The sequence below is a fragment of the Artemia franciscana genome, unplaced genomic scaffold (genome assembly GCF_032884065.1).
Source record: "Artemia franciscana unplaced genomic scaffold, ASM3288406v1 Scaffold_933, whole genome shotgun sequence".
NCBI lineage: Eukaryota > Metazoa > Arthropoda > Branchiopoda > Anostraca > Artemiidae > Artemia > Artemia franciscana.
The window spans coordinates 93,743-217,030 of NW_027069059.1; the positions used below are offsets into that span (position 1 = coordinate 93,743).

The following is a 123,288-nucleotide window of genomic DNA, read 5'->3' on the forward strand; positions in this document are numbered from 1 at the left end:
TATTAACTTAGAGGATTCGACTTATGCTAATGATCTCTGATCTCTAAAATTGTGTCTTTTCTTTTGTGAAAATGCATCGTTTTCATGCATTGAATTTTTAAATCAAATAACAGTGTATTCAGTACTTTTGCGTTGACGATAGCTTCTGGTCTATGGATGAGCATCCTAACCCCAAAAAACCTTTGGGCGTTTTCATGAGTATCTAGGCTTGTATGAGAAGCCTAGAGGAAACTTTTAAGAACCTAATAAAATTATTGAAGAAGAATTTTTATCGTCCTTCAAAAGAACTATGCTGTAAGGTCGTGGAAATATGGTATATATTTTATGACATTTTACAAAATGTTGAAGATTAGCAAAAAAATATATAAAACGCCTTTTTAACCGTCGATTGTTGAAAAGACGTTATACTTTTGACTGTGGGGGAGACCTGTACTTAACGCTTTCAGTCTCTAAAACTCATGAAAATTTGGTTATAATAGATTTTGAGTTGATTGTAAATCGAAAGTAACTCTAGAACAAAAGAGGTTATAGCATTAAGCGTTAATTATTTATAGCATAAGTGCAACAGCATTTTTTATAAGCTTGCTCTTTGGGAAACAAGTTCTTTCTGCTGTTGTAATTGAAAATACCCTCTATAACAATTTTTTTGCCGATTCGAGATATGAGGCTCAACCCCTTTTCACAGATTGTTGGCAACAGTAGTATTTTTTTAGTAATGACTTCAATGCAATCAGGCTGTCTAAACATAGGAATTGACTATCCCTTGTGAGGTGTTTCTTTACTTACCGTAACAGTGATACTAGTATATAGCTAGTAAGAATGGTGGGTACTCAGAAGAATATCCATTGACACCCTGTTATATCTCTAGAAGCCGTATTATTAATCCTTTGGAGGAGTATAAACAGCTTTCTATGAGCTCTGCAGAACACGGGCATTCATTTTTGGGAACAAGTTTTGTGTAAAATTTGCAGAGAAGTATAATTGAGATGGATGGCATTGTGTCCATAGAAGGTATAATTTCACCATGCTTTCTTGCCCAGAAGGAACAAACCCATTCGAGAATATCTACCGCGTGAATGGATTGTGAAAATATATTTTTGAGGAGATGGGATTAATCAATATTCTTTATAGCTTTACCTCCAAAGATGAAACCAGGGTGTTGCACGATCTTTGACTAACTAACTGATTTTCTTGCGTGTTCTCTCTGTCTTTGATTTTTGGAAACTGACCCTCTTGGCAATAGTTAACTTTTCTGTCTCCACAAGATATACCTGTGGGTACCGGGAAACCTAGGTTGTGTCTCCATTTCTAAGGACATTTGTCAGTATCAGTAAAAAAGTATAGAGAATTCTTTACCTCAAAACAGCGTCGATCTGAAAACACTGTCAATTAGTCCAATCTGTTTTAATGTATTGCACCTTGCATACGGTAAAGTCCTGCTTGTCCATAAATGTGATCATGATAAAGGTTGAAAATATCAAAAAGAAAGTGTTCTCCACTAATATTTAATATTTGCACCATAATGCATTTTAAATTACATAAGCCGATTTTTTTTCTGTTGACAAGATTATTACATGCCCTTTAAATAAAAATTGTTAATGGCCTCTTTTGAATTATATTATTGAAAACAGGATGTTTTGCATAAAAAGCAAAAACTTCAAACCAAACGAGAACCAAAAAGTAAAATCCAAAAGATTTTGCATAAACTCTTAGTTTGAGCAAAATAATTTTGATAAATCAAGCAGAAATCCATAAGAGAAGGAAACTTAAAATGAAGAAAAATTAAAAGAGTGAATGAAAGCAAGCTTAGAATGAACGTAAGTTGCCGTAAGTAAGGGTGGTGATGTCTAGTGCGGGCTAATCAACAAAAAACTTCAAAAATCCTCAGAAAAACTGGTAATTTAAGGCATTACTTAAAGTTTATTTTAGCTCTTTCGATGCAAGTTTCGAGTAGGGACTATAAGAATGATTGATAAAACCCACCAAAATAAATACGATTTTACGTTTTATTCTGACACAATCTTCCTATATTAGCTGTCTTACAAAACAAAATTGAGTCTTCGTCAGTATGGATATATACACTGTCTGTGTCAACTAGAATTTCCCTGTGGACATTGAGATTGGCAAAGCCATTTAGCCTACTTTCAGACGTCACGTTTCTTAGGTATGTCTTGATTCTCCGAGGTGTAAAAGGAGCGCTCTGTTGTGCTGGTGGATACAGGTATAGTGATTAAAATATTAAGTAAGATATGGATGTTTGGAGAGATTGCTTTGCCACAAATATTTAGCAAATCAGTTGCATTGACATGGTGTGCCTTGTTCCGTTAGAGAAATTTTTGCCAAATTTTTCTTTCCGCCATCAAACGTTTAAGGTGTTGTTTTCCAAATCTTCTTCATAAATTTCGATCAACTTCAAAAATGGCTCTTTCATCTCTTTACTTTCTTCACTATTCTGTGGATAAGTGTGAAGCAAACAGTGAAACCCTTTTAAAATATTATTGTGCTTTAAGAGACGTTCTTCTATAAAGTTTTATACTTTCAATCCAGAAGATGAATAAGTTAATTCTTTAAAATTTTTCTGTGCTTTCGGCTGAGACATTTCTTCTATGTATCTGCCTGTCTACAATCCTTGTAACACTAATTGTAGTTCCATTCAATTTGGCCATTTTTGGCCAAATTTCCATTCAATTTGGCCAAAGAAAATAAAATCAGTGAAAAATAGAATGTTAAACTTTATTTTGCCGTGGGGGGAGGGAAGGTGTCAGCACGCCATAAGTTGAACACCTTACTAATCGTGCATGTTGTTTCAATATCTCTGGCGGGGTGTCCATATTGCTGATGGACGGGTTCTCTTTAGTAACAAACGTAGTGAGAGCCAATTCAAGTTTTGTTCCACTTTCTTTTTGTAGCTCTTTAATGTTAACAATGCTTGATATAGCAACAGGGCCCCTGACTGATACCTAGTGCTTTGCTCAATCTTTGACAAAAATTTTTAAGGCCTACTACCGCTCTATCTTGTAGCTCTTGCTTGCTTTTTTTTTTTTTTTTTTTTTTTTTTTTTTTTTTTTTTTTTTACTGAACTTAGTATTTACAGAATACATTACAATATAATGCTCTTCTGATCTTGTCAAGTGCCTGACAAAAGGCTCTTTAGAAGGGCAGTCCAGTAGACGTGAAACAAATATACCCTCATTCAAAATTTGATTCAATCCAAATTTCAATTTTCAACCCATCAACTAACAGTGGTCCCCCAATTACCTAAAAAAAATTGACATAATACCAATCTATTAGCTTTATACAAGTTCATAATTTTTCCTTTTTCCATTTCAAACACCATAATTAGTTAAGGCCTTTTCATTGTAGTTGCCCTGAAAAATTAAAAAAGTACACCAGCTTTGCCTGAAAAACTTTATTGAAGACACGGCTGAATGTGAAAATTGCCTTTACTTTTGAAATTTATTCTGCTTTTCAACTGGCTGCAAACTACCACGTTTTCTTATATTTTCTCATGCTGTCGATAAATGAGTTTCTTAAATTGAAATTGCTGGAACTCAAATAAGGAGAATTAATATGTAAAAATACCGTACAGATATGTAAGTTTCTGAACCGTCTCTATTTGACAATACGGGAGAATAAGGACACTGAAAAAAAAAAAACGAAGCTATCCACAGCAAAAAAGAAAATAATAATTTTGCAAAAAAAAAATCTTATTTGAGCCATGATTTCAATGAGGCTTTTTTCAGGAAAAGACTTCGCGCTTCTGATTTTTTTTTTTTTTTTCTTAGCAACTAAGTGGATTTGAAAATTGTTTCCACTCAACCAATTTTGCCTAAGAAAGCTATAATAAAGAAAGGTCAGTACTTGGAATTCTATTTTTTTTTTCTTTTGTTGTCGTGTTTCCTTGCATTGTCTTGCTTTGCCTGCTTGGTCTCGGAACTTATTTAAGAAAACGCTCTAGTATGTTACTTTAAAAATCTAACCCAAAATACTACTTAAACCTTATTAGAAACTATATAGGATTAATCAAAATATAGCTCATGCTTTGTATACAAAATATTTTGCTGCTAAACTCCAATTCAGCTCAGGTTCGTTTTGATGGAAATTGGTATTAGGGCATTGTCAATAGTCCTTATCGAATTTACTTGTTATGGCACTTGATATTAACCAAGTGACGTATAGCAATCGCCAATTCTGTCGGTCTGTTTGTCTGTTGGTCTGTCGGTCTGTCTTTCGGTCCCGGTACTTTAGGCACTTCCAGGTAAGCTAGGACGATGAAATTTGGCAAGCGTATCAGGGACCGGACCAGATTAAATTAGAAATAGTCGTTTTCCCGATTTGACCATCTGGGGGGGAGTGGGGGGCCGGTTAAATTGCAAAAAATAGAAAAAAATAAGTATTTTTAACTTATGAGCGGGTGATTGGATTTTAATGAAATTTGATGTTTGGAATGATATTGTGTCTCAGAGCTCTTATTTTAAATCCCGACCAGATCTGATGACATTGGGGGGGAGTTGGAGGGGGGGGGAAACCTAACATCTTGGAAAACACTTAGAGTGGAGGGATCTGGATGAAACTTGATGGGAAAAATAAGCGCAAGTCCCAAATACATGATTGACATAATCGGAACTGATTTGCTCTGTTTGGGGTAGTTGGGGGGGAGTAATTCTTAAAAATTAGAAAAAATGAGGTATTTTCAACTTACGAACGGGTGATCGGATCTCAATGAAATTTGATATTTAGAAGGATATCGTGTCTTAGAGCTGTTATTTTAAATCCCGACCGGATCTGGTGACGGGGGCGGGGAGTTGGGAGGGGGAAACCTAAAACTTAGAAAACACTTAGAGTGGAGGGATCGGGATGAAACATGGTTATCCCGACATAATCAATCATGGTTATGATTGACATAAACGGAACGGATCCGCTCTCTTTGGGGTAGTTGGGGGGGGGGTGTTTTTGAAAAATTAAAAAAATTAGGTATTTTTAACTTACGAACGGGTGATCGGATCTCAATGAAATTTGATATTTAGAAGGATATCGTGGCTCAGAGATCTTATTTTAAACCCAACCGGATCTGGTGACATTGGGGGGGGGGGGGAGTTGGGAGGGGGAAACCTAAAACTTGGAAAACACTTAGAGGGGAGGGATCGGGATGAAACTTGGTAGGAAAAAAATACGAGTCCTAAATACATGATTGACATAACCAGAACGGATCCGCTCTCTTTCGAGTAGTTGGGAGGGGGGTTAATTCTGAAAAATTAGAAAAAATGAGTTATTTTTAACTTACGAATGGGTGATTGGATCTCCATGAAATTTGATATTTAGAAGGATATCGTGTCTTAAAGCTCTTATTTTAAATCCTGACCGGATCTGGTGACATTGGGGGAAGTTTGGGGTGGGGAAACCTAAAATGATGGAAAACGCTTAGATTGGAGGGATTGGGATGAAACTTGGTTGGAAAAATAAGCAGAAGTCTTGCATACATGATTTACATAATTGGAACGGATCCGCTCAGTTGGGGGGGGGGGGGGTAATTCTGAAAAATAAGAAAAAATGACGTATTTTTAACTTACGAAGGAGTGATCGGATCTTCATGAAACTTCATATTTAGAAGGACCTCGTAACTCAGATATCTTATTTTAAATCTCAACCGGATCAAGCGTAATTGGGAGGGGGGCAGTTGGGGGGACCGGAAATCTTAGAAAATACTTAAAGCGATGAGATCAGGATGAAACTGGATGGGGAGGATAGAAACCTGTCTAAGATATGTGACTGACATAACTGGACCGGATCTGCTCTCTTTGGTGGAATTGGGGTGGGGGGTAATTTTGAAAATTGAGGTATTTGTAACTTACGAAAGGGTGACCAGATCTTAATGAAATTTGATATTTAGAAGGATCTTGTGCTTTAAAGTTCTAATTTCAAATTCTGACCAGATCCTGTGACATTCGCGGGAGTTGGAGGGGGAAACCGGAATTCTTGGAAAACATGAAAATTGGGGTATTTTTATCTAACTAATAGATGATCAGATCGTAATGAAATTTGATTTTTAGAAGGAATTCATGTCTCAGAGCTCTTATTTCAAATCCCAACCAGATCTTTTGACATTGGGGGGAGTTGGAGGGGGAAATCTCGGAATAACACTTGGAGAGGAGGAATCGGGATGAAGCTTGGTGGATAGAATAAACAAATGTCCTTGTTACGTGATTGACAGAATCGTACTGGATTCGCTCTCTTTGGGGGAGTTGGGGGGAGGGGTTCAGTGATTTGGCGAGTTCAGTGTTTCTGGACGTGCTAGGGCGATGAAAATTGGTAGGCGTGTCAGGGAGCTGCACAATTTGACTTGATAAAGTCGTTTTCCCAGATTCGACCATCTGCGGGGCAAAAGGGAGAGGAAAAATTAAAAAAAATTAGGTATTTATAACTTACGAGTGGGTGATCGGATCTTAATGAATTTTGATATTTAGAAGGACTTTGTGACTCAGAGCTCTTATTTTAAATCTTGACCAGCATTAAGCCTCTTATTTTCCTTTTTAAATCAATCTATTGATTCATAGAATTTTGTTAGATTTCATACCATATGATCTTTTGGCTCTTAGCTCTTCTCGCCTCGTCACAAGTGCCATATGAGCTCTTAGCTCTTGTCTTTTTCGTCTTTTCCCACTTTTTGTTTTGCTGGGCTTTACTATGTTTTTGTTCTAGGTTCTTTACCTCTACTATGTCTGTACTACGTTTTGGTTGGGAAAAAGCGATGGAATCTATTTTTATCCTTATCAAGTCGTTTCTCAAGAACCATTTTAAAAAGAAAAGTTCTGACTTCATCATTGGTCTCATTATGTTGTGGCTAGGGGAAGTTTGTCCATAACTTTACGTCGAATTTTTGTGTAGACGCTGGTATTTTGCGTAAATATTTCAGTTCTGTAAGTATAAGATGATTGCACCTTTGTTACTAATGTATAATTCTTTCTTTGTAGAAAATTGGTGATATACTCTTCGAATGTTTCCAAGAATTGGAGCTGTTCACCATCAATGATTATGAATTGGTCCCAAAGCCTGTGATTCTCACTCCATTGCAGAAAACAGAACTCCTTATGTGGTAGTAAGTTTTGTCTATGCCAAATATTTAACATATCGAAAGCTCTCCGGCACAGCTGTCGTATCTGTGTTGATCAAAGATTAATCCAAACAGTAATATCGTTATCTGTAATCGTGACAAAGGATTTAATTGAAAATACCTCAGTCTTTGAAGTATAAGGTTTAGTGTTGCAATAATGAAATTACTAAAAAGGAGCTTGATCCCTCTTGAGAGGGATCAGTTTCTTTATTCTAATTAAAAAAATAAAGACAATATTATCCAGGATTTTTTTAAGGGGGGGGGGGGGTACAAAAAAACATAAAAAAAAACACGACAAAAGTGGATTTATATATGCATAGCACATGCTTTCTGACTGAGAAACATCTTCAAAAAGAAGATAATTTATTACCTTACCCTTAGAAATAAGTACATTTCTTTTTGAATATTTATTATACTTAACATTAAAAGTAAAATTTAACATCTAGCCTACGGTTATGATTAAAATATAACATTATTAGAAATCTGACAAACTAATGCTGCGTCTAAAAATTATGAGCTCTTTATGATTGATCAAGTTTTACTCACAATTTTTTTTAATGTAGTGACTAAACAATAATTGTGCAATCTCTTTTAAAATTAATTTCTAATGAAAAGGTTAGGAATCGTATGTTAATGAAGATTTGTTTTGGCGTTCCAGAATTTTCAAGTAGAAGGAAATAGCAAAAAAAAAACTGGAACTGTTAGAAAAGTGACCACATGACATTCTAGCAATGCTTTTCTGATTGAAGGTAGCGTGTTTCATGTGCCCTAATTAAGATGTGGCCAAACAGTATTGCTAGAATTGAGCGTGGTTCCTTTGCATTTCATTGTGAATGGTTTCTGTTTTGAAGGACACGACTCTAAGCCACAAGAAAGTAATGGTGTCACGAGCAGAAAAGGGTCAAAGGCCAGAGGGAAATAATAACCAAAGCTATGAGTCATGTTCAGACGACGTGGGTGCCAAACCTCAAGCTGATGAGTTATTTAAGGTACCTTGGCCCCCGGAAATCACCTTGCCTAGGCGACATGAAGTGTTGCAGTAACCCTATCGTCTTCGCCAACAGAAATTTTGCGACAAATGTTGACAAGAAAGCTGAGGTGTTTTATTGGCAACCATAAATACAATGCCTTTTGATTTATTTAAAGTAGTATTTAGTTTTAAGTTATAATGGGCCAATTGCATAATTGTTGGGGTTTGACATGCCTTATATATCTAAAGACGTAGTTGCTGGACTGTTCTACTATGCTGAACAAATTGACTCTCACAATTTAGACTGGATGCATTTGGAAAATGAATGAGCTTGAGAGAAGGGCTGCTTGTCCTCTAATCTCTTGTTACTTTTAAAACGAGCACCAGAACTTTTAATTTTGAATTGAATTAGCTCCTTTAAAAGTTTCAATGACATGTCTAGCTATTGTAGAGTGATGCTGCCTATGCTATTGCTTATATGCCCTTCTGAAAACCTGCATGCACGCAATTTTTTCCTTTAATTGAAATTCCTAAACGTTCCCTAAAAGTTTCATCTTAATGCCTGTAGCATTCTTAGTTACATTGACAGAAATGGTAGCATTAAAAGTATAAATATAGTACCTTCTGTCTAGTTCAAAATCCCCCACAACTTACCCTTAAAGGTTTAAATTACTATTATGAGTTGTTCATCAGATATTGCTTTGTCGCCTTTTTGAAAGTCCACATGCTCTTAGTTTGCTTTTATTTCATTCAACATCCGCCTAAAGATTCCTTAAAAAATTCATCTTAATAACCTTGGCTTGCGCAGTAGCAATAGTTGTAGCAGCATTAGTAGCAGTTTGCACATATCACCTTTGGTTTCTTTAACAGCCCCTTCAGCACACGCTGAAAGTGTCAGCTTAATAAATACCATCAACCATTCCTGAAGCATTTCTGATGTGTCTGCTTGACAACTTGTGTGGGCATAGTATGTCTCGATTTAGTTCCATACAGTTTATGTATATCCCGAATTTTTCACCTTAATACCCTTAGTTTTGATAGTAGTAATAGTAGTAGTAGAAGTAGTATTAATTGTAGTAGCATATACTTTAGCGGCAATAGTAGTAATAGAAGTAGTACTAATAGTAACAGTAGTATGAGTAGAAGCAGGAGCATTAGGATGCAAATATTTTCTTTTGATTAGTTCAACACCCATCCCAACAAGCCCTGTTAGTTTGAACTTCACACACCAAACTGTCACAGCTAGATATTGCTTTGACACCCTTTTGACAACCTGCATACAGAGGGCGTTTTATGATTCAGTTATCTTTTCTCCTCAAAATTTCTTGAAAATTTAGCTTCCTGCATCAGTTGTAGTCGTAATAGTAGTCGCAGTAGTAGTATTATTTATATGCAGTATTATCCGAAGTTTATGCGATCACCCCTTCAATATAAAACTTGTGTGCCCTCGGGGCATAACTTACAACCCTTGCCCTGAGGGTTGTGGGGGTTTGTCGTCCTCAAAGACATAATTTATGGGCCTTTGCATTACGTTGAAAAAAATGGCTATTTTAAAATTTTGGTTGGATTTATTCGGTGAAATAGTGGGCATGGGAGGGGGATGACTTGCCCTCATATCATTTTCAACTATTGAAAACACAAGCTCTTTCAATTTCCAATCGAATGAGCTTTCTTTGAAGTTTGTACGACAACAAATGGCCATCTCAAAATTTATATCAGATGCATTTTGGGAAAATAAGGGGTCTGGGGGGGGGGGGGGGGTTATCACCCTCCAATCACTCATAACCTTAAAACGGGTACTAGAACTTCTGATTATCAATCCAATGACCCTCCCCCCTCTCCGAAGTCTAAACGATCACCATTCCTCTATATACCTTATATGCTCCCAGAGCACAACTTGCAACCCTTGCCCTGAGGGCTGTGGGGGGGCCTGTGATATTCAAATACATAATTTCCGGACCTTTCAATTGCTTTGAGCAAATTGGCTACCTGAAAATTTTGATTGGATGTGTTTGGGGAAATAGTCGGCGTGGGAGGAGGGGTTAGTTGCCCTCCAATCACTTTCGACTATTAATAAGGGCACTATCCCTTTCAATTTCCAATCGAATGAGCTCTTTTTGAAGTTTCTATGAAAACAAATGGCCATCTCAAAATTCTATCAGATGCATTTTGGAAAAATACTAGCTGTGTGTGTGTGTGGGTGGGGGCATCCACCCTTCGATCACTCTGAATCTCACAAAGGCCTCTAGAACTTTTATTACCTATCCAATGAGCCCCATCTGAGGTTTATACGATCACCCTTTATATATATATATATATATATATATATATATATATATATATATATATATATATATATATATATATATATATATATATATCTTTTGTGCCCCAGGACATAACTTACAATCCTTTCCTTGAGGCCCCGGGGGGGGGGTGTCATCCTTAAAGACATAATTTCGATTTTTTTAAGTTGAATAAACTATTATTTCAATACTTTGATTGGATGTGTTTGGGGAAATGGTGGGCGTGGGAGCGGGGTTAGTTGTCCTACGGTTACTTCCGACTATTAAAAAGGGCACTAGCCCTTTCAATTTCCAACCGGATGATCTCTTTTTGAAGTTTTTACGAAAATAAATGGTCATCTCAAAATTTCTATCAGATACATTTCGAGAAAATACGAGGTGTGGTATCCACCCTTCGATCACTGTCAATCTTAAAGAGGACACTAGAACTTCCCTGTCCAATGGGCCCCCTCCGAATTTTATACGATCACCCTTTCTATATAAACCTCATATGCTCCCAAGGTATAACTTACAACCCTTGCCCTGAGGGCTTTGGGCGACATGATTTCTGGACCTTTCGATTACGTTAAACAAAATGGCTATCTCAAAATTTTATTGGGTGTGTTTGAGGGATTTCGGGAGTGGGAGGAGGGCTAGTTCCCCTCCAGATACTTTCAACTATTAAAAAGGACACTATCCCTATAAATTTCCAATCGAATGAGCTCTTTTCGATGTTTTACAACAATAAAATAAAATGGTCATCTCAAAATTTCTATCCGATACATTTCAGGAAAGCAAGGGGTGTTGGGGGTGGTGGTATTGACCCTCCTGTCACTCTGAAACTTAAAAAGGGCACTACATATTCTGATAACTATTCTAATGAGCCCCCTTCGAAGTTTTTACGATCACCTTTTCTATATATACCTTATATGGCCCCAGGGTATAACTCATAACCCTTGTCCTGAGGGCTCCGGTGGTTTGTCATCCTCAAAGATATAATTTCCGGACCTTTCAATTATGTTGAACAAAATGGTAATCTCAAAATTTTGATTGGATGTGTTTGGGGTAATGCTGGTCGTGGGAGGAGGGGTTGGTTGTCCTCCAATCAGTTTTGACTATAAAAAGTGTTCTAGCCCTTTCAATTTCCAATCGAATAAGCTCTTTTTGAAATTTCTACGACAACAAATGGCCACCTCAAAATTTCCATCAGATACATTTGGAGAAAATACGAGGTGTGGAAGGGGGTGATAACTCTGAATCTTAAACTGGGAATTAGAACTTCTGACTACCAATCCAATAAACCCCCTTTGAAGTTTATACAATCACGCTTTCTATATATACCTTATATACCCCCTAAGTTGAATAAAATGGCTATCGCAAAATTTTTATTGGATGTGTTTAGAAACACAGTAGACGTGGGAGGGGGGATAGTTGCCCTCTAATAACTTTAAAAAGGGCACCAGCCCGTTCAATTTCTAATTGAATGAGCTTTTTTTGAAGTTCTATGCTAACAAATAGCCATCTAAAAATTTTATCAGATTCATTTCAAGAAAATACGAGGTGTGTGTCTGGGGTGGGGTATCCACACTCCCATCACTCTGAATCTCAAAAAGGCTCTAAAACTTCTTAATAGCAATCCAATGAGCCCCTTGCGAAGTTTATATGATCACCCTTTCTATATAAACCATATATGCCTCGAGGGCATAACTTACAACCCTTGCCCTGAGTGCTGTTGGGGGTTGTCAACCTTAAATACATAATTTTCAGACCTTTCAACTACGTTGGACAAAATTTTATCTCAAATTTTGGTTGAATGTGTTTGGCAAAGTGGTTGGCATGGAAGGGGGGTTAGTTGTTCTCCAACCACTTTCGGCTATTAAGCCCTTTGAAAGGGGCAATAGCCCTTTCAATTGCCCCTTTGAAAGGGGCAATAGCCCTTTCAATTTCCAATTGAATGAGCTCTTTTCAAAGTTTCTACGACACCTCCATCGATGCAAAGTGCCCGGGTCTAAAACCGAAAATAAAAACAAAAAATAAAGAATATATTGTGCCCATATCGCTCTTTACTTAGGCAGCGCTATTGTGCTGCCTATGATAAAGAGGATAGACGCAAGGTTTGCAGTTAGAAAATATTTGGTTGCCATGAAAGTTACTTTTATGTTTTTCAGCCCCTTCCTCCATAGGAAAAAAATTTCCGATTTGCGTTCTATCTAATGCTGAAAATATTGACAATGTAGTGGGTGTACTGTCGTTATAAAATCATGTTGATTGTACCCACTCGCATACCTGTAAAACTGTTATACTTCGGAAGCTTAGCTTTTTATGTTCTAATATTCTTATTCATTTTTTTTTCTGTTAAAGCGATGAGATTGATCTTCTGAGAATTCATTCTGATGACTTCACTGCGCGCTATTTTGGACTAGAGAGTAAGTTAGTTTTGTCGGAATTCTTTATTTGATTGATTGAATTTTACCTTTTCTGTTTTACTTCAATCGTATTTGTCGTTAAATAATTTTTGCTGCTACTGAATGCAGCCTACTACTACTAGTAACTCATTGCTGCACAAAAATGCCTAAGCTCAACATACCTACGCCAGCCTCTCATCAAACCAATCTGATTCAATCTCCTCTTTGTTCCCTCCTCTGACATTCACACTTCCTTCTAATCTTTTCTTATAGTTTGTTTTCTTTCTGTGCTTTGTGGTTCACCCCAGCTAATTACTGACAACCCAATGTTCGGCAATTTATCTTATTTCATCTACAAAACTTGAGCCATTAAACATTAGATGTCCCTTCTATCCTAAAGCCAATCATTGATACATGTAGCTCGAACCCAGTGATAGAAAATATATAAAATGCAGTTTCTTCGCTGATACTGAATTACCAAGTCTAAGTTTGTCATATTGTAAAATTGATGTGAAGCTAAAGAGCGGACGCAGAAGAGCCCCACAAGCTAGATAAAGCTGTTTTCAGTTGTATAAGAAAACACAAGAATAAGTTTTCTACTGTGAATATGTTTTTTCCCTTAATTTTTTGTAAATGGAAAAGCAGTTCAGTCAAAGATATTTTTTAAATTGCTTTTAAATTGTCAATAAGTAGTTCTCATTTTAAACCTGCTAGAAGGATTTGTTCTTTTTGTACAGTATCTTCCAAACTGTTGATTTTGTTTAACTTGAGTTTGATGACAAATCATTTTTCTTCTTTTTTTCGCTAAAACTAAAAATAAAGGACAAAATACGGTATTCTTTACTTTTTGGAAAACTTGATGAGATAGTCATTTCAGCCAAGGAAAAAATTGTATCTCTTGTCGTCTTTATCTTTTGCGCTGAATCTTTCGTGTTTCTGTTATTTTTTGCTCATTTTATAAACTTTTTGCCAGCTAGTTTACGAGATAAAGGCTGGATATGGAGTAAAATTAGTTGATTTTGCCAGTCATTGAGAAAACCACCAAAACATGAAAAGTCAAAGGATTTGTGAGAAATCTCCGCTGGTGTTAACCCTAGAGGTGGTGGTAAGGAGGGGTGGAAACCGAGCCTGAGTCACGCTTAATTCAAATTAATACGATTACTTACTTCATTTAACCCTAGGTGAAATCAGTATCACTAGGCAATTCTTTTTGTTGAATCCTCCTCCCCCCCTTATTTCAGTCATTATTTAGAGTTTGATAAATGTATAGTAAGTTTGATAAATGTTACCCCTTAAAGAATGTTAACAAGAAAAAAAAAATAAGCTTCGGAAAGTATGGATGACGACTGGTATCCTTGTATCTGTGAAAATGAAGAATAGATTGTGTAAAGATTATTTAAAAGACCCCACGAATGAGAAACTCCTGACTTTCAAAGAGTACAGAAATCGGCTGAATAAAATTAAACGGTATGCTGAAAGGGCTTATTACGAAAAAGAGTTTGAACAGATAAAAGGAAATATAATTTTATAGATTATATAAAAATATTATAAAGGTAGATATAAAATTTAAGCAAGAGAAAACGGGTTTTAATTTTAATGGAGCAGTGAACAAAAATAAAAACAAAACTATACTTTGATTAAAAAAATTTCCGAACATTTAGGCCCCATGTCCGGAAGCTTTTTTCAACCGAAAAAAGAAGAAGAAAAAGAACAACAAAAAAAAAACAAAAAAAAAGATTTTTTTAAACAACACAAACAAAAGGAAAAACAACTTACGAGGGAGTGATCAGATCTTAATGAAATTTCATGTTTAGAAGGACCTCGTAACTCAGATCTCTTATTTTAAATCCCAACCGAATCCAGTGTCATTGAGGGGGGGGGGGGCGGAAATCTAGGAAAATGCTTAAAGCGGAGAGATCAGGATGAAACTTGGTGGGAAGAATAAGCATAAGTCCAAAATACGTGACGGAAATAACCGGACCGGATCCACTCTCTTTGGTGGAGTTTCGGGGGGGTGGTAACACGGAAAAATTAGAAAAAATGAGATATTTGTAACTTACGAACGGGTGATCAGATCTCAATGAAATTTGATCTTTAGAAGGATCTTGTGCTTTAGAACTCTCATTTCAGATCCCGAACAGATCTGGTGACATTGGGAGGAGCTGGAGGGGGATACCAGAAATCTTGGAAACAGGAAATCTCGGAATACGCTTAGTGGAAAGATCGGGATGAAACTTGTTGGGAAGAATAAGCACAAGTTATAGATACGTGATTGACATAATTGGAACGGATCCGTTCTCTTTAGGGGAGCTTGGGGTTGTTAATTTGGAAAAATTAGAAAAACTGTGGTATTTTAACTAAGAACAGGTGACCGGATCTTAATGAAATTTGGTATTTAGAAGGAACTCATGTCTCAGACCTCTTATTTCAAATCCCCACCAGATTTGTTGACATTGGAGGGAGTTGGAGGGGGAAATCGGAAATCTTGGAAAACGCTTATAAATGTCGTAGATACGTGATTGACCTAACCGGACTGGATCTGCTCTCTTTGGGGGAGTTAGGGGGTTGGGTCTAGTGTTTTGGCGAGTTGGGTGCTTCTGGACGTGCAAGGACGATGAAAATTGGTAGGTGTGTCAGGGAGTGGCTCAAATTGACTTGTTAAAGTCGTTTTCCTCGATTCGACCATCCAGGGGGGGGGGCTGAAAGGAGAGGAAAAATTAGAAAAATTGAGGTATTTTTAACTTACGAGGGGGTGATCGCATCTTAATGAATTTTGATATTTAGAAAGACCTTATGACTCAGAGCTCTTATTTTAAACCCGACCGGCAATAAGCTTCTGATTTTCCTTTTAAAGCAATCTATTGATTCTTAGAATTTTGCCAGAGCTCATACCATATGAGCTCTTGGCTCTTCCGACCTCGTCACAAGTGCCATATGAGCTCTTAGCTCTTATCTGCAAAAATACGGGCTTTCCCAGAAGATGTATTTTTCATTGAGGATGGCAACTATGCCCCCTTCCGCGCGCTTCCCCCCACAAAAAAATAGTTTGATCAGGATTTAGAGATACCAAAGCCATTTTGTTCAGCATAGTTGAGAGACCCAATAACTTTGTCTTTGGAGTTAATTTGACCTCCAACAGCCCCTGGGGAAAGGTCTTGAAAATATATAATTTTCCCACTGTTTACGTATAATATCTGCTGTTTGGAAGTATGCATTCTTTTTTCGGGTAAAGGATTTAATTTTCTGCAGGAGGATTTTCCGCAGGAAGAACTTTCCATTGGGAAGCATATTTCCGTGGTATAAAATTCCAAGGGGAAATTTTACACTGGGGTGATTGGCCAGAATTCCTAAACAAAATTCTTTTTATTCATTTTTAGTTTCTCTTTGTAAACCCAATCTTACGCGTGGAGATGTTAAGGGTAATTGTCTGGGATAAATTTTTAATAGTATTGAATGGTCTAGACGATTTTTCTGGGGAGAGGAATAATTTTCCGTGGAGGTGGAGCTGGATTTCCTGGCATTTTTAAAAAACCATTTAAAATAAAAGTTTTTTTCCGTTTGAAAGTATGCCTACGGCTCAACTTACTTGACTTATCGCTCCTTCTCAGCAGGGTCGCCAGCGTAGAGGGAACTGGTTTACAACACCGTCAGTCTTCTCCATGTAGCCCTGTCCAGGGCTAAGGATGGGGCATTATTTGGGTTGATGTTGCGATTGAGTAGCCGTTGGTTTATTACATCATCCCATCTAGTGTTCGGCTTTCCTCGAGGGTCTTTCCAGCCATTTTACGAGGGATTGAAGTCCGAGATGATCCCTGCGGGGGGGGGGGGGTTCTTAGTGAGAGACGGAGTAGGTGGTCGTACCACCTTAGAGAGCGTGTTTCCAATTGGATAGAGAGGCTCGCCAGCTTGAAGGTCTTCAGGATCTCAGTATTGCGGATCTTGTCATACCATTTGAAGCCTTCGACTTGACGCAGGTGTCTAGCCTGAACAACAGCTATCGGTCATGTTTCAGATGAGTACAGCATGATGCTTGAGACTGTAGCGTTGTAAATTCGGGCTTTGGTATTGCAGTGAATTTGCGGTTTGTGGAAGACTGCTCTCAGGAGTCGTCCGAACACATAGCTTGCCTTGGCTGATCTGGCTGAGATTTCGGCGTCAAGTGTGCCACTTGAGGATATAATGGATCCGAGATATGTAAACTGCCTTACCACATCGACAGCTTGGTCGTTAATCTCAACAGTTGAGAGTGGTCCTGATGCGGTCTTTTCTATGGGCATGTTATTCGTTTTCTTCCAGTTGATTTGCAGCCCAACTCTAGAGGCTGTGGCGGAGACTGTCTCGAGTGCAGACTTAAGTTGGTCGAGATTATCACTAAGGACAGCTACATCGTCCGTGACGGCATCATCGGATAGAGTCCTCCTGGCATAACTGATGCAGAAAGGGTGGGCATGTTGCGTCTCGTTCAGGATGTGGTCGATGAGCAGTTAGATATTTCAGGTGCAGCAGCGCATCCTTGTTATAGTCCATTTTGTATGGGGGAAGGAAGAAAGAAGCTTCCCGTTAACCAGGACTGCGGTTTCTGTGTTGCTGTAAAGTTCTTTGAATAGGCTGACTATCTTTGTAGGAAGGCCCGCAGCTTTTAGGATTAGCCAAAGGGGCGGTTTTTCAACAGTGTCAAAGGCAGAACGAAAGTCAATGAAAGCTATGTAGGCTTTTTGGATAATTCTACTGTCTTCTCAGCGATCTGTCTAATCGTGTGAATCTGCTCAGTTGTCGATCTTCCTGGCATGAATCTGGCTCGTGGGGGGTGGCACAAAGCATGTAGGAAACTTGTTGCACGTTTGAGCAGTAGTATCAGAAACAGCTTTTCAGGAACAGACAGTAGGGTGATACCGTGATAGTTACTTTAGTTCGTCTTGCTGCCCTTGCACTTAAACACTGGCACAAGGATTCCGTTCTTTAAATCTGATGGTATAACTTCTGTGTTACAGATTATGCTGAACACGATCTGCAGCCAGATTATCGTTGCAAGACCGCCTAAAAAATAAAAATACATATTACATATGAAAACATACCCCCTCCCAAGGACATCTTTATTGCTCCAAAACGCTTATATATAATTTATTGGGTCCTCTTCTGTATTACTATCACCCATTCCGAAACTAACTTTTACAAATATTAATAATAAAAAAAAAATATAAAAAGGCTTAAACTAATTACTAAAAAAAATTAATATAAATTAAAAATAAAAATTTTGCAACCATTGATAGTGCTAAAATTAATTCTATAATAATTACACCCCTCTCTCACAGTCTAAGTTTTCAGCTTCGTCAGTCAACTTTGAACATGCGTCATTGCTGGCTGATGGCTTAAAACCAAGTTAACGATTTACTTCATATTCCCAAAAATGATCTTTCACATCTTTGTTATTATTTTGTAATACTAACTAATGTTACAGTCTAATTTTCTAATATAGCTTACCTGCTCACAGGAGAGGGAGAGAATTTCTAGGAGGTAGATTCAATGAAACCTGTTGATAAAGCACAAAACGGACAAAACAGAGTGATTTAAGCTAGATATTAACATATACAGCGATCGTCATCAGTAGATTTATTCTACTGATTATCGATTACTGACTCGTCAGTAATAATTCTACTGATGACGATCGCTGCATATATGTTATAGAAATATCTGGACTTTTGTACCTGTTTTTTTTTTTCACTGTTTAAAAAAATGGATTTATCCCCACTTAAAAATTTATTTGTTCGTCATAGATAGGCAGTGTGGTGCAAGAAGAAAATACCTAATTTAAGGTGTTACGTCAAAAATAGTCCAAAAACCTTTTGAATGTAAGACTATCTTTTATCACCAATCGATTAACGTCCTTTTTCTTTTCTAGGTTGAAAATTAAGAGCTGAGCTGTGAATTCCGAAATTAAATCTGTGAGGTCTGTATACTGTTGCCGTCTTTTTGTGTGATAGCCTTTATTTTCACAGAAAAAGGCGTTGCAGCAGACGTGGCCCCTAATAATTATAAAGTTTAAATAAAAACCAAGGGTTCTCAACCTTAAGTAAAGTTAATTTCAATAAAACTGTTGTTTTTCTTCATCTCCCATTTTCGTATTTTAAAAGAAATGGAACCCTTAACATTTTTAAATCTATTAAATTTTTTTGTTCATCCCTTGCTAAACGGATTTACTGCTCATCTAAGCTCATCTACTCCTTGTGTAACCTCTCCGCCTCAGCCAAGGAGCCGCTTCCTGAGTTAAGAAACAAAGAGACAAAAGAGTCACAGACATTTTATTCTATTCATCTTAATAAAAATTATTTAACTTGTTGAAACTTTCTTATTTTGTACACTTACAGATTATCGTATACTTGCTACTTGCCGATTCTAAAGAAAGGAATTATTTAAGGAACCCTGATAATATCATTGAGTCAATTGGAAAGGTGATCAAACAGTTCGTGGTAACAAACTGTAGTAAGGAGCGACCCGGCTCAATAGTAACCAAAACTCTACAAAATTGAATTTTGATATTAATAGCTACGTCAAAAGAATCGCATTTTAATGCTGATTTTAAATAAATAAGTTTCATCAAGTTTAGTCTTACCCATCAAAAGTTACGAGCCTGAGAAAATTTGCGTTATTTATGAAAATAGGGGAAAACACCCCCTAAAAGTCATAGAATCTTAACGAAAATCACACCATCAGATTCAGCGTATCAGAGAACCCTACTGTAGAAGTTTCAAGCATCTATCTACAAAAATGTGGAATTTTGTATTTTTTGCCAGAAGACAAATCACGGGTGCGTGTTTATTTGTTTGTTTGTTTGTTTTTTTTTTTTTTTTTTTTTTTTTTTTTTTTTTTTTTTTTTTTTTTTTTTCAGGGGTCATCGTATCGACCAAGTGGTCCTAGAATGTCGCAAGAGGTCTCATTCTAACGGAAATGAAAAGTTCTAGTGCCCTTTTTAAGTGACCAAAAAAATTGGAGGGAATCTAGGCCCCCTCTCACGCTCATTTTTTCCCAAAGTCAACGGATCAAAATTTTGAGATACCCATTTTGTTCAACATAGTCGAAAACCATACTAACTATGTATTTGGGGATGATTTACTCCCCCACAATCCCTGGGGGAGGGGCTGCAAGTTACAAACTTTGACCAGTGTTTACATATAGTAATGGTTATTGGGAAGTGTACAGACGTTTTCAGGGGGATTTTATTTTGTTTGGGGGGTGGAGCTGAGGGGAGGGGGCTATGTTTGAGGATCTTTCCTTGGAGGAATCTGTCATGGGGGAAGAAAAATTCAAGGAAAAGGGCGCATGATTTTCTAGCATTATTATAAGAAAACAATGAAAAATAAACATGAAAACGTTTTTTCAAATGAAAGGAAGGAGTAGCATTGAAACTTAAGACGAACAGAGATTATTACGCATATGAGGGGTTCTAAAAATACTTTAGCATAAAGAGCGAGGTATTTAAAGGAGATAATAAAAATATAAGATTATGAAAGTTTGTTACGTAAGTTGCTAATTTATAAGTTACGTATATTTTTTACTAATAAAAACGTTCGTTAAAAATTAAAAGTTCTAGTTGCCTTTTTAAGCAACCGAAAAATCGGAGGGCAACTAGGCCTCCTTCTCCATTTCTTATTTTTCAAAATCGTCTGATTAAAACTAGCTGAAAGTAAGGAGCGACATTAAAACTTAAAACGAACAAAAATTACTCCGTATATAAAATGGGTTGTCCCCTCCGCAATTCCTCGCTCTTTACGCTAAAGTTTGACTCTTTGCCACAATTCTACTTTTTAAAACAATTAAAAGCTTTAGCGTAAAGAGCGAGGGATTGCGGAGGGGACAACCCATTTTATATACGGAGTAATTTCTGTTCGTTTTAAGTTTTAATGTCGCTCCTTACTTTCAGCTAAAAAAATTAGTTTTTTTTTTATTTAATCTTGCTCAAAATCATAGTCCTGGAATATTTTTTTTATTATTATTATTACAAGAAGAAGAAAAAGAAGTATCGCATCTTTGCGCTAAATTAATAGAATGGTAATTACAAAATGATAAAATAGAACAATACTTTAAATATAATTGGTGAAGCGATTCTTTCAATTTTAAGTTTGATAACTTAGAGGAGTAGATTTATGCTCCGGAAGTGAGTTCAAAGCTGGAAAACTGGTCACTTCTAATTGGAAAATTTCTGGAAATCTAAGAATATTCTAAAACATACTCTTGGATATTGCTAAAAAGAGACCATTAGAAGAGGGTGTTGTTAAAAGTTTGGCATCAAAAGAGTAAGACCATTTAATGACTAAAAATAGGGTCAAACAAACATGTATTATAACATTAGTTAGCTTTATCAAATAGTAACAAAGATGTAAATTATCATTTTTGGGAATATGAAGTAAATCGTCAACTTGTAAGCCATCAGCCAGCAATGACGCATGTTCAAAGTTGACTGACCAAGCTGAAAACTTGGACTGTGAGAGAGGGGTGTAATTATTACATTATTAATTTTACCATTATTAATGGGTGCAAAATTTTTCTTTGCAATTTATATGAATTTTTTTGTTAATTTCTTTAAGCCTTTTCATATTAATTTAATTTTTATTAATATTTTAAAAAATTAACTTCGGAATGGGTGAGAGTAATACAGAAGAGAACCCAATGAATTATAAAAAGAAATCACCAATGCAACAGCACAAACACATAAAAAAAGACAAGGAGAAAAGAAAGACTGTTTTCCTACATTAGTAATTAATATTTCAGTACTTGAATGAGGCATTAGCCCCACTCATCCATACAATCACATAGGTCAAACAGCATAGCCATACACAATCAACCATAAAGAATAATCCATGGACGGGCAGTCATGTCGTAAGTAAGTATAAGTCGTCATTTACCAAATATGAAAAATAAAATAAGACATAAAAAAGACAGAGGCACCAACCCAACACAAGGGCTCATAAGGAGAATAAGTGTTTTGGAGCAATAAGTGTAAGATGTCCTTGGGAGGGAATATATTTTCATATGTAATATGTATTTTCATATGTATGTTTTATTTGTTATAGGTAATAAATAAGAATTTTTAACATCTTGGTACTTCGACGTTACATGGTCCCAAAGACCCTCTCCTCCTGCATGCATACATACTGGATTTAAAACAAATCGTCTTGAGACAATCTTTAAATTAGGTACACTTTAAATTAGCAAGGTCATCAAAACAGAAATACTTTTTTGCCAGTTTAACCCATCTTAGCTGGCTGAGAATAAGGATTTTCTTGTATTTTCCTTTGGTCGTTTCAGGTTATGAAGTTTTTAGGACAATGAATTTTTGTCTTTGTACCCACATTGAGCCAAATGAATGAATAAGCGAAGCTAATTAGTTAAATTTTACAAAGCTTTTCGTATGAAAAAACTAAAACATTACAAATTTATTTATCTCCAAAGATGGCAACTAAAGATTATAAAATTGTCAGGCAAGGCCGTATCCAAGGTGGAGGGGGTACGGTTTCTGTTCACTGTACTCGTAGTTACAAAAGATTTTTTTTTTTAAAGGGGGAAACCCTTTTTTTCCCTTGGAAAACTGAAAATCACCAGTGCCATCTAAACTTCGGTGAATGACCACTTTTCTTATTTTGGTTACATTACATGTTGGAGAAAGTAAAGGAAGGGGCATAATGTCAGGAATGAAATTGTCTGCTCAAAGTTGAAAAGCCTACTTAGCCCTGCCAAGATTTTTCCACGCTAATCCAGACTTACTTAGCGAAGATATGATTTTGACATGAAATACTACTACTGCTAACAACTCACTGCAACACCAAGCCGCTTGATGCCAACCCAGGTACGAACACTCCTCTCCCATCCCAATCTATTCAAAGCTTCCCTCTACATCCTCCCAGGGATTCCCCATTTCCTTTAAAACTTTCCTTATGAGGTCCTCCCATCCCAATCAGGTACGAACTGTTTTTCGTTTGGCGCTAGACGGTTGGCCGACAAGGACTTAAAACTTTTGACATGAAATAATTTTAAAAAGCAATGCCGAAGGATATTACTTCAAGAGAAATTTCAGCTTTGATCCTGTAACACTACTAATTAGTTCTGTCAATTATCAAGCTGGCTTTGATGTTTTTTTATTCTTTTAAAGATGTCGCCAGACGCTGCAATGTTAGTGGTGCTAGTGAATTTTCTCCGTTTTAAATTACCTAAGATCTAACTCTAATGAGTTTCCCAGTCTCTTTGGTATAATGTGCTACGCCCCGCGTTTTTTTAAATTTAAAGGAATCTGTGCATTTTGTTTTAATCAGATTTTGGAAGTTAGAGACTTCAAAATTATTGTCATTGTTCCCCTTGAGAGCTAGCCAGTTTTCATTAGTAATCTAAGATCTTTAATTTTGAAAAGAGCATCATTGGAAATTGGGTGACAAGAGAACTCAGAAGTGTGACATTCATATGTGACCAGGATATCATCCAAAACCTTTTCCAGATAGATAGTTCCTCAAGAACATGATAGTACGCCCCTGAATCTCTATCAGAAACCTGTTAATAACAGGTTATTGCTTGCAAGAGTGATTTAAGGCAAACGAGTTAGTATGTAATATGGCAAATTAGTTATTTACCCTTAGGGCAAGAGTCAATATGTTGCTTGCCAAGCTAACCCTTTTCCCCCATATTTATCTGATGAAAATTTTGAGATGGTTATTTAATTCTGCATAGTTGAAAGATCCAATAACAATGCCTGATATATATGCATTATAGCAACTCCACTTCGTTCTTGATTTGAATAGAATTGATTTCTCCGACCACAAATGAAATTTATTAAGTTTGCCGTATGTAGTGATAGAGAATAATGTCTGACCATGGATTTTAAAAGGAAGATTTGGGATTTGCCAAGGACTGAAGAAGAGGGAATTAGACAAAACATGAAATGTTCTTTTTCAGTTTTAATTCGATAGATGGATAGAGCGGAACCTCGACTACTGAGTAATTGCAAAATTCTTAGGTAAAAGTTAAAGAATACGGCATTAGACTTCCATGCAGCTAGAGTCTCTACCGGTGTTGCTGACCTCTGTTCCATAGCCCTTCAGCCAGGAATTGCAATGGGGGGGGGGGGGTTAACCCATGATTTCGCACACCCTTCTTGTTTACCTTCCCCAGATTTTTCCAGGTACCCATTTACAGCTGGACCGACGCTGGCTGAACTTGTAGAGTTGTACCAATGGTCTCTGTTCCAAATCAAATAACCAGAGATATTAGGACTCGAACCCGTGTCCTAACAGACAAGGGATTTGAAATCCAGCGTGCTAACCACTCGCCTAAGAGTCGTTAGCCCGACACAAAAACTTCACAAAATTTGTATAGTTTTGGGAGGTAGCAGGCAACAAATTGAAAAAAAATTTAAAACAAGTATGTGAAAAATGATCTAAACACAAAATGTTAATGTTTTCACAGATAAAAAGCATTGTCAAATTTAAATAATTTATTTTGATTACTTATTTTGACAGTTCAACAAGGTAACACTGACAGAAATGTAATACTGCCTTAAAACTTCATATTTTTCATACAACACAAATACTGTAAATCTCAGAAAATCGTTGTTATCAGGCATGAATAGACCTTAGATACGTTCAAGGAGCGAAAATGTTTAATTAGATGTCCATCTAATTGTCCAATGTTTAATTAGATGGACATCTAATTATGTTTTTTTAATTACATGTCCTTGACACTTTAAGGTGTGTTCTGTTTATTTTTCATAAATTTTTATCTTTAATACAGAAGAAGAAGATAGTCCAAAGAAGAACCAGCGATAGGCAATTATTTAAACACGCAAATAGGTGTTTACAGTATTAACCAACTAGTTGCATTAACAAACAAGCTGATGGCCTATATCGTCTTTGAGTCAACAGGTGCCAGTCACAATAAAAACAAAAGTGAGGAAAAACGGTATTCGTTGTTTTCACATTTTCCAGAAAAAGTAGAAATTTATTGAAAGTTTTCAGGATAAACTTACAAAAAAACTTAACATCCTTACTTGTTTCTATAACAATAATATATGTCAAGATTTTGAAAATAATAGTTTATTCCATAGATCAATTTTGAAGCAGGGAAATTACTCATTTTGTAACCATAAGCCTGAAGACAAATTTTTCTACCGCCAAATGTATCAAAAACAAACAAATGTATATCAATTAGGACAAGTGTGCAAACCTTGGCCACTGAAGATAAAGACGCTCTATGAATTCTGATTACAAGAAATTGTTTGTGTGATAGAGAAGGATACAAATTTTTCTTGTTCTCAGATGCATATAACAACCCAATAATAGAAACCAATCAGAAGCATCTGAAGATGACACTGATTGCATATTGCCTTTTACAAGTTACTCTCACTCAATGATAGAGGAAAACCTTTCAACTATGAAACTTTGAAGCCAGCTAGCGCCTGGACAATAAAGGATGATGGTCAGCATTTCTTAGATGAAGTCAAGATGTACCATGCAGGACAATATGTTCTAAACCCTCGATGTTCTCTACCAAACAAATTTAATATCTCCATGTTGATATTTGTAAAAAATTTCCAAGTGGAAGATGTTTTGGCTGTGCAAAACTGAGCTGCCCAAATGCCATCTTTATTCTCCTAATTGTAGGGAACATTTTGTTAGACTATAGCTTGCATACAAGAAACCCGTCAAGCCAACCGCTAATTAAACCTGTCCTTTCCAATGGAACACCTATCCAAAGGATATCCCAACATCTATACCCTCTTTCTTCTCTTTCCAAAATAAGCCCACTTACCCTCCCAACCATCCTGCTTTCCGGCACCCATCCTTTTCTGCTCCGTTGTGGATCCACTCAACTGGGACTTCGTACCATATTCCTATGGAATATAACCTCATCTCGCTTGACTCCTCCAGTTCACCCCAAATCAAACGCTACTTGGTTACTGCTGTTTAGATTTTCCGCTAGATCCTTCCCATTTAAATACCCTTGCATATGAAAAATATGGATATGATCCCTCGCCCCTTGTTTACGCTACACGAGCTTAGCCCCTGACACGAATCCCAATAGAACTGCTAGCCTTATCTGTGAAATAAAAAAAGTAAAGTGTAAAAACGGTACAATCACAAATCGTTTTCAATTCCCCACACTTTTGTTGAGCAATGCTGAGAGCCTTAACTTTGAAAAACTTAATGAATTAGACACACTTTCTAAAATATATAGATAAGATGTACTTGCTATTATTCTATTATACAAGAATCGCTTCTTCTTATATTATCCCGCATAGGCCAAAGCTGCTTTACTGTGACAGAGTTTCGAACATCTAGAGGATCCATATCCTACCCAGCTGACTGGTTTGTTCGTTTCCTTGGGGAAACGAACAAATCATTTTCTAGATGAAAACCTATCTTTCAAGCGGCATATTGAGCCGATAAGGTTAAAGGTCTCTCGAGGCTTTGAAATTACCCAGAAGTTGAAATGAGTCTTTCCTTTCTCTGTCCTTCGTCTATTATACTTATCTCTTATTTACCCTTATTTATGTTACTGCTCGTCAGTGTGGATGTCTACACTTCCATCTTTACTTATACCTTTACATAATCTCCAGCTGAAATCATTAAAAGTTCTGCAGTCTACCACCCATCTTTCTGTTGAACTTCTGAAGATAAAAGATATTCATTCGCTACACCTCTCTTTGATTGAATTTCAATATTTCCGTGGAGACCTTCCATCAAGTTTTCTGGGCAACTTGAGCTTGCTAGAAATTTTGGTCCTTATGAAACTAGGAACCAGGATAATGTGCTGGTGCCATCCACCCCTGCAGTGCGCTCAGACTTGGTTCTGATAGTTACTGTCGGGCGTGCCTGGAACACCATTCCTGTTGGGATTCGGCGGTCCTGTATCCTAGGCTCTTTCAATAAACAGTTAAAGAAATTTTTATTAAAAAGAATTAAATTAAAACAAATTACATTATTGATCAGTTATTTATATGGATTAATTATTTATATTTAATTATTTAGAAAGAAGTTTTTTTTTTGTTTTTGTAGATTTGGGTGGTGTGAGTGTTGGTTCCTCGGTGATCATTTGTTTATTTTTTTTTTAGATTTTTTTTTAATGTAGGTGGTGCGGAGACCGGCTGTACTCGGTTGGAGATGGGTCAGCAGAATCTAATTATATTATAATTGTGATTATACTTAATATTTATTTATATTTTGTTTTTTCCCAAATAACGGGCCATAGAGCCCTTTGGGATATTTTTATTTATAAATGGAAGTTTATTGGTAAGAAAGTACTTATTATGGAAGTACAAGCTCAAAATTTGCCTATGTTAATAATTAACATTTTTTCAAAGTTTATTAAACTCAGACCAGAAAACCACCCTCTGAGTAAGAAGGGGGGGCGGAATTCTGTCCTTTGTCCGCGATGACTTATACTCAAATAAAATTTCAATTCCGTGTCTTGCTCCCTTTGATTAGATTATGTGGGCGTCTGTTCGACCTAAAGTCTTGCCATGTCCTTTCAATTCAATTGTCCTGTGTATTTTTTGTTACTCTCCCAATCCGAGATCTGCTGACAAAATAAATTTTACTGAAAAATTACATTCAGGTGCTGACTTTGTACTATCCAAATATCAGAACGCAGGAATTTTCCTGATTGGTGACGCAAATAATTTAAAACTTGAATCTACCTGTAACCTTTTTAATTTAGAACAGATTATAAAGGTCCCAACTACTAAAGTCAATACTGCTCTTGATTTAATTTGTACCAATCTTTTGAACTTTTACAGACCGTCTCCACTCTACCCCCTCTAGGGGGTAAGTACCATTTCAGCTTTCTCCTATTTCCGCTGGCTGAAGTGAAGCAGTTGTTTTCTGTTACTGAAACCGGTTATAGACCTTTTATTGACTCAGGACTCTACAATTTTGACTCTTGGATTTCTGCTGAAAATTGGTCAACTGTGCATCAAACAAACGACATTGACTGCAAGGCATTATTCCTCCAAAATTTATTGAGGGTTAATCATGAATCCCATTTTCCTGAGAAAATAAAAATAATACGTGCTCTACATATAAGCCTTATGTGACTGAGAGTTTAAAAAATCTAGTAAGAAAAAAAATCATTTTTTTTTCAAGCAAGATTATATTACTGAGGCTAAGAGTTTAAGGAAGTTCCTAAAGAAAAAATTGAGCAAATCAGCTTCTGATTGTTATAACAGTAAAATCAAAGATCTATATTGAAACAAGCCCAAGCAATGGTACTGGAAAATTAAAGAGATACGTGGATTAAGTCCTTCTGAAATTAATTTTAATCTCCCTGAACCCCCCTAATAAGACTGGCAACGATTTGAACTTATACCTAGCTTCTATTGTGCATAATTCCCCCCCTTTTACTGGCTCAAGTCCAACTATTTCTTCTAATACCTTCTTCTCCCTAATTTCCCCCTCTGATATTACAAATAAAATCCTAAATCTTAGAAAATCGAGCATTTACCCCTTGGATATCCCAATTGACTTAATTAGAGGCTTTTCAGACAAAATTGCAGAATTTTATTAAATATTTTCAACCACATCACAAAATTTGGTAACTCCCAAGTTGCTGGAAACAAGGTTTCAAAACACCAGTCCCAAAAAATCTACCAATCTGACTTTCGCCAACGTAAGCAAAAAGAGAAATATTTGTTTTTCAAACTTTATGAAGGTTTCTTCTGTGACTGGCTAATAGTTCAACTTTGTCCATGTATTGACGTAGTCCGACAGTTTGGTAATTTAAGAAAATCTTCTAACACCCATTACCTTGTGCACTTAGTGCATACCACCGTAGGTAACCTCGAGAAAGCAAATGTTTGGCTAAACCTTGTCTTAGTTGATTTCCATGAGCTTTTGACCTGGTTGACCACACTATCATAATTTGTTTGCTACTAGTTATCTTTGAGTTTGATCCTCTCTTAGTAAATATTGTTATGTTGTTTCTTTCAAATAGATCCCAGGTTGTAAAATAAAAAAATATTTTCTCTAACCCCCTCCCTATTTACTGTGGAAATTCTTAAGGAAACTTATTGAGACCACTCTTATTTCTAGTTGTGATTGAACGATATTGGTAAGGAATTCCCCCAAAAGGTGGAAGGTGGAAGTACGTGGATGACTTGTCCACCCTTGAAGTACGTTACAGGAATATTAAAAGTGACTCCCTCGAAATTCTAACCCATATTTCGGATGAAGCTAAGAATCTAAATATGAAAGTCAATTCCGCTAAATCATATATAGATGATAAATTTTATTTGTTTATCCACAGTAAATAGGGAGGGGGTTAGAAATTTTTTTTTATATTTTACGATTCCCATTTTCCTAGACCCTATCTCATCCGAAATGCTACTGAAACATGCTAAACTTCTTGGTGTCACAATTTCAAATAATCTTAAGTGGGACATGCATGTTTCAAATATTGGTAAAACGAACAAATGTTCATCTCTCTTGGCTTTTTCTACAATTGGCCATGGCTTGATGCCCACAACTATTCGATTTTAATTCAAAATCAACGGACATAAAAAAACAAAACCAAAAAAAAGACACCACGGGCAAAATAACCAAAAAGAGCTCGAAATTATTTCAGGTATACGCCAAATTATTGTAAAATGAGTCATAAATTCAGCGTGGCATTCAACAAGATCCAAAACATCTAATGAAAAGGAAACACACAAAAGGCCAATTTAGGTCAACCTTATAAATCCAAAAACACTCAAAAAATGAACAGCTCTCAATGGGGCCCACTGGGGGGCCCCATTGGGACCCTTTTAAAGCTCCCAATGGGACCTTTAAAAATGCTTTCAATGGAATGTCATGAAAAAGTTGAGGCCCCTTTTTCTATTCTCTTTAACTATTCGGCAATATATATTATTTTCTATACAACAAGCAAATTGAGACCTGCCCTCTAAACAGGGACCCTTTATATTGTTTTGAATTGTGGTTTAGTATGGGTTCTTGTTTACCCAATATTTCACAAATCAAAGCCAGGAGCAATATAAGCAATTTGAGAATAGAGCATTTGAAATAAGGTGTTAGCCCTTAAAAGGGCTGTTTGGGAGGGTCCAGCTGATTGAGCACTAATAGTTGGGGGAAACCCCCTTATAAGGAGCTTGTATATTTTGCTACAGCCTTAGTGCCTTCACTAACAGCGTGCTTGGCAAGTTCTCCGGGTAGTAGCAGCCTCACAGCAGTTTGAACCTCTCTGCTAGTGATGGTGGACCTCTTGTTGTAGTGACCTAGACGAGAGGCTTCTACAGCAATCCTTTCAAAGATGTCATTTGCAAAGCTATTCATGATGCTCATTGCCTTGCTAGAAAAACCAGTGTCGGGATGCACTTGCTTGAGAACTTTGTAAATGTAAATGGCGTAGCTTTCCTTCCTCTTTCGTTTCCTTTTCTTATCAGTTTTACTGATATTTTTCTGCGCCTTACCAGCTTTCTTTGCTGCTATACCTGAAGTTTTTGGAGCCATGGTTAAAAGATGCCTTAACGAAATCCAATTGTCAAATGAATAGCGTTTACAAAATTTGACCTGTTTATATACCAACTACAGTTCGCGCACAATTCTGATTGAGCACTAATACTCGGGGGAAACCCCCTTATTTGGAGCTTGTGTATTTTGCTACAGCCTTAGTGCCTTCACTAACAGCATGCTTGGCAAGTTCTCCGGGTAGTAGCAGCCTCGCAGCAGTTTGAACCTCTCTGCTAGTGATGGTGGACCTCTTGTTGTAGTGAGCTAGACGAGAGGCTTCTACAGCAATCCTTTCAAAGATGTCATTTGCAAAGCTATTCATGATGCTCATTGCCTTGCTAGAAACACCAGTGTCGGGATGCACTTGCTTGAGAATTTTGTAAATGTAAATGGCGTAACTTTCCTTCCTCTTTCGTTTCCTTTTCTTATCAGTTTTACTGATATTTTTCTGCGCCTTACCAGCTTTCTTTGCTGCTTTTCCTGAAGTTTTTGGAGCCATGGTTAAAAGATGCCTTAACGAAATCCAATTGTCACACGGAGATGGGGTCATACTTCCTGAAATTATTAAAAAAAATTATCAAAAATATAGTAAAAAGACAAGTTTTTTTCAACTAAAAGTAAGAAGTTACATTAAAATTTAAGACGAATCAATATTATTCTCAATGTGAAGGGGGTGGCCACCTCCTCAAAACTTCTCTTTACCCATAAGTTTGAATTTTGTCGCAATTCTTTAAGAATGACTCCTATAGCACTAGGGGCGTTTAATTAGAACATCAAGACGCTTTTTTCAAAGAACTAAAAAACTTTAGTGTGAAGAGCGACCTGTTTTTTTCATTTGATTTTTACCATAAAATGCACTTCATTTTGAACAAATAGTTTGGCTATCCCATAAAAAATCATAAATTAAAGTTTTGATTAAAAAAGCCTAGGTTTTTAATCATAATTATGATGCGTCTTATTCATTGTTTGAGTCTTATTTATTATTTCGTTTTCCTTTAATACTATTATTTTATTTTAAGAAATATCTTATTTTTGTAAAAGTAAATAATGGTAAGATACTGATAATTTCAGACTCCCCTGTTACTCAACCTAAATTCGTCTTATAATTTCCATCATATTTTTATTATAGCACTTTTTTGTCTGTTTTGCTAATTTTCACCCTTTGTCTAACCCAAAAAATAATATGCAACCAAATGGATAAATTAGTTTTATCCTAAGGAATACAGATTTAAATAATAAATCTTATTAAGCATATGAAATTACAAATTCTAGATTTTTTTTTTCATGTTTATCATGGGCTAATAATTTCCGATGAGGTGAAGAAACGCTCCTTGTTTTGTTTTGGTAATTATATTTTATTGTCTGTTTTTCAAACAGAAAAAAAAATGTTTTTTTGGAATAGGATAGGTTTCATAAGACTACTATTGCCCCAAGGTTAACTAAATTAGCAGCAAACAAGTTTCATCTTTCTCAATGAGATGATTTTGCATATTTGAACTGTTTTGTAATACTTTTCTTTCCTAAGCTCGACAGCTAGTTTAAAGGTTTTGTCAAAAAACAAATCTCATTGTCGATAATTTTGTCACTTTGTTTTACTTTATAATAAAAATTGTTTTAGTAATAGCTTCAGTTTTTCTAATTTATTCCTTTCTTTAGTATGATTTATGAAAAAGTTCGATGGGTTATTTTTTTACTCTTTTCTGCTTATTTGGTATTGAAATTTGAAAGTAAATAATCCGCAGGGGGCACTGAGTTATATTTTTTCATGAAAAGGGGCTGTTGAAGAAGAAAGTTTGGGAGGGACTATTTTAGTTAAAGAACAAACGCGACACAGATAGGCTTATTTTATTGGGAGAAATACCTCCATCATCCCTGGTCAAGGTTAATGCAGAGGGAAAATACTGCGTTTAAAAAATAAGTATTTTGAAGAAACTTGTATGGTGTTGATTTTTGTTTTAGCTAGATGGCGCTGGTTATTGTTCTCATTTTCTCTTACCATTTCCTCTTTTGGTCACAGAGAAATTCTCTTAGACGTCTGAACTATTTGAACGTCAATAAACGATAACGTAATAATAGACGTAAGAAAATATTTTGAACAATTTTGAGGTTTTATTCATGTAATACGGTATAGGAAAAATATTATTATGTAATAGGGTAGAGGACTTTTCATTTTCCAGAACTGGATGCTCTTATTTCTTCTTCGACTTCCTATTTTTCCTATTTCTATTTCTTCCATTCCTTATTTCTATTTCCTATTTAAGAAATAATATTATTCCTTATTTCAACAAGGGAATTACTTTTCAACAAAGAATCAAGGGGCAGCAATTTCTTGGGATGAATAGTAGCTGCTTTTGCCCTACACACTGGATGGGGTCAAAGGATCGATAGGTTTTGAATGTTGGGATCGATCACAGATTGGTGTCTTCTCTTGTTGCTTGAGTTTTTTTTATTGTTGTATTAACTTAATGAAGTGAATTCTTTTGTTTATTTGTTTTAAAGTTTTGCGTTATTTAGCCCCCATACTATGGGCCAAGGAACCTATTATGCTATTGTAAATATTTATTGTAATAAAGAAAGAAACTGAACTGAATTACAAATATCTTTTGTACTTATTACAAAATTTAATATAAAATAACAGTGAAATTTTGCTCTTAATAGATTTAAAATATAGTTTTGACAGCTAGGTTGATAATTTATATATTTATATATATATATATATATATATATATATATATATATATATATATATATATATATATATATATATATATATATATATATATATATATATAGTTCAAGTTCAAGTTCCTTTTATTATCAATATCCATCCATTTATAAACAAAAATATCCCAAAGGGCTCAATGGCCCGTTATTTGGGAAAAAAAACAACAAAACAAAACATAAATAACTATTAAATACATTCACACTTAAAATATATTTAAAGTCTACTCACCAATCCTCACCCGAGTACAACGGGTCTCCGTACCACCTACTTAAAAAAAAAATAATAATAAAAAAAAAATATACATCGAGGATCCGACACTCACACCACCCAAATCTAAATAATTAAATTCAATATAAATAATTAAATAAAGAAATAAAATCTTTAAAACTAAACAATATAAATAACTGATCAATATTATAGTTTAATTTAACTTTTTTTTAATTAAAAAATTTTTCAACCGTTTCTTGAAGGAGCCTATGGTACAGGACCGTCGAATCCCAACAGGAATGGAATTCCAGGCACGTCCGACAGCAACTATCAGACCAAAGTCCGAACGCACTGCAGGGGTGGATGGTACTAGCACATCATCCCTGTTTCTAGTTTCATAAGGACTGACATTTCGAACAATTTCAAGAAGCCCGGAAAAACTTGATGGAAGCTCTCCACGGAAATACTGAAATGCAATGAAAGAGAGGTGTAATGTATGAATATCTTTAATCTTCAGAAGTTCAACAGAAATATGGGTGGTAGATTGAAGGACTTTTGCTGCTTTCAGTTGGAGATTATGTAAAGGTGTAAGTACAGATGGAAATGTTGACATCCACACTGACGAGCAGTAGCATAAATAAGGGTAAATAAGAGAGAAGAATAATAGACGAAGGATAGAGAAAGGAAAGACTCGCTTCAGCTTCCGAATAATTCCAAGGCCTCGAGAAACCTTTAATCTCATTGACTCAATATGCCGTTTGAAAGATAGATTTTCATCCAGAAGTATCCCAAGGAATCGAATAAACTGGTCAGCTGGGCGGGATATGGATCCCTTAGATGTTTTAAGCTCTGTCACTGTAGGGCAGCTTTTGCCTATGCGGGAGAATATAAGAAGAAACGATTTTTTTACATTCAAAGCTAACAAATTTGCATCAAACCAACGATATATGTTTTCTGTCATCAATTGTAGCTTGAGGATAAGAGATGATTCATCAGGTGCTGCAGCCCCCAGGGTGGTGTCGTCGGCGAATCCAAAGAGTTCTTCATGTTGACCAGGCGTATCCAAGGCTCCAACCACAGCATCTCCTTTCTGGCACAAATGACAACAGAAATCAGATCGTGGGTTGCTAAATAGTCGATAGAGGTCGTTGACATATATGAGGAAAAGGGATGGCCCAAGAATTGAGCCTTGTGGCACTCCATATTCAACTGGAATATGCTCATCAGAAGCTTCAACTGCAATGGATCGGCCAGTTAGGAATGAAGAAAACCAGGACAGAGCTTCTCCACGAACGCCTTGATGCGACAACTTACCAATAAGTATCTCGTGTGTGAGGCTGTCAAAAGCTTTCTTCACATCAAGGAATATTGCCGCAGGGATAAGGCCGAAGTCTAAAGACTGTCCTACAAAATGAAGAAGCATATTACATGCGTGTTCTGTTGAGCACTTCTCCCGAAAACCAAGAAGAGATATAGGCCTATAGTTCCCCGGATCCTCCCGGTCACCTCCTTTAAATAGTGCTATCACTCGTGCCAACTTGAGACGCTGAGGGAATATTCCGAGCTTGAATGACTGGTTAACCAAGTGGCACAGTGGTGTAATAATTGAGGGAAGAATTTGTTTAATTAATTTGGCAGGAATTTGGTCGAATCCAGATGAAGAATTTTTCAATGACGAAATTATTATTATCAGTTCCTGCTCCGTAACTGACTCAAGAACCATCGACTTTGCACAGGAAGGACCGAGGAACTGCTTCCAAGATCTAGAACTTGAAGAAGGAACCACACCTAACGCCGTTGTTTTCCCAACCTCAGCAAAAAAATTTGTCATCTGATGTCGCACTTGGTCTTCATCCAAGAAAAGCTGATTCTGAACATTAAGTGATTTAGGGAGCTTTCTAGGTCTTGCCGATGGTTGCGTAACTTCCTTAATTACATCCCAAGTTTTCTTGATATTTTTGCCGCAATCCGCAAACCTTCGGGAAAAATATGTAATTTTAGCTTTTCGAATCAGAGTTTTAAGCATCTTCCGGTATAGTTTAAAAGCCTCTAATTTAGCATCACTTGGTCTGTTCCTATACTCTTTCCAAAGGTTCTGTTTCCTCTTTATTGACTTCAGTATTCCAGCTGTAGTCCATGGGGCTATGGGTGTTGATCTCTTAGAAAGACTTGGTTGGGGTGTTCGGCAATGGTGGATAAATTTCTCCTTTACTGTTTCATAAAAAAAATCAAATACCTTATTATAATTCTCTAAGCTCACCCTCTCAGGTATTGTAAACTCCCATGACGTAGTGAATAAATCATATTTGAGCTTTTCAATGTTTGCTGGTGTATATCGGAATCTTGGTTTATTATCAGGGGCTATTCGGCGGGCAAGCCGGGGGAGTGGAAGTAAAACTCCTACCGGGAAATGATCCGATGTATCTGATAGTAGCACTTCATTTTTTACAGAATATATAGATGAGAACACATTGTCAATTAGGGTTGAAGATTGGTTCGAAATTCGTGTAGGGATATTTATACAGGGAATTAACCCAGACGAAAATATTAGTGCCAGTATATCACAAGCCTGACTCGATGACATATCCATCATGTCTACGTTAAAATCACCCATTAAAATTATTTCTGCCTTTTCAGACAATACTTTCCCAAGAACAATCTCTAATATTTCCATAAATTGTTTCATTGATCCGCTTGGAGATCTGTATATTTCGCCAATTATTATCTTTTCATTGGAGCTAGTAGCCAATTCTATGAACAGAGATTCAAATACCCGTTCAACGTTTATAGACAGATCATCTCTTCTTACAACTGCCAGATTACTCAATACATAAAATCCTAGCCCCCCCCTTTTTGCTATCTTTCTATTTAGAAATATTGAATTATATCCAGGTATATCCATAAGTAGCTGGTTCTTTTCATTTAAAAAAGTTTCACATAAGCCAATAATTCCAGGGCGAGAATTCCTACATATAAGCTGTATATCATCCAGGGAAGAATTCAGCCCTTGAGCATTTAAATGCACAACCCGGAGGACATCCTCCCACCAAGCTCCAACATCCCATAACCCAAACGCCTCCAAAAAATTACTATCAATAATATTATCTAAATTTTCATCAAAATTCATATTCGGTGTTCTTCCTATCGGGTTATCCAATATGCAATGTGCATATCCTATCGGATATGCACATTGCAAAAGAAAGCAAGAAAGGAGTAAATAATATAGTAAATAGAGAAAAGGAAAAATAAGACAATAACTAAAAAAACACACACAGATACGGACGTTACAAAAAAAGAGCATCAAAATTGCATCTCCTCACTTTACTGAGGCGAAAATACTCGATAGTTTACGTCACGCGTCAGAAGCAGCATCACTAATAACTGCGGATAAAACCAAGGCGACGGGGTCATGGCATGCATCACTGAACTTAACCCAGTTTGAGCTAGAAGTTTTTTTGTTTCTAGCCATAGTTTAGTACCCTGTTGCATGACTTTAGTTCGAGATACTTTCTCAGCGGTTACTTTGGAATTTCGAAGCTTGTAAGCTGTACTCAAAAGTTCTTTCCGACGCTTTGCAAGTTCAGATGGTAGGTCATTACTGATGCTCTTTCCTGTGCCTTTTAGGCTGCCAACAAAAGCCATGATACTATCTTTATGCCTAAGATTCAGAACAGAGACAAAAATAGAGTCCGAAACGGGGCAAGAATTCGAGCGGGAAGGGCGCTTGGTCTTGTTTCTAATTCTGTACATTGTCGTGAATTTTATATCCTTCAAGTTTTGTACTGGCATTCCTGATAAAAAGTCGTGGACTGTCTCTTCAATATACTCACTATCGTTATTAGGAATTCCATGGATCAGCAGATTTTTGCGTTTTACGTACAATTCCGTACTCAAACACTGTTCTTTAACCGCTATAATTGCATTTTTCAAATCAGAATTCTCTTGTTTCAGAGCTGAATTCTCTTTACGAAGATTTTCGACCATTTGCTTTAAGTCATCCATACGCTCGTCGAAATGCTTTTTTGTGACCGACATCGTTAATTATGCAGTAAAAATTCGCCTCCGTAAATCAAATTAGCAAAATGACATTTCAAAGGGACTTACAGGCATGGGCCCCTTTCTTCATATAAAAATTTAAGGGGCCCCGTAACAAACAGCGCAAAAATTGTGAAAAATCCAGATGCGGTTATTAAACTCTCACAGTCACAAGCTAGGTCTTGCCTTGATGAATCCTAGATCGCTAGTGATATATATATATATATATATATATATATATATATATATATATATATATATATATATATATATATATATATATATATCCATTGTCTTGCTTCTAATAAAATTTGCAATTTTATTCCTACCAGAGCTGAAACATGTGGAACACTACTAGTTTGAAAGTGGCTAAAAATAAGAGAGGGAGCTCCGGATCTAGGAAGTCAAATTAATTTAAGTCTGTTTCATATGTAAAATGATTCTCTGAAGAATACTTCAGTTGAAAATTTCTATTTGGTGGTAAGTAAACCCTAATGATGCTCAAATATATTTAAATAAGCATTAGTCTTGAATATTTGCTCGAAAATAGTAAAGAAAGGTGAAACTGACCTTGTTTTTTTTTCCTTGTGAATCGTAGTTACAATCTACCAAATTGACTAAAACCAAATAAAGCAGATTAATACAAATGTTAGTGATATGTTTCTATTTTTAGCTGTATATATGATTGGAAAGTTTCTCCACTTCAAACTATTTTTTTTCTACTTAAAATTATTTTTCGTGATCTGTCTTTGTTGTCAAAGTTTGGTAGCTTGATAAAGTGGTTTTATCCACAAAATATTTTCAGCTCTGTGAGAAAAGGGTAAAGCACAGTTGTCCCCTTCCCTATATTTTAGATAATGAAATTTGCCCCAGCTAGGTTTTTGATAATAAATTTTACCCCCCCCCCCTTTTATTTGCATGAATTGACACCCTGGCTACTCTCAAGATTTTTGAACGTCTTACTACGGTTAGTAAATAATTTGGAAATTTGGCTTGTTTTACTTAGACTTTCAATACGTTCCACTTTCTTTCTTTTTTTAATAACTATTTTCAATTTTTTTCAAGTGGTATTCTATTCAAACGACAATAAACGATTACTTGGGTAAAAGCCAGTTGAGAGTGTATAGATAAGTAAGCTTTGAATATCTATACACTCAAGACACTCTAGTCAATTATGTATCTAGAACTTGTGCTAATTCTTCTTTTGCTAATTAGTGTTAATGAATTGACAATTCTTACTATTTAAGTCAAGAAGCCACGTCTTATTACCACTATCTACCAATTAAAAACAAGCCGATACATCAATTAAACATTGCTTAAGTGTGACATTTACGATAATCAGGGAACATTTTCATAGACAGAAAACGTTGCAACGCTGGTCGGATAATCCCTTTATCACTATCGGGTGCGTTTCTTTACTTGTCCAATGGGATTTTTACTAATCGAGGTTTAACCCCTAAAAGATAGCAACAAATACTTGTCTGGCCACGTGTCACTGAAAACGGCAAGATTAATTGCGGAAATAACAACATTGGTCACGTGTAATTATTGCTTTAATGCTATGTGAAGTTCTGACAAGGAAGAGGCTGGGACTTCGGGCCTGTTTCTAATTTTACAGGCAAGTACACCTTCAGCAATTATTTCAGAGCTGGTTAGCCTAATACAATTTGTGTGGCCAGAAGTTTAATTGTAAGATTTCAAATTGTGGTTGTCATTTGCCTTTTTAAGTCATTCCATTCAAGATGCTTTGGATATTTTTTATTGTGATAAATTGTCTTAATGCTCTGAGAAGGGAAAACTATTTCAATTGCATAGGATAGGAACATTTTGGTAGGCTAATTAATTCAAAGTCTTAAATTAGCCAGGGAAGTGTGTTTTCACTAAAAAACTCCAATTATATAGCCCTGTTTTTGGCCACCTTGAGCCAGTATCCAGTTCCTGATTGTCATTTACACTAAATTTCACTTTTTCTGTTACCTATATATGTTTGTACCAGTTTTACCATTGGGTAAAACTGGTACAAACAGTATTACTGGCTTTCATATAGAGTGAATATACCACTTGATGCCTTTTTTAATGCTGTTTACAAATATAATAATTGCTTCTACTGCAAATTCAGATTTAAGCACTTTTTGACCTCTTAAAAATGAACTATATATGGGATCATTACAAATCTGTAATAGTTTAGAAACAAATTTGGGCTATATATTTGCACATCAGGGGGTGGGGGTAAATCATAGCATATATTAAATATGTAAACTAACCATTGCTGGAATTTTTTTTTATGTGTGTGCTGTTGCACTGGTGATTTCTCTTCTCATTAAAATTTGATGTGCATAAACACATTAAAAAAAAACAGCAATGGTTAGTTCACATATATAATATATGCTATGCTATACCCCCACCCCCGATGTGCAAATATATAGCCCAAATTTGTTTCTAAACTATTACAGATTTGTAATGACCCCATTTATAGGTCATTTTGAAGAGGTCAAGAGGTGAAAAAGTGCTTAAATCTGAATTTGCAGTAGAAGCAATTATTATATTTGTAAAGAGCATAAAAAAGGCATCAAGTGGTACATTCACTCTATATGAAAGCCAGTAATACTGTTTGCACCAGTTTTACCCTCATTTCTTGTTAATATTACTAAGGGGTCAGAGTTAAGCACTAGAGAAGTCATTGTTAAATAACATGTGCTTATGTATATATAGCTTTTTGCTACTTATTCTTCTCTGGTTATATAATGCTTGATGTGGTATAAGCCAAGAGAAGGACCTGTAGACCTATAGAAGAAAACCTGTTAAAAAAAGATGATTCTTTGTAATTTACATAATAATTATAGCTTTCTACATGCAGCCCTGCTCTACTTTAGCCCCAACCCTTCTATTATGGAAGCTGAAATTACATATTTTCTATTGATTCTGCCAATCTATCCCTCAACCCTAGTACCTGTTAATTGAGGCAACTGTGGCAAAATAAGAACTGGAAAAACAAGTAAAAGGTGGCAGAAAACATTGGAAATATATAATTTGGGCTATATATTTGCAAATTAGGCATGTTAGGGGTGAATTTCTTGTTGTTCATATTTTGATTTACAAATAAAGTGAATATACCACTTGATGCCTTTTTGTATGTTCTTTACAAATATAATAATTGCTTATTTTGCTAGTTCAAGTTTAAGCACTTTTTGACCTTACTTAACCTAACAAATTTTGGCAGTGAAAAACATACATTATTTTGTCAAAAATGACCAAAAACACATACCTTAATTGAAAATTTGGCATCAAAGAAGAAGAAATACAGCATAATATTGTAAAATTTATTAATCCAACTTAATTGTGGAAAATCAGTGCTCATAGATTATACAACATGTAAAAATGGATTAATAATGAAACAGTAAGTTTGAGACCAATGTTTTAAGCTTTTTTATACCCAAAAACTATTTGAGTATACTTTGGTCATTTTCAAGAGCTCAAAAACTTGTACTTGAAGCACTTATTATGTATGTAAAAAACATAAAAAGGCATCAAGGAGTATGTTCACTTTATTTGTAAATCAAACATATGAACAACAAAAAATTACCAATTATTAGTGTAGCTGCACATTTTTCCCCTGGGTATGTAGGCTTAGTGGAAGGTCACTTATACCTGATCATGTCCCTACTGTTTTTACTTGGTTGAAAAAAATACAAAGAAAGTTCCTATTGAAAAGGAAAGAGATCAAAAGTGAGATTGAATTTGTCATAGCTTGGAGGTTTGCCCCTTCAGTCTGTTTAAAGAAAACAGATTCATAATTGAAGCTTTGTTCATTTCAATCTTAGGGATGATCTACATTTGTTACACTTAATTAAATGGTTGTAAAGGGATACTTTTATTTATTTGTCTTGTTTGTTTTCTACATAATTTTTTAAATCTTTAAATTGATATACATATCTTACAAATTAATTAGTCATATCATAGTTCCACTTGCAAGTTTTGACCTACTTTGTAACCCTGGTCTCAAAATTGCGTATAAATTTATTGAAGCTAGGAAACATAGAACTCCTCTCTGTTTAAAAGAAAATGGATGGACATAAGTAGGTTTTTATACACTAAAGTCCTAGAGCCATGGAAATTAAAACAAAACAATGAAGATTAACTTTAAAATTCTGGACATGACATAAATATAACATTCACAAAGAAAAACCATTAACAAAATTTTACTTTTGTGCTCAGTTTTCAACCTGAGCAACTGCCCTAAATTTTTAAACCTTGCAAAACATTCACCAGCCAATTCTTATGACCTACACTGTTGTCTGTACATCAAAAATTCATTGAAAAGGAAGGACCACCTTACTGGCATTTCTTCCTTTGTACTTATATTTAATGGGTTTAAAAGAAAGCTCCTATGGCTAACTCAGAAGCCTAGTAAAGGACCAGGTAATCCTTTAGACAGGAAGTGCAATAGGAAGCTAGGGGCCAGTCATCCTATGCTTTTGCATGTCCTTCCTGCTTACTGACCCCAGATTTCTCTAGGTAACCTGTTAAGTTTGGGCCAATTCTGGCTGAACTTACAGAGTTACATCACTGACCTTCATCCCAAACCAAATAAACTGCTAATGCCAGAAATTAAACCTGTGCCCTTTGGATAAAGGATTCTCAACCTAGAGTGCCAGCCACTTAGGAAGGAACACAAATGTCACCAGAGAACAAAAATTATTTGGAAAAAAGAAAATATTGAAAAAAAAAAACAACTCAAGTCATAGTTGCTCATTGCTGTCCCACAAACAATATGTATTTCATTAAGACAAATAAATTTTTAAACAGGTATCAACAAAACTCCATCAGGGATTGTATTTACTTAAGGTACAATCAGCAATATTAATGCTTAGTTTTGTGATATTCTGGTCTTGAAATAATAAAAAAGTGAAATTATATGTTCTACTTGTTTTCCACAAGCCCATTTGAGAAAAATCATTTGTAACAACAATATACCCATGGTTGGCTCAGAATCTCTCTAAAATGCTTTAAACAGAAGGAATTTTAAAAACAATTATACTCATCAGCAAGAAAAATATTAACATAACTCTCTAAACTTGGCACTTTTTAAGACAATTTTTAGCAAAGTAAATGCAAAACCTTAATGGTGACCTATGTCATCTAAAAAAAACCATTAAAATGTGTCAAATGAATTTTGATGTAAGATGCCTCAAATACTTTCAGTTGAATTGTGAAATGAAGGGCCAGGTATTCCTTTACATTTTATACAATATATAAAAAGAAACAGTTCAAATTTTTTCACAAAAGAAGAAGCTTGATTTAAAAAAATATATGTATTTTTAACAGAAAGCAACTGACATCAATGAAATCAAATAAAACAAAAATTCATGGGGAATAAATAATATAAGCCATATATTTAACCTATAATGAGGTGGCATAAAAGATTATTTCTAGAATTAGAAAAAAAACAGTGTTATGGCTTAAAGTTCTGCTCAATCAACAGGAGTTGTCTAAGGCCAGAATATTTAAGAACTAAGGCCAGGGAAAAAGAAACTGATAACCAAAAAATAAGGCACCCAAAAATTTCAGGACCCTTTAGAGGGAAAAGAAGTAGAAGTAGGTACTTCAAAATACCTTCCTGGGACATACTTTAGCCTGTAGACACATCCCTGAAAGTTTCATTTTCCTAGCCTAACCTCTTTCAAAGATAGCCAAAAGTAGCTAAAGTAAAATTTTACCCCTACTTTATCTTAAAAATCCAGTTTAAATAGCAATCTCAACAAATATAGACTATATAAAAGGCTATAGGTATTGGCCTAATCATTCTAAATTTTTTTCAACTAAAAATTATAGGATGGTTTACAAACTAGGCCTGTTTGATATAATAACATTTGACTAACTCACCAATGTGATAGCTGCCTCCCTAAGAATCAACCTTTTTAATAACAAAAAAACTTTTCTTCTGACTCCTTATGAAGCTTAGCCTATGCAAGACAGGCCTAGAACACCAAAAACCCTTTAGATACTAAGGAATATGCATAATATTACTTACAGGTCACTGAAAAGCTAAGATTATTTCTATTACTTAACGATTTCACATGTTTATCCATTTAAAAAAATATATAGCATTGACGTCACAATCCTCAAATAATCTTTTTATTTGGAGGTTATAAAGTGCCAGCCCACGGACAAGTAATCTTGAGCGTTTGTGGGGATAATCCGACTAATCTCTGACGTCATATGTGTCTAAAGAAACGCTTGGATTAATCAGATTAATAATCGGACAAGTAAAGAAACGCACCCATCATGATCAAATCTTTCGGACATCTTGGGCTGCCTTTTCAGCCAGCCTTTTGGCTGGCAAAAAAATCTGGTGATTATAAAGCTCTTTTTACCTTCTATAGATGTATAGTCGACTTGTTCTAATGGAAAACTAGGCTAACAAAAGCTGTAGGTCTTTGGTGTTTATATTTAGCCTATAGGACTCTAATAACAGAGGTCATAGCCTACTCTACTGCATTGGTGTGCAAATATATTCTCTGCATTGGGCCTTGAATCCAAATTCATTATTCTTCCTCAGGTAAAACAGAAGGATTTGTTGTAAATATGGGATAGTCTATATTTCTTACCTTAAAATAAAGAGAGTATACAACTTTATGTTTTTTTGTTATTTACTCATACTGCTGTTTAGGTTTACATTTTGTTTTAAGTTCTTTATAGATCTTTGAAAATAATAAATTTTTGGGCCTTAAATGGGTCAAATCATTGCCATCAAACTTTCAAACTTATTGTTTTATTATAGATTCATTTTTAAGGTGCAATAAGCATTAAGGTAAAAGTCTAGTTTAGTGACTTCCTGCTATCTCAGAAAGAGGTTAGGTTAGGAAAATGAAACAGTAAAATTCTAGTTAATTGACTTCTTGCTATTTCAGAAAGGGTTTAGGGTAGGAAAATGAAACTTTCTGGAATGGGTCTACAGGCTAAAGCATGTCATGGGAAGGTATTTTAAACTACCCCCCTCCACTTCTCCCTCTAGAGGGCCCTAGTGTCATTGATTTTGATATTTATGTCTCATATGTTAACATGAAATTGTTAACCAATTATTAGTCTTAAAATTTTTATAACTGAAAATAGCTTCAACTTAAAGGTTCTTTGTACAAGGTTGTAATCAGGGAGGAGGTACTGGGTTTGTCCCCCCCCCCCAGAATCCTTGTCGTCATGTAAAAACATAGACAAAATACATGTAAACAACTTTTTCATGTCTTTTTATTTTGTCCCCCCCCCCTCCTAAAAAAAAGAGAAAAAAAAATTCTGGATGCACCCTTGTCAGCCTATTATGGAACCCTGTCTTAATTTAAAATTGAAGCAGATCTTGAAGACTTGTGCCTAATTGAAGAAAAAAGAAAGTATCATTAACCATGTGATATTAAAGTAGGGATGTTAAAACAGATTATAGTAATCTATTGACTATTGGGTCCATTCCTCTCATCATCCAATTAATTTTCTTTTTTGCTCTTATATTTCCTTTTCTCATGGAGCAACACAGATTCATTGGACCTTATTGCTCCAAAGTGTGAATTAATTTTGCAAGAGAAAATAATTTGGCTATGTATTAATATTCTGTAAGATTCATTGCACTGGCTACCTGAATCCTGACCCATTGATTCTTAATTTATGAATAATTTAAATTTAGTTTGTGGTTCCATTTTCTGATTGGTTAGTCTGCCCTACCATACACTGGTAAATCCCTTAAGTGAATTTATCATTTTTATTTTGTCTTTAGAGTTTGTCTAAAGAAATTCATGTCTGTAGTTTGTGAGATAATTGTACCTAATACATTTTGCATGCAGACCTGCTATACTTTCCCCTGCCCACCCCTAATGTGCAAATCTGTAGCCTATATTTGTTTCTTAAGTATTATATTTGTATTTTATTTTGTGATTTCATTAGAAATATTACTTAGAAATAATTTACTTAGATGAAGAATAACATTAGGCACTATAACCAACAGGTACCATATATATATATATATATATATATATATATATATATATATATATATATATATATATATATATATATATATATATTATGTATATGGTAGGCTACTTCTCTGTTATACGCCTATGTTATTCTTCATCTAAGTAGAATCTGTTTCTTTTACTAATTCTAATGAAATATCACAAAATATAATACTTAAGACACCAATTTGAGCTACTGATTTTTTTAGTTTTTTTTAAGTACCTTCAAAAGAGTTATTTATTCTAATTAAACGGTCTTTGTGGCTCAGGGGTCATTCTTAAAGAATTGAAACAAATTCAAACTCTAGTGTAAAAAGTAAGGTATTGACAAGGGTGTGAACCCTCTCATTTACATAATAGTTTCTGTTTGTTTTAAATTTTAATGTTGCTCCTTACCTTCACTTGAAACTTTTTTCTAAATTTAATATCAAAACAATGTGATGACTAATTTCATCTCTTAAATCTTATTTATTCTATTTTAGTCTATCAGATTTTGATACTTCTAGATATATCAAAAGAATTAGATCTTTATCCTGATTTTAAATATAAAAGTTTCATCCAGTTTAGTTTTACCAATCAAAAGATACAATCCTGAGAAAATTTGCCCTATTTTGGGAAATAGGGAGAAACACCCCCTAAAAGTCATAAAATGTTGACAAATATCACGCCATTTGAATTCAGTGTATCAAAGAACCCTACTGTAGAAGTTTCAATCTCCTATCTACAAAAATGTGGAAACTCATATTTTTTGCCAGAAGACAAATCTTAGGTGCGTGTTTATTAGTTGTTGTTTTTTTTTTCCAGGGGTGATCATATCAACCCAGTGGCCCTAGAATTTTGTGAGAGGGCTCATTATAATGCAAATTAAGAGTTTAAGTGACCAAAAGATTGGAGGGCACTTGGCCCCTTCCACGCTCATTTTTACCCCAAAATCAAAGGATCAAAATTTTGAGATTATACTTATCTTCCTATTCTTCCAAACTTTTTTTTCAACTGTGAAAAAACACCCTGAGCCTTGGCTATTGTAGTTTTAACATCTTTGCTGCTCATACCTCACTACCAAATAACATTTTTCACTACCAAGGTAAGTGAAGCTGCCCACCTGATCAATCTTTTTGTTACCCAATATCACCTTTTCATCTTCACTTATTCCTAACCTTCACGATTTTGTCTTCTTAACATTAATTCTCAAACATATTCTAGCTCCCCAAATTTGCAAAACCTCTAAAAAATAATTTTTTTTGCTCATAGTTTCATCAAGGATGCTTAAATTATCACCATAACCTAATACCATCAGAGTTTTTCTTCCTTGTTTGAGTCCATTGTCTCCCATTGCCTTTCCTTTTTAGGAAAGCAAATTGCCTTTCCAAAACTTTCCTTTTTAGAATTTCAGTTTCTACTGACAAGGGTTGTTTCTTACTTGGACTTTGTTATGATATGCTGTTTGATCCAAGGCTTTTAAAATATGAAAGAGACTACTACTCCCTACTTTAGCCCCTATTTTTTACGTATAATATTCATATTCCCTTAATTTGCACTTTGAAGCAAATTAAGATCCATTTTGATCTGATAATTGCTCCCTCTGAACATTTATTAGCAAGGGGTTCTGAAATATCAAAAATTAGCTATATCATTCCATGGTTTGTCAAGGCAAGCTCTTAGAACAGATCTTTTATAGTGATGCTCACCATGGACCAGGAGTGCCAGGGAGCAACATCTCCTGGAAACAATAAAACATTGAACAATGTATAGAAACAGAAAAATTAGAGATATTCCTGTTTAAACTTCTGTAAAAATATAGTTTTTGGTAGGTAAATGTCTATATTAACCTTTTATTCTGTGTGGCCTAAGTGCATGTTTAGGAACAAATGCATCATTACACAGTATTCCTGTATCTATAACTGTATCTAATATTCATATTCCCTTAATTTGCACTTTGAAGCAGATTAAGATCCATTTTGATCTGAGAATTGCTCCCTCTGAACATTTATTAGCAAGGGGTTCTGAAATATCAAAATTAGCTATATCATTCCATGGTTTGTCAAGGCAAGCTCTTAGAACAGATCTTTTATAGTGATTCTCACCATGGACCAGGAGTGCCAGGGAGCAACATCTCCTGGAAACAATAAAACATTGAACAATGTATAGAAACAGAAAAATTAGAGATATTCCTGTTTAAACTTCTGTAAAAATATAGTTTTTGGTAGGTAAATGTCTATATTAACCTTTTATTCTGTGTGGCCTAAGTGCATATTTAGGAACAAATGCATCATTACACAGTATTCCTGTATCTAAAACTAGACAGTTTAATACATAGTTGTTTTTCTTGTTAATCTTAAATTTGCAGGTTATATCAGACTTTTCATTCAATGGCTTTTTGACACCCTTTTTGCCAAAAATGTCATTTTGCATTAAAAAAATGGCAGAAGCGTCTCTTCACTGAGGCACAGTCTTTAATTTAAAAATGCACTATAACCCTCACTTTCCTTTATAATGAGCGTTTTCCCGACACTCTTAAGACCATTGGCTTGGTATACAGGTGAAAAGCAAATAAAAAACACATCAATGGTCATCCTACAAAAAAAAAAAAAATCCCTTTTGTAAATAGGGGCTTGAAATCTCTACAATAGGGTTCTTTTACTTGCTGAATTTGATGGTATAATTTTCATCTGGATCTTTTGGGTTGACATTCCCCACACCCTTTTCAAAATACCGGCAAGTTTTCTTATGCTTCTGTTTTTGGTGTGTAACTTTGAATTGATAAAACATAAAGGTCAATTCTTTTGATGTATGTGTTTGATGTTTATAATCACCATAAAAGCTGATCCAAGTTCGCCAATGCTAGGATTGTCTTTGTCTCTCTTTCTCTTCTTTTGGTTTCTACTGTAGTTAAATTTCTAGTTCATGCCATGTATTTGAAACTAGTCAAGTTATGCCTACCATTTATTTTTAATGGCTATGCAATAGGGTGGAGCTTATTTTAAAAATTTTGGAAATATTATTTTCTTACCCCCCTAAGTTGTTCCATATCACATGAAAACACTGTAGAAAAAGTTTGAGCCATTTATAATAATGTTTAGGGGTAGCTCAAGTACCTCAAAGATTAAGAAAAAAGAAAAAAAAAGAAGGATTTCGATCAACTTGTATTTTGCTTTAAAAAAATATAAACAAAATTGTTTAGTTCCTATTTATGGTTGACCTGACAGAGTCTGCTTCCTGCTGTCGGGATAAACTCTGCGGTGTTCATTGACAACTTGCAGCAGAAATTGCAGCTGCGACTCATCTTGGGTTATAAAACTGCTGTACTCTTGAATGAGTGCCACTCCTCGCTCAGCGTGGTCATTGACGACTTTGAGTGACCTCACAGTTTCTGACGCTAGCTTGTAGTTGTGTCTATCTTCCCACAAGTCTGGATCAACTGTGAGAAATCCATCCGGAAGATCCATCATTTGAAAGTTTTGCTGACTTTGCTGTAACAAAATGTTCCAGGTTTTTATTCTTGGCTGAATCAAGATCAATGGTGATATGCTTGGTATGTTCCTGTTCCTGGTCGTCTTCACTCTGCATGGCACTCAACATCAGTCTCTTTGTCGACGAACTGACGCGACTGTCGAAGAAAGCCAAGCCAACGAGTTCGGGTGACAAATACCACAAGTTACCGGAAAACTTGTTTGATGTGGCCTTTGAGATTGCCAAATGGATGGACGAGTACTCGAGCAGCGACTTCAGCAGTAGTAGGTCACTGTACGGAGCACCTGAGGCTAAAGGTGCAGAGATCCAGGCTTTCAGGTACACACATACTGCAAACACACACACGTCATGCAAACCTCTTTCTTCTGTGAGAGTCAGTCTAAACTGAGCCTTGAACATCCAGATCTTTAAACTGTATATCACTTTGCTCATCCATCTGGCATGGTGCATCGCTCCGGGTGACATGAATCGTACTCCTCTCGCAGGAGTAGCACCAAGAAAGATGAGCACAAGTTCCAGGAATTCCTTGTAATCATCCCTCGGCTGGCTCTGTTCATGGTGCTTGTTAGCAAAATCGATGGTACTTTGTTTGATGTCATCCACTAGACGCGCCACATCATCAGCTGCAATTCCTGTTTCATATTTATCTGTATCTATGAATCTCCAATAGTCCTGGAAGCATTTGAAGAGTGGAACCTCAGGAGAAGATGTCGATCCCATGCACACTCAAAACGCAGCACCAATGACGAGCTCCATAATATGGTGTCTACAAGCCAGTGACAAGAGTTCCTTACCTAGCTTCTGCTCCAACAGAACACAAGCACCAGAGATCCTGCCAGTGTTTGAGCTTGTAGTATCGAAACACATGGCTTGGATGTTGCCGGGTATGCCCCAGTCTTCAATAGCTCCGAAGACAGCAGAAGCCTGAGCCTCGCCTGTTCCGGATGGAAGCTTGGCTACTGTGAGTAGCTGTAAAACTTCTTTTCCGGAAACCAAAACAGGCAGACGATCAACCTTCTCTTTTCCAATGAGGTCGGGGATCAGTTTGCCGTCCCAGTGGACAACGAGGGGAACATCACTCTGAAACTTGGCTCTGATGCTTGCAGAACTGTGAATTCGATGTTTTGCTCTGAGTCGGCGAACTGAATCTCTATTTAGAGCTAGTTGGTCAATAGTCATTCCTAAGCTTTTGGCAGTTTCTGCTATGACAAAAACAGCCTTGCGGTCTGATACTTTAGTACAATCAAGAGCTGCTGCTAGTTCAGGTGTAACTACAGCTTTTCGGCCCCTCTTTCTTTTTTGAGTTCTGCTTCCTCCAACAGCCCCCTCACTGTCAACGTCTTCTGCTGCGCTGATCTCTGAACCAGATGTGGTAAGTTCGGCTGTGGAAGCCTCTATCTGTTGTATGTTCTCTGTTTGCTGTCGTCTTTTAAGTGTTTGCTGCTCTCTCTCAGACACCCTTTTCTCCTTGCAAGCTAGTGTTTCATCTACGCCAACCATTGACCCCCGTCTCCCTTTTTCTCGCTGGGCTAACAAGAAATCTTTGTCTTCTTGTATTGACATCGTGTTCAGGGCATCGGCGTGAGCGATGTCAAAAAGATCCTCGAGCCTAGATACGAAGGCCGCCTCTCTCGCCTGTTGAGTTGATGACTTTCGTGCTTTGTTCTTCTTGAGAAGACGCCATTCTTCAAATGCCTGCTCAAGCTTGGTTTGACAGTTTTGATGATCTCTCATTGGAATTCGAGCTTTCCGCCAAAACTTTGCTAGTTCGGTTACAGCAGCAGCCGACAAGTGCCTAATGGTCTCATTCAGTTCAAGGTGGAGATGAAGGAAGAACCCAAGAGCCATTCGCAATGAAGGCAGCTTGCTACCTCTTAATTCAGACACAGAGCTACCAATGAGATATAACTCCGTTCGAGATCTAGTTGCATTTGCTAACATTTTCAGTCTCAATTGGGTCTGAAATAAACAGAAAACAGAATTTATAATCATGAACTTAGGTAGGGTGAATTTTTTTTAGAAAAAAGAGCAAAAATTGTTCAACTCATTGCTTCTCCAACAAAAGAATAGGCTCAGTTACATTCAAATTCGTCAATCAATGCTCAGTAGTCATTAACGTTATAGAAATCTACTGTCTTGAGACAAGTTAATACACAATTAGCTTATTATTGTAAAAAAAACAACACTGATAACAAAACAGAACTGATACAATATCGCCTCGAGCAAAAAACTACACCAGACTGAGTCTTGGTGTCCGAGACTCTAGTAAGCGCAACCGGTCAAAAGCAAACAAGTCTGAACACGTTCATCTCTGAAGGATGGAAATTTTGCATTGCCGGCTAAATTATGTCTGGTTCTGCTGCAAGTTGTCAATGAACACTGCAGAGCTTATCCCGATAGCAGGAAACAGACTCTATCCAGTCAACCATAAATAGGAACTAAACAATTTTGTTTATGTGTTTTTAAGCAAAATACAAGTTGCTCAAAATCCTTCTTTTTTACTTTTTCCTTCTTTTTTACTTTTTTTCTTAATCTTTGAGGTACTTGAGCTACCCCTAAACATTATTATAAATGGCTCAAACTTTTTCTACAATGTTTTCAGGTGATATGGAACAACTTAGGGGGGTAAGAAAATAATATTTCCAAAATTTTTAAAATAAGCTCCACCCTACTATGCAATCAGTCAGTTGTCCAGCTCTTATTGGTGACTGCTGTCAACATTTTCTTCTGTATGGGTGCTTTTCCGCCACCCCATATGTACTCTCTGACTCCATTAATGAACCATGCCTTGTGACAAGTAGCTCACAATTGTTTTATTTCTTTTTTCAGGAGAGCGTTGTCGTTTGTTGTGGCTCATCATGAGAAAAAAAAAAATGGTAAGACAAATGAGTGCAAATTATATATATTTAAATATTTTATAGATTATTTAAAAATATTATACAGGTAGATATAAAATTTAAGGAAGAAAAAACGGGTTTTAATTTCAATAGAGCAGTGAACAAAAATAAAAACAAAAACTAAAGTGCTACCTCCAACAGACCATGGCCTCGCACAAAAGGAGAGACACCTTAGCCTTGTAACATACCTCGCCCAGTGTTAGGCGTGTATGCTTGACTTATGGTTTCCAAAAGTCCTGATTCAGTCATAAGGAAGGCAATGGCTCCTAGGAAACTCTTGTGCATGTCAAATTTATTTAGGACAACAATGACATTTCTCAAAGCACTTACAGCAGGCTCTGCAACAATGAAACACTTTGCCTTCCAGTAAAGTGGTTGGTCAATAGTAATGACTAGAATTTTTCCAGCTTGCTAGCATTGTTCTTTTTTCTTTTTTTTTGGAAGTAAATAAAACGGTACAAACCTTTTATATAGCCCTGAACCCAGTCATGTAGCAAGGACTATGGTAGATGGCTCAACTGATTAGGTCAGCCAAAGAAAGGCACTAAGGAATGGAAACCGCAAATTAGAGGGGTGAGTGCTTCTGGAATACTGGTTTGAAATTAAACTCTTCGAGACTCATATTTTAAGGCACCATTCCTAGCTTGATAGGAAATGATGGATTGACCAAAAATTATTAAAATTACCAGTTCATATAGGGCGATTTTCACAACCGTTTTATGTAAGATGTAGTAATTGACAACGTAAAATCAAGTTTTTATCTTTAATTTTTTTTTTTATTTGCCACAATTCACTTCATAGGAAACAATCATAAAATACGACAACGTTGTAATTTCGAGTTTTAACCCCCTCCCCGTCATTTTAGGATGGAAATGGGCTTAAGGGTACTGAAAAATGTGAACCTGAATTCGGATTTGGAGTCAACATGCTTGATTTTATAGGAAACGACTATTTAAACTCCAAAATATTTATAGTCACAAAAATTCGATTTTCTCCCTCATTCAAGGCAAATTTGGGACACTTCTGCAATAGGATTCGAGTGATTTTTTTTTGTAATGAAGCTGATTTTTTCTGAACATGTTGGGGTTTATAAAAAAAAATATGTCGTAATTTCCCTGAGGTTTGACCCTTTTTTTTCCCTTATCTTTCCTCCACTAAAATGATGGCGAGAGAAGTTGTTTTAGAATACACATGAAAAAACATTTTCCCCTTGGGGATTGGCTTGCCTGATGGACCATACACTAAAGAAAATACTTTTCACAAGGGTGTACAAGTTTTTGAGTGATTTCCCTGGAGATTGCTAGTAAAATAAGAAATTTGGAAACCATTTAGTATTTAAGGTTGGCTGATGAAAATTGAACATTTCATTCCTTTGGCCAGACCGTTTTTTTTCAAACTGTTCATTAGCCTCAGTTTTTTCTCTTTTTTTCGTTTTTTGTCTAATCTAAAAAAAATTCCCCATTACTAAGGGTGTAAATTTCGTATATTCGTAGACTAATTATAGATTATGGTATAATACAAGGACGCTAACTATTAAGCAAACTCCAAATGAGTTTCTTATGATAGATACCATGGTTGCTTCATCCTAAGTTGCATAAAAAAGAAACAGATTCTGAGAAATAAAAAAGAATAATGGTTAGATTTCTTAATATTGTAAGTTGACAGATCCAAGGTCATTTATCAATGGTCTAAATATAAATATAATGATAAAGAAAACGTTCTGGATAACTTCTGTCAGTTAAATGAAAATTTACTCATTCAGATGGATGGTTCAACTAGGAGTGGTTATCGTTCATGGCAATGAATGGTAAGTAAAGAGTGGCTACTGTCAATAGAAACTTAAACTCTATAAACGAATGTATAATTTAAATATTTATATAAAAAGGACCTATTTTGTATTATCATTTATTGATTTTAAGTTACCTATCTTCGACTATTAGCATAGGAATGTTTACATAATTTTAGAAAAAAGGGAAAACTCCAAAAGGGATTCAATTTTAATGAGAATTACACCCTGAAATTCAACATGTATGTACCTCCAAGAGCGGACTATGTTCGAAAATATGTTATCCTGTATACCTTTCTTCAGTTGGAGCACAAACTTTACTTGTTACTTAACTTGCCGTTGCATCACATTAGCACACAAAGTGAAAACGATGGAGTACAAATTGAGACAAAAACAGGAAAAGAATAATTACTATACACAAAAATACATAACACCCATTACAAACAATTCAAAAAAGAATACTGATCTAGAGTTGGCCCATCTCTTTACTACAGAGGCTAGACGCCATGTCATTAACGCTAAGAATAGGGTCGGTAATCAAATTTTTTGCTTAAGGAACTGAATTTGAGATCAACTGGGGAGCTGAAAAAGGAATTTGGGCAACTTAAAAACAGTTTTCTAGTCTCTTTTTAATCTGTGCCTTTCTTAAGATCCTAAATTGGTTCTGGGAACCTGTGACAAAACAATCAACATGTATGCTCCGCATAATTTAACAGGAAGTGTAATTTCCTTCCTGTTCACTGTAGGTGAAGATAAGTTTAGGATCTTTCCATCTTATAATGCCACCATAAAGTTGGCTTTCTTAAGCACCACTTCCTGTTAATGGGCTCAAGTAACCTGAAAAACAAAAGCTGCCACTGTCAGTCGTAATCTTGAATCTTAAATATTTTGTACATATTAAACTGTAAACTATTACCTTAATTTGGTAGGCTACAATTGTGTTAACTGTGTAGTGCCATTCATATTCAAAATATTAAAGTAATAGCAGCTGTGCATCCAGGAGGTGACATCCCTTCCCCATTTCTGAAATGAATTTAATTTTAACTTACATGTATTGAAGGTGTAAATAATGCCCAATGACCTCACCCATCCTTTCTATGGATAATATGCAGATAATGATCCTGGAATCCCTTGTTGATTCAAGTTTCGTTCTTGTTTTTTGTCCATTATCATCCAAAGCAGTCACATAAGGCAATGCGAGCTGTTTAACGGTCATTAGATTAAGTGCCTGAAACTATAAGCAAATGAAAAAGTCAAAACAGAAGTTGCACTGATTTTTGTGGCCTATTTTACCAAATGTTTGGCTGAACAAAATAAGTTCTTGTTATTTTGATGTTTAATTCGTTCTTGAACTTTAATAATGTGCTTAAGTGTATCTAATGTTTACTTCGCCAATTTTCCCTTAGTAAAACATTTTAAGGTTGTTTTTGTTTTTTTTGGGGGGGGGGGGTTAGGGGACGGCTGATCTTCACATTTAGGTTTTTTTATAAAACTACAAAGCTGAGACTCAATTAAGTGGTTTTGAATCTAAAAAGTTAACTTCTTGGAATTGTGTTCTGTACATCTCATTTAAGTGACAGCAGTCATTTTAATTCTTGAATTACCCGTAATTAAATGCATACTATGTTTACCTATGGTGAAAAAAATTCTTGCATCTAAAAGCAGTTGAAATGCATTTCTTTTTTTTTTAATCTTACATGCTTGAACATTTTTCAAATCTAGAAGAATATTCTTCTTTTGATTCTGCACGCAGATTCGAATGTGACGGGATGTATAGCCTACAGGATTTCAAAATAAATCACATTTCTTATTATTATTATTATTCTTAACGGGAGAAATAAATGAGGATATAGGATTTGTTTTAAAAGTCTGTTTTTTTTTCGGTCTTTTCCCACTTCTTGTTTTGCTGGGCTTTACTATGTTTTTGTACTAGGGTCTTTACCTCTACTATGTCTGTACTAGGTTTTGGTTGCGAAAAAACGATGGAATCTATTTTTATCCTTATCAAGTCGTTTCTCAAGAACCATTTTAAACACAAAAGTTCTGACTTTGTCATTGGTCTCATTATGTTAACAATATAACTTATATATTTGGAACCAACATAATAAGCCAATTCTTTTTATATATCTGTTGGTATCAAAATTCCGTTTTATAGAGTTTTGGTTACTATTGAGCCGACCACTCCTTACTTGCAGTTTGTTACCACAAACTTTTTGATAACTCATCAAAATCCAAACAGAGATCACTGAAATATTGATCGTTTTTTATGCGTTTCAACTAAAGTAAGGAGCAAGGTTAAAATTTAAAACTAACTGAAATTACTCTGTATATAAGGGGGACTTCCCCCTTCTCTACAGTTTACTCATGAAACAAATGTTTTCTAGTGCTCTGAAATTTTTTTTTTTCCAATTGCAAATTTCTGTTAAAACGGTGGAAACAAGCCAGACTTCAAAATAAATAGTAAGATGCTAAAGAGGAGACAGTCCCCTTCATATAAAAAATAATCTGTTCAAATTGGTTTCAAATCTTTTCCTTGCTTTCAATGGAAAGCTCTTTTATTGTTCAATTTTTGATTGTTTTGCAAATCACACCCAGGACTAACCAAGATATAATTTGAGGTATCGGTCCCTTAAATCCCTGGTTAATTGCTTTTAATATGTGTAAATCAGTAACTGTATGCTGACTAGTACTGTCCTACGTTTAAATTTGTTATTTCAATTCTGGATAAATTTGAATGAACCTAAAATATTGGGGATGAATATTAATTTAGTGCAAAGGTCTTGTTATTATTACTACTAAAGAATTTTGGTTGGATGAAAAGGAGTATTATTGTTAGTATGGATAGAAATTCTGTGCATCTTTTGATTTTCTACATAATTGAAGCCATCGCAACCTCTGAAATAGGATTCTCTTATTGATAAATACATTACATGCATTTGTGTAAATACATTGAAGTACTAAGAAAAATATTACCATTTAAACTCCTGAAAACTAAGCTCAAAGCAGCATTTGCCACCCCAAAAAAATTTCTGGCGGGGCTGATGATGACCTGCCTTGCCCTTTCCACCTTTGTGCTGATAGATATGGAAATATAATATTCAAACTGTATAGAGGAATATTTTAATTAATTTCTACCCCCCCCCCCTACCTCTTTTAACATTTTATCTGAAGCCTCGTGAAGAGTAAGTAAAGAGTCCATTAAAATATACTTTTTTTCAATCTACCCTATCCCCACCTAAACAATGACACACACACCCCCACTATAGCTGGTCCACAATTACAGATTACCAAACGTAGGATAAACTAGACCTACGTTGCCCGGGCAACGTGAAGTGTTGCGGCAACCTTTGTCCGGCTTCGCCGACTAAAGTGTTGCGAGAGCAACATTTTGGTTTTGTTTCTTCGCTATCGATCAGTAATCACATGATCAAAGGCTATTCCTCAGTGTTGAAAAAACAACAACCAAAATAATATCGAAAGAAGGGACTAAATTGACTTTGCAGCCAGTTCAACTTTATCCTTTTCAATCGTAGACATCGTGACGGATGAAAACTCGGAACAATATCTTATATAATCTAGTTGGTATTATAAAGCTATCCGTAACTTTTCAGGATCAAAATACCATAGATGACATTCTATTAATTATTACGAAACTATCTCATTGTTTTACATTCTCGTTTGTGCTTGTTTCTTCACTATCGGTTAAATGATGAAGTTGTCAGCCTATCAAAGTTTTTAGAACGGTATGTTCAAGCAAGAACGCAATCAGTTATCACATGACCAAAGGCTATTCCTCAGCGTTAAAAAAACAACAACTACAAAATAATATTGAAAGAAGGGACTAAATTGACTTTGCAGCCAGTTGAATTTTATCCTTTTCAATCGTAGACATCGTTACGGATGAAAACTTGGAACAATATCTAATATAATCTAGTTGGTATTATAAAGCTATCCGTAACTTTTCAGGATTAAAATACCATAGGTGACACTAATTATTACAAAACTACCTCATTGTTCTACGTTATCGTTTGTACCCGTTGCGTTAACACTTAATTCTGTCAGATTTAAAGAGATCGAATACAATGTGGACCAATTTGCACAAATTTCTTGCTCAAAATGAACAGATTCTTACTTACAAGTCTCTCTCCCGTGACTGGTATAAAACTTTCAAATTGGTATACCTCATGAAGGAATTTTTGTACCAAAAAATGGATGTCATATACTTTGATCAGCTCATCAAGAGCTATTGATTGCTGTCGAAAAAAAAATTATATCTGTCTTAGTTCAAAAGTGGATTTTTTTTTTGCCGTAGGCCAACTTTCTAACGTCACCACTTAGAAAGGAGTAAAGGATAAACTCCAATTTCTTTAGCCATGAGAGAACTTTTAAACTTTATTAGGCACATCTGATACCATTTCTCTACCACAATCCCAAGTCCGAAAAACTGAATGATAGACTCAGCTGAAATCACGAACAGAAATGGGTAGAAACAATAGATGGCAGCATTTTCGGACCCGTGGGAAAATACCACATTTTTGCTTCTGTAAATTTTTCTATTTATCACTCAAAGAAGATATATTGGCTGTGGGGCTGGGTAACTGCCGCATATATTTAACACTTACAGATTTTAGTCCATCTTCAACTTGAAAGTGGTGCCTGCCTGCTAGAACGAAGCTTTCAACTCGAAAGCAGAAACATGGTTTGATGAAACGAAAGCTTGGCTGCACAGCTTCAGATATTCCTCTCTGACATGGCTATATAACTCTACTTCACTTCGCACACCATAGGCTCTGGCTCGTGGACGAGCAAAAACCATCCTTTTTGGCCCCAGGCAAGAGTTCTGTAGAGCTTTTAAAAATGTAATGTCATATTCATCAATCCGACCTGAGGTCCACACTTTCCGTAAAAACCGCACAGGTTAGACCCTTACCAGTTTCCAGGAATAAGCTGAGATCGGCGGCATAGGAAAAAAAACGGGAAAAAGCCAAAGTGTTGCTCTTGCAACACATTTTATTACAAGTAAAGCGAATCAAATTGGTTGAATCCGTAACTTCCACCTTTTTGCATTACATCTTTTGCAACTGGGAAGTCTAAAATGCAGTAATTGATATTTATAAATCAACTAGCCTCTCGAAATTTTAAATTAATTTCAAATTCGTTCCCTTTGGGATAAATTTGTAGTTTGGTGCCCTAAAATGGCAGAAAACAAACCTTCCCCTAGCCCAAACTGTATGGTCACTTAAAAAGAAATTTAAATTTACGTTTGAATGGGCTCTTTCTCAATTATCTTAGACCTTCGGTTTGATCACCGCTGGTAAAAAGCAAAACAAATAAACATGCATCGACCATGTTTTTATGGCACTTGATATCTACCAAGTGACATAGCAATCGCAAAATCTGTCGGTCTGTCCTGGTTTTGCTACTTTAGGCACTTCCAGGTAAGCTAGGACGATGAAATTTGGCTGGCGTATCAGGAACCAGACCAGATCAAATTAGAAATTGTCGTTTCCCCAATTCGACCATCTGGGGGGAGTGGGGGACGGCTAAATCGAAAAAATTAGAAAAAATGAGGTATTTGTAATTTATGAACGTGTAATCTGATCTTGATGAAATTTGATGTTTGGAAGGATATCGTGTCTCAGAGCTCTGATTTTAAATCCCGACCGGATCCGATGACATTGCGGGGAGTTTAGGGGGGGGGACCTAAAATCTTGGAAAACGCTTAGAATGGAGGGATCGGGGTGAAACTTGGTGGGAAAATTAATCACGAGTCCTAGATACGTGATTGACGTAACTGGAACGGATCCGCTCTCTTTGGGGGAGTTGAGGGGAAGGGTTAATTCTAAAAATTAGAAATTTAGAAAAAATTGGAAAAAAATAGCTGTTCAGAGTAGTTTAAGGTTTTTGCATTAAAATAGAGGGATTTATAAGAAAGAGATTTTAAAAAAGAAAACTAAGTTATTCCGCTCATACTTTTTTTTCTTCTTTTAGCTATGTCGTCACAGAGGATATCTTGTTTATCAGAGGGAATTACATCGAGGACTGAGAGGCTTTAAGCGGCAATTCGGAGACCAACCAAGGTTTTTTTTTTCAACCATTAAAGTATGCTCAAAATGTTTGCTTTGTTCTGTGTCCTAGATATTTGCTTGTCATTTTCTGTTATCAGCCTGGGGATTCAACTTCATTTTTATCTTGCTCAATTACTTGCTTTGTTCATTTGTAGTTTATATGAGTAGCAAAGCCATGTTACTGAACTTTATAGCCCTATTTTCTGATTTCAATCAAAGCTCTCTTAAATAAGTGTCTGAAGAATAAGCACAAGCTATAGATACGTGATGGACATAATTGGACATAATTGGACATAATTTTGTCTGAAGAATAAGCACAAGCTATAGATACGTGATGGACATAATTGGAACGGATCCGTTCTCTTTAGGGGAGCTGGGGGTTGTTAATTTGGAAAAATTAGAAAAACTGTGGTATTTTAACTTAAGAACAGGTGACCTGATCTTAATGAAATTTGGTATTTAGAAGGAACTCATGTCTCAGACCTCTTATTTCAAATCCCCACCAGATTTGTTGACATTGGAGGGAGTTGGAGGGGGAAATCTTGGAAAACACTTATAAATGTCGTAGATACGTGATTGACCTAACTGGACTGGATCCGCTCTCTTTGGGGGAGTTAGGGGGTTGGGTCTAGTGTTTTGGCGAGTTGGGTGCTTCTGGACGTGCAAGGACGATGAAAATTGGTAGGCGTGTCAGGGAGTGGCTCAAATTGACTTGTTAAAGTTGTTTTCCTCGATTCGACCTTCTAGGGGAGGGGGGGGGGCTGAAAGGAGAAGAAAAATTAGAAAAATTGAGGTATTTTTAACTTACGAGGGGGTGATCGGATCTTAATGAATTTTGATATTTAGAAGGACCTTGTGACTCAGAGCTCTTATTTTAAACCCGACCGGCAATAAGCTTCTGATTTTCCTTTTAAAGCAGTCTATTGATTCTTAGAATTTTGCCAGAGCTCATACCATATGAGCTCTTGGCTCTTCCGACCTCGTCACAAGTGCCATATGAGCTCTTAGCTCTTATCTGCAAAAATACGGGCTTTCCCAGAAGATGTATTTTTCATTGAGGATGGCAACTATACCCTCTTCTGCGCCCTTCCCCCCCCCCCCAAAAAAAAATCGTTTGATCAGAATTTAGAGATACCAAAGCCATTTTGTTCAGCATAGTTGAGAGACCCAATAACTTTTTCTTTGGAGTTAATTTGACCTCCCACAGCCCCTGGGGAAATGTCTTGAAAATATATAATTTTCCCACTGTTTACGTATAATATCTGCTATTTAGAAGTATGCATTCTTTTTTCAGGTAAAGGATTTAATTTTCTGCCGGAGGATTTTCTGCAGGAAGAACTTTCCATTGGGAAGCATATTTCCGTGGTATAAAATTCCAAGGGGAAATTTTACACTGGGGTGATTGGCCAGAATTCCTAAACAAAATTCTTTTTATTCATTTTTAGTTTCTCTTTGTAAAGCCAATCTTACGCGTGGAGATGTTAAGGGTAATTGTCTGGGATAAATTTTTAATAGTATTGAATGGTCTAGACGATTTTTCTGGGGAGAGGAATAATTTTCCGTGGAGGTGGAGCTGGATTTCCTGGAATTTTTAAAAAACCATTTGAAATAAAATAAAAGTTTTTTTCCGTTTGAAAGTATGCCTAAGGCTCAACTTACTTGACTTATCGCTCCTTCTCAGCAGGGTCGCCAGCGTAGAGGGAACTGGTTGACAAAACAGTCAGTCTTCTCCATGTAGCCCTGTCCAGGGCTAAGGATGGGGCATTATTTGGGTTGATGTTGCGATTGAGTAGCCGTTGGTTTATTACATCATCCCATCTAGTGTTCGGCTTTCCTCGAGGGTCTTTCCAGCCATTTTCCGAGGGATTGAAGTCCGAGATGATCCCTGCGGGGGGGGATTCTTAGTGAGAGACGGAGTAGGTGGTCGTACCACCTTAGAGAGCGGGCTTCTAATTGGATAGAGAGGCTCGCCAGCTTGAAGGTCTTCAGGATCTCAGTATTGCGGATCTTGTCATACCATTTGAAGCCTTCGACTCGACGCAGGTGTCTAGCCTGAACAACATCGACCCTTCTTAGATGTGTAGAGGCTATCGGTCATGTTTCAGATGAGTACAGCATGATGCTTGAGACTGTAGCGTTGTAAATTCGGGCTTTGGTATTGCAGTGAATTTGCGGTTTTTGGAAGACTGCTCTCAGGAGTCGTCCGAACACAGAGCTTGCCTTGGCTGATCTGGATGAGATTTCGGCGTCAAGTGTGCCACTTGAGGATATAATGGATCCGAGATATGTAAACTGCCTTACCACATCGACAGCTTGGTCGTTAATCTCAACAGTTGAGAGTGGTCCTGATTTGGTCTTTTCTATGGGCATGTTATTCGTTTTCTTCCGGTTGATTTGCAGCCCAACTCTAGAGGCTGTGGCGGAGACTGTCTCGAGTGCAGACTTAATTTGGTCGTGATTATCACTAAGGACAGCTACATCGTCCGTGACGGCATCATCGGATAGAGTCCTCCTGGCATAACTGATGCAGAAAGGGTGGGCATGTTGCGTCTCGTTCAGGATGTGGTCGATGAGCAGTTAGATATTTCAGGTGCAGCAGCGCATCCTTGTTATAGTCCATTTTGTATGGGGGAAGGAAGAAAGAAGCTTCCCGTTAACCAGGACGGCGGTTTCTGTGTTGCTGTAAAGTTCTTTGAATAGGCTGACTATCTTTGTAGGAAGGCCCGCAGCTTTTAGGATTAGCCAAAGGGGCGGTTTTTCAACAGTGTCAAAGGCAGAACGAAAGTCAATGAAAGCTATGTAGGCTTTTTGGGTAATTCTACTGTCTTCTCAGCGATCTGTCTAACCGTGTGAATCTGCTCAGTTGTCGATCTTCCTGGCATGAATCCTGCTTGTTGGGGGTGGCACAAAGCATGTAGGAAACTTGTTGCACGTTTGAGCAGTAGTATCAGAAACAGCTTTTCAGGAACAGACAGTAGGGTGATACCGCGATACTTACTTTAGTTCGTCTTGCTGCCCTTGCAATTAAACACTGGCACAAGGATTCTGTTCTTTAAATCTGATGGTATAACTTCTGTGTTACAGATTATGCTGAACACGATCTGTAGCCAGATTATCGTTGCAAGGCCGCCTAAGAAATAAAAATACATATTACATATGAAAACATACCCCCTCCCAAGGACATCTTTATTGCTCCAAAACGCTTATATATAATTTATTGGGTCCTCTTCTGTATTACTATCACCCATTTCGAAACTAACTTTTACAAATATTAATAATAAAAAAAAAAATATAAAAAGGCTTAAACTAATTACTAAAAAAAATTAAAAATAAAAATTTTTCAACCATTGATAGTGCTAAAATTAATTCTATAATAATTACACCCCTCTCCCCTCTCTCACAGTCCAAGTTTTCAGCTTCGTCAGTCAACTTTGAACATGCGTCATTGCTGGCTGATGGCTTAAAACCAAGTTAACGATTTACTTCATATTCCCAAAAATGATCTTTCACATATTTGTTATTATTTTGTAATACTAACTAATGTTACAGTCTAATTTTCTAATATAGCTTACCTGCTCACAGGAGAGGGAGATAATTCCTAGGAGGTAGATTCAATGAAACCTGTTGATAAAGCACAAAACGGACAAAACGGAGTGATTTAAGCTATATATTAACATATACAGCGATCGTCATCAGTAGATTTATTCTACTGATTATCGATTACTGACTCGTCTGTAGTAATTCTACTGATGACGATCGCTGCATATATGTTATAGAAATATCTGGACTTTTGTACCTGTTTTTTTTTTTTCACTGTTTAAAAAAATGGATTTATCCCCACTTAAAAATTTATTTGTTCGTCATAGATAGGCAGTGTGGTGCAAGAAGAAAATACCTAATTTAAGGTGTTACGTCAAAAATAGTCCAAAAACCTTTTGAATGTAAGACTATCTTTTATCGCCAATCGATTAACGTCCTTTTTCTTTTCTAGGTTGAAAATTAAGAGCTGAGCTGTGAATTCCGAAATTAAATCTGTGAGGTCTGTATACTGTTGCCGTCTTTTTGTGTGATAGCCTTTATTTTCACAGAAAAAGGCGTTGCAGCAGACGTGGCCCCTAATAATTATAAAGTTTAAATAAAAACCAAGGGTTCTCAACCTTAAGTAAAGTGAATTTCAATAAAACTGTTGTTTTTCTTTATCTTCCTTTTTTGTATTTTCAAAGAAATGGAACCCTTAACATTTTTAAATCTATTAAATTTTTTTGCTCATCCCTTGCTAAACGGATTTACTGCTCATCTAAGCTCATCTACTCCTTGTGTGACCTCTCCGCCTCAGCCAAGGAGCCGCTTCCTGAGTCAAGAAACAAAGAGACAAAAGAGTCACAGACATTTTATTCTATTCATCTTAATAAAAATTGTTTAACTTGTTTAAGGGAAACTTTCTTATTTTGTATACTTAGAGATTATCGTATACTTGCTACTTGCCGATTCTAAAGAAAGGAATTATTTAAGGAACCCTGATAAAATCATTGAGTCAATTGGAAAGGTGATCTTGCTCAAAATCATAGTCCTGGAATATTTTTTTTATTATTATTATTACAAAAAGAAGTATCGCATCTTTGCGCTAAATTAATAGAATGGTAATTACAAAATGATAAAATAGAACAATACTTTAAATATAATTGGTGAAGCGATTCTTTCAATTATAAGTTTGATAACTTACAGGAGTAGATTTATGCTCCGGAAGTGAGTTCAAAGCTGGTAAACCGGTCACTTCTAATTGGAATATTTCTGGAAATATAAGAATATTCTAAAACATACTCTCGGATATTGCTAAAAAGAGACCATTAGAAGAGGGTGTTGTTAAAAGTTTGGCATCAAAAGGGTAAGACCATTTAATGACTAAAAATAGGGTCAAACAAACATGTATTATAACATTAGTTAGCTTTATCAAATAGTAACAAAGATGTAAATTGTCATTTTTGGGAATATGAAGTAAATCGTCAACTTGTAAGCCATCAGCCAGCAATGACGCATGTTCAAAGTTGACTGACCAAGCTGAAAACTTGGACTGTTAGAGAGGGGAGAGGGGTGTATTTATTACATTATTAATTTTACCATTATCAATGGGTGCAAAATTTTTCTTTGTAATTTATATGAATTTTTTTGTTAATTTCTTTAAGCCTTTTTATATTCATTTAATTTTTATTAATATTTTTTAAATTAACTTTGGATTGGGTGATAGTAATACAGAAGAGAACCCAATGAATTATAAAAAAGAAATCAACAGTGCAACAGCACAAACACATAAAAAAAGACAGAAAGAGAAAAGAAAGACTGTTTTCCTACATTAGTAATTAATATTTCAGTACTTGAATGAGGCATTAGCCCCACTCATCCATACTATCACATAGGTCAAACAGCATAGATACACAATCAACCATAAAGAATAATCCATGGACAGGCAGTCATGTCGTAAGTAAGTATAAGTCGTCATTTACCAAATATGAAAAATAAAATAAGACAGATAAATAAGACATAAAAAGACAGAGGCACCAACCCAACACAAGGGCTCATAAGGAGAATAAGTGTTTTGGAGCAATAAGTGTAAGATGTCCTTGGGAGGGAATATATTTTCATATGTAATATGTATGTTTTATTTATTATAGGTAACAAATAAGAATTTTTAACATCTTGGTACTTCGACGTTACATGGTCCCAAAGACCCTCTCCTCCTGCATGCATACATACTGGATTTAAAACAAATCGCCTTGAGGCAATCGATTACACCACATAGAGTAAATTAAAAGATTAGGTACACTTTAAATTAGCAAGGTCATCAAAACAGAAATACTTTTTGCCAGTTTAACCCATCTTAGCTGGCTGAGAATAAGGATTTTCTTGTATTTTCTTTTGGTCGTTTCAGGTTATGAAGTTTTTAGGACAATGAATTTTTGTCTTGGTACCCACATTGAGCCAAATGAATGAATAAGCGAAGCTAATTAGTTAAATTTTACAAAGCTTTTCGTATGAAAAAACTCAAACATTACAAATTTATTTATCTCCAAAGATCACAACTAAAGATTATAAAATTGTCAGGCAAGGCCGTATCCAAGGTGGAGGGGGTACGATTTCTGTTCACTGTACTCGTAGTTACAAAAAAAAAAATTTACAAGGTGGAAACCCTTTTTTCCCTTGGAAAACTGAAAATCACCAGTGCCATCTAAACTTCGGTGATTGACCACGTTTCTTATTTTGGATACATTAAATCTTGGAGAGAGTAAAGGAAGTGGCATAATGTCAGGAATGAAATTGCCTGCTCAAAGTTGAAAAACCTACTTAGCCCTGCCAAGATTTTTCCACGCTAATCCAGACTTACTTAGCGAAGATTTGATTTTGACATGAAATACTACTACTGCTAACAACTCACTGCAACACCAAGCCGCTTGATGCCAACCCAGGTACGAACACTCCTCTCCCATCCCAATCTATTCAAAGCTTCCCTCTACATCCTCCCAGGGATTCCCCATTTCCTTTAAAACTTTCCTTATGAGGTCCTCCCATCCCAATCAGGTACGAACTGTTTTTCGTTTGGCGCTAGACGGTTGGCCGACAAGGACTTAAAACTTTTGGCATGAAATAATTTTAAAAAGCAATGCCGATTAGATATTACTTCAAGAGAAATTTCAGCTTTGATCCTGTAACACTACTAATTAGTTCTGTCAATTATCCAGCTGGCTTTGATGTTTTTTTATTCTTTTAAAGATGTCGCCAGACGCTGCAATGTTAGTGGTGCTAGTTAATTTTCTCCATTTTAAATTACCTAAGATCTAACTCTAATGAGTTTCCCAGTCTCTTTGGTATAATGTGCTACGCCCCGCGTTTTTTTAAACTTAAAGGAATCTGTGTATTTTGTTTTAATCAGATTTTGGAAGTTAGAGACTTCAAAATTATTGTCATTGTTCCCCTTGAGAGCTAGCCAGTTTTCATTAGTAATCTAAGATCTTTAATTTTGAAAAGAGCATCATTAGAAATTGGGTGACAAGAGAACTCAGAAGTGTGACATTCATATGTGACCAGGATATCATCCAAAACCTTTTCCAGATAGATAGTTCCTCAAGAACATGATAGTACGCCCCTGAATCTCTATCAGAAACCTGTTAATAGCAGGTTATTGCTTGCAAGAGTGATTTAAGGCAAACGAGTTAGTATGTAATATGGCAAATTAGTTATTTACCCTTAGGGCAAGAGTCAATATGTTGCTTGCCAAGCTAACCCTTTTTCCCCATATTTATCTGATGAAAATTTTGAGATGGTTATTTAATTCTGCATAGTTGAAAGATCCAATAACAATGCCTGATATATATGCATTATAGCAACTCCACTTCGTTCTTGATTTGAATAGAATTGATTTCTCCGACCACAAATGAAATTTATTAAGTTTGCCGTATGTAGTGATAGAGAATAATGTCTGACCATGGATTTTAAAAGGAAGATTTGGGATTTGCCAAGGACTGAAGAAGAGGGAATTAGACAAAACATGAAATGTTCTTTTTCAGTTTTAATTCGATAGATGGATAGAGCGGAACCTCGACTACTGAGTAATTGCAAAATTCTTAGGTAAAAGTTAAAGAATACGGCATTAGACTTCCATGCAGCTAGAGTCTCTACCGGTGTTGCTGACCTCTGTTCCATAGCCCTTCAGCCAGGAATTGCAATGGGGGGGGGGGGTTAACCCATGATTTCGCACACCCTTCTTGTTTACCTTCCCCAGATTTTTCCAGGTACCCATTTACAGCTGGACCGACGCTGGCTGAACTTGTAGAGTTGTACCAATGGTCTCTGTTCCAAATCAAATAACCAGAGATATTAGGACTCGAACCCGTGTCCTAACAGACAAGGGATTTGAAATCCAGCGTGCTAACCACTCGCCTAAGAGTCGTTAGCCCGACACAAAAACTTCACAAAATTTGTATAGTTTTGGGAGGTAGCAGGCAACAAATTGAAAAAAAAATTAAAACAAGTATGTGAAAAATGATCTAAACACAAAATGTTAATGTTTTCACAGATAAAAAGCATTGTCAAATTTAAATAATTTATTTTGATTACTTATTTTGACAGTTCAACAAGGTAACACTGACAGAAATGTAATACTGCCTTAAAACTTCATATTTTTCATACAACACAAATACTGTAAATCTCAGAAAATCGTTGTTATCAGGCATGAATAGACCTTAGATACGTTCAAGGAGCGAAAATGTTTAATTAGATGTCCATCTAATTGTCCAATGTTTAATTAGATGGACATCTAATTATGTTTTTTAAATTACATGTCCTTGACACTTTAAGGTGTGTTCTGTTTATTTTTCATAAATTTTTATCTTTAATACAGAAGAAGAAGATAGTCCCAAGAAGAACCAGCGATAGGGAATTATTTAAACACGCAAATAGGTGTTTACAGTATTAACCAACTAGTTGCATTAACAAACAAGCTGATGGCCTATATCGTCTTTGAGTCAACAGGTGCCAGTCACAATAAAAACAAAAGTGAGGAAAAACGGTATTCGTTGTTTTCACATTTTCCAGAAAAAGTAGAAATTTATTGAAAGTTTTCAGGATAAACTTACAAAAAAACTTAACATCCTTACTTGTTTCTATAACAATAATATATGTCAAGATTTTGAAAATAATAGTTTATTCCATAGATCAATTTTGAAGCAGGGAAATTACTCATTTTGTAACCATAAGCCTGAAGACAAATTTTTCTACCGCCAAATGTATCAAAAACAAACAAATGTATATCAATTAGGACAAGTGTGCAACCCTTGGCCACTGAAGATAAAGACGCTCTATGAATTCTGATTACAAGAAATTGTTTGTGTGATAGAGAAGGATACAAATTTTTCTTGTTCTCAGATGCATATAACAACCCACTAATAGAAACCAATCAGAAGCATCTGAAGATGACACTGATTGCATATTGCCTTTTACAAGTTACTCTCACTCAATGATAGAGGAAAACCTTTCAACTATGAAACTTTGAAGCCAGCTAGCGCCTGGACAATAAAGGACGATGGTCAGCATTTCTTAGATGAAGTCAAGATGTACCATGCAGGACAATATGTTCTAAACCCTCGATGTTCTCTACCAAACAAATTTAATATCTCCATGTTGATATTTGTAAAAAAATTCCAAGTGGAAGATGTTTTGGCTGTGCAAAACTGAGCTGCCCAAATGCCATCTTTATTCTCCTAATTGTAGTGAACATTTTGTTAGACTATAGCTTGCATACAAGAAACCCGTCAAGCCAACCGCTAATTAAACCTGTCCTTTCCAATGGAACACCTATCCAAAGGATATCCCAACATCTATACCCTCTTTCTTCTCTCTCCAAAATAAGCCCACTTACCCTCCCAACCATCCTGCTTTCCGGCACCCATCCTTTTCTGCTCCGTTGTGGATCCACTCAACTGGGACTTCGTACCATATTCCTATGGAATATAACCTCATCTCGCTTGACTCCTCCAGTTCACCCCAAATCAAACGCTACTTGGTTACTGCTGTTTAGATTTTCCGCTAGATCCTTCCCATTTAAATACCCTTGCATATGAAAAATATGGATATGATCCCTCGCCCCTTGTTTACACTACACGAGCTTAGCCCCTGACACGAATCCCAATAGAACTGCTAGCCTTATCTGTGAAATAAAAAAAGTAAAGTGTAAAAACGGTACAATCACAAATCGTTTTCAATTCCCCACACTTTTGTTGAGCAATGCTGAGAGCCTTAACTTTGAAAAACTTAATGAATTAGACACACTTTCTAAAATATATAGATAAGATGTACTTGCTATTATTCTATTATACAAGAATCGCTTCTTCTTATATTCTCCCGCATAGGCCAAAGCTGCTTTACTGTGACAGAGTTTCGAACATCTAGAGGATCCATATCCTACCCAGCTGACTGGTTTGTCCGTTTCCTTGGGGAAACGAACAAATTATTTTCTAGATGAAAACCTATCTTTCAAGCGGCATATTGAGTCGATAAGGTTAAAGGTCTCTCGAGGCTTTGAAATTACCCAGAAGTTGAAACGAGTCTTTCCTTTCTCTGTCCTTCGTCTATTATACTTATCTCTTATTTACCCTTATTTATGTTACTGCTCGTCAGTGTGGATGTCTACACTTCCATCTTTACTTATACCTTTACATAATCTCCAGCTGAAATCATTAAAAGTTCTGCAGTCTACCACCCATCTTTCTGTTGAACTTCTGAAGATAAAAGATATTCATTCGCTACACCTCTCTTTGATTGAATTTCAATATTTCCGTGGAGACCTTCCATCAAGTTTTCTGGGCAACTTGAGCTTGCTAGAAATGTCGGTCTTTATGAAACTAGGAACCAGGATAATGTGCTGGTGCCATCCACCCCTGCAGTGCGCTCAGACTTGGTTCTGATAGTTACTGTCGGGCGTGCCTGGAACACCATTCCTGTTGGGATTCGGCGGTCCTGTATCCTAGGCTCTTTCAATAAACAGTTAAAGAAATTTTTATTAAAAAGAATTAAACTAAAACAAATTACATTATTGATCAGTTATTTATATTGATTAATTATTTATATTTAATTATTTAGAAAGAAGTTTTTTTTTGTTTTTGTAGATTTGGGTGGTGTGAGTGTTGGTTCCTCGGTGATCATTTGTTTATTTTTTTTTAGATTTTTTGTAATGTAGGTGGTGCGGAGACCGGCTGTACTCGGGTGGAGATGGGTCAGGAGAATCTAATTATATTATAATTGTGATTATACTTAATATTTATTTATATTTTGTTTTTTCCCAAATAACGGGCCATTGAGCCCTTTGGGATATTTTTAGTTATAAATGGAAGTTTATTGGTAAGAAAGTACTAATTATGGAAGTACAAGCTCAAAATTTGCCTATGTTAATAATTAACATTTTTTCAAAGTTTATTAAACTCAGACCAGAAAACCACCCTCTGGGTAAGAAGGGTGGGGGGCGGAATTCTATCCTTTGTCCGCGATGACTTATACTCAAATAAAATTTCAATTCCGTGTCTTGCTCCCTTTGATTAGATTATGTGGGCGTCTGTTCGACCTAAAGTCTTGCCATGTCCTTTCAATTCAATTGTCCTGTGTATTTTTTGTTACTCTCCCAATCCGAGATCTGCTGACAAAATAAATTTTACTGAAAAATTACATTCAGGTGCTGACTTTGTACTATCCAAATATCCAAACGCAGGAATTTTCCTGATTGGTGACGCAAATAATTTAAAACTTGAATCTACCTGTAACCTTTTTAATTTAGAAGAGATTATAAAGGTCCCAACTACTAAAGTCAATACTGCTCTTGATTTAATTTGTACCAATCTTTTGAACTTTTACAGACCGTCTCCACTCTGCCCCCTCTAGGGGGTAAGTACCATTTCAGCTTTCTCCTATTTCCGCTGGCTGAAGTGAAGCAGTTGTTTTCTGTTACTGAAACCGGTTATAGACCTTTTATTGACTCAGGACTCTACAATTTTGACTCTTGGATTTCTGCTGAAAATTGGTCAACTGTGCATCAAACAAACGACATTGACTGCAAGGCATTATTCCTCCAAAATTTATTGAGGGTTAATCATGAATCCCATTTTCCTGAGAAAATAAAAATAATACGTGCTCTACATATAAGCCTTATGTGACTGAGAGTTTAAAAAATCTAGTAAGAAAAAAAATCATTTTTTTTCAAGCAAGATTGTATTACTGAGGCTAAGAGTTTAAGGAAGTTCCTAAAGAAAAAATTGAGCAAATCAGCTTCTGATTGTTATAACAGTAAAATCAAAGATCTATATTCAAACAAGCCCAAGCAATGGTACTGGAAAATTAAAGAGATACGTGGAATAAGTCCTTCTGAAATTAATTTTAATCTCCCTGAACCCCCCTAATAAGACTGCCAACGATTTGAACTTGTACCTAGCTTCTATTGTGCATAATTCCCCCCCCCCTTTTACTGGCTCAAGTCCAACTATTTCTTATAATACCTTCTTCTCCCTAATTTCCCCCTCTGATATTACAAATAAAATCCTAAATCTTAGAAAATCGAGCATTTACCCCTTGGATATCCCAATTGACTTAATTAGAGCCTTTTCAGACAAAATTGCAGAATTTTATTAAATATTTTCAACCACATCACAAAATTTGGTAACTCCCAAGTTGCTGGAAACAAGGTTTCAAAACACCAGTCCCAAAAAATCTACCAATCTGACTTTCGCCAACGTAAGCAAAAAGAGAAATATTTGTTTTTCAAACTTTATGAAGGTTTCTTCTGTGACTGGCTAATAGTTCAACTTTGTCCATGTATTGACGTAGTCCGACAGTTTGGTAATTTAAGAAAATCTTCTAACACCCATTACCTTGTGCACTTAGTGCATACCACCGTAGGTAACCTCGAGAAAGCAAATGTTTGGCTAAACCTTGTCTTAGTTGATTTCCATGAGCTTTTGACCTGGTTGACCACACTATCATAATTTGTTTGCTACTAGTTATCTTTGAGTTTGATCCTCTCTTAGTAAATATTGTTATGTTGTTTCTTTCAAATAGATCTCAGGTTGTAAAATAAAAAATATTTTCTCTAACCCCCTCCCTATTTACTGTGGAAATTCTTAAGGAAACTTATTGAGACCACTCTTATATCTAGTTGTGATTGAACGATATTGGTAAGGAATTCCCCCAAAAGGTGGAAGTACGTGGATGACTTGTCCACCCTTGAAGTACGTTACAGGAATATTAAAAGTGACTCCCTCGAAATTCTAACCCATATTTCGGATGAAGCTAAGAATCTAAATATGAAAGTCAATTCCGCTAAATCATATATAGATGATAAATTTTATTTATTTATCCACAGTAAATAGGGAGGGGGTTAGAATTTTTTTTTTTATATTTTACGATTCCCATTTTCCTAGACCCTATCTCATCCGAAATGCTACTGAAACATGCTAAACTTCTTGGTGTCACAATTTCAAATAATCTTAAGTGGGACATGCATGTTTCAAATATTGATAAAACGAACAAATGTTCATCTCTCTTGGCTTTTTCTACAATTGGCCATGGCTTGATGCCCACAACTATTCGATTTTAATTCAAAATCAACGGACATAAAAAAACAAAACCAAAAAAAAGACACCTCGGGCAAAATAACCAAAAAGAGCTCGAAATTATTTCAGGTATACGCCAAATTATTGTAAAATGAGTCATAAATTCAGCGTGGCATTCAACAAGATCCAAAACATCTAATGAAAAGGAAACACACAAAAGGCCAATTTAGGTCAACCTAATAAATCCAAAAACACTCAAAAAATGAACAGCTCTCAATGGGGCCCACTGGGGGGCCCCATTGGGACCCTTTTAAAGCTCCCAATGGGACCTTTAGGAAACACACACAAGGCCAATTTAGGTCAGCCTAATAAATCCAAAAACACTCAAAAAATGAACAGCTCCCAATGGGGCCCAGTGGGGGGCCCCATTGGGACCCTTTTAAAGCTCCCAATGGGACCTTTAAAAATGCTTTCAATGGAATGTCATGAAAAAGTTGAGGCCCCCTTTTCTATTCTCTTTAACTATTCGGCAATATATATTATTTTCTATACAACAAGCAAATTGAGACCTGCCTTCTAAACAGGGACCCTTTATATTGTTTTGAATTGTGGTTTAGTATGGGTTCTTGTTTACCCAATATTTCACAAATCAAAGCCAGGAGTAATATAATCAATTTGAGAATAGAGCATTTGAAATAAGGTGTTAGCCCTTAAAAGGGCTGTTTGGGAGGGTCCAGCTGATTGAGCACTAATAGTTGGGGGAAACCCCCTTATTTGGAGCTTGTATATTTTGCTACAGCCTTAGTGCCTTCACTAACAGCGTGCTTGGCAAGTTCTCCGGGTAGTAGCAGCCTCACAGCAGTTTGAACCTCTCTGCTAGTGATGGTGGACCTCTTGTTGTAGTGACCTAGACGAGAGGCTTCTACAGCAATCCTTTCAAAGATGTCATTTGCAAAGCTATTCATGATGCTCATTGCCTTGCTAGAAACACCAGTGTCGGGATGCACTTGCTTGAGAACTTTGTAAATGTAAATGGCGTAACTTTCCTTCCTCTTTCGTTTCCTTTTCTTATCAGTTTTACTGATATTTTTCTGCGCCTTACCAGCTTTCTTTGCTGCTTTTCCTGAAGTTTTTGGAGCCATGGTTAAAAGATGCCTTAACGAAATCCAATTGTCACACGGGGATGGGGTCATACTTCCTGAAATTATTAAAAAAAATTATCAAAAATATAGTAAAAAGACAAGTTTTTTTCAACTAAAAGTAAGAAGTTACATTAAAATTTAAGACGAATCAAGATTATTTTCATTGTGAAGGGGGTGGCCACCTCCTCAAAACTTCTCTTTACCGATAAGTTTGAATTTTGTCGCAATTCTTTAAGAATGACTCCTATAGCACTAGGGGCGTTTAATTAGAACATCAAGACGCTTTTTTCAAAGAACTAAAAAACTTTAGCGTGAAGAGCGACCTGTTTTTTTCATTTGATTTTTACCATAAAATGCACTTCCTTTTGAACAAATAGTTTGGCTATCCCATAAAAAATCATAAATTAAAGTTTAGATTAAAAAAGCCTAGGTTTTTAATCATAATTATGATGCGTCTTATTCATTGTTTGAGTCTTATTTATTATTTCGTTTTCCTTTAATACTATTATTTTATTTTAAGAAATATCTTATTTTTGTAAAAGTAAATAATGGTAAGATACTGATAACTTCAGACTCCCCTGTTACTCAACCTAAATTCGTCTTATAATTTCCATCATATTTTTATTATAGCACTTTTTTGTCTGTTTTGCTAATTTTCACCCGTTGTCTAACCCAAAAAATAATATGCAACCAAATGGATAAATTAGTTTTATCCTAAAGAATACAGATTTAAATAATAAATCTTATTAAGCATATGAAATTACAAATTCTAGATTTTTTTTCATTTTTATCATGGGCTAATAATTTCCGATGAGGTGAAGAAACGCTCCTTGTTTTGTTTTGGTAATTATATTTTATTGTCTGTTTTTCAAACAGAAAAAAAAATGATTTTTTGGAATAGGGTAGGTTTCATAAGACTACTATTGCCCCAAGGCTAACTAAATTAGCAGCAAACAAGTTTCATCTTTCTCAATGAGGTGATTTTGCATATTTGAACTGTTTTGTATTACTTTTCTTTCCTAAGCTCGACAGCTAGTTTAAAGGTTTTGTCAAAAAACAAATCTCATTGTCGATAATTTTGTCACTTTGTTTTACTTTATAATAAAAATTGTTTTAGTAATAGCATCAGTTTTTCTAATTTCTTCCTTTCTATAGTATGATTTATGAAAAAGTTAGATGCGTTATTTTCTTACTCTTTTCTGCTAATTTGGTATTGAAATTTGAAAGTAAATAATCCGCAGGGGGCACTGAGTTATATTTTTTCATGAAAAGGGGCGGTTGAAGAAGTAAGTTTGGGAAAGACCATTTTAGTTAAAGAACAAACGCGACACAGATAGGCTTATTTTATTGGGAGAAATACCTCCATCATCCCTGGTCAAGGTTAAGGCAAAGGGAAAAGACTGCGTTTAAAAGATAAGTATTTTGAAGAAACTTGTATGGTGTTGATTTTGTTTTAGCTAGATGGCGCTGGTTATTGTTCTCATTTTCTCTTACCATTTCCTCTTTTGGTCACAGAGAAATTCTCTTAGACGTCTGAGCTATTTGAACGACAATAAACGATAACGTAATAATAGACGTAAGAAAATATTTTGAACAATTTTGAGGTTTTATTCATGTAATACGGTATAGGAAAATCATCATTATGTAATAGGGTAGAGGACTTTTCATTTTCCAGAACTGGATGTTCTTATTTCTTCTTCGACTTCCTATTTTTCCTATTTCTATTTCTTCCATTCCTTATTTCTATTTCCTTTTTAAGAAATAAGTTTATTCCTTATTCCAACAAGGGAATTTCTTTTCAACAAGGAATCAAGGGGCAGCAATTTTTTGGGATGAATAGTAGCTGCTTTTACCCTACACGCTGGATGGGGTCAAAGGATCGATAGGTTTTGAATGTTGGGATCGATCACGGATTGGTGGCTTCTCTTGTTGCTTGAGTTTTTTTTATTGTTGTATTAACTTAATGAAGTGAAATCTTTTGTTTATTTGTTTTAAAGATTTGCGTTATTTAGCCCCCATACTATGGGCCATGGAACCTAGTGTGCTATTGTAAATATTTGTTTTAATAAAGAAAGAAACTGAACTGAATTACAAATATCTTTTGTACTTATTACAGAATTTAATATAAAATAACAGTGAAATTTTGCTCTTAATAGATTTAAAACATCGTTTTGACAGCTAGGTTGATAATTTATATATATATGTATATATATATATATATATATCTATATATATAAAAATAAGTTGTCTGTCTGTGTGTCTGTCTGTGGATCAGGTGACGTCATGTTTCTGTGTTGACTGACGTCATGAAATTAGTTGTCGTCATTTTTGCTTTGACGGTGACGTCATTAATGGTATTTAAGACATTTGTTCACGGAAAAATGTTTAATTGTAAAATGACTGAAGAACCTACAATGGCAACAGCCGAGGAAGCTGCTCAAAGAGTTTATGCGTAAAAACTTGCTGCTGATAGAGAAAGTAAGAAAAGAAAGCGTTCCAAGGAATCACAAGAATAGCAAGAAAACAGGCTTGCAGCTGATAGAGAAAGTAAGAAAAGAAAGCGTGCCGGGGAATCACAAGACCAGCAAGAAAACAGGCTTGCGGCTAAAGAACGCAAAACCGCGCAGTTAGATGAAAATCCACCTGGACAGCGAGAGTCAAAATATATCAAAACTGAAAATGATAGCGATGATGATTGGGTTTGGGATTTTGACTTGGATAAGGTCATCAATGCCTACCAGATCTTTTTTTTTGTGTTTAAGTTAAAAAAACAAAGGTTCGTCATAGTGACGCTGAAAAATAAAGAAGAAAAAGAAAACTGAAAAAAGAAAAAAGGTAAAAAACTAAAAAAAAACTAAAAAGAAAAAACACTCAAAGAGAAATTACAGACCGGGACACAAATGACGACCGAGACAGAGGGAATATAAGTGACGACCGGGAACCTCAAAGAGAAATTACAGACTGGGACACCCGGACACAAATCACGACCGGGACACAGGGAATATAAATGACGACCGGGACACAGGGACACAACTACAACGGGGACGCCGGGGGCACAGGCGGGATATATAAATGACGACCGGGACACAGGGATTGTTCGAATAGAAATTACAGACCGGGACACCGGGACACAAATGACGACCGGGACACAGGGAATATAAATGACGACCGGGACACTCAAAGAGAAATTACAAACTGGGACACCGGGACACAAATGACGACCGGGACACAGGGAATATAAATGACGACCGGGACACAGGGACACATCATTAGAATAATGAGGTATAGGTCTGAATACGGATTGTTTTTCCCATGGACAATTCTATGTTGCATGTTCAAGAGTCAGTAAACCTGACAATCTATTTATATGCACAGACAATGGGACAGCGAAGAATGTTGTATATTCGCATGTTTTACGTAGTTAAAAACATATATTTATATCTATCTCTATTCACAGGTGGGACACAGGGACACAACTACAATGGCGCGTAACTAATATGGCGCGTAATGACTTACGCGCGCGGAGGGGCTTGGGGGGGCGCGAAGCGCCCCACCAACTAGGTGTTGGGGTGGCGCGAAGCGCCACCCCAACAGCTAGTATATATATATATATATATATATATATATATATATATATATATATATATATATATATATATATATATATATATATATATATATATATATCCGTTGTCTTGCTTCTAATAAAATTTGCAATTTTATTCCTACCAGAGTTGAAACATGTGGAACACTACTAGTTTGAAAGTGGCTAAAAATAAGAGAGGGAGCTCCGGATCTAGGAAGTCAAATTAATTTAAGTCTGTTTAATATCTAATATGATTCTCTGAAGAATACTTCAGCTGAAAATTTCTATTTGGTGGTTAGTAAACCCTAATGATACTTATATATATTTAGATGAGTATTAGTCTTGAATATTTGCTCGAAAAAAGTAAAGAAAGGCGAAACTGACCTTGTTTTTTTTTATTCCTTGTGAATCGTAGTTACAATCTACCAAATTGACTAAAACCAAATAAAGCAGATTAATACAAATGTTAGTGATATGTTTCTATTTTTAGCAGTATTTATGATTGGAAAGTTTCTCCACTTCAAACAATTTTTTTTCTACTTTAAAATTATTTTTCATGATCTGTCTTTGTTGTCAAAGTTTGGTAGCTTGATAAAGTGGTTTTATCCACAAAATATTTTCAGCTCTGTGAGAAAAGGGTGGAGCACAATTGTCCCCTTCCCTATATTTTAGATAATAAAATTTGCCCCAGCTAGGTTTTTGATAATAAATTTTACCCCCCCCCCTTCCATTTGCAGGAATTGAAACCCCGGCTACTCTCAAGATTTTTGAACGTCTTACTTCGGTGAATAAATAATTTTGAAATTTGGCTTGTTCTACTTAGAATTTCAATACGTTCCACTTTCTTTCTTTTTTTAATAACTATTTTCAATTTTTTTCAAGTGGTATTCTATTCAAACGACAATAAATGATTACTTGGGTAAAAGTCAGTTGAGAGTGTATAGATAAGTAAGCTTTGAATATCTATAGACTCTAGACACTCCAGTCAATTATGTATCTAGAACTTGTGCTAATTCTTCTTTTGCTAATTGGTGTGAATGAATTGACAATTCTTACTATTTAAGTCAAGAAGCCACGTCTTATTACCACTATCTACCAATTAAAAACAAGCCGATACATCAATTAAACATTGCTTAAGTGTGACATTTACGATAATCAGGGAACATTTTCATAGACAGAAAACGTTGCAACGCTGATCGGATAATCCCTTTTTATCACCATCATGATCAAATCTTTCGGACATCTTGGGCTGCCTTTTCAGCCAGCCTTTTGGCTGGCAAAAAAATCTGGTGATTATAAAGTTATTTGTACCTTCTATAGATGTATAGTCAACTTGTTCTAATGGAAAACTAGGCTAACAAAAGCTGTAGGTCTTTGGTGTTTATATTTAGCCTATAGGACTCTAATAACAGAGGTCATACTCTACTGCATTGGTGTGCAAATATAGCCTGTTCTCTGTATTGGGCCTTGAATCCAAATTCATTATTCTCCCTCAGGTAAAACAGAAGGATTTGTGGTAAATATGGGATAGTCTATATTTCTTACCTTAAAATAAAAAGAGTATACAACTTTATGCTTGTTTTGTTATTTACTCATACAGCTGTTTAGGTTTACATTTTGTTTTAAGTTCTTTATAGATCTTTGAAAGTAATAAATTTTTGGGCCTTAAATGGGTCAAATCATTGCCATCAAACTTTCAAACTTATTGTTTTATTATAGATTCATTTTTAAGGTGCAATAAGCATTAAGGTAAAATTCTAGTTTAGTGACTTCTTGCTTTCTCAGAAAGAGGTTAGGTTAGGAAAATGAAACAGTAAAATTCTAGTTAATTGACTTCTTGCTATCTCAGAAAGGGTTTAGGGTAGGAAAATGAAACTTTCAGGGATGGGTCTACAGGCTAAAGTATGTCATGGGAAGGTATTTTAAACTACCCCCCTCCTCTCTTTCTTTTTCTAGAGGGCCCTAGTGTCATTGATTTTGATATTTATGTCTGATATGTTAACATGAAATTTTTAACCAATTATTAGTCTTAAAATTTTTATAACTGAAAATAGCTTCAACTTAAAGGTTCTTTGTACAAGGTCATAATCAGGGAGGAGATACTGGGTTTGTCCCCCCCCCAGAAACTTTGTCTGGCTATGTAAAAATATAGACAAAATGCATATAAACAACTTTTTCATGTTTTTTGATTTTGTCCCCCCCCCTCCTAAAAAAAGAGGAAAAAGAAATTCTGGATGCACCCTTGTCAGCCTCCTATTATGGAACCCTGTCTTAATTTAAAATTGAAGCAGATCTTGAAGACTTGTGCCTAAGTGAAGAAAAAAGAAAGTAACAACCATGTTATAGTAAAGTAGGGATGTTAAAACAGATTATAGTAATCTTTTGACTATTGGGTCTGTTCCTCTCATTATCCAATAAATTTTCTTTTTGCTCTTATATCTCCTTTTTTTTCATGGAGCAACACAGATTCATTGGACCTTATTGCTCCAAAGTGGAAATTAAGGTAATCATTTATGTGTGTACCTGTAAGTTAATTTTAATTGTACTTTAAATTTCCTTGTAGAGGTTAGCCCAGTTTCAATGGCAATTGAAATATACTGATTTTGCAAGAGAAAATAATTTGGCTTTGTATTAATATTCTGTAAGATTCATTACACTGGCTACGTGCATCCTGACCCATTGATTCTTAATTTATGAATAATTTGAATTTAGTTTGTGGTTCCATTTTCTGATTGGTTAGACTGCCCTACCATACACTGGTAAATCCCTTAAGTGTATATATCATTTTCACTTTGTCTTTAGAGTTTGTCTAAAGAAATTCATGTCTGTAGTTTGTGAGATAATTGTACCTACTACATTTTGCATACAGACCTGCTATACTTTCCCCTGCCCACCCCTAATGTGCAAATCTATAGCCTAAATTTGTGTCTTAAGTATTATATTTGGATTTTATTTTGTGATATTTCATTAGAAATATTACTTAGAAATAATTTACTTAGATGAAGAATAACATTAGGCACTATAACCAACAGGTACCATATATATATATATATATATATATATATATATATATATATATATATATATATATATATATATATATATATATATATATATATATTGTATATGGTAGGCTACTTCTCTGTTATACGCCTATGTTATTCTTCATCTAAGTAGAATCTGTTTCTTGTACTAATTCTAATGAAATATCACAAAATATAATGAAAATATAATACTTACGACACAAATTTGGGCTACTGATTTTTTTAGTTTTTTTTTAAGTACCTTCAAAAGAGTTATTTATTCTAATTAAATGGTCTTTGTGGCTCAGGGGTCATTCTTAAAGAATTAAAACATAATTCAAACTCTAGTGTAAAGAGTAAGGTATTGACAAGGGTGTGAACCCTCTCATTTACATAATAGTTTCTGTTTGTTTTAAATTTTAATGTTGCTCCTTACCTTCACTTGAAACTTTTTTCTAAATTTAATATCAAAACAATGTGATGACTAATTTCATCTCTTAAATCTTATTTATCCTATTTTAGTCTATCAGATTTTGATACTACTAGATATATCAAAAGAATTAGATCTTTATCCTGATATAAAAGTTTCATCCAGTTTAGTTTTACCAATCAAAAGATACAATCCTGAGAAAATTTGCCCTATTTTGGGAAATAGGGAGAAACACCCCCTAAAAGTCATAAAATGTTGACAAAAATCACACCATCTGAATTCAGTGTATCAGAGAACCCTACTGTAGAAGTTTCAATCTCCTATCTACAAAAATGTGGAAACTCATATTTTTTGCCAGAAGACAAATCATTGGTGTGTGTTTATTAGTTGTTGTTTTTTTCTTCCAGGGGTGATCATATCAACCCAGTGGCCCTAGAATTTTGTGAGAGGGCTCATTATAATGCAAATTAAGAGTTTAAGTGCCCTTTTTAAGTGACCAAAAGATTGGAGGGCACTTGGCCCCTTCCACGCTCATTTTTACCCCAAAGTCAAAGGATCAAAATTTTGAGATTACAGACTTATCTTCCTATTCTTCCAAACTTTTTTTTCAACTGTGAAAAAACACCCTGAGCCTTGGCTATTGTAGTTTTAACATCTTTGCTGCTCATACCTCACTACCAAAATAACATTTTTCACTACCAAGGTAAGTGAAGCTGCCCACCTGATCAATCTTTTTGTTACCCAATATCACCTTTTCATCTTCACTTATTCCTAACCTTCGCGATTTTTTCTTTTTAACATTAATTTTCAAACATATTCTAGCTCCCCAAATTTGCAAAACCTCTAAAAAATAATTCTTTTTGCTCATACTTTCATCAAGGATGCTTAAATTATCACCATAACCTAATACCATCAGAGTTTTTCTTCCTTGTTTGAGTCCGTTGTCTCCCATTGCCTTTCCTGTGCTCCTTAAGACAAAGTCCATCAAAATGATGTATGTAAAGGGGGATAGAACACAACCCTGGATAACTCCTGATTTGATACAAAACCAGTTGCTAACCTCATTTCCTACCTTAACCACAGCAGAGTTATTCTTGTACATAGCTCTAATCATTTTAATGTATTTGTCTTGATGCCACACCAAAATAAGACCTTTGCTAAAGCTCTTCTATCAATAGAAATGAATGCTAGATCATAATATATAAAACTGAGAACCAAAAGTGTTTGACAACTCAGCCACTTCTCAATTATTAGCCTAAGGGTGAAAAATTGGTCAACATATCCTCTACCTTTTCTAAAACTGCACCGTTCTTCTCTTAAAACTTAGTCTACAACATATCTCAGTCTAAAAAATATCATATTACTAAGTAATTTGCTACCTACAGAGACTAGATTAATTCTTTGATAATTATGACACTCACTCTTATCACCTTTCTTAAAAAGTTGCTTAATTAAGGTTTTCCTAAAATCGTTAGGTACTTCCCCATTTTTCAAAAATTAACTTCACAATCTTCAGTAACTTACTTCTCACCTCAGAGCCACCATATTTAAGAAACTCATTTACCACACTATCAGCACCTGGAGCCTCATTATTTTTTAATCCTTTTACTACTGTGGCTAATCCTACTAATGAAGGGGGATCAGATGTTAAACCTGTAATCTTCTGAATACTGATTCATTTCTTAAGGAAAATGAAAATATTCATATTGGTTAGCTAGTGGCTTTAGGACTTTCATAAATGTGGAATTCCATCACATAATTTCCTTCAAAGTTTTGCCTCTTTTATCTAGTTTAGCTCCTGTTTCTGAAACTATGTAAACTTTTCCTGTGCTAATATTACTGATGAGCAAATTTAAAATTAATACATGTTTCAGATTTAGAAGGAGCATACATGATAGATTTTGTTATATCTTATATAATAACCAAAACTTTCCTTTTTAGAATTTCAGTTTCTACTGACAAGGGTTGTTTCTTACTTGGACTTTGTTATGATATGCTGTTTGATCCAAGGCTTTTAAAATATGAAAGAGACTACTACTCCCTACTTTAGCCCCTATTTTTTACGTCGAATATTCATATTCCCTTAATTTGCACTTTGAAGCAAATTAAGAGCCATTTTTGATCTGAGAATCGCTCCCTCTGAACATTTATTAGCATGGGGATCTGAAATATCAAAAATTAGTTATATCATTCCATGGTTTGTCAAGGCAAGCTCTTAGACCAGATCTTTTTATAGTGATGCTCACTATGGACCAGGAGTGCCAGGGAGCAACATCTCCTGGAAACAATAAAACATTGAACAATGTATAGAAATGGGAAAATTAGAGATATTCCTGTTTAAACTTCTGTAAAAATATAGTTTTTGGTAGGTAAATGTCTAAATTAACCTTATATTCTGTGTGGTCAAGTGCATATTTAGAAAAAATGCATCACCACATAGTATTCCTGTATCTGAAACTAGACAGTTTAATACATAGTTGTTTTTATTGTTAATCTTAAATCGGCAGGTTATATCAGACTTTTCATTCGATGGCTTTTTGACACCCTTTTTGCCAAAACTGTCATTTTGCATAAAAAAAACGGCAGAAGCGCCTCTTCACTGAGGCACAATCTTTTATACTACTTTAAAAATGCACTATATCCCTCACTTCCCTTTCTAATGAGCGTTCTCCCGATGCTCTAAGACCATTGGCTCGGTATATCGGTGAAAAGCAAATAAAAACACATCAATGATCATCCTACAAAAAAATTCCCTTTTATAAATAGGGGCTTGAAACCTCTATAATAGGGTTCTTTTACTTGCTGAATTTGATGGTATAATTGTCATTGGGATCTTTTGGGTTGACATTCCCCATATCTTTTTTCAAAATACAGGCAAGTTTTCTTATGCTTGTGTTTTTGGTGGGTAACTTGAATTGATAAAACATAAAAGTCACTCTTTTGTGTTTGATACTTATAATCACCCTAAAAGCTGATCCTTTTAACCTGTATATTGGTATTGAAACTTATTTTTAGAGTTTCAGGTAATATTAGCATGAGTTGCTCCTTACATACAGATCGTCAACACGAACTGTTTGATTATGGATCTTTGGTAATTTACTGTTTTTAAGTTACCTATTAAAAGTTTTGATAAATCAAATCTGAAATAGAATATTTTATGATCCATTTTAATATGAAAGCCGATGGAAGTTCGACAATTGTCTTCGTCTCTCTTTCTCTTCTTTTGGTTTCTACTTTAATTAGATTTCTAGTTAATGCCATGTATTTGAAACTAGTCAAGTTATGCCTACTATTTATTTTTAATGTCTATGCAATCAGTCAGTTGTCCAGCTTTTTTTTGGTGACTACTGTCAACCTGTTCTTCCGTATGGGTGCTTTTCCGCCACCCCATATTTACCCTCTGACTCCATCGATGAACCATGCCTTGTGACAAGTAGCTCACAATTATTTTATTTCTTTTTTAGTGAAGGAAGGCCCAGCTGGACAGATTTGTCGTTTTTCGTCTGTCATCGTGAGAATCCAAATGGTAAGATAAATGAGTGCAAATTATATATATTTAAATATTTTATAGATTATATAAAAATATTATAAAGGTAGATATAAAATTTAAGCAAGAGAAAACGGGTTTTAATTTCAATGGAGCAGTGAACAAAAATAAAAACAAAACTATACTTTGATTAAAAAAATTTCCGAACATTTCGGCCGCACGTCCAGAAGCTTTTTTCAACCAAAAAAAAGAAGAAGAAAAAGAACAACAAAAATAAAGAAAAATAAGATTTTTTTTTTAAACAACACACACGAAAGGAAAAACACGACAACTAAACACACGAAGAAGAAGAAAGAAAAAATGACAGTAAATAAATAAGAACAACTCACATTATAAACAAACTCCCAGCTCTGGTATTATAAACATAAGAATATAGCCAAAGCAAAAGTCTATAGTGAAATTATGGGTCACTCTCCTCTCAACAAATCTGTGTATAAATGGGAATCTATTAGAACAGAAGACTGTATTTACTTCAACAAACAAAAGAAGGTCACCAAACCCTAAGCTCATCACCTTCTAACTAAATCTCACAGGTTAATCAACAAACTCATGAATCATAAATTAAATGGATTTTTTGGTTTTTATGGCACTTGGCATTAACCAAGTGACATATAGCAATCGCAAATTCTGTCTGTCTGTCTGTCTGTCTATCGGTCCCGGTTTTGCTACTTTAGGCGCTTCCAGGTAAGCTAGGACGATGAAATAAGGCATGCGTATCAGGGAGCAGACCAAATTAAATTAGAAATAGTCGTTTTCCCGATTTGACTACGAACGGTTGATCAGATCTTAATGAAATTTGATGTTTGGAAGGATATCATGTCTCAGAGATATCATTTTAAATCCCGACCGGATCTGGTGACATTGGGGGGAGTTGGGAGGGGGAAACCTAAAATCTTGGAAAACACTTAGAGTGGAGGGGTCGGGATGAAACTTGGTGGAAAAATAAGCACAAGTCCTAGATACATGATTGACATAACCGGAACGGATCCGCTCTCTTTGGGGTAGTTGGGGGGGGGGGGGTTAATTCTGAAAAAAGTAAAAAAAATGAGGTATTTTTAACTTACGAACGGGTGATCGGATCTCAATGAAATTTGATATTTAAAAGGATATTGTGTCTCAAAGCTCTTATTTTAAATCCTGGCCGGATCTGGTGACATTTGGATTGGGGGGGGGGGGGTTGAGGGGGAACCTAAAATCCTGGAAAACGCTTAGATTTTAGGGATCGGGATGAAACTTGGTGTCTTAGGTACTTAAGCAGAAGTCTTAGGTACGTGATTGACACAATTGGAACGGATCCGCTCTATTGGGGGGGGGGGGAGGTTAATTATGAAAATTAGAAAAATGACGCATTTTTAACTTAGGAGTGATCGGATCTTCATGAAACTTCATATTTAGAAGGGTTCGTAACTCAGATCTTTTATATTTTAAATCTCAACCGGATCCAGTGTCATTGGGGGGCAGTTGGGGGAGGGGACTGGAAATCTTAGAAAATAATTAAAGCGGAGAGATCAGGATGAAACTGAACGGGAAAAATAAAAACCTGTCTAAGATACGTGACTAACATAATTGGACCGAATATGCTCTCTTTGGTGGAGTTGGGGGGGGGGGGGTAATTCGGAAAAATGAGGTATTTGTAACTTACGAACAGGTGACCAGATCTGAATGAAATTTGATATTTAGAAGGATCTTGTGCTTGAAAGCTCTCATTTTAAATTCCGACCAGATTCTGTGACATTGGGGGGAGTTGGAGGGGGAATCCGGAATTCTTGGAAAATGTGAAAATTGGGGTATTTTTATCTTACGAGTAGGTGATCGGATCTTAATGAAACTTGATATATATAGAAGGATCTTATATCTTAGATGCTCCATTTTCGACTCGAATTGGATTCGGAGACATAGGGGGTTGGAGGAGGGAAACAGAAATCTTGGAAACGCTTAGAGTAGAGAAATCGGGATGAAACTTGATGGGAAGAATAAGCACAAGTTCTAGATATGCAAATGACATTACTAGATACGCATCTGGGGGGGGGATTTAATTTGGAAAGCTTAGAAAAATTGAGGTATTTTTAACTTACGGGTGACCGGATCTTAATGAAATTTTATATTCAAAAGGAATTCATGTCTCAGAGCTCTTATTTCAAATCCCGACGACATCTGTTGACATTGGGGGGAGTTGGAGGGGGAAATTGGAAATCTTGCAAAATCGCTTAGTGTGGAGGAATCGGGATGAAGCTTGGTGGATAGAATAAGCAAATGTCCTAGATACGTGATTGAAATAACCGTACTGGATTCGCTCTCTTTGAGGGAGTTGGGGAAGTTTTTCAGTGATTTGGCGAGTTTGGTGCTTTTGGACATGCTAGGACGATGAAAATTGGTTGGCGTGTCAGGGAGCTGCACAAATTGACTTGATAAAGTCGTTTTCCCAGATTCAACCATCTGGGGGGGGGGGGGGGCTAAAGAGAGAGGAAATATTAGAAAAAAATGAGCTATTTATAACTTATGAGTGCGTGGTCGGATCTTAATGAATTTTGATATTTAGAAGGACATCGTGACGCAGAGCTCTTATTTTAAATCTCGACCGGCATTAAGCCTCTGATTTTCCTTTTAAATCAATCTATTGATTTTTAGAATTTTGTTAGAGCTCATACCATATGAGCTCTTGGCTCTTAGCTGTTCTTGCCTCGTCACAAGTGCCATAAAAGCTCTTGGCTCTTGTTTAGTTTAGCTGCAGTCCGTTGATTTTTCCCAGCTTTGACCTCATTGTGACTTTTGTTCGCATGGTTATCACTTGTTGCTGGACAATTGTTGAAATAAATACTTTTTGAAGTTTTTACCTGCTCCTTAATTAATCTATTATAAATTGAATTTATCCTAAAATCTCCTTCATCTCTATTAATACTAATACACCCATAGATAATCTTTTTATTTCTATAATTTCTCTAAAACTTTGCAGAAGTCCTACCGATGTATCTACAAATTTTGTCTGATCAAATAAAATAGTATGACGAGGAAGATTATATACGTGTGCTGCAATTGCAGGCTCAAATGTTTCGGGTTTTTTATTATGTTTTATCGAGCAATCTATGGCATTTTTGTGTTGCTGTAGCCTATTTTCTAAATTCTGCCGTGTTCTTCCTCCATAAAATTTACCACAAGAGCATGGAATTTTGTATACCCCCGTTTGTATGTTTCTTCGAACTTTGTCTTTTCTATTTTTTAGCAGGGAGCTTATAGTTTGTCCTGATTTAAATGCTGTTTTTATATTATGTTTTTTTATCCTTTTCTTAATTTCTGTGACACCATTGGAATATAAGGAAAGTTATGAAAATTAATTTAAGTTGACCCATCTTCTAATATTTCAGGCTCCATTAACTTTTTTTCCCTTTTCTATTTTTTGAGAAATCATATTTTCGAGATATCCATTTCCTACTTGAATATCCTTAATAAAAATTAGTTCACTACTCATGTAAAATGGCGATGCTAATATTAATACCCTATCAATTAAAGAAATAAATACACCCCTTTTTACTTAAATCGGGTGATTTGATGCGAAAGACGAATAACGGTTGTTATTAGTCGGTTTACGGTGAATTGAACGAGCTTGTTTATTATTATTTCTATGGATCGAAATATCTAGAAACGGCAACTTATTCTCAGTTGTTTTTTTCAAAAACTAATTCCCCTCCCAAATTATTTAAATGTTCCAGAAAACCTTTAATTTGTGATTCCCCATAATTCCAAATAACTAAAACGTCGATATATCTGCCCCAAAATTTTGGTTTAAAAAAATGTGTTTCTATAGCTAAAGTTTCTACATACTCTACATAAATATTTGCTAACAGCGGACTAAAGGGCCATCCCATTGCTAATTCTCTAATTTGATGGTAAAAATTATCTCTAAACTTGAAAGAATTAGCATACCTATTAGATTCTATCGTAAACGAATGTTTTTGCAGGAAAATATCCGGAAAAATGTCATATATGTGATAATGCATGCTAGAGGGTGTCATTTGTCAGGGGTTTGGGATTGCCATAAAATACTGCAATCTAGCAATGAAATGGCAAGTTTCCACTGTTGAAATGAAAACAATTGTCATTTCATAGATGATAAATTTATTTTGAGAGTAAAAACATGAAACAATCTTTAGGTGTGATATTGTGTGCTAGAAGCACATCGGGGGTGGTACATTGTGCCACACTGGCCTCAATTGCTAGGAGTCATTAGATGAAACGTTAATGGGGATTATTTTTTACTAAGTATAAATGATTTATTATTTTGTAAACAAATATTTTTTGCATAATAATACCCAAAGAATTTTATATGTTCGATAATGCTTGCTAGAGGGTGCTATTTATCAGCCATTGAGTGTTACAGGCCGGGAATTATCTCGGAATATCCTAATATAGCACTGAAATGGCAAGTTTCCGCTGTTCAAATAAAAAACAATGGTCAGGTTTAAGTGTATAAATTTATCTTAAGGGAAAAAGCTTGAAAATCCCTTAGGTGTGATAATGTGTACCAGAAAAGTCGTCGGGGGGGGGGGGGCTGGTACATTGTGCCACGCTGGCCTCAATTGCTAGGAGTCATCAAAAGAAACGTTGATAGAGATTTTTTCATTAGGTTTAAATGATCGATTCTAGTGTAAACGAATAGTTTTGCATGAAAATGCCCCAAAAATGCCATATATGAAAAAAAGACCATTAATGCGCTAAAAGGAACCCGCAATATCATCGGAAAATACTCTTTAAAGTATTGCTCAACAAGCAGGTGTACTTCAAATGTAAGCAAATTCCAATAATCGATTTTCCATCCTGCATGTCAGTTATTGCAATCGTACGGGAACAAGCAATTCATTTAATCATTTTAGCATGCAACACAGAAATTTCATTGTGCGTTGAATTGGCTATCATTTAGAATGTATTAACCGAATCAAAATATTAGAAAGGGTTTCATGGTTTGGATGTCCAAGGCATAGTTCCATTGGATGGAAATATCCCTTTCGAATCGTAATACAGACATAAAGACTTTAGAATATAAAGGTTCCTTTAAAAAAACGTCTTTACTGAGAAAGAAAAAAAAGAAAAAAGAGAAGAAAAAAAAACGCTTAAAAAAAAGAAATCCCACAGAAAATAAAATCTCTTTGAATATTATGTAAAATCAGAGAAAAATTAACTTGCAACAAGTTTCACGAACAAAAATCATCACCCAAGAAATTTCATGAACAAAATTAGCTTTACTCGGAGAAAAATCAATATAAAAGTTTCACGAACAAAAAATCAAAACAAAAATCATAGAGAAGTATAGTAACTCATTTGAACGGACATTTCAAGTCACTAAAAGGGCACTAGAAGTTTATTTTTCGTTCAAATGCACTCTAACAATCTTCTATGACCATTATTTCGATACAATCAACTCTGGAAAACAAATAAAATAAACACGCAACCATTATGTTTCTTTTGGCAAAGAAAAACAAACAAAAAAATTCTACATTTTGTTATGTAGGAGCTTGAAACTTCTATACAAGGGTTCTCTGGTGTGCTAAATCTGATCAGTAGCGACAATTTTATTTTATTATTCGTGGTGGTTTTATTTGTTTTTAGTTCAGTGTTTTTTTCTTTTTATCGTGTGCTGAGAACGCCTAATTTTTATACAGGCAAAATATCCGCATTATTTTGGTCATTTCTCTCTTCTGGCCGCAGTCTCGTTTGAGTTTTTTTTGTGGAGTTTTATCTCTCTTTGTTGTTTGATATAAATTTATATATATATCTTTATAAACCAACAATAATTGTTTATTTTTTCTCGAAAACAGCTCCATATATTTTTTCGGGAAAATCGGTATCTTTGGATATTCTCCCATTAAAAAAAACGATCTAGATAGGTAAGAAATCTGAGAAATCCGTTAAGAGCCGAAATTTTGGAAAAATAAGCTTCAAATATCAAACAGTTCGTGGTAACGAACTGTAGTAAGAAGCAACCCGTCTCAATAGTAAACGAAACTCTAAAAAATGGAATTTCGATACTAACAGATGCATCAAAAGAATTGGATTTTTATGCTGATTTTAAATATATAAGTTTCATCAAATTTATTCTTTGTTATCAAAAGTTACGAGCCTGAGAAAATTTGCCTTATTTTGGAAAATGGGGCGAAACACCCTCTAAAAGTCATAGAATCTTAACGACAATCACACCATCGCATCCAGCGTATCAGACAACCCTATCGCAAAAATTTCAAGCTCTTATCTACAAAAATGTGGAATTTCTTTTTTTTGCCAAAAGACAGATCACGGATGCGTGTTTATTTTTTTTTTCCAGGGGCTATCGTATCGACCAAGTGGTCCTAGAATGTCGCAAGAGGACTCATTCTAACGGAAATGAAAAGTTCTTGTGCCCTTTTTAAGTAACCCAAAAAATAGGAGGGCACCTAAGCCCCCTCCCACGCTCATTTTTTCCCAAAGTCAACGGATCAAAATTTTGAGATAGTCATTTTGTTCAGCATAGTCAAAAACCATAATAATTATGTCTGGGGATGACTTACTCCCCCACAGTCCCCGGGGGAGGGGCTGCAAGTTACAAACTTTGACCAGTGTTTACATGCAGTAATGGTTATTGGGAAGTGTACAGACGTTTTCAGGGGGATTTGTTTGGTTGGGGGGATTGAAGGGAGGGGGCTTTGTGGGAGGATATTTCCTTTGAGAAATATATCATGGGGGAAGAGAAATTAAATGAAAAGGACGGAAGATTTTCTAGCATTACTATAAAAAAAAAAAACAATGAAAAAATAAACATGAAAAACCTTTTTCAATTGAAAGTAAGGAGTAGCATTAAAAACTTAAAACGAAATGAGACTATTACGCATATGAGGGGATCTTCTCCTAAATACTTCGCTCTTTATGTTAAAGTATTTTTAGTAATTCCAACTATTTATTCTACGGGCTTTCTGATTCAGGGGTCATTCTTAAAGAATTGGGACAAAACTTAAGCTTTTGTGTAAAGAGCGAGGTATTAACGAGGGGACAAACCCCCTCAGCAACTTCAGTAGTAAGGTACACACTGAAACCAAAAATAGGCCAATACCAATTGTGAGAAATATAGGGGAGTTTTATCACCGCCAGTGTCTTCTTCATTTTCATTTATTGACACTTTTTTAGAGTTTGATTACTTCAGACAATTTAGCAATGACCTTGCACGTTTCTTATTCCTTCAGCAGGGTATAATAAGTAACAAGATGCGCTAGTCTATTGTGGCTTCAATCTCAAAACCCTTAATTATATCAAGCAATCGAAAACACATTATCGGCCACAAATATGCACTAGTTATTTTAAGGATGGCAGAAAGTCTGCATCTTTTCTTAGAAGCTTTTCGAAGACTTCAACATCGTTAATCGAAGGTGTTAAGAGACTACTCATAAATCTTATTTTTACAAGGATCGTGGATTATAGGATTTGTGTTGTTACAAGAGTTAGTTCTTTATTATAGTTTGTTTACAAAATTAACATAATTGCTCAATCGCCATAAATATTTTAGCAGTTTATATATTAACTTTGCGATCCTGAATTGAGAACTAAAATAGAATAAAATCATCTTGTCGAAAGATAAACACGTATAGTTTATCTGAAGCTTTCTGAGTGGGAAAAAAAATGCCGGCGATACAGAATATCGTGGTTGCAGCCACTTTTACTTGATTTTCAAACCAATACATTCTCCTCGTTATTTAAGCTAAGGATTGTAGTTTCCTATATAGGAAACTACATATTCGGTCTACATATTGCAGACCATATTCAACAAGGCGATTCTATAGTGTACTTCTTTTTTTGATCTGACTTGTTTTAGGAGTTATGGGCTACTTTTGTATCACTATGGGATGTGATTGTCTGTTACTAGGCTGCTAGCTACCGTTGCAACCAGGAAAGGAAAAAAAGAGTGGTGGCTATGGGTCCTAAAAGAAGTAATGGGATACTACTAATATCATAACTCAGGAGTGAAAATTACAGGTCTCTTAAAGTGCTGGATGCATAGATTTTAGGATAAATCTAGAGTTTATAAGTTAAAATTGTACATGACTACTAAATTTACCTTTAAATTTCTGATAATTGCATTGCAATCGTGAAAAAAAAGAAAGGATGATAACTCTCCTTTCTATATACCAACCATGGATCCTCATTTTAAATAGATTATTTATTATGCTTTCAAATTTACATTAGAATAAAATGATTTGGTCTCAAGCAAAGCCTAGAAGAAATGGGAATAATGTGGGGTTGCGCACAGGGAATTCTGTCTCAATGGGAAAATGAGCCAAATCGTAAATTGGTATCCTAAAGCAAAATTAGCCTTTAAGCTGGGAGGAAGGAGACACAATTTTAATTCGTACTTCGTAAAGTAAGAAATTTTAGTAGTTATAGTTAAACTACTTCTTCTAAAAATGTACATGGTGATCCAGATAATTCATAGTTCAGCTCATACATTTACAGAGTAGAGTAAAAATACAGTTTGACCTCGGGGAAATTGCAACATATTTTTTTCTGCACCAAAATCTTCAGGAAAATCAGCAAAAAAAAAAAAAAAAAAAAAAAAAAAAAAAAAAAAAAAAAAAAAAAAAACTCAAATCTCCATTGGACAAGTGCCCCAAATTTGCCCTCGGAGGGGGGAAAATCCATTTTTGTGTTAATAATTGATTGGAGTTTAAATAGTTTCCTATAAAATCCATTTTTCCGCACCCCAGTATTAATTTTCACCTTCATGGAATGGGATGAGAAGTGGTGAAGCACGCAGATCGTTATTTGACAGATTCCTGCGGCTAATTTTATATAAAATAAAGTAGTGTATTGCCAAATATGAGTTCAAAAAACCGTTTATTTTACTATTTACCTGATTTCCAACTCTGAGGAATCTGAGGGGTTGCTAAGCATAACTTCTTGAAGGCCACTTCTTTCATCGAAACTAAAACTACTAATGGCGGCGCCATCTGAGAGACTTGCACCGGCTAGTGCACTGGGACCACGCCATCTTCAGTAGATTTTTTGATGCTGGTGAAGCATCTATCATAATGAGAAAATGCATTTTCCGTGACAGAGAGGCACCAATTCCGCTCTTATTGTTGTAGTGAATTGGACGTGTCTTGCCACTTCATTATTTGCAAATAGCACTTGTGAAAGATGTACTTTGTGGCTGCCAAAGTTGGCGGATGCCGCTCTGTCTGAACGAAAGCATTTGAACTTGAAACCCGCTTAGTAAACGCCCGGACCTGGACGTCCTTCAGGGTCTTTTCATCGCCTTTCCCTTTGTTTATGTGGAGCAAAGTTTTCTCTCTAGCTTCGGTGATCTCCTGGTATTTGGATCCTGGTGTCATGAAGATCTTGCAAGCATCCTTAAAAATACCATCTTTAAGTAACAAGGAAAACACTTCTGGTTTCCCTACGTCGTAAAGTCTAGATGTTGTATTGCAGCCAGACATTGCGTTGCAAACGAGTAGATTTTCCGCTGCTTCGGTTCCTAATTGTTCTTGATCCTTTTATGTCATACACTCGTTGATTATTTTCATACGTGTCTGTCTGCATAAAGATATCATAGGCATCAAGCTTGGTGTGATACAGCAGAAGGACTAATAGGCCGGTATCATTCCAAATCAAAGTGGTCGACAAGGTTTCAGCACAACTGACTGCAGTCTGTACAACCATGACATTGACATCATCCTGAGCATGTAGAACCTTCCATTCTGAGTTTGCCAGTTTCTCAGTAAGTAGGTCAGCGAAGTGCTCTTTATTTTTGGATTTTCTCAAAGATTCCTCCTTACTTTTGACGATCCTCATGTTCGGAAAGAATTCTATCATTTTACAATCTTCAGCTGTGTGCAATTTTTCGTTGTTCGTCTATCAGTGTAAAAGTCAAAATCTACCACTACCTGGCTGAAATGTCTTTTGAGATAATTTTCGTAAGATTCTTCTATCTTAGAGTATGTGGATCCTTCGGTCCACGGTATTTAGTGTACTAGCCAGTTTCTGTCCAAAACTCTCTGGGAGGTTGTCAGTGTCACTCGACCACCGAACCCTTAAATTTTCATCAGTGCATTTGTTGGAGAGGCTTTCTCAGCTGTGCCTCATCACATCGAAACTAAAGAGTGATGGTGGAAAAGTACAGTGCTCAAACGACAGAACCCTGTTCAATTCAAAACCGCTGGTGCTAGCCACTACAATTAGAAGCTGGTAGATTAAAACTGGTAATACCATTCTCAGCCGTAGTTACACTCGTTTTCATAGTTCTCATTAATGTTTGTTTGGTTAAAAAATCAGGAGAAAGTGCCGCCCAGTAGTTGTTAGTTCGCGGGATGAGAATGAGAAATGTTAGTTCTCAACTGAAAAGTCGACTGCACGAACAAGGAAGCAGGTGTCGTGTAAAGATTATGGCCGGAAGCAGCAAAGAAAGGAAGCATTTTTAACAAATACTGTAGATAAAACTCAAAATTGCCACTTCGTTCAGATCTCAGCTCCTTTTTCAAGATTCTAAGCAGGTCTAAATACCGAAACCAAAGATGGGTATTTCTGGACTCGGATAATCGTTCTTTTACACTATGAATTGTTTCATGGATAAGCTCTGCTGCTTCTGACACCTACGCTTCGTCGATGGTTTCTCCTTCAAGGAGCATGTTGTACGCGTGTTTTGCCTTTTCAGGTTCAGGTTGCATGTCATTGGCATCAAACACTCTGCTGTTTTGATGATAAAAGATTCGCATAAAGTGCTACCTAAAACAGACCATGGCCTCGCACAACAGGAGAGACACCTTAGCCTTGTAACATACTGCTCCCAGTGTTAGGCGCGTATACTTGACTTATGGTTTCCAAAAGTCCTGATTCAGTCATAAGGAAGGCAATGGCTCCTAGGAAACTCTTGCGCGTGTCAAATCCATTTAGGACAACAATGACATATCTCAAAGCACTTACGGCAGGCTCTGCATCGACGATACACTTTGCCTTCCAGTAAAGCGGTTGGTCAATAGTAATGACTAGTTTTTCCAGCTCGCTAGCATTATTCTTTTTTCTTTCTTTTTGAAAGTAAATAAAACGGTACAAACCTTTTATATAGCCCTGAACCCAGTCATGTAGCAAGCACTATGGTACATGGCTCAACTGATTAGGTCAGCCAAAGAAAGGCACTAGGGAATGGAAACCACAAATTAGAGGGGTGGGGTGATTCTGGAATACTGGTTTGAAATTATACTCTTCGAGACTCATATTTTAAGGCACCATTCCTAGCTTGATAGGAAATGATGGATTGACCAAAAGTTATTAAAATTACTAGTTCATATAGGGCGATTTTCACAACCGTTTTAGGTAAGATGAAGTAATTGACAACGTAAAATCAAGTTTTTATCTTTAATTTTTTTATTCGCCACCATTCACTTCATAGGAAACGATCATAAAATACGACAACGTTATAATTTCGAGTTGTAACCCCCTCCCCGTCATTTTAGGATGGAAATGGGCTTAAGGGTACGGAAAAATGTGAACCTGAATTCGGATTTGGAGTCAAAATGCTTGATTTTATAGGAAACGACTATTTAAACTTCTAAATATTTATAGTCATAAAAATCGATTTTCTCCGTCATTTTCTCCCTTCAAGGGCAAATTTGGGACACTTCTACAATAGGATTCGAGTGATTTTTTTTGTATTGAAGCTGATTTTTCTGAGCTTTTTGGGGCTTATAAAAAAAAATATGTCGCAATTTCCCCGAGGTTTGACCATTTTTTTCCCGTATCTTTCCTCCACTATAATGATGGCGAGAGAAGTTGTTTTAGAATACATATGAAAAAACATTTTCCCCTTGGGGATTGGCTTGGCTTGCCTGATGGACCATACACTAAAGAAAATACTTTTCACAAGGGTGTGCAAATTTTTGAGTGATTTCCGTGGAGATTGCTAGTAAAATAAGAAATTTGGAAACCATTTTGTATTTAAGGTTGGCTGATGAAAAATGAACATTTCATTCCTTTGGCCAGACCGTTTTTTTTTCAAATTGTTCATGAGCCTCAGTTTTTTTCTCTTTTTTTCGTTTTTTGTCTAATCTAAAAAAAACTTCCCACTACTAAGGGTGTAAATTTCGTATTTTCGTAGTCTAATTATAGATTATGGCATAATACAAGGACGCTAACTATTAAGCAAACTCCAAATGAGTATCTTATGATAGATACCATGGTTGCTTCATCCTAAGTTGCATAACAAAGAAACAGATTCTTAGAAATAAAAAATAATAATGGCTAGATTTTTTAATATTTTAAGTTGACAGATCCAAGGTCATTTATCAATATTCTAAGTATAAATATAATGATAAAGAAAACGTTCTGGATAACTTCCTGCAATTAAATGAAAATTTACTCATTCAAATGGATGGTTCAACTAGGAGTGGTTATCGTTCATGGCAATGAATGGTAAGTAAAGAGTGGCTACTGTCAATAGAAACCTATTTTGTTTTATCATTTATTGATTTTAAGTTACCTGTCTTCGACTATTAGCATAAGAATGTTTACATAATTTTAGGAAAAAAGGAAAACTCCAGAATGGATTCAATTTTAATGAGAATTTCACCCTGAAATTCAACATATATGTACCTCCTAGAGCGGACTATGCGAAAATATGTTATCCTATATACCTTTCTTCATTGGGAGTACAAACTTTACTTGTTACTTAACTTGCCGTTGCATCTCATCTATGGACTTCGAGAGGTCCTTTCCTCCCTTTTTTGTTTTCTCTCATTTTAGCTTCTTTTTTTAGCCTATAAATATATAAGTTAGAATAGTGAGTAAAATATGTCTAATAGATTTGTCTTCTTAGTGTATTTACCCTCTGATCAAATTTTGACTTTTTTTCTCTATCTTTTTTGTTTAATAAAACATTCGAATGTATATTTGGATTATTTCTAGATGAAATGTATATATGTTTCTTGGACGAGCCAGCAAACCTTCGAACCTTCACAAGGTTAAGTAAAATTTTGCAAGACGAAAATGCACTAAGAAGAGGAGTACAAATAACCAGAGTTATTGTTGTTTTCCAGCGAGGCCCAACACCCTCTAAAAAGGTAATGAATGAATGAACTATTTTATTACCCACCAGCACACAAAGTGAAAACGATGGAGTACAAATTGAAAAAAAAAACAGGAAAAGAATAATTACTATACACAAAAATACATAACACCCATTGCAAACAATGCAAAAAAGAATACTGATCCAGAGTTGGCCCATCTCTTTACTACACAGGCTAGACTCCATGTCATTAACGCTAAAAATAGGGTCGGTAATCAAATTATTTGCATAAGGAAACTGAATTTGAGATCAACTGGGAGCTGAAAAAGGAACTTGGGCAACTTAAAAACAGTTTTCTAGTCTCTTTTTGATCTGTGCCTTTCTTAAGATCCTAAATTGGTTCTGGTAACCTGTGACAAAACAATCAACACGTATGCTCCGCATAATTTAACAGGAAGTGTAATTTTCTTCCTGTTCACTGTAGGTGAAGATAAGTTTAGGATCTTTCCATCTTATAATGCCATCATAAAGTTGGCTTTCTTAAGAACCACTTCTTGTTAATGGGCTCGTGTAACCTGAAAAACAAAAGCTGCCACTGTCAGTCGTAATCTTGAATCTTAAATATTTTGTACATATTAAACTGTAAACTATCACTTTAATTTGGTAGGCTACAATTGTGTTAACTGTGTAGTGCCATTCATATTCAAAATAGTCAAGCAATAGCAGCTGTGCATCCAGGAGGTGACCTCCCTTCCCCATTTCTGAAATGAATTTAATTTTCACTTACATGTGCCCAATGACCTCACCCATCCCTTCTATGGGTATTGTGCGGATAATGATCCTGGAATCCCTTGTTCTTGTTTTTTTTTTTTCCATTATCATCCAAAACAGTCACATAAGGCAATGCGAGCTGTTTAACGGTCATTAGATTAAGTGCCTGAAACAATAAGCAAATGAGAAAATTAAAACAGAAGTTGCACTGCTTTTTGTGGCCTATTTTACCAAATGTTTGGTGGAACAAAATAAGTCCTTGTTATTTGGATGTTTAATTGGTTCTTGAACTTAAATAATGTGCTTAAGTGTATCTAATGTTGACTTCGCCAATTTTCCCTTAGTAAAACATTTTAATTTTTTTTTGGGGGGGGGGGGAGGGGATGGCTGATATTCATATTTACGTTTTTTTGTAAAACTACAAAGCTGAGACTCAATTAAGTGGTTTTGAACCTAAAAAAGTTAACTTCTTGGAATTGTGTTCTGTACATCTCATTTAAGTGACAGCAGTCACTTAAATAAAAGTTTTTTTTTTTAATTCTTGAATTACCAGTAATTAAATGCATACTATGTTTACTTATGGTGAAAAAAAATTCTTGCATCTAAAGCAGTTGACATGTATTTCTTTTTTAAAATCTTACATGCTTGAACATTTTTCAAATCTAGAAGAATATTCTTCTTTTGATTTTGCACGCAGATTCGAAAGTGACGGGATATATAGCCTACAGGATTTCAAAATAAATCACATTTTTTATTATTATTATTCTTAATGGAAGAAATAAATGAGGATATAGGGTTTCTTTTAAAAGTCTGTTTTTTATGGCACTTGGTATTAACCAAGTGTCATATAGCAATCGCCGATTCTGTCGGTCTGTCTGTCTGTCTGTCGGTCCCGGTTTTGCTACTTTAGGCACTTCCAGGTAAGCTAGGACGATGAAATTTGGCTAGCGTATAGGGGACCGGACCAGATTAAATTAGAAGTAGTCGTTTTCCCGATTTGATCATCTGGGGGGAGTGGGGGGCCGGTTAATTTGCAAAAAATAGAAAAAATGAAGTATTTTTAACTTATGAGCGGATGATTGGATCTTAATGAAATTTGATGTTTGGAATGATATTGTGTCTCAGGGCCCTTATTTTAAATCCCGACCAGATCTGATGACATTGGGGGGAGTTGGAGGAGGGAAACCCCTCCACTCTCTTTACTACTACTACTATGAAGAACTCACCGCAGCACCAAGCCACTGGAGTCCAACACAGCTGCGCACGCTCCTCTATCCCAATTTATTCAGAGCCTCCCTCTTTACACCCTCCCAGGAAGTTTCTATTCCCTTTAAATCTTTCTTTGTCATCCTCCCACCTCAACTGCGGACAACCTGCTTTCTGTTTAGCCCCAGACAGTTGGCTGAAAAGGACAATTTTTGGTAATCTGTCATCCTTTATCCGCAGATTGTGCCCCAGCTATATCTACCTTTCTCTCATTACAGCCCTAAGCGGTATTTACCTACGATATTTGCACCACCTACTGTTTGAAATACGGTCTGTCGGAGGGTTTCATTAGTTTATTTATAATGATTTATTTACGTTTTAAGCATGACTTTTTCACTACTTCTGCTCCCCTTTGGTTTAAATTAGTTCTGTACTTATTTCAAAAAACTTCTTTTGTTGAAACATCTTCTGTTTGTTAAGTTAAAAAAATTAATTTCTGTAAGTTTTGTTGATATTTTTTTTATTGATGAATAAAAGCAAAAAGATTTTGGGTTGCTCTTCGTATTCTGGACAAAATTTTGCTAGGAATTCTAAAAATAGATATATTATAGAACTACAAATGGTTGGGTACGGGTACTAGTATTTTAAAAAATGTGAACAATTTTGGGAATTTTGGGGGGGGGGTGAAGCTGTTCCGTCGTATCTACTGTTACAACCTTTGATATAGACGAATAATGATCAAACACTTCGTTGTAGGAATTTTTTTGTGTGTGTTATATTTTGCTTTAATAGCTTGTTTGTTTACATTTATGCATTTTGAGCTAGTATATTAGCTAATATAGTTCCAATTTGTTGTAAAAAAAAAAAAAAAGGAGATGAAGAATCCCTGACAAGATTTGTTTCCAGTTGCGATTCCCTTGGTTCTGAAACTTTTATTGAGGTGTCTTCACGGCCTGAAATTTTAATGAGATCAAAAAAAGAGATCACACTAAGAATATAACACACTAATAACACACACTATAACACACACTTTCAAACTAAGAATCAATACAACCATTTTTTTCAAACATTCTTTGTCGCTGATGAGCTCCCTTCGGTCAACAAATCAAAATTTAGTATCTACTTGTCCTTTCCGTCCAATATTCCCTCACAGTTTCAGCTAAGTCGCTCAAGGCGTTAATCTATACCATTAACCGTATATGAACTATTGAAGACGTCTCATTCTGATATCTTGGATGAAGATAGTGTCATTTGATTTAGCTCAACATCACGTTCAATATTTACAGAAAGTTTCAAATATCTTAGCCGTACCTGCCGTATTGCAGATGAACCATTTTGACACCCTGGATGCATACTTTTCACCGATTTAGTTCAATATCCCCATCGGCATTCCCTCAAGACAGAGTATTTTTTGATTTAGTTTAACATTTCTCTCAACTTTCGATGAAAGTTCCCACTTAATACTCTTAAATGTTCCCGAGTTATTGCATATATGCCATATTGACATTCATAATGCACTCAATGTCTCCTGAATTAGTTCAATACGCCTCTCGATATTCACTCGAAATTTTTACTTAATACTGTTAGTTGTTCCTGAAATATTATAAATGCACCCTTTTCTTACCTTTATGTTCACAGTTGCTTTTGACTTTGTTGTACAATGTTTGTTTATTCCCTGAAAGTTTCTACTGTGGTCCATGGAACTTCCTGAGATACTGTCAATATGTCTTTTTGGCAACCTTGATGCACATAGTGCGTTTTGATTTTGATCAGTACCATCTGTACAATTATCTGAAAGTCGTCTTAATACCCTAAGAAGTTGCTGAGATATTTTTGATATGCCCTTTTTTCAACCTGAATGCAGGTAGTATCTTATCGTTGAATTCAATTTGCTCTCTGATCATTCCTTGAAAGTTAAACTTGATATCAAAAGCTGTTCGTGACATGTTGCGGATACTGTCTTTTGACAATTTTTTCGGGATTTATCTCAACATGCACCGAAGGTTTCAGCTTTATACTTTAAGCAATTCTTGCTATATTATATCAAATTTAAGCGATTCTTGTTATATTATAGGTTCATCATTTTGACAAAATGGATGCACATAGTGTCTTTCGATTTAGTTTAGAATCCTCCCCCAACATCCTCTGAAAGTGTCTACTAAATACCCTTAGCCGCTCTTGATATTTTGCAGACGCGCCCTTTCGACTACTTAGGTGTATATACTTTGATTTTGTTCGACACCCTCCTCACTAATGATTGAAGGTTTCAACTTAATACCCTTAGAAATTACTAAGATATCGGAGATGTGCTCTTTTGACTACCTGGATGCACATATATTCTTATGATTCAGTTCGATTTTCTTCTCAACCTTCTCCTTAAAGTTTAAACTTAAAACCCCTAGCTGCTCAGTTATTGTCTACTAGCCATTCTGACAATCATGATATTAGTCTACTTTTAGTCTACTTTCATGTTTAAACCCTGATCTGACATGTTGAGAGCCAAAATAATTGGACAATATCAACGCGTTAGCTCCCAAAAATGTCTGGGACAGCACTGCAACGCAACTGTGACCATGACTGGGGTCTCAATCAGAACCGGTTTTAGACTGATTGGAAACCAGTAACATCTGGATTGCCTCGTGGGTTGGACCTCACTTCCTCAAGGCCATGGTAACACAACAGTTGCATGCGCAATCAGTTAGCAATTCTAGTCTCAAAACAGTTGCCCCGTAGCCGCTGGGCCTTAGTCGCTCCTGAGCCGTTCTTGATAGTGCAAATGCGTCTTTCTTACGACCTTGTTACACGTAGTACACCTTCCTGACTCTCATACAGTTCACCACCCTTCTCACCATCCCCGAAGACCTCACTCAATTTGATTTCAAAGCATTTCAATAAAAGGGGTACCAGAATTGATAATAAGTAAAATACGCTTAGCTACATATATATATATATATATATATATATATATATATATATATATATATATATATATATATATATATATATATATATACTAGTTGGTGGGGCGCTTCGCGCCCCCCCCCCCCCCAAGCCCCGTCCGCGCGCGTAAGTTGTTACGCGCCATTGTAGTTGTGTCCCTGTGTCCCACCTGTGAATAGATATATATATATATGTATATACTAGTTGCTGGGGCGCTTCGCGCCCCCCCCCCCTCAAGCCCCGTCCGCGCGCGTAAGTTGTTACGCGCCATTGTAGTTGTGTCCCTGTGTCCCACCTGTGAATAGATATATATATATATATATATATATATATATATATATATATATATATATATATATATATATATATATACATATGCGAATATACATATATATATACATATGCGAATATACAACATTCTTCGCTGTCCCATTGTCTGTGCATATAAATAGATTGTCAGGTTTACTGACTCTTGAACATGCAACATATAATTGTCCATGGGAAAAACAATCCGTATTTAGATCTATACCTCATTATTCTAATGATATGTCCCCGTGTCCCGGTCGTCATTTGTGTCCTGGTATCCCAGTTTGTAATTTCTCTTTGAGTGTCCCGGTCGTCATTTATATTCCCTGTGTCCCGGTGTCCCAGTCGTCATTTGTGTCGTGGTCTGTAATTTCTATTCAAACAATCCCTGTGTCCCGGTCGTCATTTATATATCCCGCCTGTGCCCCCGGCGTCCCTGTTGTAGTTGTGTCCCTATGTCCAGGTCGTCATTTATATTCCCTGTGTCCCGGTCGGGATTTGTGTCCGGGTGTCCAAGTCTGTAATTTCTCTTTGAGGTTCCCGGTCGTCATTTATATTCCCTGTGTCCCAGTCGTCATTTGTGTCCCAGTGTCCCGGTATGTAATTCCATCAGTTGACAAACATGACGTCAGTCGACAAACAACTTCATGACGCATACAGCTCAATCCTTATAATGACGTCAGTCGACACACAAACATGACGTCACTCGACACACACACACAGACAACTTATTTTTATATATATAGATATTGTATAATATATTAGTTCTTCATCACTTTTTCGATGGTTTTATCTCCGTGGGGCTCTTAGAAAATGTAAATATTTTAAATCACACCTTATCTACCCATGAAAGTTTTTGCCCAGAAAATTTCTTTTCCGCCAAAAACTAATCCATGCTACCCCCGCCCCTCCTTAGGTAGTGCTCATTTTCACATTTAGCATTTATCTTGTATTGACTAATTCAGTTTTAAGGAACACATTTGTATCTGTGCTTTTCCTATATCACAAAATGTTCCAGGAAAGTCTAAAAGGATTTGTTAATAGCAAGCATAATTACATGTGAAGAAAAAAGGTCTTGACCAGACATCACAACCATCTTGAGGTTTTCGCTCTTGTAATGTATTTAGCCAGTCTTCAAAATTTATCCTTTTATAAATTTTTTAGTTCGGAAAAACATATTGTCTATTGTCTGCAAATGATTGACTTTTTTTTTCTTTTCTAGATAATGAAGTAGCTGGGCAGTAAATTTCGGAACTCTCTGTATAAGCCGGTTCTCTGTTGCATTCGTCTTTTTGTGTATAGACGCTTATTTTTACATAAAAAGACAGTGCAGCAGAACTGGTTTCTTATAATTTTAAAGTTTAAATAAAAAAAAACAAGGGTTCTAAACCTCAAGTTAAATAGAATCTCAATAAAATTCGCGTATATTTTTTTTGCTCCCCTTTTTATATTTTACTAAAAAAAATAGAACCCTCAAAATTTTTTTTATCAATTTTGCTTTAATTTTTTCCTCATCCTTCACCTAACGAATTTACTGCTCATTGAAGCTGTGCAATTATGTGGCCTCTGCTCCTGCCAAAGAACCTCTTCCTGACTCAACATACAACAACATTTTTTTATTTTATATTTTAATATATATTTAATCAATAAAATATTGTTTCTTTGTATTCTTGCAAACTGCTTGTTGTTCTTAGAGCTAGGGATAGTTCATAGGGACGGAGTAAAAGATAGAGAAAATTAAAATAAATACATAACTATGTTTATCTAAACAATTTATGAAGAGCACTTACTATACACGAACAACTATTGTATACTTTCAACTTTAAGCATCCCCTTTTAAGAAGGGGATGCCATGAAGGAAAAGTGATGTTGTGGTTATGTTTCAAAAACAGTTTCGACAGACCTATTTTGGGTCCGCCATTTTATATTTGCGGATTAATGCTAAACTTAAAAAATGTAGCTAGGACTTTTTTATATATAGAGTGAACCTGATAAAAGTAGGAAAGGGGATCTTGCTTGTCCAAAAACCCCAATGCCAGGGTTTACTGTATCTATATGCTTACTAATGGCGAAGTAATAATAATCATAAAATGACTAAAATAATTCATTCTTTCAAATATATTGACCATCGGGTAAAAAATAATTTCAATTGAAAATATATTGCGTATTCATTAAAGAGGTAATGCTACTAATTGTTTTGGGGAGTTAAATGAGGGTTGCACAACTCATATTAATAGCCTTTTCCGTTTCTTTTTGTGCTCGATTCTTCATTCAATTTAGTCTGTTTGGTTTAAGATTATTAACTTAGAGGATTCGACTTATGCCCGCTCTGATCTCTAAAATTGTGTCTTTTCTTTTGTGAAAATGCATCGTTTTCATGCATTGAATTTTTAAATCAAATAACAGTGTATTCAGTACTTTTGCGTTGACGATAGCTTCTGGTCTATGGATGAGCATCCTAACCCCAAAAAACCTTTGGGCGTTTTCATGAGTATCTAGGCTTGTATGAGAAGCCTAGAGGAAACTTTTAAGAACCTAATAAAATTATTGAAGAAGAATTTTTATCGTCCTTCAAAAGAACTATGCTGTAAGGTCGTGGAAATATGGCATATATTTTATGACATTTTACAAAATGTTGAAGATTAGCAAAAAAATATATAAAACGCCTTTTTAACCGTCGATTGTTGAAAAGACGTTATACTTTGACTGTGGGGGAGACCTGTACTTAACGCTTTCAGTCTCTAAAACTCATGAAAATTTGGTTATAATAGATTTTGAGTTGATTGTAAATCGAAAGTAACTCTAGAACAAAAGAGGTTATAGCATTAAGCGTTAATTATTTATAGCATAAGTGCAACAGCATTTTTTATAAGCTTGCTCTTTGGGAAACAAGTTCTTTCTGCTGTTGTAATTGAAAATACCCTCTATAACAATTTTTTTGCCGATTCGAGATATGAGGCTCAACCCCTTTTCATAGATTGTTGGCAACAGTAGTAATTTTTTAGTAATGACTTCAATGCAATCAGGCTGTCTAAACATAGGAATTGACTATCCCTTGTGAGGTGTTTCTTTACTTACCGTAACAGTGATACTAGTATATAGCTAGTAAGAATGGTGGGTACTCAGAAGAATATCCATTGACACCCTGTTATATCTCTAGAAGCCGTATTATTAATCCTTTGGAGGAGTATAAACAGCTTTCTATGAGCTCTGCAGAACACGGGCATTCATTTTTGGGAACAAGTTTTGTGTAAAATTTGCAGAGAAGTATAATTGAGATGGATGGCATTGTGTCCATAGAAGGTATAATTTCACCATGCTTTCTTGCCCAGAAGGAACAAACCCATTCGAGAATATCTACCGCGTGAATGGATTGTGAAAATATATTTTTGAGGAGATGGGATTAATCAATATTCTTTATAGCTTTACCTCCAAAGATGAAACCAGGGTGTTGCACGATCTTTGACTAACTAACTGATTTTCTTGCGTGTTCTCTCTGTCTTTGATTTTTGGAAACTGACCCTCTTGGCAATAGTTAACTTTTCTGTCTCCACAAGATATACCTGTGGGTACCGGGAAACCTAGGTTGTGTCTCCATTTCTAAGGACATTTGTCAGTATCAGTAAAAAAGTATAGAGAATTCTTTACCTCAAAACAGCGTCGATCTGAAAACACTGTCAATTAGTCCAATCTGTTTTAATGTATTGCACCTTGCATACGGTAAAGTCCTGCTTGTCCATAAATGTGATCATGATAAAGGTTGAAAATATCAAAAAGAAAGTGTTCTCCACTAATATTTAATATTTGCACCATAATGCATTTTAAATTACATAAGCCGATTTTTTTTCTGTTGACAAGATTATTACATGCCCTTTAAATAAAAATTGTTAATGGCCTCTTTTGAATTATATTATTGAAAACAGGATGTTTTGCATAAAAAGCAAAAACTTCAAACCAAACGAGAACCAAAAAGTAAAATCCAAAAGATTTTGCATAAACTCTTAGTTTGAGCAAAATAATTTTGATAAATCAAGCAGAAATCCATAAGAGAAGGAAACTTAAAATGAAGAAAAATTAAAAGAGTGAATGAAAGCAAGCTTAGAATGAACGTAAGTTGCCGTAAGTAAGGGTGGTGATGTCTAGTGCGGGCTAATCAACAAAAAACTTCAAAAATCCTCAGAAAAACTGGTAATTTAAGGCATTACTTAAAGTTTATTTTAGCTCTTTCGATGCAAGTTTCGAGTAGGGACTATAAGAATGATTGATAAAACCCACCAAAATAAATACGATTTTACGTTTTATTCTGACACAATCTTCCTATATTAGCTGTCTTACAAAACAAAATTGAGTCTTCGTCAGTATGGATATATACACTGTCTGTGTCAACTAGAATTTCCCTGTGGACATTGAGATTGGCAAAGCCATTTAGCCTACTTTCAGACGTCACGTTTCTTAGGTATGTCTTGATTCTCCGAGGTGTAAAAGGAGCGCTCTGTTGTGCTGGTGGATACAGGTATAGTGATTAAAATATTAAGTAAGATATGGATGTTTGGAGAGATTGCTTTGCCACAAATATTTAGCAAATCAGTTGCATTGACATGGTGTGCCTTGTTCCGTTAGAGAAATTTTTGCCAAATTTTTCTTTCCGCCATCAAACGTTTAAGGTGTTGTTTTCCAAATCTTCTTCATAAATTTCGATCAACTTCAAAAATGGCTCTTTCATCTCTTTACTTTCTTCACTATTCTGTGGATAAGTGTGAAGCAAACAGTGAAACCCTTTTAAAATATTATTGTGCTTTAAGAGACGTTCTTCTATAAAGTTTTATACTTTCAATCCAGAAGATGAATAAGTTAATTCTTTAAAATTTTTCTGTGCTTTCGGCTGAGACATTTCTTCTATGTATCTGCCTGTCTACAATCCTTGTAACACTAATTGTAGTTCCATTCAATTTGGCCATTTTTGGCCAAATTTCCATTCAATTTGGCCAAAGAAAATAAAATCAGTGAAAAATAGAATGTTAAACTTTATTTTGCCGTGGGGGGAGGGAAGGTGTCAGCACGCCATAAGTTGAACACCTTACTAATCGTGCATGTTGTTTCAATATCTCTGGCGGGGTGTCCATATTGCTGATGGACGGGTTCTCTTTAGTAACAAACGTAGTGAGAGCCAATTCAAGTTTTGTTCCACTTTCTTTTTGTAGCTCTTTAATGTTAACAATGCTTGATATAGCAACAGGGCCCTTGACTGATACCTAGTGCTTTGCTCAATCTTTGACCAAATTTCTTAAGGCCTACTACCGCTCTATCTTGATAGGTCCATAGAACTTGCTTGCTTGCTTTTTTTTTTTTTTTTTACTGAACTAAGTATTTACAGAATACATTACAATATAATGCTCTTCTGATCTTGTCAAGTGCCTGACAAAAGGCTCTTTAGAAGGGCAGTCCAGTAGACGTGAAACAAATATACCCTCATTCAAAATTTGATTCAATCCAAATTTCAATTTTCAACCCATCAACTAACAGTGGTCCCCCAATTACCTAAAAAAAATTGACATAATACCAATCTATTAGCTTTATACAAGTTCATAATTTTTCCTTTTTCCATTTCAAACACCATAATTAGTTAAGGCCTTTTCATTGTAGTTGCCCTGAAAAATTAAAAAAGTACACCAGCTTTGCCTGAAAAACTTTATTGAAGACACGGCTGAATGTGAAAATTGCCTTTGCTTTTGAAATTTATTCTGCTTTTCAACTGGCTGCAAACTACCACGTTTTCTTATATTTTCTCATGCTGTCGATAAATGAGTTTCTTAAATTGAAATTGCTGGAACTCAAATAAGGAGAATTAATATGTAAAAATACCGTACAGATATGTAAGTTTCTGAACCGTCTCTATTTGACAATACGGGAGAATAAGGACACTGAAAAAAAAAAAACGAAGCTATCCACAGCAAAAAAGAAAATAATAATTTTGCAAAAAAAAAATCTTATTTGAGCCATGATTTCAATGAGGCTTTTTTCAGGAAAAGACTTCGCGCTTCTGATTTTTTTTTTTTTTCTTAGCAACTAAGTGGATTTGAAAATTGTTTCCACTCAACCAATTTTGCCTAAGAAAGCTATAATAAAGAAAGGTCAGTACTTGGAATTCTATTTTTTTTTTCTTTTGTTGTCGTGTTTCCTTGCATTGTCTTGCTTTGCCTGCTTGGTCTCGGAACTTATTTAAGAAAACGCTCTAGTATGTTACTTTAAAAATCTAACCCAAAATACTACTTAAACCTTATTAGAAACTATATAGGATTAATCAAAATATAGCTCATGCTTTGTATACAAAATATTTTGCTGCTAAACTCCAATTCAGCTCAGGTTCGTTTTGATGGAAATTGGTATTAGGGCATTGTCAATAGTCCTTATCGAATTTACTTGTTATGGCACTTGATATTAACCAAGTGACGTATAGCAATCGCCAATTCTGTCGGTCTGTTTGTCTGTTGGTCTGTCGGTCTGTCTTTCGGTCCCGGTACTTTAGGCACTTCCAGGTAAGCTAGGACGATGAAATTTGGCAAGCGTATCAGGGACCGGACCAGATTAAATTAGAAATAGTCGTTTTCCCGATTTGACCATCTGGGGGGGAGTGGGGGGCCGGTTAAATTGCAAAAAATAGAAAAAAATAAGTATTTTTAACTTATGAGCGGGTGATTGGATTTTAATGAAATTTGATGTTTGGAATGATATTGTGTCTCAGAGCTCTTATTTTAAATCCCGACCAGATCTGATGACATTGGGGGGGAGTTGGAGGGGGGGGGAAACCTAACATCTTGGAAAACACTTAGAGTGGAGGGATCTGGATGAAACTTGATGGGAAAAAATAAGCGCAAGTCCCAGATACATGATTGACATAATCGGAACGGATTCGCTCTCTTTGGGGTAGTTGGGGGGGGGGGAGTAATTCTTAAAAATTAGAAAAAATGAGGTATTTTCAACTTACGAACGGGTGATCGGATCTCAATGAAATTTGATATTTAGAAGGATATCGTGTCTTAGAGCTGTTATTTTAAATCCCGACCGGATCTGGTGACGGGGGCGGGGAGTTGGGAGGGGGAAACCTAAAACTTAGAAAACACTTAGAGTGGAGGGATCGGGATGAAACATGGTGGTAAAAATAAATACAAGTCCTAGATAGATGATTGACATAAACGGAACGGATCCGCTCTCTTTGGGGTAGTTGGGGGGGGGGTGTTTTTGAAAAATTAAAAAAATTAGGTATTTTTAACTTACGAACGGGTGATCGGATCTCAATGAAATTTTATATTTAGAAGGATATCGTGGCTCAGAGATCTTATTTTAAACCCAACCGGATCTGGTGACATTGGGGGGGGGGGGGAGTTGGGAGGGGGAAACCTAAAACTTGGAAAACACTTAGAGGGGAGGGATCGGGATGAAACTTGGTAGGAAAAAAATACGAGTCCTAAATACATGATTGACATAACCAGAACGGATCCGCTCTCTTTCGAGTAGTTGGGAGGGGGGTTAATTCTGAAAAATTAGAAAAAATGAGTTATTTTTAACTTACGAATGGGTGATTGGATCTCCATGAAATTTGATATTTAGAAGGATATCGTGTCTTAAAGCTCTTATTTTAAATCCTGACCGGATCTGGTGACATTGGGGGAAGTTTGGGGTGGGGAAACCTAAAATGATGGAAAACGCTTAGATTGGAGGGATTGGGATGAAACTTGGTTGGAAAAATAAGCAGAAGTCTTGCATACATGATTTACATAATTGGAACGGATCCGCTCAGTTGGGGGGGGGGGGGGTAATTCTGAAAAATAAGAAAAAATGACGTATTTTTAACTTACGAAGGAGTGATCGGATCTTCATGAAACTTCATATTTAGAAGGACCTCGTAACTCAGATATCTTATTTTAAATCTCAACCGGATCAAGCGTAATTGGGAGGGGGGCAGTTGGGGGGACCGGAAATCTTAGAAAATACTTAAAGCGATGAGATCAGGATGAAACTGGATGGGGAGGATAGAAACCTGTCTAAGATATGTGACTGACATAACTGGACCGGATCTGCTCTCTTTGGTGGAATTGGGGTGGGGGGTAATTTTGAAAATTGAGGTATTTGTAACTTACGAAAGGGTGACCAGATCTTAATGATATTTGATATTTAGAAGGATCTTGTGCTTTAAAGTTCTAATTTCAAATTCCGACCAGATCCTGTGACATTCGCGGGAGTTGGAGGGGGAAACCGGAATTCTTGGAAAACATGAAAATTGGGGTATTTTTATCTTACGAATAGATGATCGGATCGTAATGAAATTTGATTTTTAGAAGGAATTCATGTCTCAGAGCTCTTATTTCAAATCCCAACCAGATCTTTTGACATTGGGGGGAGTTGGAGGGGGAAATCTTGGAAAAACACTTGGAGAGGAGGAATCGGGATGAAGCTTGGTGGATAGAATAAACAAATGTCCTTGTTACGTGATTGACAGAATCGTACTGGATTCGCTCTCTTTGGGGGAGTTGGGGGGAGGGGTTCAGTGATTTGGCGAGTTCGGTGCTTCTGGACGTGCTAGGGCGATGAAAATTGGTAGGCGTGTCAGGGAGCTGCACAATTTGACTTGATAAAGTCGTTTTCCCAGATTCGACCATCTGCGGGGCAAAAGGGAGAGAAAAATTAAAAAAAATTAGGTATTTATAACTTACGAGTGGGTGATCGGATCTTAATGAATTTTGATATTTAGAAGGACTTTGTGACTCAGAGCTCTTATTTTAAATCTTGACCGGCATTAAGCCTCTTATTTTCCTTTTTAAATCAATCTATTGATTCATAGAATTTTGTTAGATTTCATACCATATGATCTTTTGGCTCTTAGCTCTTCTCGCCTCGTCACAAGTGCCATATGAGCTCTTAGCTCTTGTCTTTTTCGTCTTTTCCCACTTTTTGTTTTGCTGGGCTTTACTATGTTTTTGTTCTAGGTTCTTTACCTCTACTATGTCTGTACTACGTTTTGGTTGGGAAAAAGCGATGGAATCTATTTTTATCCTTATCAAGTCGTTTCTCAAGAACCATTTTAAAAAGAAAAGTTCTGACTTCATCATTGGTCTCATTATGTTGTGGCTAGGGGAAGTTTGTCCATAACTTTACGTCGAATTTTTGTGTAGACGCTGGTATTTTGCGTAAATATTTCAGTTCTGTAAGTATAAGATGATTGCACCTTTGTTACTAATGTATAATTCTTTCTTTGTAGAAAATTGGTGATATACTCTTCGAATGTTTCCAAGAATTGGAGCTGTTCACCATCAATGATTATGAATTGGTCCCAAAGCCTGTGATTCTCATTCCATTGCAGAAAACAGAACTCCTTATGTGGTAGTAAGTTTTGTCTATGCCAAATATTTAACATATCGAAAGCTCTCCGGCACAGCTGTCGTATCTGTGTTGATCAAAGATTAATCCAAACAGTAATATCGTTATCTGTAATCGTGACAAAGGATTTAATTGAAAATACCTCAGTCTTTGAAGTATAAGGTTTAGTGTTGCAATAATGAAATTACTAAAAAGGAGCTTGATCCCTCTTGAGAGGGATCAGTTTCTTTATTCTAATTAAAAAAATAAAGACAATATTATCCAGGATTTTTTTAAGGGGGGGGGGGGGTACAAAAAAACATAAAAAAAAACACGACAAAAGTGGATTTATATATGCATAGCACATGCTTTCTGACTGAGAAACATCTTCAAAAAGAAGATAATTTATTACCTTACCCTTAGAAATAAGTACATTTCTTTTTGAATATTTATTATACTTAACATTAAAAGTAAAATTTAACATCTAGCCTACGGTTATGATTAAAATATAACATTATTAGAAATCTGACAAACTAATGCTGCGTCTAAAAATTATGAGCTCTTTATGATTGATCAAGTTTTACTGACAATTTTTTTTAATGTTGTGACTAAACAATAATTGTGCAATCTCTTTTAAAATTAATTTCTAATGAAAAGGTTAGGAATCGTATGTTAATGAAGATTTGTTTTGGCGTTCCAGAATTTTCAAGTAGAAGGAAATAGCAAAAAAAAAAATGGAACTGTCAGAAAAGTGACCACATGACATTCTAGCAATGCTTTTCTGATTGAAGGTAGCGTGTTTCATGTGCCCTAATTAAGATGTGGCCAAACAGTATTGCTAGAATTGAGCGTGGTTCCTTTGCATTTCATTGTGAATGGTTTCTGTTTTGAAGGACACGACTCTAAGCCACAAGAAAGTAATGGTGTCACGAGCAGAAAAGGGTCAAAGGCCAGAGGGAAATAATAACCAAAGCTATGAGTCATGCTCAGACGACGTGGGTGCCAAACCTCAAGCTGATGAGTTATTTAAGGTACCTTGGCCCCCGGAAATCACCTTGCCTAGGCGACATGAAGTGTTGCAGTAACCCTATCGTCTTCGCCAACAGAAATTTTGCGACAAATGTTGACAAGAAAGCTGAGGTGTTTTATTGGCAACCATAAATACAATGCCTTTTGATTTATTTAAAGTAGTATTTAGTTTTAAGTTATAATGGGCCAATTGCATAATTGTTGGGGTTTGACATGCCTTATATATCTAAAGACGTAGTTGCTGGACTGTTCTACTATGCTGAACAAATTGACTCTCACAATTTAGACTGGATGCATTTGGAAAATGAATGAGCTTGAGAGAAGGGCTGCTTGTCCTCTAATCTCTTGTTACTTTTAAAACGAGCACCAGAACTTTTAATTTTGAATTGAATTAGCTCCTTTAAAAGTTTCAATGACATGTCTAGCTATTGTAGAGTGATGCTGCCTATGCTATTGCTTATATGCCCTTCTGAAAACCTGCATGCACGCAATTTTTTCCTTTAATTGAAATTCCTAAACGTTCCCTAAAAGTTTCATCTTAATGCCTGTAGCATTCTTAGTTACATTGACAGAAATGGTAGCATTAAAAGTATAAATATAGTACCTTCTGTCTAGTTCAAAATCCCCCACAACTTACCCTTAAAGGTTTAAATTACTATTATGAGTTGTTCATCAGATATTGCTTTGTCGCCTTTTTGAAAGTCCACATGCTCTTAGTTTGCTTTTATTTCATTCAACATCCGCCTAAAGATTCCTTAAAAAATTCATCTTAATAACCTTGGCTTGCGCAGTAGCAATAGTTGTAGCAGCATTAGTAGCAGTTTGCACATATCACCTTTGGTTTCTTTAACAGCCCCTTCAGCACACGCTGAAAGTGTCAGCTTAATAAATACCATCAACCATTCCTGAAGCATTTCTGATGTGTCTGCTTGACAACTTGTGTGGGCATAGTATGTCTCGATTTAGTTCCATACAGTTTATGCATATCCCGAATTTTTCACCTTAATACCCTTAGTTTTGATAGTAGTAATAGTAGTAGTAGAAGTAGTATTAATTGTAGTAGCATATACTTTAGCGGCAATAGTAGTAATAGAAGTAGTACTAATAGTAACAGTAGTATGAGTAGAAGCAGGAGCATTAGGATGCAAATATTTTCTTTTGATTAGTTCAACACCCATCCCAACAAGCCCTGTTAGTTTGAACTTCACACACCAAACTGTCACAGCTAGATATTGCTTTGACACCCTTTTGACAACCTGCATACAGAGGGCGTTTTATGATTCAGTTATCTTTTCTCCTCAAAATTTCTTGAAAATTTAGCTTCCTGCATCAGTTGTAGTCGTAATAGTAGTCGCAGTAGTAGTATTAATTATATGCAGTATTATCCGAAGTTTATGCGATCACCCCTTCAATATAAAACTTGTGTGCCCTCGGGGCATAACTTACAACCCTTGCCCTGAGGGTTGTGGGGGTTTGTCGTCCTCAAAGACATAATTTATGGGCCTTTGCATTACGTTGAAAAAAATGGCTATTTTAAAATTTTGGTTGGATTTATTCGGTGAAATAGTGGGCATGGGAGGGGGATGACTTGCCCTCATATCATTTTCAACTATTGAAAACACAAGCTCTTTCAATTTCCAATCGAATGAGCTTTCTTTGAAGTTTGTACGACAACAAATGGCCATCTCAAAATTTATATCAGATGCATTTTGGGAAAATAAGGGGTCTGGGGGGGGGGGGGGGGTTATCACCCTCCAATCACTCATAACCTTAAAACGGGTACTAGAACTTCTGATTATCAATCCAATGACCCTCCCCCCTCTCCGAAGTCTAAACGATCACCATTCCTCTATATACCTTATATGCTCCCAGAGCACAACTTGCAACCCTTGCCCTGAGGGCTGTGGGGGGGCCTGTGATATTCAAATACATAATTTCCGGACCTTTCAATTGCTTTGAGCAAATTGGCTACCTGAAAATTTTGATTGGATGTGTTTGGGGAAATAGTCGGCGTGGGAGGAGGGGTTAGTTGCCCTCCAATCACTTTCGACTATTAATAAGGGCACTATCCCTTTCAATTTCCAATCGAATGAGCTCTTTTTGAAGTTTCTATGAAAACAAATGGCCATCTCAAAATTCTATCAGATGCATTTTGGAAAAATACTAGCTGTGTGTGTGTGTGGGTGGGGGCATCCACCCTTCGATCGCTCTGAATCTCACAAAGGCCTCTAGAACTTTTATTACCTATCCAATGAGCCCCATCTGAGGTTTATACGATCACCCTTTATATATATATATATATATATATATATATATATATATATATATATATATATATATATATATATATATATATATATCTTTTGTGCCCCAGGACATAACTTACAATCCTTTCCTTGAGGCCCCGGGGGGGGGGGTGTCATCCTTAAAGACATAATTTCGATTTTTTTAAGTTGAATAAACTATTATTTCAATACTTTGATTGGATGTGTTTGGGGAAATGGTGGGCGTGGGAGCGGGGTTAGTTGTCCTACGGTTACTTCCGACTATTAAAAAGGGCACTAGCCCTTTCAATTTCCAACCGGATGATCTCTTTTTGAAGTTTTTACGAAAATAAATGGTCATCTCAAAATTTCTATCAGATACATTTCGAGAAAATACGAGGTGTGGTATCCACCCTTCGATCACTGTCAATCTTAAAGAGGACACTAGAAGTCCAATGGGCCCCCTCCGAATTTCATACGATCACCCTTTCTATATAAACCTCATATGTTCCCAAGGTATAACTTACAACCCTTGCCCTGAGGGCTTTGGGCGACATGATTTCTGGACCTTTCGATTACGTTAAACAAAATGGCTATCTCAAAATTTTATTGGGTGTGTTTGAGGGATTTCGGGAGTGGGAGGAGGGCTAGTTCCCCTCCAGATACTTTCAACTATTAAAAAGGACACTATCCCTATAAATTTCCAATCGAATGAGCTCTTTTCGATGTTTTACAACAATAAAATAAAATGGTCATCTCAAAATTTCTATCCGATACATTTCAGGAAAGCAAGGGGTGTTGGGGGTGGTGGTATTGACCCTCCTGTCACTCTGAAACTTAAAAAGGGCACTACATATTCTGATAACTATTCTAATGAGCCCCCTTCGAAGTTTTTACGATCACCTTTTCTATATATACCTTATATGGCCCCAGGGTATAACTCATAACCCTTGTCCTGAGGGCTCCGGTGGTTTGTCATCCTCAAAGATATAATTTCCGGACCTTTCAATTATGTTGAACAAAATGGTAATCTCAAAATTTTGATTGGATGTGTTTGGGGTAATGCTGGTCGTGGGAGGAGGGGTTGGTTGTCCTCCAATCAGTTTTGACTATAAAAAGTGTTCTAGCCCTTTCAATTTCCAATCGAATAAGCTCTTTTTGAAATTTCTACGACAACAAATGGCCACCTCAAAATTTCCATCAGATACATTTGGAGAAAATACGAGGTGTGGAAGGGGGTGATAACTCTGAATCTTAAACTGGGAATTAGAACTTCTGACTACCAATCCAATAAACCCCCTTTGAAGTTTATACAATCACGCTTTCTATATATACCTTATATACCCCCTAAGTTGAATAAAATGGCTATCGCAAAATTTTTATTGGATGTGTTTAGAAACACAGTAGACGTGGGAGGGGGGATAGTTGCCCTCCAATAACTTTAAAAAGGGCACCAGCCCGTTCAATTTCTAATTGAATGAGCTTTTTTTGAAGTTCTATGCTAACAAATAGCCATCTAAAAATTTTATCAGATTCATTTCAAGAAAATACGAGGTGTGTGTCTGGGGTGGGGTATCCACACTCCCATCACTCTGAATCTCAAAAAGGCTCTAAAACTTCTTAATAGCAATCCAATGAGCCCCTTGCGAAGTTTATATGATCACCCTTTCTATATAAACCATATATGCCTCGAGGGCATAACTTACAACCCTTGCCCTGAGTGCTGTTGGGGGTTGTCAACCTTAAATACATAATTTTCAGACCTTTCAACTACGTTGGACAAAATTTTATCTCAAATTTTGGTTGAATGTGTTTGGCAAAGTGGTTGGCATGGAAGGGGGGTTAGTTGTTCTCCAACCACTTTCGGCTATTAAGCCCTTTGAAAGGGGCAATAGCCCTTTCAATTGCCCCTTTGAAAGGGGCAATAGCCCTTTCAATTTCCAATTGAATGAGCTCTTTTCAAAGTTTCTACGACACCTCCATCGATGCAAAGTGCCCGGGTCTAAAACCGAAAATAAAAACAAAAAATAAAGAATACATTGTGCCCATATCGCTCTTTACTTAGGCAGCGCTATTGTGCTGCCTATGATAAAGAGGATAGACGCAAGGTTTGCAGTTAGAAAATATTTGGTTGCCATGAAAGTTACTTTTATGTTTTTCAGCCCCTTCCTCCATAGGAAAAAAATTTCCGATTTGCGTTCTATCTAATGCTGAAAATATTGACAATGTAGTGGGTGTACTGTCGTTATAAAATCATGTTGATTGTACCCACTCGCATACCTGTAAAACTGTTATACTTCGGAAGCTTAGCTTTTTATGTTCTAATATTCTTATTCATTTTTTTTTCTGTTAAAGCGATGAGATTGATCTTCTGAGAATTCATTCTGATGACTTCACTGCGCGCTATTTTGGACTAGAGAGTAAGTTAGTTTTGTCGGAATTCTTTATTTGATTGATTGAATTTTACCTTTTCTGTTTTACTTCAATCGTATTTGTCGTTAAATAATTTTTGCTGCTACTGAATGCAGCCTACTACTACTAGTAACTCATTGCTGCACAAAAATGCCTAAGCTCAACATACCTACGCCAGCCTCTCATCAAACCAATCTGATTCAATCTCCTCTTTGTTCCCTCCTCTGACATTCACACTTCCTTCTAATCTTTTCTTATAGTTTGTTTTCTTTCTGTGCTTTGTGGTTCACCCCAGCTAATTACTGACAACCCAATGTTCGGCAATTTATCTTATTTCATCTACAAAACTTGAGCCATTAAACATTAGATGTCCCTTCTATCCTAAAGCCAATCATTGATACATGTAGCTCGAACCCAGTGATAGAAAATATATAAAATGCAGTTTCTTCGCTGATACTGAATTACCAAGTCTAAGTTTGTCATATTGTAAAATTGATGTGAAGCTAAAGAGCGGACGCAGAAGAGCCCCACAAGCTAGATAAAGCTGTTTTCAGTTGTATAAGAAAACACAAGAATAAGTTTTCTACTGTGAATATGTTTTTTCCCTTAATTTTTTGTAAATGGAAAAGCAGTTCAGTCAAAGATATTTTTTAAATTGCTTTTAAATTGTCAATAAGTAGTTCTCATTTTAAACCTGCTAGAAGGATTTGTTCTTTTTGTACAGTATCTTCCAAACTGTTGATTTTGTTTAACTTGAGTTTGATGACAAATCATTTTTCTTCTTTTTTTCGCTAAAACTAAAAATAAAGGACAAAATACGGTATTCTTTACTTTTTGGAAAACTTGATGAGATAGTCATTTCAGCCAAGGAAAAAATTGTATCTCTTGTCGTCTTTATCTTTTGCGCTGAATCTTTCGTGTTTCTGTTATTTTTTGCTCATTTTATAAACTTTTTGCCAGCTAGTTTACGAGATAAAGGCTGGATATGGAGTAAAATTAGTTGATTTTGCCAGTCATTGAGAAAACCACCAAAACATGAAAAGTCAAAGGATTTGTGAGAAATCTCCGCTGGTGTTAACCCTAGAGGTGGTGGTAAGGAGGGGTGGAAACCGAGCCTGAGTCACGCTTAATTCAAATTAATACGATTACTTACTTCATTTAACCCTAGGTGAAATCAGTATCACTAGGCAATTCTTTTTGTTGAATCCTCCTCCCCCCCTTATTTCAGTCATTATTTAGAGTTTGATAAATGTATAGTAAGTTTGATAAATGTTACCCCTTAAAGAATGTTAACAAGAAAAAAAAAATAAGCTTCGGAAAGTATGGATGACGACTGGTATCCTTGTATCTGTGAAAATGAAGAATAGATTGTGTAAAGATTATTTAAAAGATCCCACGAATGAGAAACTCCTGACTTTCAAAGAGTACAGAAATCGGCTGAATAAAATTAAACGGTATGCTGAAAGGGCTTATTACGAAAAAGAGTTTGAACAGATAAAAGGAAATATAATTTTATAGATTATATAAAAATATTATAAAGGTAGATATAAAATTTAAGCAAGAGAAAACGGGTTTTAATTTTAATGGAGCAGTGAACAAAAATAAAAACAAAACTATACTTTGATTAAAAAAATTTCCGAACATTTAGGCCCCATGTCCGGAAGCTTTTTTCAACCGAAAAAAGAAGAAGAAAAAGAACAACAAAAAAAAAACAAAAAAAAAGATTTTTTTAAACAACACAAACAAAAGGAAAAACAACTTACGAGGGAGTGATCAGATCTTAATGAAATTTCATGTTTAGAAGTACCTCGTAACTCAGATCTCTTATTTTAAATCCCGACCGAATCCAGTGCCATTGAGGGGGGGGGGCGGAAATCTAGGAAAATGCTTAAAGCGGAGAGATCAGGATGAAACTTGGTGGGAAGAATAAGCATAAGTCCAAAATACGTGACGGAAATAACCGGACCGGATCCACTCTCTTTGGTGGAGTTTCGGGGGGGTGGTAACACGGAAAAATTAGAAAAAATGAGATATTTGTAACTTACGAACGGGTGATCAGATCTCAATGAAATTTGATCTTTAGAAGGATCTTGTGCTTTAGAACTCTCATTTCAGATCCCGAACAGATCTGGTGACATTGGGAGGAGCTGGAGGGGGATACCAGAAATCTTGGAAACAGGAAATCTCGGAATACGCTTAGTGGAAAAATCGGGATGAAATTTGTTGGGAAGAATAAGCACAAGTTATAGATACGTGATTGACATAATTGGAACGGATCCGTTCTCTTTAGGGGAGCTTGGGGTTGTTAATTTGGAAAAATTAGAAAAACTGTGGTATTTTAACTTAAGAACAGGTGACCGGATCTTAATGAAATTTGGTATTTAGAAGGAACTCATGTCTCAGACCTCTTATTTCAAATCCCCACCAGATTTGTTGACATTGGAGGGAGTTGGAGGGGGAAATCGGAAATCTTGGAAAACGCTTATAAATGTCGTAGATACGTGATTGACCTAACCGGACTGGATCTGCTCTCTTTGGGGGAGTTAGGGGGTTGGGTCTAGTGTTTTGGCGAGTTTGGTGCTTCTGGACGTGCAAGGACGATGAAAATTGGTAGGTGTGTCAGGGAGTGGCTCAAATTGACTTGTTAAAGTCGTTTTCCTCGATTCGACCATCCAGGGGGGGGGGCTGAAAGGAGAGGAAAAATTAGAAAAATTGAGGTATTTTTAACTTACGAGGGGGTGATCGCATCTTAATGAATTTTGATATTTAGAAAGACCTTATGACTCAGAGCTCTTATTTTAAACCCGACCGGCAATAAGCTTCTGATTTTCCTTTTAAAGCAATCTATTGATTCTTAGAATTTTGCCAGAGCTCATACCATATGAGCTCTTGGCTCTTCCGACCTCGTCACAAGTGCCATATGAGCTCTTAGCTCTTATCTGCAAAAATACGGGCTTTCCCAGAAGATGTATTTTTCATTGAGGATGGCAACTATGCCCCCTTCCGCGCGCTTCCCCCCCCCCAAAAAAAATAGTTTGATCAGGATTTAGAGATACCAAAGCCATTTTGTTCAGCATAGTTGAGAGACCCAATAACTTTGTCTTTGGAGTTAATTTGACCTCCAACAGCCCCTGGGGAAAGGTCTTGAAAATATATAATTTTCCCACTGTTTACGTATAATATCTGCTGTTTGGAAGTATGCATTCTTTTTTCGGGTAAAGGATTTAATTTTCTGCAGGAGGATTTTCCGCAGGAAGAACTTTCCATTGGGAAGCATATTTCCGTGGTATAAAATTCCAAGGGGAAATTTTACACTGGGGTGATTGGCCAGAATTCCTAAACAAAATTCTTTTTATTCATTTTTAGTTTCTCTTTGTAAACCCAATCTTACGCGTGGAGATGTTAAGGGTAATTGTCTGGGATAAATTTTTAATAGTATTGAATGGTCTAGACGATTTTTCTGGGGAGAGGAATAATTTTCCGTGGAGGTGGAGCTGGATTTCCTGGCATTTTTAAAAAACCATTTAAAATAAAAGTTTTTTTCCGTTTGAAAGTATGCCTACGGCTCAACTTACTTGACTTATCGCTCCTTCTCAGCAGGGTCGCCAGCGTAGAGGGAACTGGTTTACAACACCGTCAGTCTTCTCCATGTAGCCCTGTCCAGGGCTAAGGATGGGGCATTATTTGGGTTGATGTTGCGATTGAGTAGCCGTTGGTTTATTACATCATCCCATCTAGTGTTCGGCTTTCCTCGAGGGTCTTTCCAGCCATTTTACGAGGGATTGAAGTCCGAGATGATCCCTGCGGGGGGGGGGGGGTTCTTAGTGAGAGACGGAGTAGGTGGTCGTACCACCTTAGAGAGCGTGTTTCCAATTGGATAGAGAGGCTCGCCAGCTTGAAGGTCTTCAGGATCTCAGTATTGCGGATCTTGTCATACCATTTGAAGCCTTCGACTTGACGCAGGTGTCTAGCCTGAACAACAGCTATCGGTCATGTTTCAGATGAGTACAGCATGATGCTTGAGACTGTAGCGTTGTAAATTCGGGCTTTGGTATTGCAGTGAATTTGCGGTTTGTGGAAGACTGCTCTCAGGAGTCGTCCGAACACATAGCTTGCCTTGGCTGATCTGGCTGAGATTTCGGCGTCAAGTGTGCCACTTGAGGATATAATGGATCCGAGATATGTAAACTGCCTTACCACATCGACAGCTTGGTCGTTAATCTCAACAGTTGAGAGTGGTCCTGATGCGGTCTTTTCTATGGGCATGTTATTCGTTTTCTTCCAGTTGATTTGCAGCCCAACTCTAGAGGCTGTGGCGGAGACTGTCTCGAGTGCAGACTTAAGTTGGTCGAGATTATCACTAAGGACAGCTACATCGTCCGTGACGGCATCATCGGATAGAGTCCTCCTGGCATAACTGATGCAGAAAGGGTGGGCATGTTGCGTCTCGTTCAGGATGTGGTCGATGAGCAGTTAGATATTTCAGGTGCAGCAGCGCATCCTTGTTATAGTCCATTTTGTATGGGGGAAGGAAGAAAGAAGCTTCCCGTTAACCAGGACTGCGGTTTCTGTGTTGCTGTAAAGTTCTTTGAATAGGCTGACTATCTTTGTAGGAAGGCCCGCAGCTTTTAGGATTAGCCAAAGGGGCGGTTTTTCAACAGTGTCAAAGGCAGAACGAAAGTCAATGAAAGCTATGTAGGCTTTTTGGATAATTCTACTGTCTTCTCAGCGATCTGTCTAATCGTGTGAATCTGCTCAGTTGTCGATCTTCCTGGCATGAATCTGGCTCGTGGGGGGTGGCACAAAGCATGTAGGAAACTTGTTGCACGTTTGAGCAGTAGTATCAGAAACAGCTTTTCAGGAACAGACAGTAGGGTGATACCGTGATAGTTACTTTAGTTCGTCTTGCTGCCCTTGCACTTAAACACTGGCACAAGGATTCCGTTCTTTAAATCTGATGGTATAACTTCTGTGTTACAGATTATGCTGAACACGATCTGCAGCCAGATTATCGTTGCAAGACCGCCTAAAAAATAAAAATACATATTACATATGAAAACATACCCCCTCCCAAGGACATCTTTATTGCTCCAAAACGCTTATATATAATTTATTGGGTCCTCTTCTGTATTACTATCACCCATTCCGAAACTAACTTTTACAAATATTAATAATAAAAAAAAAATATAAAAAGGCTTAAACTAATTACTAAAAAAAATTAATATAAATTAAAAATAAAAATTTTGCAACCATTGATAGTGCTAAAATTAATTCTATAATAATTACACCCCTCTCTCACAGTCTAAGTTTTCAGCTTCGTCAGTCAACTTTGAACATGCGTCATTGCTGGCTGATGGCTTAAAACCAAGTTAACGATTTACTTCATATTCCCAAAAATGATCTTTCACATCTTTGTTATTATTTTGTAATACTAACTAATGTTACAGTCTAATTTTCTAATATAGCTCACCTGCTCACAGGAGAGGGAGAGAATTTCTAGGAGGTAGATTCAATGAAACCTGTTGATAAAGCACAAAACGGACAAAACAGAGTGATTTAAGCTAGATATTAACATATACAGCGATCGTCATCAGTAGATTTATTCTACTGATTATCGATTACTGACTCGTCAGTAATAATTCTACTGATGACGATCGCTGCATATATGTTATAGAAATATCTGGACTTTTGTACCTGTTTTTTTTTTTCACTGTTTAAAAAAATGGATTTATCCCCAC

The 123,288-nt window shown here is 35.9% G+C and overlaps 2 long non-coding RNA genes across 2 annotated transcripts; both read left to right on the forward strand.

Annotated features, from left to right (window-relative positions):
* The first annotated feature begins 43,484 nt into the window (after positions 1–43,484).
* On the forward strand, positions 43,485–63,870 carry LOC136043756 (uncharacterized). The gene is made up of 4 exons (XR_010621707.1): positions 43,485–43,573; positions 51,522–51,568; positions 59,367–59,455; positions 63,435–63,870. It is a non-coding gene; the product is annotated as an uncharacterized LOC136043756 (long non-coding RNA).
* A 14,605-nt stretch (positions 63,871–78,475) lies between these two features.
* LOC136043757 (uncharacterized) lies at positions 78,476–104,158 on the forward strand. Its single transcript, XR_010621708.1, has 4 exons — positions 78,476–78,545; positions 84,174–84,235; positions 97,169–97,323; positions 103,714–104,158. It is a non-coding gene; the product is annotated as an uncharacterized LOC136043757 (long non-coding RNA).
* The last annotated feature ends 19,130 nt before the right edge of the window (positions 104,159–123,288 follow it).